This window comes from Gymnodraco acuticeps, unplaced genomic scaffold, assembly GCF_902827175.1.
Source record: "Gymnodraco acuticeps unplaced genomic scaffold, fGymAcu1.1, whole genome shotgun sequence".
NCBI classification, from domain to species: Eukaryota; Metazoa; Chordata; class Actinopteri; order Perciformes; family Bathydraconidae; genus Gymnodraco; species Gymnodraco acuticeps.
In genome coordinates this window covers 2,061-140,867 of record NW_022990905.1, presented here as the reverse complement: position 1 = coordinate 140,867, position 138,807 = coordinate 2,061, and the positions used below count along the sequence as shown (strand labels likewise).

General features: G+C 41.3%; 2 protein-coding genes across 2 annotated transcripts; one reads left to right on the top strand and one right to left on the bottom strand.

The window, feature by feature from the left end:
• Positions 1-24,871: 24,871 nt before the first annotated feature.
• Positions 24,872-138,322, bottom strand: LOC117557816 (centrosomal protein of 89 kDa-like; the record flags this gene model as incomplete). Its single annotated transcript, XM_034233761.1, has 6 exons — positions 24,872-27,333; positions 79,102-79,250; positions 129,302-129,391; positions 135,750-135,891; positions 137,049-137,216; positions 138,142-138,322. Coding segments are annotated over 6 exons (1,031 nt in total), but the record flags the coding sequence as incomplete, so codon positions are not given.
• Positions 79,101-125,649, top strand: zgc:165481 (uncharacterized protein LOC100073327 homolog). The gene is made up of 2 exons (XM_034233759.1): positions 79,101-79,385; positions 122,620-125,649. Exons 1-2 carry the CDS (start codon positions 79,322-79,324, stop codon positions 123,360-123,362), a joined length of 807 nt encoding a protein of 268 aa, XP_034089650.1. The 5' UTR covers positions 79,101-79,321; the 3' UTR covers positions 123,363-125,649.
• Positions 138,323-138,807: the final 485 nt, after the last annotated feature.

The following is a 138,807-nucleotide window of genomic DNA, read 5'->3' as shown; positions in this document are numbered from 1 at the left end:
CGGCAACTTTGGCATGGCAATAAAATGGAACATCTTAGAGAACCTGTCCACTACAGTGAGGACAGTGGTGTTACCCTTGGATGGAGGAAGACCCGTGACAAAATCCAACGAAATGTCAGACCAGGGCCTGCTGGGAACGGGGAGAGGCTGCAGCAGTCCCATCTGTGATTTTGATGACGTCTTGTTCCTGGCACAAACTACACAGGCAGCCACATATTCGGAGACATCCTTAACCAAGGAAGGCCACCAAAACCTCTGTCGAACGACGAATATGGTCCGCTTGACCCCTGGATGACAAGTGAGCAGTAATGTGTGAGACCAATGAATAACCTGTGACCGCATGGATTCAGGCACGAATAGCCTGTCCAATGGACAGCCACTAGGTTTCGGCCCCTCACCATTGACACGTTTCACCTGATCTACTATAGGCCATGTCACCACCCCAACCACACGGGAGAGTGGAAGGATTGGCTCTGGATCCTTGGCCATGGGCTCTGGGTCATGGAGGCGTGAGAGGACGTCAGGTTTGCCATTCTTGGACCCAGGTCTGAAAGACAATGTAAAGTCAAAACGGTTAAAAAAAGTTGCCACCGGGCCTGGCGTGAGTTCAACCTCTTAGCTTTGCGGATGTATTGAAGGTTCTTGTGGTCGGTCCAAACCAAGAACGGCTGTGGCGCCCCCTCAAGCCAGTGCCTCCACTCCTCCAGAGCCATCTTGACTGCCAACAGCTCTCGGTTTCCGACGTCGTAGTTTCTCTCTGCGGGAGATAGTTTGTGAGACAAAAAGGCACAAGGATGCATCTTATGATCCCCAGCCGCTCTCTGTGAGAGAATGGCCCCCACCCCATCATTGGAGGCATCCACCTCCACAACACACTGTTGTTGAGGATCAGGAACAGTCAGTATGGGAGCTGTGGTAAACCTTCTTTTTAACTCATTAAAAGCCTCCTCGGCCCCACACAAAGTTAACCCCTGGTGAGGTCAGTGCATGAAGGGGAGCAGCAACAGAGCTAAAGTTCCTAATAAATCATCTGTAGAAGTTAGCAAACCCCAAAAACTGCTGTACCTTCTTCCTATTGGTGGGGGTGGCCCAGTCTGCCACTGCACTGACCTTTGCAGGATCCATCAGGATTTGTCCAGGAGAAATGATGAACCCCAGGAATGAGACAGTTGATGCATGGAACTCACACTTCTCTGCTTTTACGAACAGGTGATTATCCAGTAGGCGCTGTAGTACTTGGTGGACATGTTGCACATGAGTCTCCTTATCAGGAGAGAAGATTAAAATGTCATCCAAATACACAAAGACAAACACGTTCAAAAACTCCCTGAGTACATAATTGACCAGCGCCTGGAAAACTGCTGGGGCGTTAGTTAACCCAAAAGGCATTACGAGGTACTCGTAATGTCCTGTTGGGGTATTAAATCCAGTTTTCCACTCATCCCCCTCCCTTATTCTTACCAGATGATAAGCGTTGCGTAAATCCAGTTTTGTGAACACTTTAGCATCTTGCAATAGGTCAAAAGCAGAGTCAATGAGAGGGAGGGGGTATCTGTTTTTTACCGTGATGTCATTCAGTGGACTGTAATCGATGCAGGGACGGAGAGAACCATCTTTTTTTTTCACAAAGAAGAAGCCCGCTCCGGCAGGAGAGGAAGACGGTCGGACGAGTCCTGCCTTGAGTGAGGTGTCGATGTAATCCTTCATGGACCCCTTTTCTGGAGCTGACAGGGAGTACAGACGGCCCTTGGGAATCGTGGATCCTGGCAACAAGTCTATAGCACAATCATAAGGCCGATGGGGTGGTAGTGCACCCGCCCTAGCTTTACTAAAGACTTCCTTTAGATCATGATAACATGTGGGGACCTTTGATAAATCAGGGTAATCAGAAAAATAGTCAGAAAGAGGTTCGTTGTGACAGTTTGCTTTAGAAGTGGAGATTTTCCTCAGTACCAACTTACTCTGATCGTGTACACACTTCTGTTTACACAACATTCCCCACTCTTGTACTTTCCCTGACCGCCAATCAATAGGATTGTGCAAAAGTAACCAAGGGTAACCTAAAATGATCGGGTGTTGAGCTGATTTAAACACATGAAAAACTATGTTCTCAACATGAGTGTCATTGATTGTCATTTGTACAGGTGTGGTGCAATGAGTCACTGTGAATAGTAGGCGCCCATCTAACGCGTTCGCTTTTAACGGCGAAGGTAATGGCGTCAACGTCAGGTTAAGCCTAAGAGCTAGCTCTTTATCCAAAAAACTCTCATCGGCTCCAGAATCTACAAGTGCCCCGTGTTCAATAACCTGATTACCTTCACATAGCATAACTTGAGTTAATGTGCGTGGAGGGAAATCAAAAAAGTCAGATTGGCTCACCAGTGTCTTCCCTTTCACCGGTGAGCCTGTTATTTTACTGGACACATGGCTTGTTGATGCCCCTGTTGACCGCAGTAGAAACATCTTGCCTCCACTAGGCGGCGACGTCGTTCCTCCGGTGAGATTCTGGCCCTGCCGAGCTGCATCGGCTCCTCCGAGTCAATGGGGGGCGCTGTGGCCTCTGAAGCAGGTGACGAGCCGAATGATGTCCTCCGGACAGGATGAACAGCTGTTGAGAACCCTCTGGTTCCGCTGGACGAAACGGCAGTCTTCTTTCTTTCTCTATCTCTCTCACAGATGCGATTGTCAATCTTAATAGCAGCCGCTACCATACTTTCTAAGTCTGTGGGAGGATCCATAAACAATAAATGATCCTTAATTTTCTCTGATAGTCCGTTCCGAAATATGTCCCTTAACACTGAATCATTCCAATCGCAATCAATAGCCATAGTGCGGAACTCCATTGCATAATCCGCCACTCGGCGTTGATTTTGCTGAATGTATGTCAAATTCTGTGCGCTCTCTATAGCTGGTGTGTGATGTGCAAACACTCTTTTAAACGAGTGGATGAACTGAGAGACAGAGTTGCAAGTTGCAGAATTGTTCTCCCACTCCGCCGTAGCCCATGCAGCCGCACGGCCGGACAGATGAGAAATGATAAATGCAATCTGAGCATAATCAGAGCTATATATGTAGGGCATTAACTTAAAGTGTAGATTGTGGTGACACGTTATTGGACATAATTCACCTTGCTTATTGTGTTGCCACACGGACCCTTTAGTGGGGAACACCTGTAGCTTTAGCTGCCATTCCTGCTAGCTCATCAGGCAGAGCAGTGCATGTGTTAACCTCTCTGAAAGTAATGGATAATAAAGATTGGAACTCCATTCTTAATACACCGCCTCCGACTCTCTTTTCACGGCACTACACTGGTGACCCTGACTTTTCCGAGAAAGTTTCCGGAAAATTAACGAACATGGCTGAGCGCGATGTTTTCATAAAGCTGCCGGAATTCTGGGAGCACGCCGCGGAGGCATGGTTCGCACACGTGGAGGCACATTTCGCCTGCCGACAGGTCCGTGACGGGGACCTAAAATACAACCATGTGGTAGCAGCGCTGGGGAGCTCCACGTCGTCCAGGTTGGTGGGATTCATCACAGCCCCCCCACATCATGGCAAATATGAGGCGATTAAGGCCCTTCTCCTTAAGACATTTAGCTTATCTGCTAAGGAGAGGGCCCGCCAGATACTTGACATTCAAGGCCTAGGAGACAGCAAGCCATCCCAGCTAATGGAGAAAATGCTAAATCTGCTAGGGGGGGAAGATCCCCGGATTTTATTCACGGAGATGTTCTTGCGTCACTTGCCTCCCCGGTACAGACGGCGCTGGCCAACACGCCTGTCACGGAGCCCCGTGCTTTGGCTGAGGAAGCGGATCGTTTTTTCCTGGCTACGCAACAGCCCGGGGCAGAGACGTTAGCCGCGACGCTCAGCGGCCCACCGGCAGTCAAGAAAGCGTGGCGGAGGCCGGACACGGCTGTGGCTAGCCGGCGTGGAGACGCCGGAGAGTGCGTTTACCACGCACGTTTCGGGACAAGGGCGAAGAGATGCATCGCTCCGTGCAGCTACAAACACCCGGGAAACGGAGGGGCCGGCGCTCAGTAGTGGCTCTGAGCGTCGGCGGCACGTGCAGGCTCCTCTTCGTCAGCGACAGCGTTTCGGGGAGCTTGTTTCTGTGTGACACGGGCGCTCAACGGAGCGTAGTTCCAGCGTCGAGTGAAGACGTCGCCCGTGGGGGGCACGGACCGCGATTGACGACGGCTAACGGCAGTCCCATTCGCACGTACGGCGTGAGGCCTATGTGTTTGTGCATCGGAGGACAGCGTTTCAGCTGGGATTTTGTGACAGCGGACATTTATTTTCCCCTCTTCGGAGCGGATTTTTTGTGTGCTCATGGACTCTTAGTGGACGTTAAGAATAGGCGTTTGGTTGATGCCTTAACGTTTTCTTCTCTCGTGTGCACACTTGGCAGTGCAGCGTACCGTCGTACGCTGCACTGCCAAGTGTGCACACGAGGGAAGAAAACGTCAGTCAACGGGCTGTCAGGCTCGCTGTCAGGTGCAGACACATTTCTCAGACTGTTGGCCGAGTTTCCAGACCTGTCGCTACCCACCTTCTCTGCGCTTACCACTAAGCATGGCGTGGAACACCACGTCACTACCGGGGGGCCTCCTGTCTACGCCAGGGCCCGGCGGTTGAACCCTTCTAAGCTGGCTGTAGCGAGGGCGGAGTTCGCAACCATGGAGCGCCTGGGCAACACATCCTCACTCCCAGGTCGGCCTATATTGACGTTATGTCAAGTCCCCTGTCGGCTTTTTCCAACGCAAGGGGGGGGGCCTTAGCGTCCATTTTCAACGCAAGGGGGGGGCCCTTAGCGTCCATTTTCAGCTTTCCGGGATGTCCATATGCTTCTATGGACGCTCATGGAAGCACGGCGTTCGTTTGTGTCGACTGCCCTTAAAGGCAATGTGAGCGTCCATTCTCATTGGATAACGGAGAATTGTACACCCGGAAGTAAGTATTCCCCTTACTGTCGATTGATTTTACAGTGATATCTGCACTACTCATCGACTAAAAAACACCAGATTATCCTTGTTAATTACACAACATTGATTGGTTTAAATTGTGTGCAATGCTTTTGTATTTTTCCCCTTCGATTCGGAGAAACAAATGTTTTTTCGGAGTAAAGGATGGCAGAAGACACTACACTACCCAGAATCCCCAGCTATCGTTTGGACTACACCATGTGCTCTGTTTGACAAACCCCGTGATAGTCCTCAAGCTCTGTGATTGGAGAGTGTGCTCCGAGGGTTACGCCGAGCCTCGAACAGCACTTGAAATGGGATGGAACCACGCAGACTGTCCAAAACTGGATTTGAACGGGTCCACCGCGTCCCCCCTCCCCCACCCTGTCCCCAGAACTACAAATGCTGGCTATTCTGTTTCGCAACATGTTCTGTATCTATGGCACGTCTCTACTGGGAGTTGTAGTTTTAAAAGACGTTTTCGTATTTCCCATAATAAGAAGTTGCCAGTATTAAACTGTGTACATCCCTGGAGGTTTAGGGGATAGGAAACACTCACATTTAAAACATATAATTAATAAATGGGTGAAAATTGCTTGTGCCCATAATGGGCAGCATTAATATATATATATACACACATGCCAGCTAAGGTCAGACGAGCTTTATTTAACAGCTGGTCTTATGTTTGTGACCCCTGTTGTTAATTGATAACATTACATTACATTACATTAATTGATAAGCCTGAAACATGCACTTGTTAAGGTTCAGAGGCACATTTTGCAAATATGGCAGTATAGCCATCGATCAGCTTAAGATAAGATATACTTTATTGATCTCAAGTTGGAACATTTGCGTTACATCAGCATGTGTAACAGTTAAATATGCAGTGGTGTTTATTTGTAAATCATTTAGTATAATCACACAAATTCTGTGTTTTATATTCAACAATTCTGTGTTCGGAGATGAAATATCTACATACATCTTATAAGAGTATAATACATTATGTATAATATCAGTTAAAATAAGTGCTTCAACATAGTTAACATTGCTGGAGGTACGCACAAATATTGATAGATGTCTTGTAATGCACTATTGAGGAACCTGCGACCCAAGTTTTTCATTCAATGCATAACTACACCATAGTTGTGTAGGCCTATATGATATGTCAATAAACCTTAGAAAATCTTGAAATCTTGAAAGGGATGTGCAAAATAGTCATTATATACAGTCTTTAATGAACTATTAGTAGAGAATAACGAGTAATTAATATACTTTATAGGGATCCTATTAATATCTAATGATAAAAATAATGAAATTCAATAACATGCTTTAACCACTAGGTGTCCCTTTATATTAGGTGTGCACCTTTATGGTGTAAATACAGCCTATCTACCAATTGGATCAAATATAAAAGTCAGCCGAATTAGTGTTGATACTGCAAGGAGACGTATTGTGTGAAAAGAAATGTAAGATGTTGTTTAATGGCTGATATATTTATGATCCACGTCACGTTTTCAGTTCCTCATGTTTGTCTAGAAGTCTTCTCATCAGGGCTCTATAAATACAGAACTACGGCAGATATGTAATATTTAATGCAGCCGAACCGTGTATTACAATGCCGGTATGTGATGACTTCCAAAGAGAAAAGCAAGCACACTCGGAATAAAGTATTATTGTATATTTTTTCAATGTTTTCGGTCTGTTTCCGTTATTTGTTAATGACGATGTGCTGTGAGATGTGAGACTGGAATTGCACAGGGGAAAATAACGTAGGCTATCTTTAGATGCAGATTTTGTTAAACTAATATGTTTTCGCTGTGGACCAACACTATACCTTGACGGGGAAGGGGGTAGCAATAAAGATAACACCATTAAACAGTTACACAACATAACAGAAATAATATCGATAGCAGCGTCCCTAGCAACCACCTTGGTAACAATGAAAACGTTATGGACGCAATTTCCTGAAGTAATCTTCGTAATAACTAGCAAACTAAAGATCATGTACATCCACTGCACACATAATCTGAAATAACAACTCATATTTCTCGCATCAAATGACATCAAAACGCATTTTAATGGCCAAACTAATTTTAAAATAGGCATTTTCCATCGAGAATAAAACGAAGTTCGGCCATGTTTTTTTTTTCTTCAGGGAGAAATTTGAAGATCACGTGACGTCAAACAGAGCACATGGTGTAGTCCAAACGATAGCTGGGGATTCTGGGTAGTGTAGTGTCTTCTGCCATCCTTTACTCCGAAAACATATTTGTTTCTCCGAATCGAAGGGGAAAAATACAAAAGCATTGCACACAATTTAAACCAATCAATGTTGTGTAATTAACAAGGATAATCTGGTGTTTTTTAGTCGATGAGTAGTGCAGATATCACTGTAAAACCAATCGACAGTAAGGGGAATACTTACTTCCGGGTGTACAATTCTCCGTTATCCAATGAGAATGGACGCTCACATTGCCTTTAAGGGCAGCCGACACAAACGAATGCCGTGCTTCCATGAGCGTCTATAGAAGCATATGGACATCCCGGAAAGCTGAAAATGGACGCTAAGGGCCCCCCCCTTGCGTTGAAAATGGACGCTAAGGCCCCCCCCCTTGCGTTGGAAAAAGCCGACAGGAGACTTGACATAACGTCAATATAGGCCGACCTGGGAGTGAGGATGTGTTGGCCTGGGCATTGTCCGCCGCTCCGACAGTCCTTGGGCTTCCCCCCTGCACGTCGTTCCCAAATCGAACGGCGGGTTCCGCCCGTGCGGGGATTACCGCCGACTCAACGACGCCACTACGCCTGTCCGCTATCCGGTGCCGCACATTCAGGACTTTTCGGCGCATCTGGCCGGTACGGGGGTGTTTTCCAAGGTGGACCTGGTGCGTGGATACCACCAGGTGCCCATGCACCCCCTGGACATTCCCAAGACAGCAGTGATAACGCCTTTTGGACTTTTTGAGTTCCTGCGGATGCCTTTTGGACTCAAGAATGCCGCTCAGACGTTCCAGCGCCTGATGGATTCGGTGCTGCGGGACCTGCCGTTTGTGTTTGTTTACCTCGACGACATACTCGTCGCCAGCGCTTCAGTGCAGGAGCACCTGTCCCACCTCCGAGCCCTTTTCACACGGCTCAACGAACACGAATTAATCATCAATCCTGCAAAGTGCCAGTTCGGGTTGTCGGACATCGATTTCCTGGGGCACCGCGTCACCAAGGGCGGTGCGACACCTCTGCCAGTGAAGGTGGAGGCTGTTGCGGCGTTTCCTCGCCCGCTCACAGCCCGGTCGCTCCGTGAGTTTCTGGGGATGGTGACTTTCTACCACCGTTTCATCGCCCGGGCCGCACACATCATGCGGCCGCTGTATGAAGCGTTGAAAGGCAAGACCCCCGTCCAGGAGATCGACTGGACAGCAGAGGCGGACGGCGCTTTTGCTGAGGTCAAGACCGCATTGGCTCAGGCGGCTTTGCTGGCAGACCCATCATCTACGGCTCCCATCTCCATCACGACGGACGCGTCAGACTACGCGGTCGGCGCAGTGCACGAGCAGTGGGTGGAGGGCGCTTGGCAGCCGCTCGCCTTTTTCAGCCGCCAGCTGACGCCTAGAGAACGCAAATACAGCGCCTTTGACCGGGAGCTCCTCGGACTTTATTTGGCCGTGCGGCACTTCCGTTTCATGCTGGAAGGCCGTGAATTTACGGCGTTTGTCGACCACAAGCTGAGGCCTCCTTTGCTCCGATCCCTACTACTCAGCACGGTACTCAGGTGTCCCAGGTTCCCGCAGAGCTCCGCTCGGCGGAGCACGTGTTCATCCGGCATGATGCGCACAGAGGCCCCCTGCAGCCCCCTTATGATGGGCCTTTCCGGGTCTTGGAGCACGGGGACAAGCACCTGGTGGTCGACCTGGGTGGCAAGGCCGAGCACGTCTCGGTGGACCGGGTGAAGGCTGCTCACCTGGACTTGGACCAGCCTGTGGTGCTGGCTCGACCTCCGCGACAGGGACGCCCCCCGGGCCTCGTCCCCTGTCACGGATTTAAGACCTGTTGTTCCGGTCCCTCCCCTTCCGGGGGCCGCACAGACGGGAGTCACTTTTCCGACTCCCGTGCTCAGGAGTCGTGGGGGTCGGCGCGTCGTTCCTCCCCGCCATGCTGATTTTGTTTATGTGTGAATTCTGGGGGGGCTTGTGTGGTGACACGTTATTGGACATAATTCACCTTGCTTATTGTGTTGCCACACGGACCCTTTAGTGGGGAACACCTGTAGCTTTAGCTGCCATTCCTGCTAGCTCATCAGGCAGAGCAGTGCATGTGTTAACCTCTCTGAAAGTAATGGATAATAAAGATTGGAACTCTATTCTTAATACACCGCCTCCGACTTTCTTTTCACGGCACTACAAGATCACACTTAGTCAGAAAGGATCTACAGCAGCGACGTGCAGTCAGGGGAGGCAGAGCCTCACCTATCATACTCCAATGTAACGGAAAAACAACTAAAGAAAAACTAAATAGTAATAATAATAAAATGTCTCCACTGATCTGTGTTGTAAATGTGATTTCTCTATGATTCCAATCGCTTTTTATAGTCAAAATCAGCAAATTTGCCGAGCTCCGCGACAACTACGGGGCGCGATGAGAAGTGAGGCAGGGGTTGCGTTCCGATAATCCAAAAATTAGCTCCTAAATTCTAACCCTATCTCCTATTCCTTGACCTCTGAGTGAAACGTCACGCGGTTAAGGGATAGTGGATAGGAGAATTCAAAAGGATTTAGGAGAAGAGACTGCGGTGCTTATTGATTGATTGATTGAAAAGTTTATTAACAGCTTGTATATTGGGTACAGTACAGTACAGCTCAAAACATACAATTGTTAAGGGGATGCAGACCAGAGAAAGACTTTCGTCTTGTTTACATCAGGGTCCCCCATTTCCAATTCATCATGTCATTTAAGACATATTTGACATACAGATGGCTTATTTACAATTTACATACAGGTGGGTTTTTTTTACATTCAGATTGCTTGTTTACAATTTTCATTTGAGATTTCGTTCTAATACATCCTAACCGGACATTAGAGAATCCGAATGCACTTTCACTATCCGACGTATTTATGATGCGCCAGCGGACGTCATGAATGTGCGTCTGCTGCTGTGGGGAAACTATGACAACTACAGTTTTCTATACAGCGGACTACAACATGAATGTATAATAAGAACGAGGGACTACTGTAAACTCATCTAGAGACTCTGCACCGTGCTCTGATGCTGTTGTTTTATGCTTTATGAACAACAGAGAAACATATTCTTCATGACCAAAGTTGGAATTGAAATAAAAAAGGAAAGTGAAACTTACGCTCGTCACCCTCTCCCTCCGGTCCACATTAATACAAATGATCCCAATACGTATGATTGTATGAACTATGAAAATATCTTAAAATCAATACAAATGTATTTATTATAAACGTTAGTCCTTAACATCTATCACTGTGTATATCACCATTCAAACATCTTTTAAAAGTTGAACAACCCCACACAGCTCAGTAAACACTGTGAGATGTTGACTTTATTTGATCATTTCAGTAAAAACTAACGTTCATATTTCTCTTTTTGATGATAATACTGATGAACGTTCAAAACAAAGCACTTTGGCAACTTACCACATATGTTTTAAAATGCGTAATAAGCACGGTAACTTTCATGATATAATTTCTCCCATTATCGTTTGTGTCCGTGAACGGCCGACTGTTGAGTGACGGCAAATGCTGCGGCTGCAATGCATTGTGGGGCAGCATTTTCTCCTCTCCTTTCGGTTAGGGAGGTCCAGTGGTTCCTAAGCTAAAGGAGGTTATAAAGGAAGTTTGAAACCTCCTTTCCTTTCATTTGGAGAATTGGAACGGCACTTATCATGGCTGCCAGTGACGTACTTCCGGGTCATTTCACTTGGTTAGGAAGGTTCCTAAGCTAAATGGACTATTGGAATGGGCCCCTGGACGAGCTCTGCCTCTCGTAAACTCACAGTACTGGCTGGAGCGCGGGCACTAATTTAGCGCGGGCACTTATTTTGTGAGCGCGCTCAAGCCAGTTGGCACAGATGAGATCTGCCTCACCTCAGAATGCGTCACCCCACAGAAACTGGCTGGAAAGCGGGCCCTAAGCGCATGCCTGCACCATCTCACTGTATGTCACCAATGTAATGTTTGTAGATCCCTTTATTACATTTATCCTCGCCATCTATAGTCTCTAAATAACTTATTTCACGTATATATGATATTTAGGCTCGCTGGTCTCATCATACAACGGCAATGAAAAAAGCACCAGGGGAGGCAGCCATAACCTCTGCCGCACTGAAGGGGGCGCAAGTGAGCCCAAAGGTTCTTGTTGCTACTGTTATTCTACGCAGAGACGGAACGCAAACAACAAGCTAGACTTTTGAAACTAGAGGAAGATAAGGAGGACTTTTACAAAAATGTAATAGAGATTGTTGTCCAGAAGGATAGCATGGACTTCATCTTCAAGTCAAGGTAAGACCACAATTGTAATGAACATGGGATCTTACTAAGAAAGAACAATCCAATATTTAGATTTTGGGTATCCTTTTGTTGAACGGTCTGTTTAAAATGAATTGAAGCATCAGACTAAAAAAGCTTTTGAAAATAACCGAATATTTCGATTAAGGTCAAAATATAATATTTGTAAATCTGACTCTGAAAGAGTCAGTGCCTCACCATCCATGAACCTCACCGCACGTCACTGATCTACAGTCATTGGAATCTCCGGAAAATTTATCTGGAGGGGCCAAGCGAGGCAACGGGACAGCATGAGATCCAGGAAGCGGCGCCGCTGTAGTAGGAGGGGCTGCCAGCTGTTGAGGATGAGCCGCAGCATCAGGTAATGCCGGAGCAGTGGCACCGGCGTCCAGGCGTGCCAGCACACGATGCACCGCCTCCGCCATGTCGCTGATTTGGGTGTTGACCGAGGCTTGGAGTCCATGTTGCTGCTCCGCCAGGTCCCTCACTGCCTGGTGTATGACAGAGAACTTCTCCTCATGATGGTGTAGACGTTCGCCCTGAAGTCGTATCGCTGTTTTAACTGGTTCTGCATCTGCTAATTCCATGTTTTGGCCAGATTGTACTGTTAGGGCTGTACAAGGGTGTGGAATCAAATGCACGATGCAGAGACAAATAAAGTATCAAAATAAAGTGTTTTAATGTAGACAGGTCATAACACACTGAATACATAAAGCAACAAAACAAAAACTACTAATACACTAATCTAACTCTATGGACATTGACAAAAGGATCTTACGCTGGAAGGCTTGGAACACACAAGACAATCTGGCAACGAGACAGGGGAAGACGAGAACTATATATACTAGACAGACAACACCAGGTGAAGACAATTAGACAATCACAACCGTGGGAAAACAGACAAGGCAGGAAACGTACTTTAGACACATGAGGGTAGACAAGACTATCAAAATAAAACAGGAACCTATCTAAACACATAACATGAAACCTAAACTAGGGAACAATCTTAGCAGAGCCGTCTACGCACAACACATAAATGTATTATTAGTAATTATGAAAAACAGGAGGGAATGTTAGAGTTTATTGAAGGATAAAAGTGTTTTCATAAACTGTGTTTTCATAATGTATTCTCATTGCTGTGTTACAAGGAGTGTTAATGGAGGAACAAAGAAGAGTCTGTTTAAAATGGCACACATACACACACACACAGATTCACATGACTGACAGTCACAAGATCCACACTAACAAATAAGGCGTTGGTCAAGACCACATGATTGTCTCATGTTACTGTTTGTTGAAATAAAAAGACTGCACTGAGAGAGTTGGTGAGAGTTGGTTCTCCTAGCTGAGAGTTGGTTCTCCTAGCTGAGGGCCGATTCTCCTAGCTGGGAGTTGGTTAAGGAGTTGACATGACATGTCACTCGCCGATTCTCCGTGCAGCAAGTAAACTTGAAACTCGAGTACTGTTATCTTTGTTCACTGGGTTTTGGTATATTTGAACCGAGCTGGGGTTTACCCTTACAAAGTAATATGGAGATACACCAATTAATTGGTCCTTCGAGCCGGATTCCAACACATCGTGACGGGAAGGAGGAGGGAAAAGACACGCCGCAAGTCAGTCGACAGCCGGGATCATCAGCCGACCCCGAGAAAGACCCGGGACGCAGAATTCGTGGCCGGGCCGGTGCTTATATGTCCAACCTCCCTCATCCTCGGCACGATTGACGGAATCCAACCGGACCAGTGACCACAGATAACGGGTAAGATAAAAAGTTGATATACATGGTTTCTCCGCCATTTAAGGAGGTTGAGAAAGGTTTCTCCGCCGTTAAGGAGGTTGATAAAATGTTGATAGAGAAAGGCTACTCCGCCGTTAAGGAGGTTGATAAAACGTTGATAGAGAAAGGCTACTCCGCCTAGGAGGAGGATTGACGTGCCTATGGGTACACTTATGAGTGATTGAGTGAAAGCAGTGTGTAAAAGTGTCACCAAGTGGAATCAGCGCACAGAGTGGAAACCTAACGGTGATAACAAAAACTCTGTGGTCTGTTGAAGTACACTAGTGGTGAATTAGGAATTAGGTTCTGACCGGCACGTTGTCCAGTAGGAACACCAAGCAGTAAGAGAATTAAGCGACAAATTGAGAGCGATAGTGGAAGAACACAAAGCGCAGGAACAAAGAATAAAAAGAAAGCCCCTCTTTTTTCTTCACAGCTTTCCTCTAATTGCTGAAGCAGCAGCACGAAGTATGACTGCTTGTGCTTCTTCTCAAAATGCCTCAAAAATGGCTGCTGAGCGTTGAATTTAAAACAAGGAGTGAATAATCAACGACTGGTCTGAAGTTGGAGTGAATAACATTGAAAATTAATAGATCAATGTGTCGTAGATATTTAAATAAATAAGAAACTATAATTTGTCGTTTTTAGCATAGTTTTTGTGGGATGCAGTTACGTCACATTGTGGTTTTCATGAGAAGTTTTGAGAACTGATTGTTACTATTGCATTGCATTGTGAATTTTGTGGTATTTGTCATTAGGTAGTTTTTGTAATATCATTAGTAGACATTAATTGTGTTTATGAAGAAAGAGTAAGTAAACAGGAGGGATCTGTTCATGTTTAAACATGACAGAGGTGCTGCACGAGGCTAAAAGCACACTGTTGGCTAAACACAGAGAGGTGATTGATGAGAGAAGCTTGTGCAGGAGCAGCTGCAGGGCACAGAGAGAGAGAGACAGGAGAAGTAGATGTTTTGAAGAGTTCAGAGAGAGTACAACTTATATAAAGTTAACTACTAGTCTGAAGAATGTTATATTGTTTTGTGAGTAAAACATGAAGTAAAAATATATCTACTAGATATAAGAACAACATGCAGCAACCCAGATCAAAGAAAAAATACATAAGAAAGCGTCAGCATCAGCTTTCTTCATAGGAGAAGATGGGGAAGAAAATCAGATTTTCTTTGTGGGACCAGGACAGGGGAGAGGCGGGTTTAACAGAGGACGAGGGAATGATAGAGGAACAGGCAGAGGCAGAGGAGGAGGCAGAAACGCAGAAGGCAAATTTCTCTGCTACAGGTGCGGAAAGGAGGGGCACATGGCGAGAGACTGTGAGGAACAGAGACCACAGAACAAAGAAGGGGGACAAAAGGGACAGTACAAAGACGAAAGACATGGCCCCCCCCCCTTCACATAACCTACATAGTTATGACAACTGACTAGACGTAGAAAAGGAAGAAGAGGACGTCCACACACATCACATTGACCTTTCTGAAGTATTCAGAATAAACAACAAGATAGTACTCCCTGTTAGTCTCTATTAAACAGCAGCTCATTTGAGTCATGGGCCGTGCCATGTCTCAACAGGAGGGGATGGTGACAATAATAAATGAACACTTCCATACATACAACTATATTACATTTTCTAAAAACTTTTGTAGAGCCTGTGTAGTATGTTGCAGACAATGCTCAAGGCAATGAGCGACCACAGAGAGGAAAGTAGAAACATGCATGAGAATCACACCCACGGCAAAAGGGTTGTCTCCCTTTGAGATCATAACAGGAAGGCAATTCAGACTACCAATCACAGACGAGGTGAGGGAGGAGGATGATGCTGAGGCAGAGACTACATTAGCTGAATGGATGAGCAGACTCTTCAGAAGTAATGAGATAGCTCGAACAAATAACCTGCCAGACATTTCTACTCCCTTGCAGGATACTCGAGTGCAGACTGGTGACCAGGTCCTCGTGAAGGTGATTAAGAGGAAGCATTGGCACTGTCCACGGTGGGACGGTCCCTACACGGTACTGCTGACAACACCGACTGCACTAAAAATCGCCGAAAGAACTACGTGGATACATCAGAGCCACTGCAAAAAGATAATACCTCTCCAACTTAACGACGGATAAGTGGTGGAAGTCCGGCTACAAAGGGCGGTGTTTCATTAGGAAATACTGGTCTCAACCCCGGTGAAGAAAACAACAGAACCACTATCACAACTAGACTATGTTGGGAGAGGTGTTGTGTGTAGTGACCCTGCTGGGTCTGACGCTAATGACAATAAAGACACTGTAACCAGCTAGTAATTATGAAAAACAGGAGGGAATGTTAGAGTTTATTGAAGGATAAAAGTGTTTTCATAAACTGTGTTTTCATAATGTATTCTCATTGCTGTGTTACAAGGAGTGTTAATGGAGGAACAAAGAAGAGTCTGTTTAAAATGGCACACATACACACACACACAGATTCACATGACTGACAGTCACAAGATCCACACTAACAAATAAGGCGTTGGTCAAGACCACATGATTGTCTCATGTTACTGTTTGTTGAAATAAAAAGACTGCACTGAGAGAGTTGGTGAGAGTTGGTTCTCCTAGCTGAGAGTTGGTTCTCCTAGCTGAGGGCCGATTCTCCTAGCTGGGAGTTGGTTAAGGAGTTGACATGACATGTCACTCGCCGATTCTCCGTGCAGCAAGTAAACTTGAAACTCGAATACTGTTATCTTTGTTCACTGGGTTTTGGTATATTTGAACCGAGCTGGGGTTTACCCTTACAAAGTAATATAGAAATACCCCACATTAATGATACCTTCCTACGACCCAATTATGTTGTCCATGAAAGTGTTGATACAAATAAATACATTCCTTATTTGAATCCATATAGTTGGGTCAAAGAACGAGGAACATCATTCCAGATTCTCTAAATAAATGTTAAACTGAAACCATGACTCACTTGCATATTAAGTACCGCCCATTTCCACAGTTACCTTTCATTGAAGAAAAGGAGCCCTGAAGGGAGCACCAGTCTGTGGTTCCTGTTTGAAACTGGAATGTGATTTATCCACCATTGTTAATAACCTACACTAGACAAACCAGTTAACCAGCGTGAGTGTCTAAAGGACCAACATATTTCTGCTCATTATATAGGCTTAGCTGTTTCACTTCTCAACACTCATGTCAGAGCATCTTACTATCAAATTAGATTCTATACAATCAATACCTTCATAAACTAAGAAACAGAGATTAGGTCAAATGTCAATGGGTCCATGAGCCCTCAATGATCATGTTAACATTCCGAAAACAACAAATATTTGAAAAAGGCTTTAATTATTTTGGAAGCATTTACTATCTGTCAGCCTGCTGCAGTCAGTTCTAGCCAACCTATCAATATCGATTGGACAGGATCAGACCAGAGAAAAAGAACAAAACACATCTTAAAAAGGGACAGTCAGCACGTCCAAATAACAACTTTGGCTGGTCATGTGAGGGATTCGAAAAAAATCTAATTGAGCTCCTTGGTGAAAAATATACATTTTATTTATGAAATATAAGTCTAGGTTTTACATCTATATACTGCATTTACGTTGGTGGCTCTAGCAACGTTTATGTAATAGCCTGCAAACAGCTGTGTTTAAAAGGGAAACAATTTAAAAATATTGGTCGCATCTTCCTATCACTTCCTTTAAAAACAAATGCAAGAGCTAGCCAGATCCAGACCTTTATGACACAAACAGGTCTGCTCATGGAAACACTGCCCGGTCTTTCAACAAAGACCCACCACATTAATAAAGTCTCTAAATAGCCATATTAACCTCAACAGACAAAATGACTACAATAACCCTGTGTACAGTGCTACTACAGTTTCATTTAGCAACATTGGATCCTGGATTTGACTGTAAAATGACTAAAGATTAAACATTAACAGTCCACTCCTGTGAAACAGTGTAGTCTTCTAACTGATACATCAAGGGGGACACAGCTGAGTGGTCCATAACATTCATTTTAACTGCTGATCACTATTTACACATTTTTAAACGCATAATTTCATTTTAGTACACCAAGATGCTGCCTAGTCCTCAAGTAGTCATTTTCCATATACAAATGTGTGCCTATATCTGCAATCAAATGTTACAAGAAGGATATAACAGCCCTTTAAAAGCCTCTAGTGTTTCTCCTCCAGCATTGTCTACAGGTGCGATAAATAGTTTGGAGATAAATGTGTCATGAAGGAAAGATAACCATTGATTAATAGTCCGTGGGGATATTTCATGTGTGATATGGATCTTTTTGTCTGCAGTTAATCCAGTGAAAGGCACCCATTCAGAGCATTGAATTGATTAACTCAAGAATCATTGTTCAGCAATACAATGTAATCATGCGATGTTAGAGGGATGGTATTTCATATTTTCTTACAATCAATGGCCTCTTTATAGCGTTCCAAATCTGCTGCAATACAATTTCTGAATGTAGAGATCTACAATCCCATCAAATCTTGTTTGAAAATATGATCCTGTTTTACTTGGCAATTTAAGTCCATCTCAGAGAACGTCCTTACTGCCAGCCTTGGCCATGTGAAGGCTGCGAAGCATAGCCAGACAGTTCAAGGGGACTGAGCTGGAGCATCCTTCCTTTCTACACACAACCTCGTCCAGAAACCCCCCTCTCGCAAACCTCACACATTTGAGTGACCGATATGCCTCTCTTACGCAAGTAGAAATTCAGTGAGATGGCCAGAATAAAGAAAGGAACCAACAGTGCATGTATAACTTTGAACAACCAGGCTGCAAAACCAAAAAGTAAGAATTGCATGAAAAAAAAGCAAAGTGACACAAAATACCAGGTAAACTATGGTATTATTTACAACAAACAATATTTAACGGAATACATAAAGGTGAATATGGTAAAGGGTTCTGAAATGTTACAACTACAAATAACAATAATTACTGTCACAGTAAATGCAAGATGTTATTTACATTCATGTCAAGTTGAATTGATTTCCAAGTATGTGTTGGGTGTATTTCCCCTGTTTTTATCATTGCTCTGTTTTTTGTTGCACAACATTTTTTTAATGTTTTTCTTTAGCCTAGAATCTTTAATTGGACTGTTTGATTAAAAGGAGAAGATTTGTGTCTGCAATGTATGGTCTAAATCAGGGATGGGCAACTTCGATGGTGGTGGGGGCCACATCATTGATGTACTGGCCACCAGGGGGCCGCAGATTCACTTGGAACACACACACACACACAAATTCCATGTGTTGTATGTAATTATTAACAAATATACTAAGTCTGACATCTTCATTGACATTTTACAATCAAAGGGAACATCCCCAAAAAATGGGAACATCCTCTAATAAGCTCACTAAACAAATATCAGTTCACAGACATTTTATTTCATTTTTACAAGTGGCATGTTTGTATTGAACAGGTTATTAAACAGTGGAATACAACTATTTTAAACTATTGGAAAGCACGGAAAATGTGTGTGTATTGAGATTAACCATTAGATGACATGCACATGAAGTCATGAACACTAACCCAGACATTAGTTGTCTAACTTGAACCTAAAACACGTGTAGCCTGTCTCTGCTCACGCACAATAAGGGGAGTGTCTACACAGACACCTGTCAGCCCGCACTCTGCTGTTCCTCAGCGCCGCTCCCCCCCCCTCCCGCTGAAATTATGAATGAAAAGCGTAGTAATCATAGATAACACGGCAGGGTCCATGACAGTTTGTTTTCATCTGATTTCAAATAAACAAAGTCTTGGTTTTAAGAATATTAAACTTGTTTCGCCAAATTCAGATGATAAATACAACTTGTAAGCTTGTAAATGCATAATTACAAGAGGCAACTTAACCTCACAGCAGGCATAACAACAGCCGGTGTTTCTTGTGAGGGTTTCCCCGGGAAACAAACACAATACACACAAATGCGTCACAGATTATTTCGCGGTATTTGAAATCATCTACGCAGCTCGCGACGTAATTAGGAGTCTAGTGGACGGTATCAGTACTACAAGTAAAAACTTTTTTTTAATTAATTACGTTGTTTATAAATTAATCTGAGGGCCGCAAAAAGAGGAGGTGGGGGCCGCATGCGGCCCGCGGGCCACCATTTGCCCATCCCTGGTCTAAATAAAATAATACAGAACGACATTCATCACATCATAATTCACAAGTCACTTATAGGACTGATGACAAATGCGCATGTGATAAAAGTGCCTACAATGATACATATCTCACAGGAAAGACAAATGATATGTATTGTGCATGAACCTAAGGAGCAAAGTAGTGTTAGAGCTGTGTAATAATCAATCCTGCACGTGTACACTGAAACAAACTGGAAAAAAATACATTTGGGATGGTACTGCCACAAATAAGTAGGCTAGGGCTGGAAAAAGATGAGCTTATTACAGGTTGGCTGCAGGCTGACACATGTACAGTACTGCAGGTAAACTATGCCAGATACAGATGACTGTATTTCTTCTTTCATTCCCCAATGACCTCAGCCCATTTTGAATAAACAAAAAGACCTGATGGTAGCATTTTCAAATGATGACAACAGTTTTGCAGGCTGGATCCATTGGAAAGTAACAAAGTACATGACTCAGTTAGTGTACTTAAGTTGAATTTTGAGGTACCTGAACTTCTATTCCACTATATTTCGCATGAAATTATTGTCCTTTTGATAGTGGTTACTAGTAACTTTTTACATAAATAACATGATCTGTGAATATATATTTATGTTCCAGGTCTTCCAGGGACGAATCCCGATGGGCCGGTAGCCCGGTACCGAAGTGGGCCGGTCGGACCACTCGACGCGGCCCACTGCCCCACTCCGATCGGCCCACTTCGGTACAGGTGAAATTGTAATCAGCTTAATGCTTGGCCCATGTATACGAGTGAACGTGGATCGCTTTATTTAGTGATCGGATACGATCGGAAAAGCATTCCATGTAAACGGGGCTATTGATAGGTTGTCAAATTTGTCAATCTTATGTTTTCGAAAGTAGGCTAATAGATGAACTGAAGGGGTTGGGCCGGGAGAGATGAGTCGTCTCTTCCAATTGGAAAGAGGGCGAGGCCCGCGTCAGAGGCATACTTGCCAACCCTCCCGATTTTCGCGGGAGACTCCCGATTTCATTGCCCTCTCCCGGTTTCTTCCCGGAGTCATATTTCTCCCGCATTTCTCCCGATTTCTGACAAAATCAGATTTACTCAGGACTGTTTGCACTCAGACTTTAATACAGCTACACCATTGTTTGGTTTCCGTGGTAGCGCGTCTCTTTAGTAGCGCGTCTCTTTAGTAGCGCGCGCAACTGAAAGTCTGAGAGGGTGAGCCGATAGTCACAGAAAACAGAACAAGAATCGACAACTATACCCTCTGCTCACTCCTTTCCTGAAAAATACAGGTCCAGCCAGCTCCATCAAGGATGGTGCTACAGGCTGCAAGACAGTGTACTTACAACTACAATAAGCATGTGTAGATGTTAATCTAATACAGCTCCGGTGATCCACTAACACCCCCCCCCCGCGGTGGTTTTGAAATGCTCCCGATTTCTGAGGTCTCAAGGTTGGCAAGTATGGTCAGAGGTCCACTCATTAGACAAGCTCCCTAGCTTCGTTTGATGATTGATCAGTAAGTTAGCTAGTGAAATTGAGAAAGACAAGATGGAGAACAGTAAAAAAAGAAAGGGTGGGGCTGAAAAAGCCAGAATGAAAAAACGAAAATTGCCACACGAAGATGCTGGAACATTTTCGAAAATCACAGAGCTGTTTAGTAGAAGGGCTCCCGCTCCCAGTCGCAGTAATAAGGAGGAGAATGAAAAGGAAGATGATGAACCACAGACCCGGCATATAATGACAGCAGGTGCAGGGCTGTGTTAATTTATGTTACTGTTAGCAATAGCATTAGTTGACTGAGAAAACCGTCAAGAAAAAAGTTTAGCGATGTTACGACTAGTATAATATGCCCACGGCTGTGATTGACAACCTGGACAGCCAGTCAGAAGCAAGAATGCCAACCTAGAGAGCCAATCAGAACCTAGAACGGGCTGCAGGGCTGGCCAGACTATTATATTGTGCATACAGTTAGATGCATTAGGATAGAGTCATATGCTCATGATATTCCAAGTTAAATTATATAATATTAATATTATAATTTTAAATAATTATATTAAATAATATTAATATTCAATCATATTAATATTGAATAATAAGGACACAGAGATGTGTGGCCAATTCACTATTGCATTCATTTTAGTGATTGACATTACTGTGCATGATATTGTATTCCTTGAAGTTGGTTATTTAATACTGGACAAGTGCTCTCATAATGACTATTAGAATCATTTGTTGGTTAGACCACATGGCATTGATTGAATATCTGAGCTGCATGTGCATTGGCACTTCTTTTTGTTTACAGCCAGGCACAGGCAACCATTTTTGACTATACCCATTAGCTGTACTTTGTCCTTAATCCCAATTGTACATTCACGTTACTGACTCCTACAGTCAGCCACTTTGACACACTTCACACATGACACGGACATTTTTAAGAAACCTTAACTAAAGGAAGGTTTCATTTTGCACCTTACTCCTGTTGTCCATCTCTTTTATGTTATGGCTTGACTCTGGGGAATCTAGCCATAACAGTATACAGTATATGAGCATAGTAGATGTATCATTTATCTGTAGGCTACAAGGGTGGCCCGCATGTGTGGGCGGCGGCTCGGTGTGTGGGCCGGTGCGTCTGAACGTCCCGGGCTGAATTAGTGTCCCAGTCCGCCCCTGTCTTCCAGTACATATGTGCCCCACATTGACAAATTCAATTATTTAAAAAATAAAGAAACGGAAACATATAATATTGTATAATAAACAACAGTTTTGAAAAAGCAATTCTTACAATGCGTACTTTTATTTGTGTTACCTTAAGTAACATATTGGACTTTACCGTACAATAGAGTATTTTTAGACTGTGATCTATGTGGTCTAGCATCTGAATACTTATTTCATCTCTGACCGGATTCTTCGTATTTTTTTTAGTAATGATATTTTAGTAATTACTAAAATTCTTCGTATTTTAGTAATGATGAACAAGCAATGATTTGTCTGCAGAAAATAGATGGATAATAAATAGCACCTTTCCAAGACTAAAATGCTAAATAATCATGTGAAAATAAACAGATAAAAACGTGTTATGACTTTTGTTGTTTTTCTTCAGTCAGTGGGACAAGTTACCCCACAGCCCTGTCTTGTCAGAACAAGAAGCTATTTCCTGAAACTATTTCACAGTTGTGGTTTCTTCAGTTTGATGCAAGACTAAGGCTTAGAGGAGAACACAATCATATAAAAAGTAATGCATGCATCAATTACATATCTACAGTTGCAGTAGACTTCAAACTGTTGGATGCCAGTTTAGTGTTCACGCATGTGCACGCTGTAGCCACACAATACCTGTGGGTTTGCAACATGCTGCAATTTATGTAGGGGAAATACCGTTTTAAAGTAAGAAATATCCCCCAAAACGTTTCAACTGTATCCAGAGTAAGTGAACGTGTATTTCTCCAAAAATGTGTCCTTTGTAGACTAGGGTGACCAGATGTCCCCGTTTTCTGGGGACAGTCCCCGTTTGTATTGCCCTGTCCCCGGTTGAAACTGTCCCCGTTTTTTAATATACGTTAAAAACACATAGCAAGGTGAAATAAAACGTTTCATGTCAGGAAACACTGGGTAAACAGACTGCGGTCATGCCAGCCCCCACTTCGGAAAACACAGTCAAGCCAGTAGCGATGTGTCGGTCGCGAACGAGCCGGCTCCAAGAGCCGGCTCCAAGAGCCGGCTCTTTTAAGTGAACGACGGGAGCCGGCCCGCGAATGAGCCGTTTTTTGTTAAGTAATACAAGACAGAATGATGATGATGATGATGATCTCCGCGCTACAGCTGCGTGCATGCATGCAGTGACATGTAATATCCAAGGATTAGAGACTGTTGGATGCTGCTGTTTTGAGCATTGCAATATATTTCTTTTCACTGTTATTTATTTATGATTATCCTTAGGCTCAGCAAAGATTTGATGTCAGCTGTTGCTGTCTTTTTTTCTATAGTTAATACAGAAATAGAGCCCTGCTGTTTTGTCAGGGCCTTTTCTTTAAATATAATTTTAAAATGTCGATACAGTAGCCTCTTTTTTTAAATGTCTATGCTTAAGTTTTTATAGGTGTTGCTATCTGTTTTGTGTAGCGTGGTTCTACAAGCAAGTCAGTGCATTCATTGGGTGGTATCAGAGAGTTACAAGGGTCTGTAAATGCAATGAAAACATTTGGCCACAGAAAATCATTTATTAAACATGTCATTCTTACTTTTGAATACTTCAGTACAAAGGATGTATTGAATAATTTAAGTGATATATGTGTACACATATCATTAGTCAAAACAGGGCTACATTTGATTGAATTATAAAATGTATATGTGGTAAAATGAAGAGCCGTTAGGGAGATGAAAGAGCCGGCTTTTCTTGGTGAGCCGAGCTAAATGATCCGGCTCACTAAAAAGAGCAGGAATTCCCATCACTACTACAAACTATGTTTGTGCGTTCTCGTGAAGGGTCACCCACATCAAAGGCGCTGTTTACACCGGAACGAAACGGGTTGTATGTGCTACTTTTCTCTTTCGTATAGCCCGTTCGTTCACACGAGGCCGTAACGGAACCGCGGAAACGGACCCCTAAAACGATAACGGGTCCCAAGGTGGATAGATCTGCGGACGGAACGCTCTGGGGGGCCAAACGGCTCCGTGTGTACGTCCCACGATCATTTCCTGATAACGATGAAGCCATATCCCCGCCTCTCCCCACCTCTGCTGTAGCATGGTCAGTAGAGCTGTCAGTAGCTACTGACCATGCTACAGATGTTAGTGCAAAATCTACAGCTCCTCTACCACAACCATCAGCAACAAGTGGACATGGAGAACTACATGAACAACATGTTGCTAAATCCACCCCGGAGAATAAACAGAAGGGCAACCAGGCAAGCATGGCAACCATGCTCGGGGGGTTTCTTCGTTGCTTTTGGTGTATTTTGTGGTGGAAGTACAGCGCCACTTACAGGGCCGGCATATGTACTACAGCGGGACAAGCGGTCTCGCGTGAAGGGACACGTTTATTGAGCCGTATCCGTGTGAACTGAAGACTTTTTTATATCGAATTCGGTTCGTTTGCGTTCCCGTGGGGCTATTCCAAACCAACGAGTGTGGGGTGGGGGTGGCTGAACAGGCCCTCCAACAGCGAGTCTACATCGGTCCTGTTTTCACCTGCTGCCCTACCTGAACATGTGCCGGCTGTTTGTGCTATCAGGGAACATGCTGTGTACAAATATTTCCATGCAAACATTTACTTATAAACAGCACAAAGACATTTGATATTGTTATACTGATTTGAACTTGAAGGTTACATTGTATTCTTAATTGTATACCCGTGTCTAGTCTAGAAAACAGTAGAATTGTTAATTAGTTTGTGAAGTTGTGTTTATTTACAGGGACTGTTGCAGAAACCGAGCACCTCATAGACATCAGATTTAAACAAAAAGAGTTACACATTTTTCTGTAATTTTTATTGATTTTTTGTCCGAAATATGCTGACTTAAAACCGTTGTTATGAAAATGTAAGACATTTCCTGTTCCTGTCGAAGAGAGGGGACAGGGGAGTTTGTCCAAAAGCTTGTCTTGGGAGGGTGAAGGGGTCAGTTTGGAATTCAGCCATCAATTAGGAGCTCTTCAATTTGAAGGTGGTGAAATCAAGAGCATATGGCATTGCCTTCAGTTCTGATTTTAACCACTATGAAACAATCACAGCACCCAGAACCACCAGTTTGTAAACGGGGATTCTCCGTTTCTTTTGGCAAGAGTTTTTGGTCCTTAGCAGCTGCCAGTAAGACTTTTAAGTGTTCAAATATTTACCTTCATTCTATCATGGTATGAATCTGTGTTGTTTGGTGAATTAATGCCAAAACCTTCTCAATCTGGTGAATTTTAAGATGTGTAACAAGGATGATTCAAAGATCATGTTTTGTCGCAATGTGTGATTGTTTTTCTGGTGTTTTTTTGGAAACTTATATTATTCATTCACAACTTTGTAAATGTTTAGAGAGCAGATACAAAGCTGTCTCTTCAAATGTAACCATTATTTGCTGATGATTAAAGCATATGTACAAATGTTAATTGCTGATTATATTTAGCCTATACTGATGTGACGTTCACGAACGATCCGATTCTTTTGAACGGCTCTTTGGTACGAACGAAGGGAACCGAGCCCTATGTTCTTTTTATCGATGTTTCACTGCCTGCCATAAATCCACTCGTCTTTACGGGAACTTGCTTTCCTGAATGCAAATGTGCCATAGATCATGGCATAACGCATACTGCTTGAGTAGTAGTTTGGCTGCCTGAGAGATGTAGCAAGTTAAACATTTTCTGTGAGTAAAAGTAGATTTCTGGCAATAGTCAATCATTATCCTGGTGATTATTTCGCAGATAAACCTATTAACCCCCCCTTTAAAAAAAAAAACCAAGCTCTTTTGAACGGCTCTCGGAAAGGAACGGAGCCATAACATCCGGCTCCCTTCAAAGAGCCGTAATTCCCATCACTATTAGCCTAAGGCTCAATGCAATATTTAGGATGTTTTGATTGGTAGGGGGGTGCACAGTCTGCCATTACACCAGCTATTACAAATATTCCTCATCCTTTAACAGCTTTCATACGTGTGTGAGCCACTGTACCGCCGTCACGCTGCTCTGTGTCAGTCAGCAGGGATCTGTGGTAGATCTACGCAGACAGTACTCTGCCTCGTGGTCTCTGTGTCATCCTGCTGGAAAACGGTTATGCGTCATGACACGTTCTTAATTGATGGCTAGTGTTACGTATGTATTTGAAAAGGAGCACTCCCAACGATAAAAGCCCACTGGTTTCACAACTACTTAAAAGTGAGAAAAACAATTAATTGTATACAATCTGTCCCATTGAATGACACTTTGTTCCCTTTTCACTATGTTTGAAGCAGATTTAATTGCAAATCAGGTAGTTAATTCAGCAAAATTTGCCATAATATATCTGATTGTTGAAAAAAATCAGTTATAACATGAAAATAAACCCAATCATGTATTTAAAGATGTGCTTTTCTTTGTGCATAAACATTTATTCTAACACTTGTTCTCCCTTTTATTTTATAATAACAGTTTTTTAAACATGGAAATTCCCTAAAGCACAATCAACAGTATATCCTCCAAATGACTCATTTTGAACATACTAATGTACCTGTAGCTTTTCCATTGCTGCCTGTTCGGTACCATGTCACACTGTGACAATGAGAATCTATTACCAGATGTGCCTAGTAGGAGGCAACATTGCCTATGCCTTTATCAAGCAGAATTATGCAACTTGTTCCACTCCTGGGTAAACTTCATCTATTATATGTGGCATGGTCTATAACCCCTGAGGCAAATTTAAAAAGAGCAATAGATTAAAAACCTTTATAAAATGGCAGTCTTTCTGACTTAGACTGATGTCAGGTATATTTGGCCACATACTCAAAATTGAGCAGTTATATAAAGTAAGCTGTTTCATTATGCTTGTCTTACAATGGTTTGTTTAAAGCAAGTCTGAGATAATATCTACGAAATAAAAGCAGAAGTCTCTACATTGACACATTCAGGACTTTAACTAATAAAGTATATGCTGCCAATATGAGTGAACACCTATTGTTTATGACTTTTAGCAATAGAAATCCAGCCCATGTTTATGTTTTTCGTCCAAGGAGATGTTTTGGTGACCAGAGTCAGATTTAAATATGGACCTTCTCTGCAGCCCGGGGCTTTCATGTGAGGTGAAGAGGACAGGTGAGGAGCTTTGCTCCTGTCGTCGGACGGATGTGTTGGCTTCATCCTGAGCTGGAGAAGGCCAGGCAATACTGGAGAGGTCTACAGAGGGCCTCAAGTCCAAAAGAGTGTCCCTGATCTGCTGGTTCTCCCGGGTCGCTGCCTGCCACACCACCTCCAACTCTTCCTCTATTTCCCTGGAGGAGACAAGAGAGGAGAGAAGACAAGGAAGCCAGTCAGGCGAGCCGATACAATGACTTACATATATATCAAAACACAACAAACTTCTGGAAATGTAATTCAACCAGAAAGGCAGAGCATAATACAAAAAAATAAAGGCTGAAAAAATAAAATGGACCTAAATGATTTAAAAGAAAAAACAATCTGGTGATCCATTTTCTAAGTCTGTTCTTAATTGTTTCTACTTCTTGGGTTATGGTTATGAGCAGGATAAAAAAGATGTTGGCCAACAGGAGCAAATGCGCAACAACGGCCCCAAACATTTCCATTAAGAGAAACACGCTGTAGTTTCAAAAAAAATGCAAATTAAAAACACAAATGTGCCAAATCAGTTGCAAATGAAGAAACATCTTCACCAACTTCACAACACATGGGCAGCATTTATTACATTATTATTACATTGCATTTAGCTGACGCTTTTATCCAAAGTGACTTACAATAAGTGCGTTCGACCAACAAAATACAACTTGAAGAAAACAGAATCATATAAGTACATCAGGTTTCATAGAGCCAAACATTTCAAGTGCTACTCAACTGGCTTTAGATAAGCCAGCCCTTTATTAGTATAAAAGTGCTTCGTTAATAGTTCTATCGCTCGAAGTGGAGTCGAAAGAGATGAGTTTTCAGTTTGCGCCGGAAGATGTGCAAGCTATCTGCCGTCTTGATGTCAATGGGGAGCTCATTCCACCATTCTGGAGCCAGGACAGCAAACCCACGTGTTTTTGCCGATGGGAACTTGGGTCCCCTTCGCAGCGAGGGCGCAGCGAGTCGTTTGGCTGATGCAGAGCGTAGTGCACGCGCTGGGGTGTACGGTTTAACCATGTCCTGGATGTACGAAGGGCCAGATCCATTCGCAGCATGGTACGCAAGTACCAGTGTCTTGAAGTGGATTCTAGCAGTTACCGGAAGCCAGTGAAGGGAGCGGAGGAGCGGAGTAGTGTGGGAAAATGTAGGAAGGTTGAAGACCAGACGAGCCGCTGCATTCTGGATGAGCTGCAGAGGTCGGATGGCACATGCAGGTAGACCAGCCAGGAGGGAGTTGCAGTAGTCTAGGCGTGAGATGACGAGAGCCTGGACCAGAACCTGAGTCGCTTTCTGTGTCAGCTGGGGACGTATCTTCCTGATGTTGTAAAGCGTGTATCTGCAGCAACGGGTTGTAGCAGCTATGTTTGCAGTGAAGGACAGGTTGTTATCTAGGGTCACACCCAGATTCCTTGCAGTCTGAGTCGGGGAAACAACTGAGGTGCCGATGTTGATTGTTAGGTCAAGAGTGGGACAATCTTTTCCCGGAAGGAAGAGCAGCTCAGTCTTGTCAAGGTTGAGCTTGAGGTGATGAGCATTTAGAACACATTAACCAGCTGGATGAAACATGCACAGCGTTTACTGAAACAACGCATTATAAAGTCTGTGTTATTGGAAAGTTACCCAAAATGTAAGCTTTGTTGTCTTATTTTAACAATTTATTTACAGGATTCCTTCCAAGATTATTGCAGTTCTGCTGTAAGCTAGCTAGCTAGCCTAGCTAACATAGTCATATTAAATATACTGACAAAACACTTAAAAGGCTAACTGTTTCCAGGGACATTTTATTTTTCCTTCAGGATCCTTTTTCCTGATGTACTACTCACTTTTGCCTCATATGCTGGAAAGTTCACCTGCTAAAAACTATTCCAGGGGAAAGTCAGGGGAAAACACTTTATTACATACCAAACTTTTTGCTCATTTGCTTCTCTGGGGCTTTACGTACAGTAAATACATGAAATACAGAAGAATAAAAAAACGTAGACTGAGTTAACCCAACACATTAAAGGCAAGTGTGTGTTGGAGTTAGGAAAGGTGGAAAACAGGTGACATGTGGTGGTAATGAAGCTCATTCATACATCACTGTGACTGCAGTGTGATCAGGCTGACCACAGGAAGACCAACTGTTCATCCCTACTTTCTTAAAGGGACCATGTCATGCTTTTCCGGTTATTACCCATCCCCTTGTATGTTATGAAGGTTTTTCTGCATGTAAACGGTCTGCAGAGTCAAAAACCCTCAAAGTACACCCTGTAGCGAGTACAACTCTAACAAAAAAAAAAACTATGCTGCCCCAGAACGCCTCGTTGGAGATTTCTCATTTTCCATTGTTTTCTTCCTGGGTTCTGTGACATGTGAATACCCAGATCAACAACAAATGACCGGATTGGCCCAAATGGACCAATCCGCAGAGCACCTCACACACCTATTCCCTATTCAGGGTTCATACACTTTTTCACCAATGATTTTCAATGACTTTTCCATGACTTCTCAATGACCTTTACCTCATTTTCCATGACCAAAAAAAAATTACCACTGAAAATGGTTTATTTTAACATGGAACAGAAAAATAAGGTCTGCATATGAAACATGTTGTGCCTATCAAATCAAATAGTAGGCTTACTATCTTCTACACGCTAAAGCAACTGTAGTCAGGGAGGTAAAATCATCAGGTATGAAAAAGGTGACAAGGACCCGACCCCTGACCCCACGGGATATCGGCTTTAAAATGAGGAATAACAGGATGTTAGCAGTCAGAACAACTAAAGCAGCAGGTAATAATAACTACTTTGTAGTAGGGATGCTCCGATCGCCAATTTCGGGGCTGATCGCTGATCGTCGATCGCCGGAATCAGTATCGGCCGATACCGATCGCCGATCCGATCGAGTGGGCGGGGCCCAGTGGCGGTTCTAGAACATTTTACATGGGGGGGCAAAGGGGAGGCAAGAGGTCATGCCAGGGTGGCATGGGAGGGCGGGCAGTACGTGGTATTTTATACTGTATATAACCTATTTATTGTTAATTCATGCCCTAACACAAGTGTTCTTAATGCACAAGAGAAACAAGGTGTTCAGACAAACAATCGGGTGCCCTTTGAGTCCCCCAAGCTTACCTCAACCATTTTAAATGAAAGGAAACTACAAAATTTATTTTAAAGCAATGAATTAATGGAATAGGTTGTTTTGCATTACAATGTAAAATTAAATATATATTTTGTTTTAAAAAAAAGTGGTTGTCTTAGACAGACATATTTGCATGTCCTCACTAAGCATTATTACATATTCATTTAATATTAAACAAATCAAAATGGCCAATTATCCCAAAAATGTTGCTGCTAATATAATCACATACTTGTCAACTTTAACTGATCAAAAATCAATTCTGAAAAAATACTTGAATTATCTATGAAATTGCAATATTGTCCCTCAGTTTGTTTCAACCCCGTCACGCCATACCATTTACCCTCCTATTAAAATAATGGATCAGTCCATGTGTGGATCAGTCCATGTGTGATCTGCATTGAGGGAATTACATCACAAAAGTGTCAGTTTCTTCTCTTACCTATATTTCAGTTTTTGTATTTTCAGATTAAGATTGACAAGCTCAACATTTCAACTCTGTTGTATGAATTAATAATAGTGAATAATTGTTTATTACAAAAATAAACAATAGTTTTGCAAAATATTACAATTTTGTAATGTCCTTGACTTCCATGTGGTGCCATATCTTAGCTAAACAAGGTCTCATGCCTACTTTTTGTCAAAAACTTGACCGGCCAAATTACGTCAGAATTATCAACATTCAATACTTAACAGACCTACTAAATATCAGGTTTAACTGTCAGGAGTAGTGTTGTCACGATCCCAACATTTTGGTTTTGATACCAAGTCAAGAATTGCGATTCCGATTATTTTTCGATACTTTTCTTAAAAAAAGGGAAACAGTCTTAAATGTAATTATTGTGCTTTATTTCACACCAGAACCATAACCATAACACAATCTTTTAAACAATGAGAACAATAAATAAAATAAATGACAAGAATTCGTATTAAATCAAATTAAAACATCTCTTACAGACAGGCCTCGTGGTGTCCGTAGGCTTGCCCTCACTGTCAGAGATATAGCTAAAATACATCAAAATTTCGCTTCTGGCGTCTTTTTTGTCAACAAGCCGAGGCGCAGCGGCAGTTGCACTCCCTATTGCAGCCATGCTTCTCGTTTTCTCACATGCTCTGGCAGCTAGCGCGTGCATGAGAGAGGGGAGGGACTTAGAGCGTGCTTGAGAGGGGCGGGACTGCAGGCACGGCTGCAGTGCAGGGATTGGAAGCAGAGCGCTGAACACACGGCTCTTATTAAAACGGCGCTTTCTCACCGGAGTACTTTTCCCCGTCATTCTTAAAGAGCCTGTGACACGAGTTTCCCCCATCATCCAAACCCATCAATTTGAGTAAATATTGTCCCCTTGAAAACCGTTACTGAACTGATTTTGGATATTTGTACTTTGATAACCATTAATCTGCCCTTCAATGTTGACCATTTCCTGGATCTGCTCGGGGATTCTTCAAGTCCCGCCAAATTACGTGTGACGTCATTGCGGGCACAGCGCTCCAGCTGCACCGTTCAGGATCCCAGCATCTGCATGTAAACGCACGATGGTGCACACAGCAGCAAGCTCAGACAGCGATGACAGTTTAATGTTGAACGTGTCTGAGAGCTCATATGAGTCTGAAGGATCGCTTTATGTTGTATCTGTTAGAAGTTTAGGAATTAGGTGCGTCAATATGGGCGATCATACGGTCATGTAGCCAGTGGTGGAATGGGACTAAAAATCATCCCGGGACTCTCGACCGGCCCACTTCGGTACCGCTAGTAAATTGTCAACGGGGGGAGTGGGGGATGTCAGGGGCGGCGGGTGCTGTAGATAGTAAATGTAAATATGTAAATATTTGTGTCACTGCATCCTGGTAAAATACAAATATAATGCAATGTCTGTGTCTTTGACATTAGCGCTGCTAGCCACCTGTGCCCTGTACTACGAAGCCAGTTCAACAGACCCTGAATATGTTTGAGTAACAAACAAACTAACAACAAACTAAAAAACGAGATCTCGCTAAGCGGTCCTACGACGCTGGTTATCAACTCGGTAAATCAAGCCAGGGTTTCTCTCACCAGCTGAGAGCGCGTTCACGTCTAAGACACGAGTGGATCTGACTTTAATTACATTTGACTCGAGTGTTTCGTCAACATAATGTGTTGCTAAAAAGAATACTTCTGCATACAGTATGTGACACTGTAAGTGTTGCACGGCCAGACACGGCAGATAAGGAAATATATGATATATTATGATATTATATGATCGATGATCTGATTGATGATGTAATATGAATGATAAGTGCGACACGTCGGCGTCTTCTCTGCATACGGCAGTTTAAACTGTATTTCCTTTATCCTGTAATATGACTTGAGAGATTTAAACTCCGCACACTGACGGCCCGTCCACACAGCGGCGTGCGTTGAAGCTTCCAACGCTTCTGCCCATTCACTTTGAATGGGGTGAAGTCACTTTTAGCCGAACTGCATTTTGGGAAGCGACGTGGAGCGTTGCTGGCGTAGTTGGCGTCAAAAGTTGAGCAATGTTCAACTTTTGACGCCTCGACGGAGGCGTCAGCCAATGAAATCCTGTGTATGCAAATCTGCCAGTACAAGCTAGCCAATCAAACCGCGTGTATGCTGGGAGAGACTACGCAGGTCATTTCCTCATATTCAAAAAAATGGAGGGAAAATTCATTATAGCGGTAGTGAATCACCCGGTGCTGTATGATCAGTCTGTTGATCTACCGGGATACAAACCGGAGGAGCGAGGCACGGAGGGAGGTGGCAGAGACAGTGGGTGAATCTGGTAGGTTTTCGCCTGTTTGGGGATTTTATATCCAGTTTACTTCGTTTTAACATTGCTATTGCTTTGTATGTCGGGGGCAGGAGATTCATGTGATTGGTTGTTGGTCGCGTTGCTCGCAAAAAATCCCCAAGCTTCAGATACGCCCACCTCCAAGCGTCAACGCACGCTGCTGTGTGGACGCTCCGTGAGTTGATCTATTTTCTATAGACGCCGGAGGCGGGCAGCGTCAGGTAAAAAAAGTTATTTAGCCTTCCCAAACCTGAGCCTCACGCGCCGCATATGGGGGATGTGCTAGTGATTTATCCGACCGGCCCACTTCGGTACCGGCCCATCGGGATTCGTCCCGATGGCCAGTCCGCGACTGCACCCAGTCCGCGACTGCACCCAGCCCACGTAAACTGTCAACGGGGGGAGCCTCGCTGCGGGGAAACGGTGGACCTCGTGTCCCGATCGGAGTGGGAATAATAATAATAATAATAATAATAATCTGTGCATTTTATCCATTAATTTCCCCAACATTGTGGTGAAAAAACCACACGTTTAATCCATGTTGGTGTACTACAACTACAAAAAGCATCGGTTTGTTTTCTCATCAGGAAATGCAGACCGGCACAAACAAACGATTTGTAATCCTCATTCTCACGATCATTTAATGTATCATATGTTCGCCGAATTGACATGAAAGCACTAATAAATGTAGTTTCATCCACTTGAGTTTACAACTACAAAAATAATCGATTTGTTTTTATATCACATCCTACGGGAGGAAATTCAGCAGCTCGCACTACCGATTTTTAATCCTAATGTAATCATCATCTTCACCACGATCATTTATGTTTATGTTCGCCGAATTGACATGAAAGCACTGACAAATATGAATATACTGTAGTCAACTTCATTAAAACGTTATTAACGTGCCTAAACTCAGTAATTCACCATTTCTACGCATGACAACACACTTTGTCCGTGTTTGGCTCTCTCGCTGCACAGTGAAGCGTTCCCGCATTGACGTCACTTCCGGCTTCCCCAAAAACTTCAAAATGAGTCGAAGGAATTTCCCCGCGATGTTCGAAATTATTGATATTTAACGGAACGGTATCGCTTTTTCTTTTTTAAACTGACGGTTCGAGATTACTAGTAGCCCAATATTTCATTGCACAACAGTTGTTGGGATGCTGTCACAGGCTCTTTAAAGTACCGATAGGCCAGTGGCGGTTCTAGAACATTTTACATGGGGGGGCAAAGGGGAGGCAAGAGGTCATGCCAGGGTGGCATGGGAGGGCGGGCAGTACGTGGTATTTTATACTGTATATAACCTATTTATTGTTAATTCATGCCCTAACACAAGTGTTCTTAATGCACAAGAGAAACAAGGTGTTCAGACAAACAATCGGATGCCCTTTGAGTCCCCCAAGCTTACCTCAACCATTTTTAATGAAAGGAAACTACAAAATGTATTTTAAATTAATGAATTAATGGAACAGGTTGTTTTGCATTACAATGTAAAATTAAATATATATTTTGTTTTAAAAAAAATTGGTTGTCTTAGACAGACATATTTGCATGTCCTCACTAAGCATTATTACATATTAATTTAATATTAAACAAATCAAAATGGCCAATTATCCCAAAATGTTGCTGCTAATATAATCACATACTTGTCAACTTTAACTGATCAAAAAGAAATTCTGAAAAAATACTTGAATTATCTATGAAATTGCAATATTGTCCCTCAGTTTGTTTCAACCCCGTCACGCCATACCATTTACCCTCCTATTAAAATAATGGATCAGTCCATGTGTGGATCAGTCCATGTGTGGATCAGTCCATGTGTGATCTGCATTGAGGGAATTACATCACAGAAGTGTCAGTTTCTTCTCTTACCTATATTTCAGTTTTTGTATTTTCTGATTAAGATTGATAAACTCAACATTTCAACTCTGTTGTATGAATTAATAATAGTAAATAATTAATAGTTTTGCAAAATATTACAATGTTGTAATGTCCTTGACTTCCATATGGTGCCATATCTTAGCTAAACAAGGTCTCATGCCTACTTTTTGTCAAAAACTTCAACCCTGTTAAATTTTTTCAAGGAAATTCCTAGTAATTATTTATATTTTGTGCCTGAGGTGGGAAAATGTAAGTAGTCCACTACCAGATGTTATGACCAAACTTTTTGGTTTCATTTTTCAAAGATATAAAGTCCCAAAAGGCACCCGATTCAGAGAATACTCAGAATTCTGCATACTGTAAGTACTTAATTATAATTAAGTACACAAATGACATCACCCATCTCTTCAGAGAGCTAAAGGTGACCTGTGCAGCAACACATTTCAATACATATTTGTCAATACTAAGAGCTGCTAGATTGTGCTGCTGTAATGGAATATGTAAGGAGAATAAGAACACACCATGTGGTCCAGCTGGAGTCTCCTCTGCCTCCTGATCCCTGCCTCTGGCCCTCTTTCTGATACTTCATCTTTATTCCTCACATATATTTCTTCTTCTTCACTAATGTCTTCATCTCCTCCTCTTCCTCCTGCTCTGACCCTCCTGGTCTCTTCATCTCTCTTTTCCTTTTCCTCTTTCTGTTCGTCCTGATCACTTCTCATATGTATTTTTGTTGTTGTTGAATCACTCCAATACTCTGGCCTGCAAGAGTCTACTTGTGAAAAGCACTGGTACAAATGCTTGTATAACTTTACACGTTAGGGCCATGTAGCCTAGCTAATATGTAGCATATCATAAATATAACATCAGAAAGTATTGATCAAACGCACACAGGCAGCTGTGTTTGGATCCAATTTTGACGGTAAAGGATGTATCCTGGTTTCATTGATCTGGCCTCATGGCTGTGATGTGTAGTTTACGTGGATTTAATAGTAGGCTACCGCGTAGTTTAGCAAAGTGATCGATCTCCCAGCTAACGCTGTCTGCGTAGTATTTTGTAACGTAACGCCCCAAACAGCGCCCGTCTGTTAAACGCTATCGATTCAAACGGCAGCGTTTTATTAATATTTAGTTTCAAGCTCTCGTCCTTAGTAAAAACAAAACTAGTGGAAAGGGAAATGCTCCCAGGGGAAGCTGATCCATAGGTGCTGGGACAGCTCGCTCCCTCTCTGCAGCGGTGTGAGCCGCGGTCTGTGTGAACGCCGCTCCGCAGTTTAATGCAGGGCCGTAGCTGCGTTTTTAACGGGCCTAAAATGATATTTAAAATGATTCAATTTTAACTAATGTAATGCTTGTTTTGTTGCTTGAGAAGCTTGTGGAAATAGTGTAGGTTTGTCTTAGTACAGTTTTAGGGAAACAAAAGTTAGGGGGGCAGCTGGGGGGGAAAAGCGCTACAGTGGGGGGGGCAGCTGCCCCCCCGTAGATCCGCCCCTGGCGGGGCCTAAATGGAAGATTTAAACATCACTTTAAATCTTCCATTTAAAGCAGGGATGGGCAAATGGCGGCCCATGGGCCGCATGCGGCCCCCACCTCCTCTTTTTGCGGCCCTCAGATTAATTTATAAACAATGTAATTAATTTAAAAAATGTTTAAAAAAAAATATTTTATTTTTTTACTTGTAGTACTGATACCGTCCACTAGACTCCTAGTTACGTCGCGAGCTGCGTAGATGATTTCAAATACCGCGAAATAATCTGTGACGCATTTGTGTGTATTGTGTTTGTTTCCCGGGGAAACCCTCACAAGAAACACCGGCTGTTGTTATGCCTGCTGTGACGTTAAGTTGCCTCTTGTAATTATGCCTTTACAAGCTTACAAGTTGTATTTATCATCTGAATTTGGCGAAACAAGTTTAATATTCTTAAAACCAAGACTTTGTTTATTTGAAATCAGATGAAAACAAACTGTCACGGACCCTGCCGTGTTATCTATGATTACTACGCTTTTCATTCATTTCAGAGGGAGGGAGGGGGAGTGGTGCTGAGGAAACAGCAGAGTGCGGGCTGACAGGTGTCTGTGTGGACACTCCCCTTATTGTGCGTGAGCAGAGACAGGCTACAAGTGTTTTAGGTTCAAGTTAGACAACTAATGTCTAGGTTAGTGTTCATGACTTCATGTGCATGTCATCTAATAGTTAATCTCAATACACACACATTTTCCGTGCTTTCCAATAGTTTAAAATAGTTGTATTCCACTGTTTAATAACCTGTTCAATACAAACATGCCACTTGTAAAAATGAAATACAATTTCTGTGAACTGATATTTGTTTAGTGAGCTTATTAGAGGATGTTCCCATTTTTTGGGGATGTTCCCTTTGATTGTAAAATGTCAATGAAGATGTCAGACTTAGTATGTTCGTTAATAATTACATACAACACATGGAATTTGTGTGTGTGTGTGTGTTCCAAGTCAATCTGCGGCCCCATGGTGGCCAGTACATCAATGATGTGGCGCCCACCACCATCAAAGTTGCCCATCCCTGATTTAAAGTGATGTTTAAAACTCAGTTAATGGGGCTCATTCACTGGAGCTTCCACAAACAACAATCAACTTAATTATTACATTCAAATGATGTACATTATTCAAGTTTACATTCACTTTGAATAATAACACGGGAGAAATGAGCGGAAGCGCTCTCTTATCCTCTCTCCCTCTCCTGACAGCCTGTCAGTATCTCATGCAGCTCACTGATCCAGTAATGAGTGACCCGACAGTGAAGAATACATATATTTATAATAACTAGTTTAGCTTGTTCCAGAGGTAGATCAATAGCTAAGTGTGTTAGGTCTAACTCTTGTGTGTTTCGTCCCGCTCACCGGTCCGGCGGGCGGAGCTGCAGGATCTCTGCTTCACACACGTTGCATACCGCTATTTTATTGTCTTTTTCGGACACCTTCAAATAATGCCAGACCGGTGAAGCCATTTTGGCGAGCTTGTTTTGCCGCACACAGAGAAAAGTGTCATATATTTTACGTCATGCGATCGGCTCTCGCGATCGGCATGTTTAGAGAGCACCGATCGATCGGTAGAGAGTGAGTATCGGCCGATCTCGATCGGTGACCGATCGATCGGAGAATCCCTAAAAGCAGCAGTGTCAATAATAACAGAAACGCCAAAGAGTCACATCTAATAGAAATATATAAAAGCATTTATTTTAATTGTGTAGCAGTCAGTTTATAATTTTGGCAGCACTGTTGAGCATTTTGAAAATGTATTGTCATGCCTCTGTGCAAGGCTTAGTCTTTCTATCTGTATAGCCAGTGGTGTAAAGTAACTAAGTTCATAAACTCAACAAGTACTATACATGGGTACACTTTTTAGATACTTGTACTTTATTTAAGTATTTCAATGTTTTGCTACTTTGTACTTCTACTCCTCTACAGTTCAGAGGTACATGGTGTACTTCTACTCCTCTACAGTTTAGAGGTACATGGTGTACTTCTACTCCACTACAGTTCAGAGGTACATGGTGTACTTCTACTCCACTACAGTTCAGAGGTACATGGTGTACTTTTCCTCCACCTCCATGTATTTAATACCTTTAGTTACTCTACAGATGTGGATGAATGATGTGAAATCTAATCAAGTGTTAAATCAGACTTTAGTTCCACCTGGAGTAAAGTCACAAGCTACCCTGCAGTATACAAAGTCATTCAGACTAGCTGCACCTTTACCAGCTCTGAGAACACTTTCATGATCAATCATTATGAAACATATCATATATATTATTCTGAAATGGACCAATCTGCACAATGACTACTTTTACTGTCGCTACTTTCACTATATTTTGATGATAATACTTTTCTACTTTTACTTGAGTAACATTTTGAATGCAGGACTTTTACTGTAACAGAGTATTCCTACACTCTGGTACTTCTACTTTTACTCAAGTACAAGATCTGAGTACTTCTACTTTTACTACAAGATCAGAGTACTTCTACTTTTACTCAAGTACAAGATCTGAGTACTTCTACTTTTACTCAAGTACAAGACTGAGTACTTCTACTTTTACTCAAGTACAAGACCTGAGTACTTCTACTTTTACTCAAGTACAAGACCTGACTACTTCTACTTTTACTCAAGTACAAGATCTGAGTACTTCTACTTTTACTCAAGTACAAGATCTGAGTACTTCTACTTTTATTCAAGTACAAGATCTGAGTACTATACTTTTATTAAGTACAAGATCTGAGTACTTCCACTTCTACTAAAGTACAAGATCTGAGTACTTCTACTAAAGTACAATATATGAGTACTTCTACTAAAGTACAAGATCTGAGTACTTCTACTCGAGTACAAGATCTGAGTACTTCTACTTTTACTTATCTGAGTACTTCTACTTTAACTCCAGTACAAGATCTGAGTACTTCTACTTTTACTCAAGTACAAGACCTGAGTACTTCTACTTTTACTCAAGTAAAAGACCTGAGTGCTTCTACTTTTACTCAAGTACAAGATCTGAGTACTTCTACTTTTAAGAACATCATCTGCGTACTTCTACTAAAGTACAAGATCTGAGTACTTCTACTTTTACTCTAGCATAATATCTATACTTATACCACCTCCGTTTATAGCCTATGAAAAAAAACTATTAGAAAACGAAGGCTAAAGCTAACGTTAGCAGATAGTGACAAAACTGACAATGTATGCTAGCTAGCTAGCTAGCTAGCTCAACGATTCCATAAATGATATTGTGACAGAAAAACGTTTCAGTTCACATCACGCTCTGCTCTAAACGGCCTATTCTAACAGCTGTTCACCAGCGGCTCAGTCTGTGCCACAGTGACTCCGCACAGTTAACGAACGCACCGTAGATAATGTAGCTGACCCTCATCCCTGAGCAGCACAGTTCAGCCGGCCCGACAGGCAGGAAGATTCGAGCACACAGCTTGCGCTTCATATATTAAAAAATAACACCATGCGCGTCATGATGGCACATAACAGCTCGCGACCGCAGATTATTTCGGCGATTAGATAACATGTAAATTATATTTGACGCAACTTTAGTTACATTTCCATGACTTTTCCAAAACTTTGGGAAAAACATTGTTTTCCATAACTTTTCCAGGGCCTGGAATTTGCATTTTGAATTTCCATGACTTTTCCAGGTTTTCAATGACCGTACGAACCCTGCCTAGTTGGGATCGCGGAGAAATGCTCTCCGCAGACCCATTCTCACAGCGTTATAAACCTTTTTCTTACTCAATATCAAGCCACACTTATTGTTTTTACTTCGGCTGTGAGTGTTTGTGTGTGCTCAGGATGAGTTTAGCTTGTTCTCGCTGTATCACCGACCCGGAAACATGTCCGCTCCTCGCAGCAGCGGCGAGCAGCAACGAGCCTCGCAACGTCCCGACCAATCGGGGGGGGGCAAGAGCTCCAACAAGCCGTGTAGGACAGAGAGTGAATACCGGTGAATGCATATTGGTAGGTCCCCACTAGGGATGAGGAAATGCAACACACACCAGTTGGAATTGGTATAATTATAATGGGTTTATTTTAAATAGCAGAGGTAAACAAAATGGCAGGCATGAAGCCTGGAACAAACAAAAAGGCCAAAAGAGCACAGGTTGATAACTAACCAAACAAAAGGAGGACTCTAAAAACTGAGCCTACTTACATACAAAGAAATAGGTACTAACGAACTAAATAACAACAAAACAACCCTCACTATTAAAGTGGTACAGACTAACAAAGGGAGGCTGTAAGAAAACACAGCTAAGGTAGAGGACAACAGTCAAATAATACTAAACTAATCTAAGCACATCTAATCACAACAATACTGACAAACACAGACCACACAAGTTAACCACTGTTAACAGATTTGTAGAGCAACTAGCGAGAGGCATCTGTTCACACAGCAGAGCCTCCAGAGTGATAATTGTCCCCAGGCTTTGTAGTCATCTCCAGCAGGTGTGCGCCGGCTGTGCGCTGCGATTGGAGTGCGTCGGGCCGGCGTGCTCCAATCACAATCTTCAGGAGGCGGACCAGGAGATGGCAGCCAATCACGTCAGGGCAACCGCACAGCTCATTTACATATCACACAGATTAACACAGTTAAGACGAACAGGAAGGCGACAGTCGTAACACACATACTTTACGGAGATGCTGTATGAGAAACCAATGTGAGTTTGGAAAATTGCACAGTATAAATGTATTTTAGTAGACCTCAACAATGGAATTATGATCAGTAGAAATGGCCATGACATGGGACCTTTAAAGAGTGCAATAATCTTCAGCGGATTCCTTCGAGTGCATCATGACCAGTGTCACAGTATCTGCTAAATCTGCTGTGCGACCGCCAGCACCATCATGTCTACAGCAGACAATGGTAACAATGGTGACACCCGGGGGACACACACTGCAGCAGCTCCCAAAACTTATTTTCAAACTTGTATCTACATTGTGCAGAACAAGATTAAGTCTTCAACACTTTTCTTATCCAAAAACACTGGGCTACTGCTGGGAATACAATTGCATGCATCATCTCCTTTCCAATTATTTCTAAAGTAGCGCTTGAAGCAAATGCTTTGGCATAACAAAGAAAGCAATGATCCACAGTGATATAGCCCTTCCACTCATACCATAATGATGTCCATGGGAGATGTGTATAACTTCAGCAGAGCATCTCCAAGGAGATCTTTTTTTCCTGTTATGTATTGTCACAAAGACTGTAATCTTGAAAAACTGGATTGGTTTTTCTCAGAAACTCTAAAAAGAATGGATCACTGAAGCTATAGAAATGATTAAGCTGGACAAGGTAGATTCCAGACTGCAAAATAATGAGACAGAATCTGCTGAATAATGGATGACTGTAGGAAAGTACTTAATGTCACTATTAAAATGAAAAAGGGGAAGACAAAAGAAAAGAAAATAATTAGAAGGAAGGGAAAGAAAACTAAAAACTGCCTTTTTAAGTCAGTGCTGCTCTACAGTATTAATAATGCATGCTACCTGTGCTTTGAGATGAAAGTATATTGAGAATTTAAGGAAAGTAACACAGATGATTTGTTTGGCAAACGGTTGGTTAACATCTGTATATTGGATTGGAAGGGGTTTTAAATGGCAGGAAACATTTTTATGTTGATTCATTGTTCAAGTTGTTTGTTTCACTGTTTGTAATTTGTGAGTCAATATTAAAGGGGGGAAAAGTAGTGCCTGAAGCATTGCGTTGTTATTGAAAAAGAATAAGGCCCAAAGCAGCAATGGACTTCAGAATGGTTGTAGTTTAGTTTAGTTTAGTTACATTTCACAGTGTTGTTGGCTGAAGAGTGCTGGAATGAGTTAAATGGAAAAGTTTATACTTAATCACTTAAAGGTCCCATGTCATGGCCATTTCTACTGATCATAATTCCATTGTTGAGGTATACTATACTAGATTTACATTGTGCAATTTTCCAAAGGCAAGGCAAGTTCATTTATATAGCACTTTTCAACACAAGGCAATTCAAAGTGCTTTACAAAAAATGAAAGACATTAAGAAAATGGCATTTAAAATCAGTCATTAAAAAGAAAAGCTAATAAAATAAACATTAAAAGAAAAAATACATGGATAAAAGTTACAGTGCAGTCTAAGATATGAATAGTTCAATTAAAAGCAGCGACAAAAAGAAAAGTCTTCAGCCTGGATTTAAAAGTAGTCAGAGTTGCAGCGGACCTGCAGGTTTCTGGGAGTTTGTTCCAGATATTTGGAGCATAATAACTGAACGCTGCTTTACCATGTTTAGTTCTGACTCTGGGGACAGAAAGCTGACCAGTCCCTGAAGACCTGAGAGATCTGGATGGTTCATAATTTAGCAGGAGGTCAGAAATGTATTTTGGGCCTAAACCATTCAGTGCTTTATAAACCAGCAGCAGTATTTTGAAATCTATTCTTTGACACACAGGAAGCCAGTGTCAAGACTTCAGAACAGGAGTGATGTGATCCACTTTCTTAGTGTTAGTGAGGACTCGAGCAGCGGCGTTCTGAATCAGCTGCAGCTTCCTAATAGATTTTTTAGTGAGACCTGTGAAGACACCATTACAGTAGTCGAGTCTACTGAAGATAAAAGCATGGACAAGTTTTTCCAAATCCTGCTGTGACATTAGTCTTTTAATCCAAGATATATTCTGTAGGTGATAGTAGGCTGATTTAGTAACTGTTTTAATGTGACTGTTGAAACTCAGGTCAGAGTCCATGACTACACCTAGATTTCTGGCTTTATCTGTTGTTTTGAACATTGCACACTGAAGCTCAGCGCTAACTTTTATACGTTCTGCCTTCGCTCCAAAAACCATTACCTCAGTTTTATCTTTGTTTAATTGGAGAAAGTTCTGACACATCCAGTCATTGATTTGTTCAATGCACTTACTCAGTGTTTGAATTGGAGCATAGTCTCCTGGTGAAATTGTTATGTAAATGTGTGTGTCATCTGCATAGCTATGGTAACTTATTTTGTTGTTTTTCATTATCTGAGCCAGTGGTAGCATGTAGATGTTAAAGAGAAGAGGCCCCAAGATGGAGCCTTGAGGAACCCCACATGTCATATTTGTCAACTCAGATGTGTATTTACCTATAGAAACAAAGGTGTTTCTGTCCTTTAAGTAGGATTCAAACCAATTTAGAACTGTTTCCGAAAGTCCCACCCAGTTTTCTCGTCGGTCTAGTAATATGCTGTGGTCAACAGTGTCAAACGCAGCACTGAGATCTAATAATACTAACACTGAAGTTCTGCCACTGTCTGTGTTTAAGTGAATGTCATTAAAGACCTTTACAAGAGCAGTCTCAGTGCTGTGGTTTGGACGAAAGCCTGACTGGAACACATCCAAACAGCTATTTAAATGCAAGAAATTACTCAACTGTTGAAAAACAACTTTTTCAATGATTTTACCTAGAAATGGGAGGTTTGATATGGGCCTGTAATTGTTCATTACTGAAGCATCTAGATTATTCTTTTTTAAGAGCGGTTTAATGACTGCAATTTTCAGGGCCTGTGGAAAAATACCTGAGTGAAGAGATTTGTTTACTATATGAAGTAGATCTGAGGCCATGCAAGGCAAAACATCTTTAAAAAATCCTGTTGGAATAATATCAAGGCAGCAGGAGGAGGATTTCAGAAGTTGTATAATGTCCTCTAGGTTTTTATCATTAATCTGATGGAATTGTGTCATGGTGTTTGAATTGATGTTAGGTGGACAAAGAGACAACACATTTGCTGTTCCTGATGCAGAGGCACTGACTGCTTGTCTGATTTTCTGAATTTTGTCAGTGAAAAAGGAGGCAAAATCATTGCACGCCCTGGTGGATAGAAATTCAGAGGCTACTGACACTGGGGGGTTAGTTAGTCTGTCGCCGGTAGCAAACAAGGCACGTGCGCTGTTTTTGTTTTTGGTAATGATGTCAGAGAAGAACGATTGTCGTGCGTTTTTCAATTCCAAATTATAAAGGCCAAGTCTCTCTTTATAGATTTCAAAGTGAACCTGGAGATTTGTTTTTCGCCACCTGCGTTCAGCTTTTCGACATTCTCTTTTTTCTGTTTTCACGCTCATGGCCTTTCTCCATGGAGATATTTTCTTGCCAGACACTTCCTTTACCTTAGTTGGAGCAATGGCATCTATAACATTTTTAATTTTTGAATTAAAATGATCTACTAGCTCATTTACTGAGATGTTAGCAGGGGCAAGTGTGGAAGAAAAATTCTGAGTAAACATTTCCCTAGTATTTCAGTTAAATATCGCTTTGTGGTTACCTCTTTTTGAACATTTTTGTGAACAGAAATAGAGCTCTCAAAGAAAACACAGGAATGGTCAGAGAGTGCAACATCAGTCACCACAACCTTAGAGATATTCAGACCCTTTGAGATAATTAAGTCCAGAGTGTGCCCGTGCCCCTTATTGTGCGTGGGCTCCGTCACATGCTGAGTCAGTCCATAGCTATCAAGAACACAAAACAGTTATTTTGCCCCTCTGTCCTGGGGGTTGTCAACATGGATGTTAAAATCACCAACAATGACTAGACGGTCAAAGTCAATACACACTATAGACAGCAGTTCAGTAAAGTCATCAAAAAAGCTTGCACAGTATTTGGGTGGTCTATAGATATTTAGGAACAGAGCTCGAGAGGAGCATTTCAGCTGAAAAACTCACATTGGTTTTCTCACACAGGATCTCTGTATAGTCAACACACTCTCACTCCATAATCGTCCAGGAGCGACGCTTGATCAGGGTCCCGTGGCGTGCAGTTGTGACGCTCCTAGGCTCCTTCAGCTTCATAAAGGGACGCAAATAGCTTTCAATTGATTGCAATGTATTCCCATCTGCGGCGGGATTTGACGCTCATGGAAGCAGGGCATTCGTTTTAAGTTTAAGAACTGTAGTGGACATTTTATTATATCCTGATATGTTTAAACCAAATGCTTCTCATTTGGTTAGATGTGCTGTTTGCCTCTATCTACTCTACTTCAAGGCCACAGCTGCTATTATGAATGGACTCACACATAGTCACACGCCTTTCCTGAGATCTACAGCTCAAGGACATGTGTCTAATAACAATGTGACCGTGTGAAGAGAGATTTCTTACCTTCTCACCCTTTCTGCTATATAAGCCTTGCTACCATATTGAACTGCGCACACTCGCGCAGAATATTCTATACTCTGTGGGACCTGTGTCTATATTTATTGTATTGTATTTATATATATTTGAAGCTTCAAATAAATACCAGAAAGACAACTCTGTCTGATTCACCATTTATTTGATTTGATCACTCTGACTTGTACTCTACAGTATTGGGGTTTTTAGATTTCCATAACAGAACCAGTTAACTATTTTGCACATCCCTTTCAAGATTTCAAGATTTCTAAGGTTTATTGACATATCATATACACAAACGGTGTAGTTATGCAATGAATGAAAAACTTGGGTCGCAGGTTCCTCAATAGTGCATTACAAGACATCTATCAATATTTGTGCATACCTCCAGCAATGTTAACTATGTTGAAGCACTTATTTTAACTGATATTATACATATGTATTATACTCTTATAAGATGTATATAGATATTTCATCTCCGGCCTTGTCAGGTATTGAACAATCAATAAATAAAGAACACCGAATTGTTAAATATAAAACACAGAATTTGTGTGATTATACTAAATTATTTACAAATAAACACCACTGCATATTTACAACTGTTACACATGCTGATGTAACACAAATGTTTCCAACTTGGGATCAATAAAGTATATCTTATCTTAAGATGATCGATGGCTACTGCCATATTTGCAAAATGTGCCTCTGAACCTTGACAAGTGCATGTTTCAGGCTCATCAATTAACAACAGGAGGGGTCACAGACATAAGACCAGCTGTTAAATAAAGCTCTTCTGACCTTAGCTGGCATGTGTGTATATATATTAATGCTGCCCATTATGGGCACAAGCAATTTTCACCCATTTATTAATTATATGTTTTAAATTTGAGTGTTTCCTATCCCCTAAACCTCCAGGGATGTACACAGTTTAATACTGGCAACTTCTTATTATGGGAAATACGAAAACGTCTTTTAAAACTACAATTCCCAGTAGAGACGTGCCATAGATAGAGAACATGTTGCGAAACACAATAGCCAGCATGTTCTGGGGACGGGGTGGGGTAGGGGGGGACGGGGTGGACCCGTTCAAATCCAGTTTTGGACAGTCTGCCGTGGTTCCATTCCATTTCAAGTGCTGTTCGACGCTCGGCGTAACCCTCGGAGCACACTCTCCAATCACAGAGCTTGAGGACTATCACAGGGTTTGTCAAGCGAAGCGGAGAGAATACTTACTTCCGGGTGTAATATTCTCTAAAGCAAATGAGCTGCTCCGACCCTCGGTCCTGACGGACTCCAACTTGTGTTTATTAATCAAACAAATAAATAAACACAAGGATAATTATGTGTTATTGTTGAGTAAATGGAGAATTGCACAGGGGAAAATAACGTATCTATGCCACAATTTTAGATGCGGATTTTGTTAAACTAATACGTTTGCGCTGTGGACCAACACTATACATTTACGGGGAAGGGGGTAGCAATAAAGATAACACCATTAAACAGTTACACAACATAACAGAAATAATATCGATAGCAGCGTCCCTAGCAACCACCTTGGTAACAATGAAAACGTTGTATGGACACAATTTCCTGAAGTAATCTTCGTAATATCCACTGCATACATAATCTGAAATAATAACTCATATTTCTCGCATCAAATGACATCAAAACGCATTTTAATGGCCAAACTAACTTTAAAATAGGCATTTTCCACCGAGAATAATACGAAGTTCGGCCATGTTTTTTTTTCTGCAGGGAGAAATTTGAAGATCACGTGACATAGACGCCAGCCATTGGAATGAATGGAATGCAGTTGGAGGTCAACCAATCACAGAGCTTGAGAACTAATCACGGAGCTTGTCAAACAGAGCACATGGTGTATTCCTAAACGATAGCTGGGGATTCTGGGTAGTGTTCTGCCATCCTTTACTCCGAACAAATATTTGTTTCTCCGAATCGAAGGGGAAAAATACAAAAGCATTGCACACAATTTAAACCAATCAATGTTGTGTAATTAACAAGGATAATCTGGTGTTTTTTAGTCGATGAGTAGTGCAGATATCACTGTAAAATCAATCGACAGTAAGGGGAATACTTACTTCCAGGTGTATAATTCTCCGTTATCCAATGGGAATGGACGCTCACATTGCCTTTAAGGGCAGCCGACACAAACGAATGCCGTGCTTCCATGAGCGTCAAATCCCGCCGCAGATGGGAATACATTGCAATCAGTTGAAAGCTATTTGCGTCCCTTTATGAAGCTGAAGGAGCCTAGGAGCGTCACAACTGCACGCCACGGGACCCTGACCAAGCGTCACTCCTGGACGATTATGGAGTGAGAGTGTGTTGGTATAGTATGTGTATTCACTGAATTTCACTCTGTCCTAAACGCCTTGTTGGAGCTCCTTCCCCCCCCCCCCCCCCTGTGAGCCCAGTGTGCTTTGATTGGTCAGCTCGCCCACTGGCTCGCTGCTGTGAGGAGCTGACAGTGTGAGCTGGCTTACTGGTGTGGTTTCCTGCTTGCTGCGAGACAGCGAGACATCGCGAATGGACGCGGGAAGGGGGGGGGCAGGAGCTCCAACAAGGCGTTGCGAGGCTCCACTAGCACCCGCATCCCCCCCCCACCGTGCGCCCACTTATTTGAAGGATGATTTCTTTTTTTAATAGTCTAATACATCTAAAATCATTGCCAGTGTTATCAGTTGCAAGTGTGTGTTTGTTGTAATAATGACGAAAACATAATAGGCAGATTTCACACTAATTATAATAAAAACGTAGCTCAAGCATTTATGCAACTTGATTTGAAGCGTGTGTGTGAGGGGCAGCACCGTGTGTGTGTGTGTGTAGGGTGACCAGGTGTCCCGCACTGTGCGGGACTGCACACACAGCATTTTTATTATTTGTCCCGCGTCCCACAAATTGAGACAATGTCCCGCATTTGAGTGATAGTCGCGCAGAAAGGCCGGATCGGTTCGCTGACAGCCGGCACCACCCTTTATTATTATATTGTCTAAACGGCATCATGTAAGTTGCGCTGACAGGCGACAGAGGTCGTTGTCCCCTGAATTTTGTAGTTATAAAATCTGGCCCAACTGAATTTGTAATTGAATAGCCCTGCGGCTTAGCCTATCACGTAAACTGTGTGAATCTCTAGCCAATAGAAGCGCTAGTGTCACATACTGATGTCCCTATGTTATGGAAGTGCAAAAGAAGTCCAATGGAGGTGTTTCAGGCAGTGAGGGAGAGACACCCCACTGGAGGGAACACAGGGATTTTAGCCTTTCCGGAGTATTAACATGTATGAAAACCTATAGAACACACTACAGGAAAGGGTAACCCCCAAAAAACATTATAGCGATGCTTTTAAATCAAAACCTTGTGATGCAACAAACCATCTTGCTATACATTTATCCAGTGATGCCAAAATGTGAAAACTCTACTTTCTATCCAAGCACACAGAAAACGATTCACTCAGTTGTATTACATGTTGGAATTAATTGAAGTAAATTGTTTGTTTTGAAGTGTGTGTGTCTGTACTGGCAAACAGCACTACTTTATGTATTATGTTATCAAATGTGTTCCTGTCATGTAAAATTTGTTTTAGCACTGAGAACTAGCAATCTTACTAATGGGCAGCCTGTGTGCCAAGTATCTGACACATTCTACGACTGGGTTCTAGTATGTTACTTATCCAAGTGTGATGACTATTGCTACAGGAGTGAAGAAAACTGAGAAGAGTAAAACAAAAATATACTACTTAACTATGGTCCTTACTTAAATCTGCAAACAGTGTACTTCTGTGGACGTGATCAGCAGGGAAATACATTTTAGCCACCATCAAAAAAATCTAATTAAATTTAGAATATTTTCCACGCTTTACCTTGGCATCAGACACCCCTTTTCAACAGGGGAATGAAGCTGTTATCTACACTCGATTTGAAGCCACCAGACTATTTTGATAGCCAACAGAATTGTTACCTGCAGAACACAGGGGGTTGTTGCTCTACTGCTGCCTCGATTGTTACATTTGTGCTGTTGTGTGACTTTAGTATTTAAAATAGTTTGGCATTCACCTAGCTGAATTTGTCACAATTTATGACACACATAAGTTGAATACTTGATGCTGATTGGTCAATTTGGACATTCAGCTTTCTGCTCTTTTCCGGTAGCAGACCGCTGCTAAGCATAGAAGACTGTTACTAAGGATGCTCTGATCAATGGTCCGTGTGCAGTAATATCAATCCGCCGCTAGGAGTGCGGTCATTTTAACACCTGCTGTGGCATGACAGAAATCCCTTTAGTTTATAACATGAGTTATATTTGTGGATAGCTTAAAACTTGGATTCACAATAGCTGAATTGTCCTCCAGTAAAGAAAAAGAAGAACAAGAAAGAGCTGAATGTCAGAGGAATCAGCAGAAGAAGACTGACAGGAAGTAAACACTACTGTATGTTACCAGACGGGTAAATGGAAAAGAAAATGTGAAAAGACTTGGCCAGTTACAGAAAACCTCGAACAGTGCTGCCTGCCATTGCTACTCAGTAGAATGGACTATATATTTTGTTTCCGGGATCCTGCTCGCCATGTCAAGGTTATTTTCTCATTAATATGTGGCTTGCTGCACATCACATAGTGTTTGCCTACACTTCTTTTTAAATGGCCTTTTATTTAGGTGGCTAGATTATGTTTTGCTGCAGCCTTCTCCACATCAGTACAATGCATTGTCGTTATGCAGGTTCTCCAAACTGGGGGCATGCCAACCTCAATCTACTGATGCTACACTTAACCATCCCTTAATGCTGCGGTGACAGTACATCACTGTCTAGCATTGTGACAGAGGCAATTTGCACACCAGCTCTGCTGTACCAAAAGCTGCAAGGACATTTTTCATCTCTACCTGTTTGCTGTTGTCAGGGGTATACATACAAACAACAAATTGCAAGCAGGTTTAACTGGAATGTGCTGAATAAACAGCCTTTGGCTCAACACATTAGTAAATTAGATCTAGCTGATAAAGTGGGGTTTTAGCATGCAGTATATTGGCATTTCCATCGTTGTCTATGACATGCACTAATGGCTGAGTTGGCATGCTATGTATTTTCGATTTACAGTGTTTAACCCTGGCATAATAACCTCCAATACATCTCTCTCACACACTAATGCCCCGGCCACACGAGGATGAAAACGGTCGTTTGCGTTACTGTTTAGTGTCATATAGACCGTTCGGCCACACGAGGACGACCGAATACGGCACTAAACGACTGCGTAAACGATAACGGGTCCCAAGGTGGATAGAACGGCATACGTAACGCTCTGGGGGGTCCAACGGCTCCGTGTGTACGCCCTATACCAGTGACCACCAACTGGCGGCCCGCGGGCCACATCCGGCCCGCCAGACATTCTCATCCGGCCCGCACGACGGGGGTGACTGTGGTGTTGGCTGAGTGGTTACTGCATTCGCCTCCCACCCATTTTTTTTTTTTACAACGTCGTGAGTAAGGTGCAGTACCGGAGTCCAACAGAGAGGCAGCAGCTGCGGGTCAGTAGACTGCGTACTGCGAAACCTTCCCTGCCTTCAAGAAGAAGTGACCCTTCGTTATGAAGAGTCTGCTTTGTGCGCTCCGCAGCAGTAGCCCCGCTGCGACGGAGTCCAACAGAGAGGCAGGAGCTGCGGGACAGTAGCCTAGAAGCAGGGTTGGGTTGTAACCATAGACTGGTTGTAACGGAATACATGTAACGGCGTTACGCAGAATATAAAAATCAAGTAGGCTAACTGTATTCAGCTGGCGTTACATTTGAAAAACGAGTAATCTGATTAAAGTTACTTTCGTAAACCTGAAGTGAATACATTTTGGAATACTTATTGGAATTATTGGTGGAAAAATTTCCTCACAAAATGTAATATTCATTACCGGCAGAACTGTGTGCACACTGCACAGCGCTGCAGCATGTCTGTGAGCGAGAGAGAGATGCAGCGTGTCTGTGAGGCCCCGCCCCCGCACGCAGATGAGAGAGATCTCTTTTAAAATATATTGAAAGTTAGAAACGGAGATGGTTGGATAAAATGTGCAAGATAACGTTTATGTAGCATTTCTTTATTGTCGAAATTATGACATTTCATAACGATCAAAGTGAATGGCCTGCTGCTGCTGAATGCATGGGGCAAGTGACTGGAACAAGTTTTAAAAGTTATTACATCGTTTCAGATAATAAATTAAAGGTCCGCAGTACCTGAGCGTGCTCCACTAGCATTGTGGACTATATAAAAATCACTGGCCCGCGATTGTGTCTATTGGATAAATGTTGGCCCTTGGACAAATGTAGTTGGTGATCCCTGCGGCCTATACGATACTTTTCTGATAATGATGAGGCAATAGCCCCGCCTCTCCCCACCTCCGCGTCAAAGTAAACTGCACACTGAATTCAGATTATTTATCTTTCTCTCGATATGGACCTAAACGCGAGTGAAGTCTAATCTGACAGGACGGAGACACGCAGCTCTGCTTACCTGCAGCTCCTCCCGCTGTGATGCGGCGGTGAACGGAGTAAAACACACACTTCAAGTCCGATCATCACCCTTAGCTATTTTAATTACCTCTCAAACTACCTAACCTAGATATAAATATGTTTATTTTTACTGTCGGCCGAGTCACTCATTACTGGATCAGCTGCTGCATGAGACAGACACTGGCGCTGTCCGAAGAGAGGGAGGAAAAGAGAGGCTCCGTGTATTTTATTATTATATTATATAGATTCGTTATTCATTTGTTTTAAAGCTCAATAAATAACAAAGAAGACCTTTGACCGGCACTTTTATAATTGTGTCGGAAGATTTAAACTTTAATACACGTTGACTGGCGAAAAACTCTGCCCGGTTCCCTCGGCCCCCACCGCGGAGAATAAACAGAAGGGCAACCATGCTTCTTCGCTGCTTTTGTGGAGGAAGTTACAGCGCCACGCATATGTACTGCAGCTTCTCCAGCGGTTGGAGCTAAACGGAGCGGTCTCGTGTGGGCAGACACTATCCAGATAACTATTGCTTGTGGACGGAAGCTTGTTTGCGATTGCGTTTGCGTTAATCCTATGCGTTTAGCCGTTTTCGTCCTCATGTGGCCGGGGTCTAAAACACATACAATTGTGGCCAGAACAACGCTTTCTGCAATTAAAGTTTATATATAAAACTGCTTTGAAATCAGTGTGCCTGATAGTTTTACATCCTACTGGCATTCATCTTGTTTGTAGGGATCTTTTTAGCTGAAGCACAACAGCACTTTTTCATCAAATTAACTCACCAGGCACAATGCAAGAATAAGTGGAGTGTTTCTAAATGAGGCAGCAATCACTGGGCTCAGCCGGGGTGTAGCACTACATTCAGATCGTGTGGGAATATCTGTCAGAGTGTATGATTGTTAAAGGCTGAGACTTGGAAGTGTTCACACATTCAAGCTCAACTGATGATAATCAATCTTGATGTTCTGGGTGTTTTTCTTCCAGGACAGCTTTTTATTGTGACAATGAAAGGAATGAGGCTATTTCAGAGAGATGGATGATATTTGAGTGGCACTATGATTATAAAATGATCATAGTTGTCTTAAAATGTGAACTGCCTGTAGTAAGTAGACATCTGTGTTCATTTCCCACTAAATTTAGTTTTAAGGCCCAATAAAACATTGAACAATCCGCCCTAACCTGAAGTTTTAATTAGCCACACCAACCATTTTATTAACCCAAGGAAGACCTGTTTGATACTCTGGTACTTTATCAACAGATGGCTATTTTCACTAATAATAATAATTTTTAATACATACAATGAATTGAATATTATATCTTCCAACAGTTGTAACGTGTAAAATGTCTTCAACTTCACAATACTGACCACAAAACACAACAACATTTTTGACACATTTTAGCAGACAGGAAAATCATTATAGCCATGTTGGGAAATGATAATAATGTAATTTGGTCCATTCTACAAATGATTGATAACGCTCTTTTAAAATAAAAAACGCTAGGCAAGGCAATTTTATTTATATATCACTTTTCAGCACGTGGCGATTCAAAGTGCTTTACGGATTAAAATAAAAAGACATTTAAGAACAAATACAGCATAAATACATTATTAAAAAGGCATTTAAAAACAGGCATAATAAGCAAAGGTAATGAAATAAATTAAATAAATAAACACAGCAGGTACAGAATACATGACTAAAAAGGCATACTGTAGTGTGAGTATGGGCAGCTCAATTAAAAGCAGCGGCAAATAGGTGCGTTTTTAGTCGGGATTTAAAAATAGGAATTGTTTCGGCGGACGTGCATGATTTAGGCAGTTTGTTCCAAATTGTTGGAATAATAACTAAACGCTGCTTTTCCATGGTTAGTGGTTATTCTCGGAACAGAGAGCAGACCCAACCCAGAAGACCTGAGACTCCTGGATGCTTCATAGTGATGGAGTAGGTCGTCTATATACCTCCTCGGTCCTAAGTCATTTAGTGATTTAAAAACTAGCAGTAGTATTTTAAAATCAATTATTTGGCAGACTGGAAGCCAGTGTAATGATCTCAAAACCGGAGTGATGTGATCCACTTTTCTAGTGTCAGTGAGTACTCGAGCAGCAGCGTTCTGAATCAGCTGCAGCTTTCTGTTAGATTTTTTAGTGAGCCCTGTGAATACACTATTGCAGTAGTCGAGTCTACTGAAAATAAAAGCATGGACAAGTTTTTCTAAATCCTGTTGCGACATTAGTTTTTTAATCCTTGATATATTCTTCAGGTGGTAGTATGCAGACCTAATAACTGTTGTAATGTGACTGTTAAAATTCAGGTCTGAGTCCATCACTACACCCAGATTTCTTGCTTTGTGAGTTACTTTGTAGTCTGCCGACTGAAGCACTGTGATTACTTTTAATCGGTCCTTCTTTGCTCCAAAAACAATGATCTCAGTTTTTTGTTTGTTCAGTTGGAGAAAGTTCTTAGTCATCCAGTCAGTGATGTGCTCAGTGCACTTGCTCAGTGTTCTAATCGGAGAGTAGTCTCCCGGTGTAATTTTAAAATAAATCTGGGTGTCGTCTGCATAGATGTGATAGCTTAGATCGCTCTTTTTAATAATTTCAGACAGAGGTAGCATATACATATTAAAAAGCAAAGGTCCTAAGATGGAGCCTTGAGGAACCCCGCATGACATATTTATCAGGGTTGATTTGTAATTGCCTATTGAGACAAAGTTTGTTCTGTCCTTCAAGTAGGAGCTAAACCAGTTTAGAGCTGTTGCTGAAACTCCCACCAAGTTTTCAAGACGGTCTAGCAATATGTTGTGGTCAACAGTATCAAAGGCAGCGCTGAGATCTAATAATACTAACACTGATATTCTGCCACTGTCTGTGTTCAAATGGATGTCATTTAAGACCTTAACAAGTGAAGTCTCAGTGCTGTGGTTAGGTCTAAAGCCCAACTGAAACACATCAAAACCGTCAGTTAAAAACATGAAATTACTCAACTGTTGGCCTGTAATTATTCATTATGGTTTTGTCTAGGTTATGCTTTTTTAGGAGCGGTTTAATTATTGCAGTTTTCAGGGCCTGTGGAAATACACCTGATTTAAGAGACTTGTTTACTATGTGTAGAATATCTGAGGCCAAGCAATGAAAAACAGTTTTGAAAAAATCCTGTCGGGATGATGGCGAGGCTACAGGAGGAGGATTTCAGATGTTGGATAATGTCTTCCAGGTCTTTAGCATTTATCAGACGGAATTATGACATGGTGTCTGAATTAGCTTTAGGTGAACACAGGGACAGTGCATTTGCTGTACCTGATGCAGAGGCACTGACTGCCTGTCTAATTTGCATGATTTTGTCAGTGAAGAAGGAGGCAAAATCATTGCAGGCCCTGGTGGATAGAAATTCTGAGGCTATCGACACTGGGGGGTTTGTTAGTCTGTTGACGGTAGCAAACAAGGCACGTGAGTTGTTTTTATTTTTGGTAATGATGTCAGAAAAGAAAGAGTGTCGTGCCTTTTTTATTTCCTGATTATAGAAACCGAGTTTCTCTTTATATATTTCCAAGTGAACCTGGAGATTTGTTTTTCTCCACCTGCGTTCAGCTTTTCTGCACTCAGGTTTTGCTGTTCTCACAGTCATGGCTTTTTTCCATGGAGATATTTTCTTGCCAGATACTTCCTTTATTTTAATGGGAGAGATGGTATCCATGACATTTGTTATTTTAGAATTAAAATGATCAACTAGCTCATTTACTGAGAAGTTAGCATGGGCAAGTGAGGGAGTAAAAATCTGTGCAAACATTTCCTCTGCATTTTCAGTTAAGTGACGTCTAGTGGTTACCTCTTTCTTAACAGTTGTATGGACGGTAATAGAGCTCTCAAAGAAAACACAGGAATGGTCGGAGAGCGCTACATCAGTCACCACAAGCTTAGAGATGTTCAGACCCTTTGATACAATTAAGTCCAGGATGTGCCCCTTATTGTGCGTCGGACCCTTGACATGCTGAGTCAGTCCAAAATTGTTGATAACACAACACAGTTCTATAGCTCCTCTGTCCTCAGGGTTGTCAACATGGATATTAAAATGGCCAACAATGATTAAACGGTCAAAGTCAATACACACTATAGACAGCAACTCGGTAAAATCATCAAAAAAGCTTGCACAGTATTTGGGTGGTCTGTAGATGTTTAGGAAAAGAGCTCGAAAGGAGCATTTCAACTCAAGGGCCACATATTCAAAAGAAGCAAAGTTTCCATAGATAGTCTGCTTGCATTGAAATAAGTCATTAAACAAAATAGCTACTCCACCCCTTTTCTTATGTAGTCTTGCCTGAGTCATATAATTAAAGTTGAGAGGAGTTGATTCTATAAGAACAGCTGTGCTGTTGTTTTGGTCTAACCAAGTTTCAGTTAAAAACATAAAATCCAGGTTGTGCTTGGTGATAAAATCATTAATTAAAAATGATTTACCTGCTAAAGACCTGACATTTAATAAAGCCAGTTTGAGTGTGTTTGACATACCACCACTCTGACTGTTAACGACAGAACGTGGAGCACGTGGAATCACTACACAATTTGATACATTACATACATTCAGACGGATGCCCTTGGATCCTCTGTTCTCAGTCCGAGTCGCCAGCCTGTGTAAGCAGGCCACAACACAAATGGGACGCTGCACTGGCATAGAAGCCTCTGGTCGTTGGGTGGCGCCAGAGAGCGAGACGGCAGGCGTGGAAACAGTGGCCTTGGATGACACCGCCGGAGAGGGGGGTGTGTCAACGTGGCGCTGGAAAAGTCAGGGAGACGTCTGAACAGCGTGATGCATGTTAGCCGCTAGCATGCGGCTACCAACCCTGCTGGGGTGGATTCCATCAGTGCCAAAGAGGGCGGGTCGGTTCCAAAATAGATTGAAATTGTCAATAAAACCAAAATTGGCAGCTCTGCAGGGGGATTGGAGCCAGGTGTGGAGGCTGAGGATCCTAGTGAAACGCCCTGCTCCACGGCCTAGCGTTGGGATCGGACCTGAGATAAAAACCGACTTTTCACAGCTCCGTAAAAGAATACAAAGTTTCTTTAAATCCTTTTTTGTCAGCTCCGACTGCTGGCGGGCTGTATCGTTAGACCCCACATGGACGATTAGACAATTGACAGAGGACGGGAGTAAGTGCAGCAGCCCCGGGAGTTTCTCCAGGATAACCAGGACGGTGGCTCCAGGGAGGCAGCGCGTGGCGGGAGCACCAGCTGGACGGGCCGGATCATCTGGACGGGTCAGTGCCGCGGGGGCATCAACTGGATGGACCGGATTGTCGGACAGGGCCGCGAAGCGGTTCCGAAGGCCCAGACGAGGCGGTGAAATCACCCCCTTCAAAAAGCTCTTGCGCACCACTTCAGATATCCTCCTTAAAGAGCCTGTGACACGGGTTTCACCCATCATCCAAACCCATCAATTTTAGTAAATATTGTCCCCTTGAAACCGTTACTGAACTGATTTGGGATATTTGTACTTTGATAACCATTAATCTCCCCTTCAATGTAGACCATATTCTGGATCTTCTTGGGGATTCTTCAAATCCCGCCAAATTATGTGTGACGTAATTGCGGGCCAAGAGCTCCAGCTGCACCGTCCGGGTCCCAGCATCTGCATGCAAATGCACGATGGCGCACACAGCAGCAAGCTCAGACAGCGATGATGACAGTTTAATTTTGAACATGTCTGAGAACTCATATGAGGCTGAAGAATCGGTTTATGTTTTATCTGTTAGAAGTTTAGGAATTAGGTGCGTCAATATGGCGATAATACGGTCATGTAGCCAGTGGTGGACTGGGACTAAAAATCAGCCCACTTCGGTACCGCTAGTAAATTGTCAACGGGGGAGTGGGGGATGTGCTAGTGCAGGGGTGGCCAACCAGTCAGAGGTTAAGAGCCACATTTTTTTCTATGTTACTGCAAAGAGCCACATCAAACACACAGTCACTGATACCGCTTGTTTCAGTTTTTTGTTTTCTGGAGACAAGATTTCAACCACGTCACTGATGCATTTTTGTGGCATTGGGATATATATTTTTTAAATCCTCTGGAGCAGAGAGAGGAGCTGTGGATTATTGTTATTGATTAATGCATCAGTGTTTCTTAGGGTCAAAAACACTAAACTCACAACTTAAAATGAAAGCGTTTAGTTTATTTAATAAAAGAGCACATGTTCAATGTGAAAAGTGACAGTAGTTATAGATTATTTGCAATTTGGTGCTATATATTTAAAAAAAAAAAATGATATATATTTTTTGGGCGAGGGGCTCCGTTGGCGGTGCGCAACGCCCCTCCAAGACAATGGTAGGGGAAACACTGGATAGTGTTTAATCAACGATAGGTTGTCCCCCCCTCAAAGGTGATGGTTCACTGCATCGAAGGTATTATTGTGATTGGCTCTTGGGCCACATCAAAATTACCTGACACCACACATACGTGGGGAGATGGGGGAGAGCCGGGACAAAAGTAACACGGGACGAAAATAACGGAGCGATTTTATCCGAGCCCAAACAACTTTGACCGGCCAAATTACGTCAGAATTATCAACATTCAATACTTAACAGACCTACTAAATATCAGGTTTAACTGTCAGGAGTAGTGTTGTCACGATCCCAACATTTTGGTTTTGATACCAAGTCAAGAATTGCGATTCCGATTCTTTTTCGATACTTTTCTTAAAAAAAGGGAAACAGTCTTAAATGTAATTATTGTGCTTTATTTCACACCAGAACCATAACCATAACACAACCTTTTAAACAATGAGAACAATAAATAAAATAAATGACAATAATTCGTATTAAATCAAATTAAAACATCTCTTACAGACAGGCCTCATGGTGTCCGTAGGCTTGCCCTCACTGTCAGAGATATAGCTAAAATACATCAAAATTTCGCTTCTGGCGTCTTTTTTGTCAACAAGCCGAGGCGCAGCGGCAGTTGCACTCCCTATTGCAGCCATGCTTCTCGTTTTCTCACATGCTCTGGCAGCTAGCGCGTGCATGAGAGAGGGGAGGGACTTAGAGCGTGCTTGAGAGGGGCGGGACTGCAGGCACGGCTGCAGTGCAAGCATTGGAAGCAGAGCGCTGAACACACGGCTCTTATTAAAACGGCGCTTTCTCACCGAAGTACTTTTCCCCGTCATTCTTAAAGTACCGATAGGCCAGTGGCGGTTCTAGAACATTTTACATGGGGGGGCAAAGGGGAGGCAAGAGGTCATGCCAGGGTGGCATGGGAGGGCAGGCAGTACGTGGTATTTTATACTGTATATAACCTATTTATTGTTAATTCATGCCCTAACACAAGTGTTCTTAATGCACAAGAGAAACAAGGTGTTCAGACAAACAATCGGGTGCCCTTTGAGTCCCCCAAGCTTACCTCAACCATTTTAAATGAAAGGAAACTACAAAATGTATTTTAAAGCAATGAATTAATGGAACAGGTTGTTTTGCATTACAATGTAAAATTAAATATATATTTTGTTTTAAAAAAAATTGGTTGTCTTAGACAGACATATTTGCATGTCCTCACTAAGCATTATTACATATTAATTTAATATTAAACAAATCAAAATGGCCAATTATCCCAAAATGTTGCTGCTAATATAATCACATACTTGTCAACTTTAACTGATCAAAAAGAAATTCTGAAAAAATACTTGAATTATCTATGAAATTGCAATATTGTCCCTCAGTTTGTTTCAACCCCGTCACGCCATACCATTTACCCTCCTATTAAAATAATGGATCAGTCCATGTGTGGATCAGTCCATGTGTGGATCAGTCCATGTGTGGATCAGTCCATGTGTGATCTGCATTGAGGGAATTACATCACAGAAGTGTCAGTTTCTTCTCTTACCTATATTTTAGTTTTTGTATTTTCTGATTAAGATTGATAAACTCAACATTTCAACTCTGTTGTATGAATTAATAATAGTAAATAATTAATAGTTTTGCAAAATATTACAATGTTGTAATGTCCTTGACTTCCATATGGTGCCATATCTTAGCTAAACAAGGTCTCATGCCTACTTTTTGTCAAAAACTTCAACCCTGTTACATTTTTTCAAGGAAATTCCTAGTAATTATTTATATTTTGTGCCTGAGGTGGGAAAATGTAAGTAGTCCACTACCAGATGTTATGACCAAACTTTTTGGTTTCATTTTTCAAAGATATAAAGTCCCAAAAGGCACCCGATTCAGAGAATACTCAGAATTCTGCATACTGTAAGTACTTAATTATAATTAAGTACACAAATGACATCACCCATCTCTTCAGAGAGCTACAGGTGACCTGTGCAGCAACACATTTCAATCAATATTTGTCAATACTAAGAGCTGCTAGATTGAGCTGCTGTAATGGAATATGTAAGGAGAATAAGAACATACCATGTGGTCCAGCTGGAGTTTCATCTGCCTCCTGATCCCTGCCTCTGGCCCTCTTTCTGATACTTCATCTCATATATTTCTTCTTCTTCACTAATGTCTTCATCTCCTCCTCTTCCTCCTGGTCTCTTCATCTCCTCATCTTCCTCCTGCTCTGACCCTCCTGGTCTCTTAATCTCTCTTTTCCTTTTCCTCTTTCTGTTCGTCCTGATCACTTCTCATGTCTTTTTGTTGTTGTTGAATCACTCCTATACTATGGCCTGCAAGAGTCTACTTGTGAAAAGCACTGGTACAAATGCTTGTATAACTTTACACGTTAGGGCCATGTAGCCTAGCTAATATGTAGCATATCATAAATAGAACATCAGAAAGTATTGATCAAACGCACACAGGCAGCTGTGTTTGGATCCAGTTTTTACGGTAAAGGATGTATCCTAGTTTCATTGATCTGGCCTCATTGCTGTGATGTGTAGTTTACGTGGATTTAATAGTAGGCTACCGCGTAGTTTAGCAAAGTGATTGATCTCCCAGCTAACGCTGTCTGCGTAGTATTTTGTAACGTAACGCCCCAAACAGCGCCCGTCTGTTAAACGCTATCGATTCAAACGGCAGCGTTTTATTAATATTTAGTTTCAAGCTCTCGTCCTTAGTAAAAACAAAACTAGTGGAAAGGGAAATGCTCCCAGGGGAAGCTGATCCATAGGTGCTGGGACAGCTCGCTCCCTCTCTGCAGCGGTGTGAGCCGCGGTCTGTGTGAACGCCGCTCCGCAGTTTAATCGAAACTGCTCTCATTGCTGTCACGGAGGAACTGCACACTGCCAAAACGGCATCCCTCTCCTCTGTCATCATCCTTTTGGACCTGCTGCATTCGACACGGTGAATCATCAGATCCTCCTTCGCACTCTCCAAAAACTTGGAGTTTCAGGCTCTGCACTTTCCCTCCTCACCTCATACCTGAAAGACCGTACCTACAGGGTGACTTGGAGAGGGTCTGAGTCCGACCCTTGTCAATTAACTACGGGGGTCCCTCAGGGCTCTGTTCTTGGTCCCCTCCTCTTCTCCCTGTACACAAACTCGCTCGGATCAGTCATTAGCCCGCATGGTTTTTCTTACCACTGCTACGCTGACGACACCCAATTAATTCTGTCCTTTCCCCGCTCAGAGACCCAGGTCGTTGCACGCATCTCTGCTTGTCTAGCTGACATCTCTCAGTGGATGTCTGCTCACCACCTCAAGCTCAACCTTGACAAGACTGAGCTGCTCTTCCTCCCGGGAAAAGATTGTCCCACTCTCGACCTAACAATCAACATCGGCACCTCAGTTGTTTCCCCGACTCAGACTGCAAGGAATCTGGGTGTGACCCTAGATAACAACCTGTCCTTCACTGCAAACATCGCTGCTACAACCCGTTGCTGCAGATACACGCTTTACAACATCAGGAAGATACGTCCCCAGCTGACTCAGAAAGCGACTCAGGTTCTGGTCCAGGCTCTCGTCATCTCACGCCTAGACTACTGCAACTCCCTCCTGGCTGGTCTACCTGCATGTGCCATCCGACCTCTGCAGCTCATCCAGAATGCAGCGGCTCGTCTGGTCTTCAACCTTCCTAAATTCTCCCACACCACTCCGCTCCTCCGCTCCCTTCACTGGCTTCTGGTAACTGCTAGAATCCACTTCAAGACACTGGTACTTGCTTACCATGCTGCGAATGGATCTGGCCCTTCCTACATCCAGGACATGGTTAAACCGTACACCCCAGCGCATGCACTACGCTCTGCATCAGCCAAACGACTCGTTGCGCCCTCGCTGCGAGGGGGACCCAAGTTCCCATCGGCGAAAACACGTGGGTTTGCTGTCCTGGCTCCAAGATGGTGGAATGAGCTCCCCATTGACATCAGGACGGCAGATAGCTTGCACATCTTCCGGCGCAAACTGAAAACTCATCTCTTTCGACTCCACTTCGAGCGTTAGAACTATTAACGAAGCACTTTTATACTAATAAAGGACTGGCTTACCTAAAGCCAGTTGAGTAGCACTTGAAATGTTTGGCTCTATGAAACCTGATGTACTTATATGATTCTGTTTTCTTCAAGGTTGTGTCTTCCTGGTCGAATGTACTTATTGTAAGTCGCTTTGGATAAAAGCGTCAGCTAAATGCAATGTAATGTAATGTAATGTAATGCAGGGCCGTAGCTGCGTTTTTAACGGGCCTAAAATGATATTTAAAATGATTCAATTTTAACTAATGTAATGCTTGTTTTGTTGCTTGAGAAGCTTGTGGAAATAGTGTAGGTTTGTTTTAGTACAGTTTTAGGGAAACAAAAGTTAGGGGGGCAGCTGGGGGGGCAAGGCTCTACAGTGGGGGGACAGCTGCCCCCCCGTAGATCCGCCCCTGCGATAGGCCTACTAATGAAACGGAGGAATCGTAACGTTTTTAACGTTTCAAGTATCGGTACACCGTGCAACACTAGTCAGGAGTCAGTGTCTCTCCTCCAAACTCACACATATAAAATTCGATATGAAGTGAAGAGCCGCATGAAACTAGGCAAAGAGCCACATGCGGCTCGAGAGCCGCGGGTTGGCCACCCCTGTGCTAGTGACTTATCCGACCGCCCCACTTCGGTACCGGCCCATCGGGATTCGTTCCGATGGGCAGTCCGCCACTGCACCCAGCCCAGCCCACGTAAACTGTCAACGGGGGGAGCCTCGCTGCGGGGAAACTGTGGACCTCGTGTCCCGATCGGAGTGGGAATAATAATAATAATCATAATCCGTGCATTTTATCCATTAATTTCCCCAACATTGTGGTAAAAAAAACACACGTTTAATCCATGTTGGTGTACTACAACTATAAAAAGCGTCGGTTTGTTTTTTCATCAGGAAATGCAGACCGGCTCAAACAAACGATTTTTTAATCATCATCCTCACGATCATTTAATGTATCATATGTTCGCCGAATTGACATGAAAGCACTAATAAATGTAGTTTCATCCACTGAGTTTACAACTACAAAAATAATCGATTTGTTTTTATATCACATCCGACGGGAGGAAATTCAGCAGCTCTCACTAGCGATTTTTAATCCTAATTTAATCATCATCTTCACCACAATCATTTATGTTTATGTTCGCCGAATTGACATGAAAGCACTGACAAATATGAATATACTGTAGTCAACTTCATTAAAACGTTATTAACATGCCTAAACTCAGTAATTCACCATTTCTACGCATGACAACACACTTTGTCCGTGTTTGGCTCTCTCGCCGCACAGTGAAGCGTTCCCGCATTGACGTCACTTCCGGCTTCCCCCAAACTTCAAAATGAGTCGAAGGAATTTCCCCGCGATGTTCGAAATTATTGATATTTATCGGAACGGTATCGCACCTTCTTTTTTAAGCTGACGGTTCGAGATTACTAGTAGCACAATATTTCATTGCACAACAGTTGTTGGGAGGCTGTCACAGGCTCTTTAAGGTCTGTTATCTGTTTATTTGCTCTTTGAAGTAGCACATCATCCTCAGGGTGTTTTGATGGTATTCTTGAGTGTGAAAGGTTTAGGGCAATTACTGTCCCATGCAGGGCCGCCCCTCCCTACAGGCCAATCACGCAGGCTGCATGGGGCCTCGCCTTGCGCAGGGGGCCCCGCCCAGAGGGCCTCAGCTGCTGTGCGCAGTTCTCCGCTCAGTTCTCCGTGCACCGCCCGCGAGAGTGATAGGTGAGAAGGGGAGCACGTCTGTAACCCCACACCGTTGCAATGAATCGACATCTGACCAATCACGGCTTTGATACGGCCACTAGTGCAGGTGAAGAGATGTCGGTGAAAAGACAGTTTCAGTCCGGCGCAAGCAAGAGGGGAAAAAACAAAACATGAAGAAACTAGAGCATCACTCGAAGGTGGGCTATTGTATGAGTCAAATGTACAACTTGCAAATGTTGTATAAGTCAAATTGCCAATTGCCATATTAAAACATCAGCTGCAATTCACGACATGAAGAAGGCAGTCTCTGCATAGCATATAGGCTAATGGAGATGCAGTTATTTCCAGCATTCTATATTTAACATTCATTCAAGTATGTAATGCCTTTTATCTGCTAATGTACAGGAGGAAGAGTGATAAACTGTCTGTCTAGTTGGCTTACATAACAGTTAAAGCATTTTTTCCCCTTTTATTCATTTTTATGCCAATTTGCACATTTCATGGTGACACTCAGCCTCTCCCCTTAACTCCTAACAGTCATCATCATGTCAACCACAACACAGAGAAGTACTGATAGAAATGTGTGTAGTTGTTGATACATTGCTGACAGAGGGAACTAGAATACAGATTTAAGAAATATCAGTTTTTGAGCATGTCATAAGCATGTTTTGTCTTGACTACTGTATATTACAACTATAATAAAATCTCATCTCACAATGTCGCTTGGGGCCCCAAGTTGGCCAGGGGCGGCCCTGGTCCCATGCACCAATGCCAAACTGCGTCAAGATGTTGTATAAGCAGGGATGGCTAAATGTTTGTAAGCAGGAGAGCTAGATGCTAACAGATGCCAGATGCTAACAGGTAGTGGGAGCCTGTACAAATTGCGACTCCCTCTGTGCGCCTCTGTGCGTGTGTGGGCTCTCCTGTAGTGATGTGTCGGTCGCGAACGAGCCGATTATTTTCAACAGCTCTTTGGTACGAACGAGGGGAACTGAGTCGTACTTGGTGAGAGCCGTTCTTGTTATCGTTCAATCGTTGTTCCGCACTCACTGCCTGCCAAAATCCACTCGCCTTTTGAAAAGCTTGATTTTGTTCCCCAAACGTATTCTGTGAAGACCCGCCCCTACTCTGATTGGTAGGTTTCAGCACGAGGAGTGAGATGGGGTTGGTCTTAACGGAATACGAGAGAGAGAGAAGTCATAACAAGTGGTACAGGACAGGTAGACGACATGTTTTTCAGATAGAAAATGAGCCAAACGCGAAAACGCAGCAGCATTTGGATGCACTTCAACCAAAACCCAGGCAGTGATAAAGCGCACCATTTATAAAGGCAAAATATCCTTTAAAGCAGGGTCAACAAATAATCTCCATCGCCACTTAAAAGCACAGTATCTAATATTAAGAGTTGCGTGAATTTCATTCAAGGCAAGGCAACTTTATTTACTTAACACATACAGAGGGTCAATTCAAAGTAGTACATTCACTGACATGAATGACATGGATATGGTGCCACCTTGTATCATGTTTATAATGCAGATTATTGACATTAGGTCTGGCAATACAGTCAATCATTATCCTGGTGATTATTTCACAGATAAACCTAGTAACCCCGCCCCCTTTAAAAAAACGGCTCTTTTGAACGGCTCTTTGAAAGGAACGGAGCCATAAGATCCGGCTCCCTTCAAAGAGCCATAATTCCCATCACTACTCTCCTGTGCGTGTGTGGGTAGGAGAACGCTGTGAGAGACTGTGAGGTACGAGGTACAACATTTAAAAAAAGAAAAGCTTTATCCATAGTCCAGTGAAAGCTTTTCCTCTTGAAGATCAAGCAGGACATTTTTGTCAGGTCTAGTTTAGTTGTTATGATGAAAATCGCCCCAATTCCAGATGAATTCCAAAATGAATCTGTACAGTAGGCAATTGAAAAATACTTTTGTAGCTTGAATTTTTATTTCCGTTTGTAGAAGTATTGATGAATAACGTTTGAGCTGGCTTTGGTTGTTTTTAGGTAGGACAAGTCAAATCTCGCAACCCATTGGTTATTAACTGACAGACATCAACAGATATGTGTGAAATCATGCAGATATACATCAAAGAAGTTGTCTCTTAACTCCATTCCATTATGCTACTGCAACGCAAACATTTCCCAAATTGTGATCAATAAAGTACTTATCTATCTTGTCTATATATCTATCTATCTGAAGTTGCTAATCGGAAAACAAACAATGACCATTGCACATAAGGGGTTGTCTTGTCCCGAATATCTGTTAGCTTCACCAGAACTTCAAAAAATATTGCCTCTTGCCCCTAGAAGGTCTATTGGTCCGACTGAGTCCACCATTGACACTTTTTCGCCTTTAGTTTAGCTGTTGATGACTTGGATAATTTCGTGTTTGTTTTTTTAAGGTGCCTATGACCTATTTGTTTTATGGTTTGAAATGTGCTGCTTAAAAGGTCCCATGTCATGGCCATTTCCACTGATCATAATTCCATTGTTGAGGTCTACTAGAATAGATTTATATTGTGCAATTTTCCAAACTCACATTGGTTTCTCAAACAGCATCTCTGTAAACTACGTGTATTCACTGAATTTCACTCTCTGCCTTTAACGGCTCGTTGTAGCTCCAATAGCTCCAGCCCCCACCCTCCCTGTGAGCACAGTGTGCTCTGATTGGTCGGGAGGTTGTGAATCGCGCTAAGCTCCGTGGAGGTGTTGTTTCCTTGTTTAGCGATACACAGCGAAACACAGCCAAACTCATCCTGAGCACATACAAAGTCACAGCCGAAGTAAAAACAATAAGTGTGGCTTGATATTGAGTAAGAAAAAGGTTGATAAACGCTGTGAGAATGGGTCTGCAGAGAGAATTTGAGGGTTTTGACTCTGCACACCGTTTACATGCATAAAAACCTTCATAACACACAAGGGGACGGGTACTAACCAGAAAAGCATGACATAATTAACATTTGTGCCTGGCAAACTTCTTCCTTTATTACAACGGGTTTTCCCAATATATCCAATTTATTCAAAAAAAATGAAAAGAGCTGTTTGAAGAGGATGGTGCTCTGTATCTCCATCCCAGGCTTAAAGCTAGAAAAGGGCAATGTTGTGTTAGAAATGATTAATGGTGATTCAGTTTAGCTGGAATTAATAGGTACACACTAAACTATCACAAATGCATTGTTAAAGGTGAGGTAGGTAAGTTTGAGAAACCGGCTCGAGATACACTTTTTGTTATATTCCATGGAATGCTCTTAACATCCCGAAAGCAATTAATATATTAAGTGCTTTGACAAAAAATCCATAAGAACATTTCATCTGTGGAAGCCGTAGCTCTGTAAAAAGCACGACCAATCATCTGAGCCGGCCCGGCTAAAGTAACTGGACGGCCTACCTGCCTGTCAGCCTTCCATCTGTGCACAAACTTATCTGTGCTCTCATTGGTCATGTGCGCGTTCGTGTGTGTTGGAGGAGGGGCTCTGTAAGGAAGTGGCAGATTTTTTCCGGTTGTGTATTTTCAAATTCTAGCGGACTCGAGCTGGTTTCTCCAAAATTAAGGGTCGAGGATGCGCTTTTGTATCTGTTGCTTTTTTGTTTTTAATGCATTGTAAGAAACAACAAGATGGATACTAATGATCTGAATACTACTGACTCGACTGTTATGTACTCCATGCTGCCTAATAAATTATTGAATAACTATGCAATTACCAGCAGATTGTTAAAACTGAAATAGACTCCAGCAATACGTTTTCTCTGCATCACATGACTACCACTCACGATGTAAGTGTTCATAGCAACTGCTTAAGGAACCACATCAGTGTTACCCTCACAGTTGCTAAATGTTATATACAAAAAATATTTTGAGGCAAATTTGTTATCCCCTGACTTTTCTTCTTGTGCTATCACAAGGTTGACATTTGTGGTTTGGGGTTTAAATCAATTCATCATCTGTTCAGCATCAATTGTTGGAGGGATTGATAGAAAAAAAATGTCATGTGTACGTGTAACCGGGGTGAAAAGGGTGTTACATTTACTTAATTGTGAATATTGTTACATCAAGGCCGAAAATTAGGATGAGCCCCAACGGTCAAAAATGTTTTTTTCCCTCCCAGAGCAGCCAGCGCAGCGCCTCCCCAGATCTGGCGCCCTAGGCGAACATCTATTACGCCAGCGCTACGGGCCGGCCCTGAGTTTATATCATAGGTTCATATGCAACTCGCAAATATATTTCTCTCTCTCTCTTCTCTCTCCTCTCTCTTCTCCCTCTTCTCTCTCTCTCTCTCAATGTTGGTACGCAAATGCGCCTTTTTTCAAATGACACGGTGCTCTTTTTTTGGCGGAGGTGCGCATGCGCACCTGCGCACCAGTTATGTGCAGCCCTGACTATACCGATGGTATCCAATGAATCAGGATAAACACATTGGGACCATTGTATCATGTACACTCTAAAAACAAATGCCTTGGCTCAACAAAGAAAATCAACGCAACAGTTTGCATCGATGTTTATTGAGTTAAGACAACTTCTAATGAAATTGTCTTAAAGCAACAAAGTTATTTGAGTTAGGGGAGAAGGCTTTTCCTCTACAATCAGAGGTGTTTTTAATTACCACGTACTTAATAATTGGTAATATAAACACAAGTTTTGAAGTTGATTACTCAAAAGATTAAGTTGTTCCAACTTGTTTTACCACATGATTTAAAAGGAATTGTAAGTTGTATGTACTTAATTACCCTCATTGTGAACACACGTTTTTAAGTTGACAACCATTTATAAATTAAGTTGCTCCAAATATATTATATTCAATAGTTTTTTTTCTTAGCTTTTTCATGTTTTTGCCTTTAAAGAAAGAAATTAATTGATTCCACAACAAAAATATTAGGCAATTCACTTTTTATTTTGAACTGCAGTTGTTTATTTCAACACATGATGTTTCAATCAGGAGAGAATTCATTTAGTTTGAACATTTATTGACACATGCCATATGATAAGGTGCATGAACACCTGAAATCACAGCTGACTGCAGGAGAGAGGAGAACCATTTTATAGTTTGGCTGCAGCACGTTGATTGGCTGCTGGAGAATGAGGTGAAATGTAATAGGTTAAAGAGAACGCCTGTGATGAGCTGATTATATGCAGCTGCGGAGTGAATGTATATACACCTGGGGCCCTTCTCACTTCTCTTATTTTTAATTTCCTCGCTCCTCGGTCTCGGTCTCACCGGAAGTTGATTTGTCTACGCCATCTTGAGTAGCGTCCCAATGGCCTTATTTTTGCCGGAGGACCGAGGATCGAGGAGCGATAACGGAGGAGCTATAACCGAGGAACCACCAGACCATCCTTCGATGAAATCCTCAGGCACTCACCCCGCCCCCTTACTGTGTATCGCTCACTGATTGGACGATGTAACGCATGCACTGATCTGATGCTTCTTGACATGAGAGCAGTTTCCCAGCGGAGTGAAGAAAATACATGAACCTCACGGGAGTCACTCCGTAGTTTATACCGTGTTTTGTTTCAATTAATGTATCATTTAGTTACAAATATGTGATATATCTGAACAACAACGTGGTCAAAAATAATTTTCTTCATTTATTGGAAACATTTTCATGATCGCTTTTTTCGTTTATACATTTTAAGAATGGCATTTATCTTTTTTGAGAACGAGTTCTTATTTGATTTAATGTATTTGGGTCTACAACAGATGATACACATGTTTGTGTCAGTAAATGTGCACTAACAGAGGCGGGGGTGTGTGTGGAAATAACGGGGACAGAGCTGCTGTCAGACGATCAGCTGTGCAGCGTCATCACAAATGGACGTCGCTTCACGTGACGCTCCGGAGGAAAGGACGTCCCATTGCTCTTAAAACTCATTTCCCTGCTTCTCGTGGTTTCCTTGCGTCTCTCCATGCTTCCCTGGTGGGAGGGACTAGTCACAGGGAAACGACGCAAGTGAGGGACGCAAGGAATCCATTTAACCGAAGTGAGAAGGACCCCCAGTCTTCCTGAAAGAACTTGCGCTGAGCTTAATTTAAATCTTGAAAAAAAAGATAAATAACACAAATTTAAATTGCCACACAAATAATAAATAAACACATTAGCCATATTACCATGGGAAATGGGGACACAGCAAATACATGCTGCCAGCACATCGAAGTTAGAGGCCTTTGCATATTTAAAACCAGTGCCAAATATGTCAAATCTGTAAAGTTTTTGTAAAGCTACAGAAACAAACTCTCAATGGCCACCAGTCTGCAGATCACACACATCAATTTGACAAAAGATGTAACAAAGATGTTTACACTGCCGACAGTCATTATTTCAAACAGTACGAACACATTTAACGCAGAATGCTCTTTCATTTATTTCCCTCGACCACGATGGTTGCCATCGTATGGTCAGATCCTGAGATGGACCGGTCACTGATGAAGGCGATATTTATGTCCTTTTGAAGCACTTATTAAGCATTATTGATTGGGGTGTGGCCAAAAATGCAATATGTTTCTGACAGAGAGCAGTGCTTTTGTCCTGTGTTTTTACACTGTGCCTGTGGATTTTATTTTATTTCAAGATTTGTAATTACGTCGCTAAACTCCTTGAAAAGATCCTTTTCCTTTTCTCCAAGGCACACGACAAGGCAGCGGATGGCTATAGTTCTCTGCGTACTTCAATTGTATTGTACTATTTTTGAAAAAGGTAAAAAAGAGAAATCAGATGAGTGTGTGTGTGTGTGTGTGTGTGTGTGTGTGTGTGTGTGTGTGTGTGTGTGTGTGTGTGTGTGAATATATTCTGAATGGGTGACTGCCAACAACTTGCATTTCAATGACAACTCTAAATAAGGATCCTACCTCAAGAAGCATCCTTGATCTGCTTCACCGAGATTCATTTTGAATAAAAAGCGATATCACAATAGTAACCAAAGTATTTTTACTCTCACAGTAGCCTCTACTTTGTATCCTCTCACAGAACTATTCACAGTTCAAAGGCTGCTAATTTTGGTCAAACAGCAATTTGCCTATACAGTGCAACTACAAGGCTATCTACTGTATTTGAATGACAAAAGATGACACTCACCTTAAAATGTCCTTTGTATATTTCTATTTGTCTGAACTGTGGGAACTTGTCCAGGCATGTTAAGTGGGAGTGGACTTGAAATCCTTAACTCAAGGTGTAGAACAATTAAGTTATCAAGCCAATTGCATTACTTACTACAACTCGAATTTAGTTTGAAGTAAATTAACGCAGAAATCAGAGTTTAAATTACACACAATATTAAGTTGATATAATTACCAACATTATTACGTCAACACAACTCGTAAATTAATGTTTGCAACTTAAAATGTTTATCTAAATCAATTATCTCACATTTTTAACTTGCAACCATGCATTTAATTAAGTGGAGGTGAAAGGTCGCCTGAATTCGGTTTTAGAGTGTACTTTAGTGCAATGATTCCTCAACGTAAGAACTATTGCATTACTAGTTAGTCACAAGGGTATAAGACTACTGTAAAAAATCCTGGTTCAGCACACATTATAGATTCTGGACATAAATATGACCATGTTTTTTCAAAAGTACCTTGTTTAGTCTGTACTTTCTGTACTGTCAATTTGATCCAAAACGAAATTACAGGTTTTGAAACCTCACCACACCATTGTGTGGACCAAACAGCCGAACATCGGTTTGACGCAAACAGGTGGTCTCAGTCAGGATCAAATCAAACAAGATCTGTTTTTGGATGGCTTGGACATTAGGACTCATAACAGAAAGTTCTGGCAGGAACCAGAAATTGAAAAAAAATTAGCGGAAGTAGCAAAGAAGGATACCATTGGCTCGATTACTTAATAAAGAGTCATTTGGTCAAAACAACAAGCTAACATCGGACGCACTTCCCTCTATAAACCAATCAATTGGTAATATAGGATGACATAACTTATGTATGCAATGCAATGACGACAGGTTATTGGTATGCCATATAGATCAGATTTATACAACACAAACGTGAACCACCATCATGAAATGCCCATATTACTAGTCTATAATGGTCAAAGGATCATTTCAAGAGAAACTCCTTATTTTGTTGTTCAGATATTGCCTTTTTTCTTAGAAACACTTTGGCAGGACAAGATTAGTTGTTGATGGGGTTTGAAACTGTATTTTCAATTCCATTTAAATTCATCAAGGCCATGTGAGCTCACGTGCTTTATCTTGAAAGCATTTATTTTACATGGAGAAAAAAAAGAGAAACATTCTCTAATCAAGTTAAGAGGGTTAATGCTGTTTTCCTGAGTGATGGATTAAAAACAGTTTGTCCCTTGTATCCTTTCAGTTCAGACCCTCACAAACTCAACCACCTGCTAATTGCCTCCAACCCTAACAGCATGCACAAATGCGTTACCCATGGCAACTGCAGTCTTGATTGCTTCCTTTTGAAGCTACTCAGACAGAATACAAAGCTAAATCACACAGCTAAAATAGATGGAAAATTCAACAGGAGTGTGTCTGTTTGCGTAGGATTGTTTTGGTGTGATAGTGGTGGGGACCGTGAGGCTGCACAGCTGCAGTCTGACCTGTAGCTAAGAGCTCAGCAGCAGCTCCACCAACTCAGTACATCTACATTACAACTACAGCTTCAGTAAGCTGCAGCCATCTCAGGATTTGGTCTATCGCTCTGCAACACAACAACTCCCCGCCACAGACCTCGCCCTGTCAGCACACTGACATGATTCACTGTTTTTCTGAGCAGAAAGGGCTATAAAGGACAGTCTGGTTTGATTGATTGATTGAAAAGTTTATTAACAGCTTGTATATTGGGTACAGTACAGTACAGCTCAAAACATACAATTGTTAAGGGGATGCAGACCAGAGAAAGACTTTCGTCTTGTTTACATCAGGGTCCCCCATTTCCAATTCATCATGTCATTTAAGACATCTAAGACATATTTGACATACAGATGGCTTATTTACAATTTACATACAGGTGTTTTTTTTACTGGCTGGCTATACTGTACCAGCCCCAGCATTTGACAATCATTTTTTATTAGCACTCCAACAGAGTCTTTGTGCTTCTGTTTCATAACCAAAGGGAAGTGAGCCATTTCACAAATGCAAATGGTTCATTTAATAGTAGGCTACTAGATCCAGTAGTGCTGTAGCGACTTCAAAATATCGTCGACGACATATTTCCGCGTCGACGCGTCGCTACACACACGTGGGTCACCCAAAGCAACAAGCAGTTCGCAATCGCACTTCAAACACAATGGAGACTGAAACGGCTATCACCTCCTCCTCACAGGATTGCGCACGAAGCCCCCAAACGAAAACATCTCGCCCTAGGTCTTCAAAAGCATGGGAATATTTTAAAGTTAGTCCAAAACGCAAAGATATTTATATATTTATATCTCACTGAGACTGCTGCATAGCCTAGCAGAAGCAGCAGCTAGCTGTGGTGGCTACCATTAGCAGCTAGCATTTGCTCTCCGATTTTGACATAAAATGGAATTATGGATTATAAATTCAATCATTTTTGTATACATAGAAGTTAAAAACCTATGGATTAACCGATTCAGCCGCGTTTTTTCTCATTTTATTGCCATTGAACACGTCTTTTGATCAGATTACGGTGGTGAGACGATCTCCCGAGAAGCTCTGTGAAGGTACGTGTTGTGATGAGTGTATTTGCTTCCCCTGTCGCGAGTCCGGATCACTCAGTGATGATACTATATACCTACATAATCTGTGGAGTCTCAGCTTTAATCGGATATATTGTATGTGCAGCTACGATAAGTAATAAGGGTACTTTCATCTTGAGTTCTGTGCCAATGTCCGTTAGCATTTTTCGCTCAGGGGTCATTTAGATGCTTCTTATGAGACTTGTGTTTTGTTTTGGTAAACATGGTTTGTATCGTCAGTTAGCTGAGATTATTTCCGTTAATCTGGTATAACACATTAATAGGTTCTTAAATATTAAGATTCCCTGAGACACAGTATCGTGAAAAATTTTTTTTTTACATTACGTTTTTTATTAAATGAACAACAGAAAAATAATCGTTAGATTAGTCGACTAATCGATCAAATAATCGCCCGATTAATCGTTTTCAAAATAATCGTTTCCCCCCAGCACTAAGATCCAGACAGATACTGCTATGGCTGAGCAGTAGTGAATTGTGTGTAACATTCACACATGTCAATGGCTTTTCTAAATTGAATCTGGCTTTTTCTAGGATCAATATTTTAGGAGAGGGTCCCAGTGCAATGCTTTGGGCGATACTCAGCCACCATTTTTCAGCCGACATCAACTTTTTTTTCAAAATATAAACAGTTTGCCCTATTTAATAAAAGTGTTCACTCCTGGATTTACTCTGTATAATATGTCAACTCTGGCTTCTGTTTTATTGTGCAAAATGTGTTATGGAATTGCAAGGTAAATTGTAGTTTAACACTATAATAAATAAACATGATGACTGTGTTTTATTTCTGTAGAATTGAGAAATGGTGACTTGGTTGTAGCTCTACAAATGGGTTATGGATTATCCATGTGAGTAAAGTGCTGCTGTAAGCAAAGTACTCCTAATGTTTGGCAATGCCAGACTTCCACATATACTTGCTTTAAAATTAAATACAAACCCTCTAGAGAAAAGCTCAAGAGCAATGGATACAACAAACTAAATTACAAATAATGACCTACCACCCATCATGGTTGATTATTTGTATTTGTTTTGACATTTTGAGCCACTACGAGAAGTACAAATTATAAAAGATGTGGTCACAGCATGACTTAAAACCTCTAATGACCGATACCATAGGAAAAGTAACAAACGCTAAATGAAGACTAAGCCATGACCCTTTCAGAACCACTCCTGAACCTGATAGGAAACCAGGAGATAATTAAATACAACCACAATCAGTTTATCTGCATTCATGGGCTTTAGCATCAATTATGCATGAAATTCTAAGTGCGTAAGCCATTTCCATAAACTAACGTCAGCAATTTACACTGCTTGTTTCCCAGCGTGTGAAAACAGGAGAGATTAAGACTGCAACAACAAACGCTCCAACATGCCTTAAAGGAGGAAGCCAACATTACAACTGAACCACTGTTTCCCCGAGCTGAAACATTTATAGATATCCACACAAGTTTACACTGCACCTTGGATTATTGTCTTTGTTGAAAAAATATTCATTATTATGTTTATTATTATGTTACCGCGGTGAGGCCATCCACTGCCTGAATTTCATTGTTTTTGGAATATCGTTTTTCTGGTAAAGATGGCCTTGAGTGAGGCGATGGTCGTGAAAGATAGGGGAGCGTAACCACGGTTCTGCACCAGGCAGCTCATGATACTGAAGACTTGTAAAGGGGGGTATTTAGTTGGTTGCATTCTGCATCCTCCCCACTAGATGGCACTAAATACTAAACACTAGAGCTCTAAGTAGTTCCCTGATACTTTCCAAACACTATAAGTAAACACAATTTTTTATTGACATATAAATGAAACCTACAAAAATGTTCACAAAAAGACGATTATAGACATATTGACAATAGTATAAACCTTATATAGATCCTATTCTCAAACAATTCTCAGTACAGTCTTCATCAATCAATTTTAACCAATTATAATGCGTCCACCACAAAGTACTTCACTCAATTAACCCCAAAACAAATTATATATATCTCTGATCATGTGATAGAAAATGTAATAAAAGCATACAATATATATACTTTTAAAGGGGAGAAATTCATTTAAAAACTCATCCCCTTCTAAGCTCCTGGAAGTCTCAGGCAGTGCTGCCTCTCTGGAGGCTACCCAGAACTCAGCAGGCAGGCGGCAATCACAACCTATCAGCACGTCTGCTGCAAAACGATGGGCAGAATACAAAGCAGAGGATCAGAGATAAAATAAAATAAGGCAGAGATAGATTTATTTCCGCCCGTGTGGAGGTTAGAAGTTTGACTTTAGTCAAGTGGATTGCTTTTCTTGGCTGAGAACAACTACACTGCATGTCATGTTTTTTGCTGTGTCTGGTGAACTAGTCAAGTAGCCTTGTAGTTTTGCTGAAATTATGTAGTTACCTTGCACTGCATACCCGCGACATTACAAAATCACAGAAGAATCAAAAGGTCAAGCAATAATCAATCTGGTCAGGCTACAAGTACTGTTATACAGCAATGGCAGGTCATAAAGAGTTTAACATAGATAATACAACAGCATAAGTTACATCAGAAATTGAGAGTATCGTCTTTTGCCAACTGACTTCGCCAAGATATTTATTGGCTAGTAGGAGCACTTGCAAAGTATTTGTAAGTTTCCAATGATGACTTATCAGATGATCTTGTGTAAACAAACCATCTGGTGCTTCAGGCTAATTATTTAGAGGTCAATCAGGGTTTCACCCACATCCAACTCCTCCCATACTCCCAATGACTCACAGGGTGAATGCACTTTCACAATACCAGACTACAGTGGTTTGTGGTGTCTTAAAGCTGGTGCAAGTGTGTGTGTGTGTGTGTGTGTGTGTGTGTGTGTGTGTGTGTGTGTGCGCGTGCGTGCGTGTGTGTTTGTGATTTGTCATTACGATGCCCCCGGGGCAGAGCAGGACAGGATCTTCTAACAATCTGATTAGCCAGCTTTCATTTGATAGCAGCATGCAGCAGGCCCAGTGACCAAGCTAAAAACAGACATAACAGCGGGGGAATAAAGGGGAAGCGGTAGTGCGTTTCAGGAGCAGTAAAGTTCCAGTCAAGTTTTTATAGGTCATATGTAGCAGTAAGAATATCATAAATAAAGAGTTCCAACTCAAACGGTTGGCTATTAGGAATGTCCATTTCCCCCTATACTGTAACTGAGTGACAAGCTCCTTCATTTCAGGTATTAGTAGTTGTGTGTGATAAATAAGGATACGTTCAGCACTACCCTCACCAGTACAATTACATTCGCTTTAGCAGAGGTCTAGGATGTACAAGCAATGTTTATTTAAAAGATGACTCTTCTCTTCCTTCCTTTCTTCCTAAATACTTGCATTTAGTAATTTTGAAAAAGAACACTTACACAATACAATACATACCATATGAAAAACATGTTTTTTTCTAGCATTTACTGAAACCAATTACTGCCCACCAGCCTATGCTGTTTGTCACAGCAGTAGGCCGTTCTCTGTAGCTCTGAAAATAAAATGCCTCGGGTACTACTTAATGCAAATCCTGCAGTGAATCAGATATGGTGGTTCCACTGCAGCAATTTCTCATGTGTGAATAAGAATGGAGGCTTGGAGGATTGGTAGAAATCGATGGTCCTGATGGAGTTAACAGATTCATTTAGAGAGAGCAGTTAAGACTTTTGCTGTGTGAAATGCTTTATTTTAGAAAGGCGATGTGTTGTAATATGTTGTTTCTGTATTACTAGTTTGAATTGTTTATGTCTTGTGTGCTATACTTGTTATATTGTTTGTTGTGGGTTCAAACACATTTATTAAAGATCAATCCGTCAGTATGTTACTTAACTGAACACATTATAAAACTAGAACAGTACTCCTAGAGTTCAGGTCTCGACCAAGGCTGTTTCCTAAGTAAAGCTTTTTAAGTTTTTTTCACCACGTCTTTAAGCAATCTCAATAACTAATTTCAACCTTCTAGAAGTCGTGTTAACTGCCAAAACATCCAGGTGTTATCCTTTTACTTTGCCATTGTCATATATAATGGTTATAGGCCTGAAATAAACAATTCAAATGATGAGGATATAAATGATTGTATTTTATTTCAATATTTTATTTGATGAAATATATGTAAATTATATGCATTATAATCCGCTTAGAGCTAGTTTAAAAAAGGTTAAACAGTTCATATTTCCCTTTCTTCCGTCTGTTTTCTATTGCCCCTAAGTTTTACTAGATTTGATTTAAAAACATTGTCATGTACAGTACGTTAGCCCATTAAGAATTTTGACTGAAAAAAGCATCATAATGTCAAGTCATTAGCTGATAGCTCTGAAATTCAACTAACGCTAACCAGGTCTTCTACTGTGGTCTCAACTACCATTAGTTGTTCTAAATGTGGCATTAAGAGTGACCAAGGAATAGAAAGCATTAATCGCTCAATCACATATTTGTTCTGGATATCAGCCGATATCAATCTGCAACTCATCAGTCTGGTTATAGTTTAATTATTTTCTAACAGTTTTGGGTCAAAGAAGTTGCTAGATGGACTAGCCTTACTTGATAAATGGGCAAACGTTGATATGTGTGTTGTGCTGTTTCTCCATATTCCTTATGGCAAACCAACAACAAACTAACAGAACTCACCAAAAGCACATTTATCTTTATTTCATGTATTTGGCCACTTGGGGGCAGTGCAACAAGTTGCTAACTAAATATTGACATATTATCACCTTATGTATTTGATGTGACAAATGTGTTTGAGAACGGTCGCTTGAAGACTTGAGACCGAGGCATACAGTATGTACTGAGCAGTGCTTGTGATTTAGTGTTCTCTCGGGAAAAACTTTATAAAAACTGCTTCTGAATGAAAGAAATTATAGAATTTCTGTGTTTCAGAAATGTATCAAGAGCTTAAATAAGACAATCATTGGTTTAACTTGTTTTCTTTTGAAGGAAACAATGTAAGAAAAAGCCAGATATTCACAGAAGAGCTGCACCCGATCGGATTTTCTAGACATCTCTGTGTTTTGACTGTTTTGTTGATGTGAGCGGCTCCGTCTCCATGCACACTTTAGCGCTGCATCTCTCTCTCCGCCCTCCCTCCAGCGACACACACATCCTCTTTCTCCTCCTCCTCCTTTCATTCACACATTCTCTCCCTATCCTCCTCCTTTTTTCTGCCCGCCTGCTCCTTACCGTTTCTCCTCTACCCTCTCCTCCCTCTCTCTCTACTCCTCGCTCCCCTCCTACCGTTTGGACTGCAGCAGTCTCTCCTCAGCGTCCTGCCTTTCTCTCAGCAGCCTCTGCAGGTGAAGGATCTCCCTCTGGTAGGAAGCTGTCCTCCCCTCCGCTGCCTCCTCCAACCCTGCCAGCCTGGTTGACGCTTGGCTCCGGTACACCTGCACATACAAACACACATAAACACACAGGAATGAGATGTGGAGTGTTGCTATGAAGGAGGAGGATTTCCATGAAGGACAGCGCAGCAGAGACAACTGGAGTGGAGGAGGGGGAGTCACACACATTGGGACAAGGTGAGGAACGACACACACACACACACACACTAAACTGCAGATCTGTGGAAACGCTGGTGTGGCTGCATCTGTATGTCTAAGGGCTTATTTGTTTGGGTGTGTGTGTGCAGCCAATGACAGTTCTAGACCGGAGTTTAAGTCGTTGTGTCAGCAGATCAGCAGCTGTTGAGCTGCGGACAGTTCAGAACTACTGCAGTTAGTGCAACACACACACACACACACACACACACACACACACACACACACACACACACACACACACACACACACACACACACACACACACACACCCACTCATACAAGTGGCCTACATGTTTCCTGTTATACGGAGTAACCTCAATTCATGCAAAATAAAAGCCTTATAAATAAAGTCAATAAAGCAATAGAAGGGCAGTTCAATGAATGAAAGAATGAAAGAAAGAAAACACTGATTAAGATGCACAAAATAGAAACAGAGAGGGTGGATTTTGCTGCTCTGCAGTTAGAGATGTATTCATGGGGAAAACAAGGTCTGTCTGAGGACAAATGCTGTGTGTGCTTGAACTCTGTGTGTAGGAGTATATTACTGTCTGCTGGATAAAGGGTAACACAAACAAGTTGTTCTGTTACTCTGAATGATTATGGATTCTCAAGTAGCCGGGCTTGTCTGGATATGACTCCGAGATATTTTGTACTGGAGCAGTTAGTCTTGTGTTGTATTACTTGTTATATATTTAATATCTATTTCAGCCTATTCCTTCTTTCTATCTAGTAATGATGATACCAGATGAGGTGAGCTGTAATTATCTATAAAGATAATGTACACACAGCACATTTGACCCCCGACTGATCCTGTCTATTGTACCCAGAAAGCAACAGGGAGCAAGCACTGAAAACATGGCTTCTCTTTACAGAGCTTTTATCAGAAAACTGCCAACAGATATCAAATGCTTTTTTCTTAGCCAACGAATCACAACCAAGGAGACATTCAACATAAGTGCCACATTAGTGCATCAGGTAGATTAAATGAATAGTTGAGTGAATTACTTTTTCAATGACTTTAGTCCTATTAGTGTTGTCTGTGAATAACTTGTTAAAAATCCTCTGGAATGTCATGATTAACTCTATTACCTCTTCCATGAGTAAAAACAATGTTATTGCCAGGGGTGCACATCATTTTTTGCCCTGGTTCTCAAAGGAGCACCTGGAGATGTTGCTTGGTGCTCATTCTTAAAATGAAATAAACCGTAACTTTTGAGGGGGTCTTGACTTTATTTGCCAGACACACGGCACTGAACACACATGCAGAGGTGAACACAGAACACACATGCAGAGGTGAACACAGAACACACATGCAGAGGTGAACACAAGACAACATTAGCACGACCAGTAATCCTACAAGCTGTCATCACTACCCTCCTGACTGTTCTCCTCACTGTCTTCCTCTCTGTCAGACATGGTAGCTGATGATGTAGGCCTACTTCTTCCTCTCTGGTTGAGTCTGCGATTAGCTGCTTGAATCCACAAGTCAACAGCTGGGTTTGGGTCGAAAGTCTCTGTTGTGATCATCTTAGACAAGTGGATGTAATCAAATAAGTATGTGAACATAACCAATAACCTACCATAGCCAATAACAAATGAATGTAACTTATTTTATTTGCGTTGTTCATTCATATCTTATTTTATAAGAATAGAGGTGCTACAGCACAGGCAGTATGAGAAACATACAGAGCCTTTGGAACATTAAAGCATGGAGACATGTCACAGTAGAAAAGTTCAATTATGAAACCTGAAATCAAGCATATAAGGGTGACTTCATTCTTAATTGACCCCTGCCTTAGAAAGATGAATTGCTTTCAAAGAGGCCACCTAATGAAAAACATAAACAAAATAAATATATTATCTTGGATAGACTTGAGAGCTAAGAGCATGTGAACATTTACTTTTGCAGTGAGTTAAAAGCACGTTGGGTCCAACTAAGTTTAACAGTGGGTATTGTCTTTTTATTTCCATAATCAAAGGGTAGTATTACTTCAACATGGCTAGAAACAGTTGCAAAAATGGAAAAGCACCTGTTTTCCAAGAAAATCTATTTACTTGGAACACCAATAGTCCACCGAGGAAATGTACTCCTAATAGAAGAAAATTAGACCATTATCCGTCACAAATGAAATCATCATATATTCATTTTCCTAAGAAAATGGCACCTCCTACATCAGAGGGGACATGACTCAGATCTAGAATGTGTGCTTTCCATGCATTTGATGGGATTAACATCAAGTTCATAACGAAGCTTTCTGCCTTTTCCTATCGACACATTAATTGTTCACTTTGCTAAGAACAATCTACCTGCTGAGCATTTTAATCTATCAGACATAATTACAGAGCCGAGAACCGTGACAGAGTAATATGACGTTTATGAGCAAATCATCAACATGGATTAGGTAGTGAAATACACTTACAGGCCTATTTAACCTTACCCTGACAATGAAATGTAAAACATCAAATCAAATTGTATGTATCTAGCCAGATTTGAATTAGGGGCTTTACAATCTGTGATGCATATAACATCTTCAGTCCTTAAACCGTTGCAGTGGCCAGAGAAAAAATGAGAATGAATGGGGGTGGTAGCCTGATCGTTAAATTATAGATTATATATTTGAAAATGTTTGGTTGGACATACAATTAATAGGATATAAATCTCGACTGATACAAAGAAGGGCTAAAATAACTACTATAAAATATGACCAATTAAAGAATACAAATGATGACTGTATGACTTATTACATTATTGGTAACAGGCATAGATTTATGACCTCATCCAAATGTAAAGTCATAATTCCCCAAAAGCTCTTTAATTGTGAGTCGGCTTGTTTTATCACATATTTACCTTGCATATAGACCGAATATGTTAAATGACAAAACCTAGATTGTTTTCGTTTTCTTTCTTAAGATTATCTCTATGATACTGACTACCAACTGCATTCTGAATGCTAGACAGAATGCTGTGTTTCCCAAAAGGTTGTGTATAGATCAGACTACAGATTGTAAGCAGTCAATATGCAGACAGATAATATACATACTGGGAGTGAAGCAGTCAATCAAAGTGTCACAAGTAATGTTTGTGACTGATTAAGTATCTGACTTGGAGTTGATTTACTGACATTTACCAAACACTGAACTGGTGTGTGTGTGTGTGTGTGTGTGTGTGTGTGTGTGTGTGTGTGTGTGTGTGTGTGTGTGTGTGTGGTGTGTGTGTGTGTGTGTGTGTGTGTGTGTGTGTGTGTGTGTGTGTGTGTGTACTAATCCTGTTGTAGGGACATCAATCCGTGTACACACTCACATTGGGAGGACTGCCCTTCCTTTTTAGGACAAAATGCAATCATTACATTTTGTAACACGGTTTGTGTATGTGTGCGTGTGAGCGAGTGAATGTCTAAGAATGCAATTGAATACTATACAGTTGATGACCACACTGCTGTAATTACACAAATATAATTATAACTGAAAAGTAAAGCTAAAACGTAGTGCATCAGTATAACACAGAATTCACCTTCTAAATTACGGGCCCACTAATCCTGCAAAAGTGACACACTCGCCTCTCTTCTACCACCGACCGCTTTTCTACGAAGAGTATTCAGGTGGTTATTAGTTGGCAGCAACTGTCATCAGCCACCGTCCTGCTGTGGTCTGACGTGCTTCGCGGCCAGTTATGACAGGCTATTTCCTCCTTCCCTATGTCACAGACAGAGATTGGGAGCTTACAAGATCTGACTCAGATTTCTCAGCGTTTGAGATAGTCATAAAGTAAAACCACGGCTGCCAATAATTGAACCAGCCATCTCCCAAATGTCATGAGAAAACTACCAATATGTCTTAAAGGGGCCCTTTTAATGCTAATTTTCACGATATTTTTTAGCATTTTGTTCCTTTGCTGTGACCTGTTTACATGCTATAATGTTTAAAAAGGTCTTATTTGTGTCATACTGACACATTTTCACTTAGCCAACACATTTAATGTCTTGGAGCGCTAGCCAATAAAAGTGTGAGTGCTGCATAGTGTTGTCCCATGTTAAGTAAACAGGGGAGTCCAGTAGGGGCGTTTCAGAAGGTTGGGGGGGTGAGCTGGTGGGAACTATGGGATTTTAGCCTTTTGCAGACCACACAAACCTATATAACACACTACAGGAAAGGGAAAACCAAAAAAGTATAACTGGGCCCCTTTAAGAAGACCAAAATAACCAATATATTGACCAATATAGCTGTAACTTAAAAGGCTTTTTAATTTATTTAATTTTGCAATAATCTTGTCAAATTTTAAACATACTGTAGTGTCAACGGTTAATAAAAAAACATTAGAATGTTTTAAGGTATTCATGAATGTACACTGAACAAAAATATAAACGCAACACTTTTGTTTTTGCTCCCATTTTTCATGAGATGAACTCAAAGATCTAAAACATTTTCTATATACACAAAATAACCATTTCTCTCAAATATTGTTCACAAATCTGAAAAAATCTGTGATAGTGAGCACTTCTCCTTTGCCGAGATAATCCATCCCACCTCACAGGTGTGGCATATCAAGATGCTGATTAGACAGCATGATTATTGCACAGGTGTGCCTTAGGCTGGCCACAATAAAAGGCCACTCTGAAACGTGCAGTTTTGTTTTATTGGGGGGGTCTGGGGAGGTCCGAAAACCAGGCAGTATCTGGTGTGAGGGGTAGGGGTAGGGTTAGGGGTAGGGTTAGGGTAATGTTGTGAATTGAGTGGCCTGTGTTCGTCGTCCATAACATACGCCTGCCCATACCATAACCCCACCACCACCATGGGCCACTCGATTCACAACATTACCCTAACCCTAACCCTACCGCTACCACTACCCCTCACACCAGATACTGCCTGGTTTTCAGACCCCCCCAGACCCCCCCAATAAAGCAAAAATGCACGTTTCAGAGTGGCCTTTTATTGTGGCCAGCCTAAGGCACACCTGTGCAATAATCATGCTGTCTAATCAGCATCTTGATATGCCACACCTGTGAGGTGGGATGGATTATCTCGGCAAAGGAGAAGTGCTCACTATCACAGATTTTTTCAGATTTGTGAACAATATTTGAGAGAAATGGTTATTTTGTGTATATAGAAAATGTTTTAGATCTTTGAGTTCATCTCATGAAAAATGGGAGCAAAAACAAAAGTGTTGCGTTTATATTTTTGTTCAGTGTATTTATTTGTTGTAGTTTTATATATAAAGCCTATATAAAGAAGCGTAATATTACGTTCCTTAGAGAACAAACATCTTTGCCAGATGTGTTCAAGATGCAATCAACAGTCATGCCCTTCCACTTGCTGACAAGTAGATTCTAAAATCTCATCTGAAATGTGTCTGGACCTAGTCTAATCATGCATTGGGCACTTGGCCTCGCCAGTTAAGAGTCTCAGCATTGGGCTGAATTATCTTCTCAACCAGCATGTGAATTCCCAAATGTGCTTCTGTAATGAATGGAATTGGTATTTTCTGTTTGAGAATTATAAGGAAAATGTATCCAAAACTTTCCCTGAATATCCATCAAACCCCCAGGGAGGCAGCATGGCGACAGAATCAGCCCAGCTGAAGCGGTGACATTTAGTCCTCATAGCAATCTGCGCAAGCCAAACCAATATATATACCCCCCCCCCAACTGTATCCCCAAGAGGCTGGCTGACCTTCTCCACACAGTTACAACAACACTAAAAATTCAGAGCGGTGAGTATTTATGATTGTACACTTCATTGTTTGGTTTAAGTCAGAGACCTAAGGAGTCACAACTTGGCAGTGGCTCTCCATGTTTTATATTTTACTTTGCATATAAGCAGTAACTTTCAAAATAGGTTGAAGTACATTTTAGTCAGACAACTCACATTTAGAATCCTAATTCGATTCAGGTTTATTGCCATTGTGTGTATAGGTGCATACATAACCAAATTAATTTAAAAATAGTAATATATTTGTTTCTTTTTTTCAAATGCTATTTAAAAAAACTATTATACCATCAAAATATTTTAAAAGAAATGGCTACAAGAAAATTAATAAATACAGTACAGTAATCAAAAAGGTAGCAATTGAACAGAATTGTGCAAAAATATATAGAGGATTGTCCATTTACAGTTCGGAATCTAAAACATTTTGTGAGAATGAAGGATTTGGCCAGACAATTATTACTATCCCCTGGGGCAACCTCGAGAGTATGGACTGATTCTTTTGAGAGCGTTTGATATACTGTATGTCGCAGTGACTCGCAGTACACTAACATTTCCTGCTTGAAACTGCTCTCAAGCTTCAATCTGTTTATTTTCCCTAAAATGACCAGTCTCCTGGTTCTATTGGTCCCTATGAGAAGCCATTTAAAGATTTGTGGTTCGTACCACCTGTTAAAAAGCCAGTCATGTGTCAGCGCTGCCATATGTCCTGCCTTATGCTGAAATATGATTTGCGCTGCTGCCAACAACTGCTATTAACAGTCTCAATGCATCATAAATCTTGCGCTTGTGTTAAAGGCTACTACTGTATATACACCCTCCCCTACTTTTATCTTCTAACCTGTCATTATTATAATTAACACCCCACAACCTCACTAACAGCACCATACATAGCCTCTTGTCCAATTCATCAATTCACATATCTAAATGGTCAAATTCCCTGCAGCAGTAGTATTCTTTGAGCCATAAATCATAATTGCATGTGCAAACTGACTGACCTTTTCAGCGGAAACTGGCTGTCAAGTGTCATTAAGTAAAGAGGCAGTTCCATAGGGTAGACAGGCTTCATCCACATGAAACTGCTTTACACCAGTGAAGTGAGGTTCATGGCTGGTGAGGCACTGACTCTTTCAGAGTCAGATTTACAAATATTATATTTTGACCTTAATCGAAATATTCGGTTATTTTCAAAAGCTTTTTTAGTCTGATGCTTCGATTCATTTTAAACAGACCGTTCAACAAAAGGATACCCAAAATCTAAATATTGGATTGTTCTTTCTTAGTAAGATCCCATTTTCATTACAATTGGGGTCTTACCTTGACTTGAAGATGAAGTCCATGCTATCCTTCTGGACAACAATCTCCATTACATTTTTGTAAAAGTCCTCCTTATCTTCCTCTAGTTTCAAAAGTCTAGTTTGTTGTTTGCGTCCGTCTCTGCGTAGAATAACAGTAGCAACAAGAACCTGTGGGCTCACGTGCGCCCCCTTCAGTGCGGCAGAGGTTATGGCTGCCTCCCCTGGTGCTTTTTTCATTGCCGTTGTATGATGAGACCAGCGAGCCTAAATATCATATATACGTGAAATAAGTTATTTAGAGACTATGGATGGCGAGGATAAATGTAATAAAGGGATCTACAAACATTGGTGACATACAGTGAGATGGTGCAGGCATGCGCTTACGGTCCGCTTTCCAGCCAGTTTCTGTGGGGTGACGCATTCTGAGGTGAGGCAGAGCTCATGTGCCTCACATCACCCCACAGTAACTGGCTTGAGCGCACTCACAAAATAAGTGCCCGCGTTAAATTAGTGCCCGCGCTCCAGCCAGTTACTGTGGGCTTACGAGAGGCAGAGTTCGTCCCTGCCTCACTTCTCATCGCTATCCGTAGTTGTAGCGGAGCTCGGCAAATTTGCTGATTTTGACTATAAAAAGCGATTGGAATCATACATAAATCACATTTACAACACAGATCAGTGGAGACATTTTATTATTATTACTATTTAGTTTTTCTTTAGTTGTTTTCCCGTTACATTGGAGTATGACAGGTGAGGCTCTGCCTCCCCTGCCTCCCCTGACTGCACGTCGCTGCTTTACACCCAATCTTACTGAGAATGGTTAAATTAAAGGACACCTATCATGCTATATTTGAAAAATATATTGTAGGGCCATACCTATATAAAGTATATAAATATAGTTTTTTTTAGCCATGCCTCATTTCGCTCTTTCCAGCGCTGTTTTTGCAGGGGGCTGATTCTGTGAGCTGCAGCTGACCACGCCCCCCTGCAGGAAAAGGGAGCTTGCTCTGAGATCAGCTGCTAGGCTGCAGCAGGGAGAAGAGGGGGAGAAAAAGAGATCTCCGTCCACCGTGTTTTATTCTTATAGAAGTAAGAAGAGTATGGGCATAGATATGTCTCATAATTATTTGTGTGAACATAAAAATAATTTCTGTGTATGTGATTTGTAAATGTAAAACACCATCCACAAATGCATTTAAAAGATTTGCAAACTCACAAGTACATTTGCAAGTGTAAAACGGATCTGCAAATACGCTAAATATTTTCACAAATAAAAAAAATATCTGTGAATATCTCTTTAACATTTACAACTTTCAATCAGGCATTTGTGAATCCATTTTGTATTTGTCAACCAATAATGCGCTTGCGGATCTCAAATCTCTGCTCGTGGATCTCACAATTCTGCTTGTGGATCGTCTTTTTACACACACGGAATTTTGAGACATATTTCCCGCCGGTCTCCGCTAAAATCTACTCGTGTCACTCGGTTATTTTCGGAAACCACGTGATGGCCTGCTGATGACGACATTTCCGCATGATTTCAAAGTAAGAGCATGATGGTTTGTTAGACATATCTATGCCCATAGAAGAGAAGTAATGGGGCAGAAACCCTCCTTTTTACGCAGCGGTCCAGACATAGACATCAAACGGCGACACATATTCAGTTGCCAGTTACTTTTGGCATTAGGGCAGGGATATCTAGATACTTTCCAAGGTTTGACATAATGAATTGTGCTACTTTTAAAGCAAGCAACGATGTTTTCAAATCTGTAAGCAAAAAGCTCCTCAAAAACACTATCGAAGCAGTTCCTGCCGTTGCTACGTTAGTTCAAACAGTAACAACGGACTATTTTTCTTAGCGGATGCATGTCAATTTAAATCAATTCATTCTCTAAATCCATAAAAGCATTTCAATTAATATTGGGAGTCATGTCGTTACTTTGTCGAGAATGTGGCCATGTAATAAGCGGGATAATGTGCACATTGCATAATGTGCCTTCATGCCGATCTAGATCCCTCCGCTTCGCGTCGGGCTCCTGATCAGCCTGTCGGTGTTATTTTCCCCATAATGACCGCGTCGCTGCACATTATCCCTTACATATGATTATATAGAGTCATTATTCATTTGTTTTAAAGCAGGAGGCGCAAAAGCTTGCCTCGGGGAGGGAAAAAAAGAGCCACAGCGGAGAATAAACAGAAGGGCAACCATGGCAACCATGCAAGGGAAGTCTTCTTCACTGCTTTTGTGGCAGACTACAGCGCCATTTACAGGCCTGGCATATGTACTACAGCGTCTCCAGCGCTTTCGAGCAGCAATGGCCGGCCGTGGCCCAACCTCTCATTCCCCGATAGGTGGAGAATTGACCAATAGCCGTAGCACCACTTTACTGACGTCAGTAAAGTGTTCAAATCTGGATCAGTCTCTATCAGATCCGTTGCAGCCCCTTTTTTAGAGATTTGGGTATGGAGGAAAATAGAGAGGGTTGTGTTTCTGACACTTGGTGAGTTCCCTGGAACACCGGGGACCATGGGCGCGGGAAGGGGGGTGCTGAGGGCGCTGCAGCACCCCCTAGCGGTGGGCAGGGGGTGCGGAGCTCCCCTGTCTGAATTATTATTTGACGGTTATTGCTGCTCCCGCTGTGCATAATCTGTGTAATATGTAGCCAATAAATTCCACATTGTTGGCTACAATTCTGTAGCCCCGGACAATTCTACCTCAATAATATAATACATTAACCGTGCTTTACGTGAACCTCATCATGACACTAGAGAGGACGGCAGGAGAGAGAGAGAGAGAGAGAGAGAGAGAGGGGGACCGGTGCCAGCAGCAGGGGCCGTGTTGTTAGCATCTGGTTAGCTAGCTGCACTAACGGACACAAGGAGCTGTTTGTTCCACAACAAGCTGGAGGAGGGTCCTCTCCTCTCAGACTGATGCGGCTTTCACACCAGCGCTTTTCCCTTTCTAGCTCCGAGCTAGAGCTTTTCTGGTTCAGCTCCGGTTTCCCTTTTCTGCTCCCGCTCTGTTCACACCGCCCAGCACCCGACTGGTGCTGCAGCTGCTGCGTCATGACGTCACCGTTTACATCGCTGATTTGCTCCCCAACGGCATTACGGCGCTCACAACAACGGGGAACTGAGTCGGGTCGATGATCGTGTTGCTTTTAATCACACGAAGCCAGAATAAATTGAATAACGACTTATCCAACCTTATACTTTGCTCCAGAGTGCCGTGGTTCATTGTTTATTAATGTGTTTCTGCAGCAGTGTTGGCTGCTCTTCCACAGGAGTTTATTCTCCTCCGTTAGCTCCCGGTTAGCTCACACTGCAGCGGCCGCTCTAAAGTATTCACTGTCCGACTCACACAAGCAGCTGATACATATCCCCAGTTCCCCTTAGCCTAAGTGAATGTGTGTCAGTCTGAATTGACGCTGTTTGGCATCACAGCGCTGTTATTAAAGTTTCTCTGGTATAAAATGGGTGATGTTAGCATAGCAACCGAAGCTAAACTGACTACTTGCTATTGCTATCCTATTGTGGCATAAACCGTTTTCTACAGGCACATTTTACCGGCGTATTTTTATTATGATTCTACTTGTGATAGTCGGACACGAAAACCTGTGCAGCCCATGTATTGATTCCATCCGATAGCTGCTATAATACAAAACAACACGTCTGCCTCTCTCCACAATGATCAATAACAGTGAACGGATGGTCAAAGTAAGGTACAAATAAACAGAATCACACGAAGCCTGGTTAGTGTTGCCTGACTTTATAAAGTGTGTTTATAAGCACTACTGCTTGTAGGCAGGCATGACAGTCGACCCATGTTCAGGGGAGGTGGGTTTAGTTTCCTGCACGCCTCGACGTAAGCGACGCCACCTCTTAGCTCCGAAGCTCTTGCCTCTAGACCGACAATTTTGGAGCTGGAAGTGAACCGGATTCTGGAGCTAAGAGCCGGCGCCGCTGCGGTGTGAACAGGAAAAACGGGCGCTTTTCAGGCTCCAGCTCCGAGCCGGAGCTGAAAAAGCGCTGGTGTGAAAGGGGCATGTGAGACTCAGGTGAGCTAAAGGACTCTCTGAGTGTTAAGATAGTTCACTTTAGTCTAAGTCTTTAGTCTAAGTGAGTCTCAAACGGTTAGGTCACAAATTATTCAAAAGATTATTTCTGCGGCACACCTTCATATGATCACTATAGTTATAAAAAAAATAAGAGAATAAAGGAAAAACCATTATGAAATACTATATGGCAGAAAAACAAGAATACAGTTTGAAAGGGGAGTGATTTGTAAAATATCCATAAAGAAAAAGTCAATCTGTTTACAGTTCTGTTGCATATGGGTGTTGAGAGACGTATCCATAGATCTCCTAATGTTGCTCTCAAAGTGCACCAGATTGATGCTTTTAACTTCAATATTTAGCAAAAATCTTCCCGGGGGAGCACCCCCCTGGACCCCCCTAGAGGAGGTGAGGTCCGCTCCCCACTCGTAAAAAATAGCACTTTACCCCTGCCTATATGCCGTGAGCTGATTATCGAGCCTTCATTGTAACAGTCGCGGGTGTACTGTGTGTTTGCGTGTGGGGAGTGCTTTTGTGCGTGCTTTGCCCGTAATAGTGTTCACTGGAGTCCAGCACCTCAGCACCCCCACTCAAAATACCTTCCCGCGCCTCTGCCGGGGACACATATTCATGTATAAAAGACGTACAAAAGTGCATTTTGCATGATAGGTCCCCTTTAAATGGGAGCATAGTGACACAAAATAAGACATTAAAGGAATTGAATGGATACAATTAGTAAACCTGCTGCTGGCATGCAGGGAAAGCTGTAGCTGAAGAAATAGGCAAGATACTGAATGACTCCCACTGTAATGGTTGTTTACTGTATGGCTTCCATTGGTAGGAAATGCAAGACTGTGGTTACACATTTTAGCACTCAGAGGCCAACAGAAACAACCCTGTGGTTGTATGTGTTGACTCCCAGTGGTTAACCATTGAATATAGAATGGATAGAAAACTAAAAATATACTGGTCATCGCTCAGTGGCCAACAATGGCAACCTGTTGGTTCCTGGAAAGCTCCAAGAAGGGAATTTAGTGAAACGTCCTGAATGTGATGCATGTTTTAAAGGAGCACTTACTATTTGTCAGCTATTTTTTCTTGGACCTGTAAAGAATGCCATTTATCCAATAAGCTTGTGGGTTGTAGAATTCAACTCAATGTCAAGGACGATCAGATTTTCTACCTTCCACAAAACTCTGCTGTCATGCCCTTCTAGTTTGAATTCTGTGACCTTCGCTGAGGGGTGAAGCTAATTGGGAAGTTAACAAGTGTGGGAAGGTTTGTTGGAGATTGGCTGGCAATGCCAAATAACAACTCTAGATAGGCATGCTGCATGTCGACACTAACACTGATGTACTTAGTTTTAGCTGCATTAAGGCCCCGGCCACACGAGGACGAAAACGGTTGTTTGCGTTAGTGTTTAGTGTCATATAGACCGTTCGGCCACACGAGGATGACCGAATACGGCACTAAACGACTGCGGAAACGATAACGGGTCCCAAGGTGGATAGAACGGCATACGCAACGCTCTGGGGGGTCAAACGGCTCCGTGTGTACGCCCTATACCAGGGGTCGGCAACAGGCGGACCGCGGTCCGGATCCGGACACAGACGCCGACCTATACGGACCCGGAGCTATAATCAATACATTAATAGGGTTTTTTTCGGCTCCTCCCGCTTTTTTAACGCTGATTTGGTTGACTTGTGGAATACGTGGAGAACCGAAGACTTTTCGTTTTGGGGGTGGGGGGGGGGAGTCCGTCCCGACTGACGGACAACTTCTCACTTCAAAAAAGAAGAAGAAATCTAGACCGCAAAAATAATTAAACAAGCGAGTACCTGTTTTTCCTGGCCAAGGACAGGTTCCTTGAACACAACACGAGCGTAACGTGTCTTCACGTGGTATATGTCTCGTCTGAAAGGAGTGCTGAGAGAGCACCGGAACGCCGCTCCAGCTCTTCAAATATTGCAATACCCATAAGGAGCCATACACATGCCGCAGTGTTTTCTTGGCTGTGTCTCTAGTTGTAAGCACAGTGGCGATCTGTTGTTATTAGCATCTGGTTAGCTAGCTATGCTAACGAATTTAAAGAGCTTTTCTACAACCAGGTGGAAGAGAGCTCTCTCCTGAGAGGCTCAAATAACCTCAGCTCAGTGAGGTTAAGGCACACCTTGATATGATCATTATAGTTATTAATGAGACTAAATGAAAAACAGGTATAAAATACTATATGACAGTAACAAAAAAGTTGTTAAAAATAACAAGAATAGAGTTTAAAAGGGGAGTGATTTGTAAAAATATCCAAAAAGAAAAATATGCTTACAGTTCTGTTTCATATGGGTGTTGAGAGATGTATCCATAGATCTCTTAATGTTGCTCTCAAAGTGTACCAGATTGATGCTTTTAACTTCAATATTTAAAAAAAAATCTTCCCGGGGGAGCATGCCCCCGGACCCCTCTAGAGGAGGTTAGGTCCTCCCCCCTACTTAAATCATGTTCACATGGATAGGATACTAAATACATTTGCACACATCTTGTGTCCATATCTTTCTGTTTTGGTGGTCATGCCACAACCGTGCACATGCATGCATGCGCGAGTCATGGTGAGATATCTGGATTAAGAGGTTGCTTTTTCTTTGCACAGCATGAAAGAAAGGCCAAATGAATGGGCTGTGATTTTAGTTTTTTTAAGCAGAGGTTGAGTTCAATCATTTGTACGACCCTCTGAGGATGTTGTAAAAATTGAAAGGAAAAAGGTTCCCCACCCCTGCTGTAAATAATAATAAAAACCCTTGATTTATAACTTAACATCTCTGTCTCCTATTGATCTGAGTATATTATAAAGAATAGCAGTTAATTGAAGCATTATAGCACAGGCCTTTGTCAGATGGTATTACGCTGTTTTTTTCTTGCTTCGAATAGTTCTCTCTTTTTTCACCATACCTGTGTTTGCATCACTGAAACCAATGAGCACCTGCATGTGTATGAGAATGGCCCTGACACCATTTCAGCCCAGATTTACAAACTCCTGGCAGGACAAGCTCGAGCTCAATTCTCCCACTGAATTTAAAAAAGTGAGAGAGGGACTGCAATATAAGAGGGAAAGAAAGAGCAACTTTAAAACTGTTCAATTGTTATGATGTGTAAAGACTGATATTGTTCTATAATCGGCTGAAACTGTTAAGTCATGATGTGAAACACTTAACAAAGAAAAAGGGAAACTCAAGCTGCTGCTGCACTTTATTTTATTTATCTAAAATTAAGCACTTTTAAGATGCACACATTTTCAAAAGATATTTTATTTATTTTCTCTATTTTATTTGTAAATGCAGCCCGAGAGGAACATTACACATATCCACAGTATTTACTGTATATCTGTATAGTTTAATGTTAATTGACAATAAATATTGTTGTTTTTGAATTGTACTTTCTTTATTTGATCGGCAGTTGATTACATGCAGACGTTGATAAAGCTACAGGACACTTCAATATATCACACTAATTCATGAAGCAAGTTAGACATTTTGATGTTCCGGACCTTTGCATGGGGAGATTTTCTCTAATTGGACCTCGTTGAATTTTAGTTGAAGACCCCTGCCCTATACGATCATTTTCTGATAATGATGAGGCAATAATCCCCCCCTCCCCACCTCTGCTGCTCACCCCCGCGTCAAAGTAAACTGCACACTGAATTCAGATTATTTATCTTTCTCTCGATATGGACATAAACGCGAGTGAAGTCTAATCTGACAGGACGGAGACACCTCTCAAACTACCTAAACTAGTTATAAATATGTTTATTTTTACTGTCGGTCGGGTCACTCATTACTGGATCAGCTGCTGCATGAGACAGACACTGACGCTGTCCGAAGAGAGGGAGGAAAAAGAGAGGCTCCGTGTATTTTATTATTATATTATATAGATTCGTTATTCATTTGTTTTAAAGCTCAATAAATAACAAAGAAGACCTTTGACCGGCACTTTTATAATTTTTAGGGGTGCACCGAATGGGAAATTCTTGGCCGAAACCGAATGCCGAAAGGCCGAAAATGATTAATAGAAATATATATATATAATGTATACATTTTTTACCAATGTTGTTCAGCTACCTGATTATGGAAATAGACATGATTATCAGTGCTTGAATTGGAATGAAAAAGGTGCCAGTACTCTAAAATCAGCAACTTTTTCAAGTCAATTTTATATATACAGCCCACAAACAAGAATTTGGCTACTATAATGCTGGTGGGTTTGTCTCTTTACTACTGTATATTTTAGAAAGGTTCACTGTACTTAACATTTTTATGATAGGCAGCGGATATGGCTAAAGCTCAGTAAGGTCAATATTAACTGAAAATATAGCAATCAAAGTCTAGATCTTCTGCTGAAGACACATGAAGCAGAGACCTTTCAGGTGAGAGCCCCTCTGGTGGTGTTCAACATTAATGACAAGGAAACAAAGCTCTGGTCAGAAGCATTTTTTATAAAAAGCTTTAACAAAATTAAGTATTTCTGTACATTTTGAATGCAATCTAACTTTCCAACTCAGAAAACGAAAAAACGAAAAAGTGCCAAAAGTCTTCTCACATGGCTGAGCTGCTTTGCAATATACTTCACCACTGAAGAATACAAATATGTATAAAGTAAACTATGATGCAATCTAACTTTCCAACTCAGAAAAATGATAAAGAGCATGAACAAAGAACATGTAAAAACAAATGCAAAATTTGCACAATCTAAAATGAGAAACTGTAACTGCAAGTAACAAAGTCTGAGCCATGGTAAAGAGTTACATTGAACACCAAGCTGATCAGATAACTCCCTGGTTGGTCTGAAGTCCTTCTATCTCCAGGATCTGTACAAATCGGCACATTATGCCAAAAGTCTTCTCACTGGGTGAGCTGCTTTGCAATATACTTCACATTGTTAGAAAAGGCTCCAGAAGGCCTTGGGGACATCAGTATCAGGGGCTGGAGCTGGACAGGCTCTTTCATCAGCACTTCTCCTTCCCTTTGCCAGCCAGGACCTCACATACTGTTCTGGATTGAACTGTCCTAGTGATGGTCCATTACATTTAATGAAAACCAGGCTGGACAGTCGGCTGACAGAGAGAGCATTCCTTTTTGCAGTAAGGATATCGTTCATGCAGCTGAATGCCCGCTCACACTCACTAGTGGAGACAGCGATGGTTCGGACTGCTTTCAGTAGAGGCTCCATGGCAGCAGGTGTACGGGATGCCCTGGTTTCCTTGTATTCGCGAAAGCCCTGAACAGTCTCTCTTCTGTCCACTTTCAGCACTTCGCACAAACGTAGCACCTCTACGTCCCCATACTGTACGTCTAACTCCTCTTCAGGCCAACTTCCAGGATGGATAACTTTCATGTCCTGGATTAGCTGATTGTCCCGGGCCTCCCGGCCATGTAATGGGATTTCTCTTGTGCCGACATGAGAGGAGGTTGTGGAAGTCATTCTGTGTCTCAGATTCTCTACCATACTGCGGAAAAAACTGACCTGCATGAATCTGTACAAGCCTGCCATTCTCACGCAGGGCAACACCCTTGAAGGACTTCTCAGCTAGAGCTGTATGAACTGTAGTCATGTGAGGGCCAGGCATGGTGACCATGGATTCAAAAACTCGTATTTCTCGAGTTAAGAGCCTATCTGCTGTAGGCAGTGTCATCTCTCTTTTTTGGAGTTGCCGAGAGAGGTCGCTGAGCTCTGTGAGCGCATCGTACATCAGTCCCAGATTGCTGACAAACGTTGCAGATGTGAGCACATCATCCAGGCCCTTGTACTTTGCTCTGTCTCTGGAATCCCTGCTCGTGTCGTTTGCAGCATTTGTGAAGTGATCATGAAGCACTCGGTAGTTTTCCCAGACTGCTCTGACGCTCCTTTCACTTGAAGCCACCCAGCGGATGGACAAAACACGCCCTATCACCAGGAGACGCTGTCCGACTGCTTGCGCACACTGCGCTAACTGCCTCTGATTTTTGGGGGAGGCATGGAACAAGGAATAGAGTTTGTCAAAAAAGATCTGGAAATGATTGAGCCCTGAGACCCTCCTTGACCACATCCCCAACTGCCAGCTCTAGACGATGATTGGAGCAGTGCCATACAAACAGGCTTGGGAATTTACTACACAACTGGGTAGCAACGCCTGTTCTCTTCCCTAGCATGACTGAAGCCCCATCACATGCAAAAGAAACGAAACACTGACCTAAAAAGTCCTCGTTAAAATCTCTTCCAAGACACTCCATTAACGCCTTTGTGATGTCATCAGCCGTTGTTCCATCCAACTCGATCAGCTCCCAAAAAAACGTTTGGGCTCAGCATCAGCTAATGCTGAGCGTAGACACACAACAAGCACCGTTTTACCACTAATAGTGGTAGATTCATGTTTTCCAAAACACAGAGTTTTCTTTGGTTTTCTGTAATGTCTTTTGCCATTTTTTTCTTCAGCTCATGAGCTATGTGGTCGATGATTTCGCCACAGGTTTTATTGGAGTGCAAAACCCTGCCCACGTTCAGCCCATTCAGTTTCTGTACATTCAAATCAATTGGCATGTCTGTGAATGGCCGGCTATGTTTGCCAATTGTATATGCCGTTCGAAAAACTCTGATAGTGGTGTCTAATTCAGATTTATGCATAGACTGCACTTGATGTTGAATAGTTTCACGTGAAGCAGATGTAACGGCCCGTCTACACTACAGGCATCAAAAAATCTTGAAGCTGGGCGTGTCTGAAGCTTGGCGATTTTTTGCGAGCAACGCGACCAACAACCAATCACATGAATCTCCCGCCCCCGACATACAAAGCAATAGCAATGTTAAAACGAAGTAAACTGGATATAAAATCCCCAAACAGGCGAAAACCTACCAGTTTCACCCACTGTCTCTGCCACCTCCCTCCATGCCTGGTTCCTCCGGTTTGTATCCCGGTAAATAGTTCTGGTCGGAAAGAACCGGGTGATTTGCTACCGTAATTTCTCGTTTGGAATATGAGGAAATGAACTGCGGTCTGGCTCTCCCAGCTTGCACGCGGTTTGATTGGCTAGCGCTTGTACTGGCGGGAATTGCAAAAACGGGATTTGATTGGCTGACGCCAGCTTCGAGCAAGCATCGAGCCTCAAAAGTTGAACATTGTTCAACTTTTGACGCCGATAGACGCTCGCGATGCTTGCAACGCCTTGCCATGCTACCCACAATGCAGTTCGGCGAAGTTTGAAAATATCCTACGTCACCCCATTCAAATGAATGGGCGAAGCGTTGAAAGCATTTTTTGACGCCTGTAGTGTAGACGGGCCGTAAGGATGTCAGCAGCTTTAACATGGGCTTGTGATTCTTTATGTTCTTTGATTTTTTTTCTCAGGCTAGCTTGTTGTTTGCCCTTGTCAACACCGAAATGAGACACTGCACACTCACCCCATTCAGTTGACAGTTTCAGTCCTTGTCCAGTGTGTATTCCCAAAGATTTGACATCTCTGCATATCCGACATCCTAGCTTCTTATCTTTAAGAAGGAGCCATGCATTGGTCTTGCAAAAATATTGCACCTGGTCCGTTGTCCAGCAGTCAGGTGCATCGCTTTGCCCGGTGTTGGTGGTGGCAGTTGCGCCAGCAGCAGCTAACGTTAGAGGCTCTGGAGGAGGCGGCGGAGCTAGTGCTAATGCTAATGCACTAGAACTTGGAGCAGGAGGATCAACCAAAGAAAGCTCCCCATCAGACACAATTTCCAACACAGGCACAGCATTCTCTGTATTTGAAGTTTCTTCCGGCGACAACCGCTGTCTTTTTGCACTTTTATTAATCCACGCTAACATTTTAGAAATGCTAATTTGTGACGTGACTTGCTTTCCTTCTCTCGGGGGCGTGCCTGCTCTGTTCTATCACTCTACATAGCCACCCACTGGGTGGGAGTTGCACTGCATAAACACAACACACGTGCATCTAGGTATGTAAATTGTAAAGCATTAAAACATGGTTTTACTAACAGTTTTCAGTATGTTGTTACTTCGGCATTATTATTATTATTATTTTGAAACGTGTATTACTATTAAATCACGGTCAAATAGGTTAATTTTGACATAGTCGTTTCCACCACAGTATTTACATGGAGAAGATAAGCCCCGCCCCCTCTCCAGCACGTTCTGTTTGAATGACAGGAGTAAACAGCTGACAGCCGCTGTGAAACTCCAGCGGTTAGAGCGATGAGAATGTCCGTTCGGCACCTCATGACGCATCTACTGAGTACCGGGCGGCTGTATATATATATATGGATGTATAATAAGAACGAGAGTGTTGAGTACTGGCACGGTGCATGAGTACCGGAGTACCGCCAGCATGCCGGTACTGAGCAAGAAGTGCCGGTACTCCATGGGTCAGAACCAGAAGTGCCGGTACTGCGTACCGGTGAGTACCGGCCCAATTCCAGCACTGAGATTATGGCAAAACTTAACTTAAATAATAATCACTATTATGGGTCCATAAAACATTTATTCAGCACTTTTGAATGCATACAGTACATTTATATATGTCATGTATTATTGCTAAAAAAACATGATATCGCAGTCTTAGTGTCGCCAACTCGTTTCTAATATGCAAAGACAACAAATGCGTCTATGATGTATTTTCGATCAGACGAGATCTCTCTCCCCCGTCTGTGTGCGAGGGGGCGGGGCAGTTTACACACACGCAGCTGCTACATGCAGCGGAGCACACTGCGGAGATGGCGGAGAGAACGCGCTCCGAGGTGTGGTTAAACTTTACCCGTCTCGATGTGGAGAATACTTGTTACCATAAGTGCAATAAGAGTTTAGCATGTAAGCACGAGCAATTTGTCTAAACATTTAGCAAAAGTGCACCGCATGCAGACGGAGGAATGTACCGGGTTCGACCGTCTTTCTAGCAGCCCTGTAGCCCCATCCACGAGTAACGTTTCCACGTCAGGTGTTATGTATGCCTATGCTAGCAGCAACACACGGAGTTAACTACATGATACAAACATGGGTTAATGATTAGAGGTAACTGAGTTATTTAGTTTGTTAAAATTTCAGCTATTCTGTTTTATGTATGCTAGCAGCAACACACGGAGTTAACTAGGCCTACATTATACAAACATGGGTTAATGATTAGAGGTAGGCTAACTGAGTTATTTAGTTTGTTAACATTTCAGCTATTCTGTTTACAGTCTGTCATCAGATTATTTAATACGATTTGTTAAAGGCTCAGGGCAATCTCGATGACAAAGGTCAATTTCCCCCCCCCCCCCCCCTGTGAGCCAGCCGCGAGCATGGTCGCCGCGTCTTTATTACGTCATCACAACAACACGTTAGGTTACCAACGTAAGTCTGTTCTGACATTCGGTGATATTTTTTCGGTGCTAAAACCCTTTCGGCCGAAAGCCGAAAGGGCCTTTTTAACCATTTTCGGCCGATAATTTTCGGTGGCCGAATATTCGGTGCATCCCTAATAATTTTGTCGGAAGATTTAAACTTGAATACACGTTGACTGGCGAAAAACTCTGCCCGGTTCCCTCGGCCCCCACCGCGGAGAATAAACAGAAGGGCAACCATGACAACCATGCTTCTTTGCTGCTTTTGTGGAGGAAGTTACAGCGCCACGTACAGGCTCCTGCATATGTACTGCAGTTTCTCCAGCGGTTGGAGCTAAACGGAGCTGTCTCGTGTGGACAGACACTATCCGGTGAATATTGCGTGTGGACGGAAGCTTTTTTGCGATTGCGTTTGCGTTAATCCTATGCGTTTAGCCGTTTTCGTCCTCGTGTGGCCGGGGCCTAAGATTACTTTTCCATCAGTACTAATTTTATTCTTTGTGCTACTTGCTCTGAATTGTGTATCCAATTGCATTGTTAGTCATTTACTGTCTCTCTTTTACGCACGCACGCACGCATTTTTGGGATTTTGGGATGAAAACGTTTTTTGTTTTCAGTTTGTAGTCTGTGATTCAGGGTTCATACACTTTTTCACCAATGATTTTCAATGACTTTTCCATGACTTCTCAATGACCTTTACCTCATTTTCCATGACCAAAAAAAATTACCACTGAAAATGGTTTATTTGAACATGGAACAGGAAAATAAGGTCTGCATATGAAACATGTAGTGCCTATCTAAAACAAATCAAATAGTAGGCTTACTAGCTTCTACACGCTAAAGCAACTGTAGTCAGGGAGGCAAACTCATCAGGTATGAAAAAGGTGACAAGGACCAGACCCCTGACCCCACGGGATATCGGCTTTAAAATGAGGAATAACAGGATGTTAGCAGTCAGAACTAAAGCAGCAGGTAATAATAACAGAAACGCCAAAGAGTCACATCTAATAGAAATATATAAAGCATTTATTTTAATTGTGTAGCAGTCAGTTTATAATTTTGGCAGCACTGTTGAGCATTTTGAAAATGTATTGTCATGCCTCTGTGCAAGGCTTAGTCTTTCTATCTGTATAACCAGTGGTGTAAAGTAACTAAGTTCATAAACTCAACAAGTACTATACATGGGTACAATTTTGAGATACTTGTACTTTATTTAAGTATTTCAATGTTTTGCTACTTTGTACTTCTACTCCTCTACAGTTCAGTAAATGGTGTACTTCTACTCCACTACAGTTCAGAGGTACATGGTGTACTTCTACTCCACGACAGTTCAGAGGTACATGGTGTACTTCTACTCCACTACAGTTCAGAGGTACATGGTGTACTTTTCCTCCACTACATGTATTAATACCTTTAGTTACTCTACAGATGTGGATGAATGATGTGAAATCTAATCAAGTGTTAAATCAGACTTTAGTTCCACCTGGAGTAAATTCACAAGCTACCCTGCAGTATACCAAGTCATTCGAACTAGCTGCACCTTTACCAGCTTTGAGAACATTTTAATGATCAATCATTATAAAACATATCATATATATTATTCTGAAATGGACCAATCTGCACAACGACTACTTTTACTGTCGCTACTTTCACTAGATTTTGATGATAATACTTTTGTACTTTTACTTGAGTAACATTTTGAATGCAGGACTTTTACTGTAACAGAGTATTCCTACACTCTGGTACTTCTACTTTTACTCAAGTACAAGATCTGAGTACTTCTACTTCTACTTTTACTACAAGATCAGAGTACTTCTACTTTTACTCAAGTACAAGATCAGAGTACTTCTACTTTTACTCAAGTACAAGATCTGAGTACTTCTACTTTTACTCAAGTACAACATCTGAGTACTTCTACTTTTATTAAGTACAAGATCTGATTACTTCCACTTCTACTAAAGTACAAGATCTGAGTACTTCTACTAAAGTACAAGATCTGAGTACTTCTACTCGAGTACAATATCTGAGTACTTCTACTTTTACTTATCTGAGTACTTCTACTTTAACTCAAGTACAAGATCTGAGTACTTCTACTTTTACTCAAGTACAAGACCTGAGTACTTCTACTTTTACTCAAGTACAACATCTGAGTACTATACTTTTATTAAGTACAAGATCTGATTACTTCCACTTCTACTAAAGTACAAGATCTGAGTTCTTCTACTAAAGTACAAGATCTGAGTACTTCTAATAAAGTACAAGATCTGAGTACTTCTACTAAAGTACAAGATCTGAGTACTTCTACTCGAATACAATATCTGAGTACTTCTACTTTTACTTATCTGAGTACTTCTACTTTAACTCAAGTACAAGATCTGAGTACTTCTACTTTTACTCAAGTACAAGACCTGAGTACTTCTACTTTTACTCAAGTACAACATCTGAGTACTATACTTGTATTAAGTACAAGATCTGATTACTTCCACTTCTACTAAAGTACAAGATCTGAGTACTTCTACTAAAGTACAAGATCTGAGTACTTCTACTCGAGTACAAGATCTGAGTACTTCTACTTTTACTTATCTGAGTACTTCTACTTTAACTCAAGTACAAGATCTGAGTACTTCTACTTTTACTCAAGTACAAGACCTGAGTACTTCTACTTTTACTCAAGTACAAGACCTGAGTAATTCTACTTTTACTCAAGTACAAGATCTGAGTACTTCTACTTTTAAGAACAACATCTGAGTACTTCTACTAAAGTACAAGATCTGAGTACTTCTACTTTTAATCTCGCACAATATCTAAACGTATACCACCTCCGTTTATAGCCTATGAAAAAAACTATTAGAAAACGAAGGCTAAAGCTAACGTTAGCAGATAGTGACAATGTATGCTAGCTAGCTAGCTAGCTCAACGATTCCTTAAATGATATTGCGACAGAAAAACCTTTCAGTTCACATCACGCTCTCCCGCTCTGCTCTGAACACCCAAGCGGCAAACTGTGGGGTAGAGCGTTCTTATTATACATCCATGGGGGGTAGAGCCGGGAAGCCAATACGGAAGTGCCACACACTGCAGTTCATATATTGGCCGATAGGCGATGGCTGCAGAAAGGAGCAATTTCCAAAGACCCCCATGTTAAAATGCCCAACTTTACAGCAGAAAAAAACATGTTTCTACCCCTGGCTCCATACTTTTTATTATCGATATAGTTAGATTCCACCTTCATGATTATGGATCTGTGAGTGAATTGTTTTCTAACGCGACCCTTTTATTTATATTAGGTCTAAAAGTGTTTGCATAGATTAGGGCGTGGTCACATTGAGTGACGGCTCTGTCAAGTGCCTGCCGCTGTTAGCTTCTTGTCTCTCTGCTAGCTGCTCCGTGAAGCTAGCTACAGGGACTCTGCCTGCTCAGCTCATCCAGGAAACACAACTTGAAGCCGGCCGTGGTTGTTTGTTCTTCATGCTTATTTATCGGACTATTGTGACTCGCTCTGCGGTGAAAACAGACGGTGCATGAATGCGGTAAGTGAAATTCGAGTGCTTTATTTATGTGTTAATAATTGTAATCAGCTACGTACGAATGGTAAGGCTTGGGTTAGCATGTAAGCTAGTGATAGCTACATCGGTGCTAACGATTGTAATCGTAGCCTCCAAGTTAAAATCATAGACTGTATATATAAAGGTTAAAACGAAATAGACAAGCGTTAAGTGGGATAATACGGCTTCTGTTTGAGGTTGATAAAATAAGGTTACATCCTTGTAACTTAGAGATATTTTATTATGTAGGTAGAACTGTATGCATCTAAGGTTAATTTAAATTGGCTATGCTCAAGTATGTAGACAAGCTAATGTCGAAGTAGTGTATGTAAAATCAACCTCACAATAAGATGTGTGTATATTACAATTATTAATGTAATATTTCAAGATGATTACTTAGATATTACAATATGGTTGGTTGAGCTGGAGTTCATTATCGAGCTTACACGTTAACGTCACAGTCATCTGAAGAACGAACCCAAACCTTGTTGTTTTTATTAATTTCATTACCAAATGGGTATCAAATAAACAGTAAGCATTGGTAACACAACTTCCAAAGTTACTGTAAAATAAAAAGGATTCTGACTCGGACAATACACAATCCAACATGTTCAACAGAAGAGAATCAGTTATATTCTTTGTACACATGGTACTTTACATATATATCTGTTTGTTTAAGGTGTCCAGGTGATGCAGACAGGCTGGACCAGAGAGTGAGAGACAGAACTGGACTCCTCACAGCAGTGAACTTCAGCACAGGTACAAATACTCTTTTTTCATACTGTACAAAGAATCAAGAAAGATATTGGTTTAAATGAATGAAGTATTGACTTTAATACACTGATATACATTCCATTAAACAATACTAAATACTAGATCACCTACACATCAGTTAAGTTGAGGGTTTTTTCCATGCAAAAAGTTACATTTAGATATTTAGCAATATGACTTTGTCAGCTTTCTAATTTAATGTATTGAAGGCAAAGATATTTAACACAGTGAGAACTGCTACTATTTATCTCTCAATATTGTCTGTAAAAAACGTGGTAAAAGTTATTCTTTCAGTGAGACAACAGAGCAAGCTTCTACAGCTGCACTACGTTTTGATAACAGTTAAATATTATTTTGATAATAACATATATTTCAATGTTGATGAACTTTATACTGTTCATTCATAATCTGATTGTCTTTGTAGCTCATTGTTGAAATAAAAAAAAAACATTACAATTACAAAATAATTATATCTACAGCCCCTAAACACACAAACACCCCGCTTTCATAAATAACACACTTGTTCGGCAATAATATGTTTTATGTTTCCTGTCATTTTTGTTAGGAAAGGACATGCCTGAAAGACACGACATTTTCTCCTTATCTGAGGGCCAAGAAGAACATCCAAGAGCATGTTAGCTTAGCTTGGTAGCTTCAGCTAGCTCTGGAGCTTCCAGCTCGGTGGCAGCAGGTCCCGCCTCGGCTCCGCCTCTTTGCCCTTATTTGGAGCAGGCTGGAGAAGGCGGGAGTTGAACTCTGACGTCACTGTTGAGCCGTTAGTGGCCGACTCCGCCTACTAAGGGCTTCACGGCAACTGCAGAATCCTATGGGTGACGTCACGGACCCTGCGTCCATTTATATATACAGTGTGAACACCCCCTTCTAACAGCTGTTCACCAGCGGTGCAGTCTGTGCCACAGTGACTCCGCACAGTTAACTAGACCCTCCAGAAAAACGCGATTCTGCGATCGCAGAATTTACCGCATAATCAGCAAAATTGGCGCAGATTTTTAAAAAGCCGCATATTTATCAAAGGCCGCATAATCCCCCCCGCATTTTTCCACACAAAATTGAGGGGGAAAAAAAAGTTAAACTCGTCTTGACGTGAAGTGATAATGATGCGCGACGTCATCAGCTCGCGCATCACAGAAGGTAAACAACACCGTAGAGTGAACGTGTGGAGCTCACACGAGAGTTTCTCTTCACCAAGATGAAAAAATCTAATCCATCTCATTTACCGACGAACATTTCTGCTAAAGACCGGGCAAAGCAGTACCCCGATGTCTTGCATGAAAGTGGGGGGAAACTATTCTGCACCCCAAAGCAGTACCCCGATGTCTTGCATGAAAGTGGGGGGAAACTATTCTGCACCCCGTGCAACTGTGTGTTGGAGCATAAGAGAACATCGACGGTGACGACCACTTTGATTCATTCAAACATTCGAAAATGCGTTCTGCTGCTGCGGAGAAGAAAGCCAAACAACTCACGTTCACCGAGGCATCAACCTCCAAAACCCTTTCGAGGGCTACAAGAAACGAAGTGAGTAGCCTACAAGATTGAAGCTGGTCAGATAACGAACGAGTAAATGAAAACAGAATGAGGCGGAGAAGTGTGTGTGTGTGTGTGTGTAAGTGAGATTAAAATAGCCCAATTGCTTTTACAATAAATAAACATTGAATGTGTTTAATTGAATAGTAAAGGGGTTTAACGTTAGTGGCAGGTTGTGTGTGAGAGAGAATACATAAATAAGACAGCCCAATATTTATTTTTTCCGCATATTTCGCAACTTCCCGCAATTTCACCGCATAAAATCACATAAAACCCCGCATGTTTGATCGCATAATCAAGGATTTTAGCCCGCATAATCAAGGATTTTTGCCCGCGTTTTTCTGGAGGGTCTAGTTAACAAACGCACCGTAGCTAATGTAGCTGACCCTCATCCCGGAGCAGCAGAGTTCAGCCGACAGGCAGGAAGACTCGAGCACACAGCTCGCGCTTCATATATTAAAAAATAACACCATGCGCGTCATGATGGCACATAACAGCTTGCGACCGCAGATTATTTCGGCGATTAGATCAAATGTAAATTATATTTGACGCAACTTTAGTTGTGTGAGGCGCCGGGCGGGTGAGGGCACCCACCTGCCCTCAGCAGCCTCATCCTCACGGAGCACGAGGTGAGACGCACACTGAAGGCAGTGAACCCGAGGAAAGCAGCGGGGCCGGACGGAGTCTTGGGACGGGTGCTGAGAGACTGCGCTGACCAGCTGGCGGGATCTTCACCAAGATCTTCAACCAGTCCCTGTCCCAGGCCATCGTCCCATCCTGCCTGAAAACATCCACAATCATCCCGGTGCCGAAAAAGAACAACATTGGCTGCCTAAATGACTACCGTCCAGTGGCACTCACCTCCACCCCCGCTAAAGTTTTTGAGAAGGTGGTCCGTCCCCACATCATCTCATCTCTCCTTCCCGGTCTGGACTCCCACCAGTTCGCCTACAGGGCGTGGTCCACGGAGGACGCCATCGCCACAGCTCTCCACTCTACCCTGTCTCAACTGGAGAGTAGGGGGAGCTACGCACGGATGCTCTTCGTGGACTTCAGCTCGGCATTTAATACCATCCTCCCTGACAGACTGGTGACTAGGGGTGCAACAACTAATCGACTTAATCGATTAAAATCGATTACCAAATTAGTTGCCAACTAATTCAGTTGTCGATTCGTTGGTGACGTCATCACGTGTGTTTTACGCGCCGTTAAACTCCAACGTTATTGGTGTTTATCGGTACCGGAGACATTTAAAAAATACAGGTCATGTATTATTGCTACATAAGCATTATATCGCAGTCTTAGTGTCGCCAACTCGTTTTTAATATGCAAAAAGACAAAAAAAAGTGTCTATGATGTATTTTCGATTTTTCCAATCCAGAAGAGAGATCTTTCTCTCCCCCGTCTGTGTGCGAGGGGGCGGGGCAGTTTACACACACACGCAGCTGCTACATGCAGCAACACACTGCGGAGATGGCTGAGAGAACGCGCTCCGAGGTGTGGTTACATTTTACCCGTCTCGATGTGGACAGTGCTCGTTGCCAAAAGTGCAATAAGAGTTTAGCATGTAAGGGCGGTAACACGAGCAATTTGTCTAAACATTTAGCAAAAGTGCTCCACATTCAGACGGAGAAATGCACCGTTTTCTAGCAGCTCTGTAGCACCATCCGCGAGTAACGTTTCCACGTCAGGTGTTATGTATGCTAGCAGCAACACACGGAGTTAACTACATTATACAAACATGGGTTAATGATTAGAGGTAACAGAGTTATTTATTTAGTAAAAGTTTCAGCTATTCTGTTTACAGTTCTGTGATCACATTATTTAATACGATTTGTTTAATTTGTTTTAATACGACACTGTTGTTTCTTTTGATGTGAAATATTATTTATTTAATTTAAATAAAAAGCAATGTTAATTTTGTTCAAAATGTGTTTAGTTAATTTAATAATATATGTATTTTTGAATCAAGTATTCATCTTTATTGTCTTCATTGTTAGTTTCCACATGCCTAAAACAACCTCAAGCTAAATCTAAAAGTTGATGGCTAAATAAGAGCGTTTGAGAAATTGTGCAAGGCATACAGTAATAGTCTGAATAGTCGATTAATCGTTTCATTAATCGATAGATTAATCGATTATCAAATTAGTCGTTTGTTGCAGCCCTACTGGTGACCAAGCTATCAGTCCTGGGAGTATCCCATTCCTTGTGTTTATGGATTAAGGACTTCCTGTCTGATCACCCCCAGAGAGTGAGGATAGGCACCCACACCTCCACGTCCCTCAGTCTCAGCACCGGGTCACCACAGGGCTGCGTGCTGAGCCCCCTAGCACTATACGCCCTCTACACCTATGATCTTGTCCCCGCCCACACCAGCAACTCCATCATAAAGTTCACTGATGATACCACCGTGGTGGGCTGCATCTCAGGGGGTGACGTGACCGTGTACATGGACGAGGTGGAGCAACTGTTAGCGTTGTGTAAAGTAAACAACCTGCAGCTGAACAAGCTGAAAACCCAGGAAATGATCATTGACTTTAGGAGGAAGAAGACCGACATGCAGCCCCTGTACATTAATGGAGGCTGTGTGGAGAGAGTCTCAGTGATCAAATTCCTGGGTGTTCACCTGGCGGAGGACCTGTCCTGGAGGACCAACACCACGGCAACCGTCAAGAAGGCGCAGCAGAGACTCTACTTCCTGAGAATACTCAGGAATTACCACCTCAGACAGGACCTGCTTGTGTCCTTCTATCTCTGCGCCGTGGAGAGCATCCTCACCTACTGCATCTGCGTGTGGTTCCTCAGCTGCACAGCCGCAGAGAGGGGTGCGCTCCAAAGGGTCATCAACTCGGCCCAGAAGATCATCGGTTGCCCCCTCCCCTCCCTGGAGGTACTGTACAGCTCTCGTTGCCTTAAGAAGGCAGTCAAAATCCTCAAGGATCCACACCACCCGGGTAACAAGCACTTTGTACGGCTGCGCTCAGGCAGGCGCTTCTGTACCATTTCTTCCCGGACAAACGGACTCAAATTCAGTTTTTTTCCCCAGGGCCATATGTGCACTAAACGCTGCTAATATTTAAATTATATAAGCCTTCCGTGCAATACGAGGGGAATCGTGCAATTTAATTTATTATTTATTTATGTACATATTCCCTATCATGTCTATTTAAGTCCCATTTCTTGTTTTTATAGTTTCTTGCTGTTTTCATATTGTCTTGTTGCGTGTTGGCACCTTGAGTTCATTGTAATTTCGTTGTACCTGTACAATGACAAATTAAAGATCTATCTATCTATTATACACCTAAAATGCCCTATTGACACATGCAGTTTAACCTTACATCGATAAAGAATGTTTACTAATTCAACCCTTTTGTTCAATACATTTATATATTGTGATGTTTCCGCTGTTCTACCTGCCTTGCTCTCTTATGCATGCCTGCATAATTTATATGGCTGGGAGCTTCCAAAACTGAGCCACATCCCCAGACACACAGAAATTACTGCTTTATATGAAATACACTTTTACAACTGTATTACTGACAGAATAGCATCAATATCGGACGGATCATTTTAGTTGTACACAGGTCTTTTTAATAGTTAAACATTTTTTCAGATAAATGTACCAGTCAACTCAATGAAGTACATGTACTGACCCATTTTGCCATCATAGCTGAGTACTACTGAGCCCTCACCCTAATTACCCTAACCCAATTGAATGAAAAGCTCCGTTGATTTATCTTTTACTGTAGTATTCCAATAATATTTTAATGATTACCATAACATAATTATTATAGTTGAAAGTACTCCTCATGGTGTACTTTTTATGTGAATCCTTGTGTTACGGCTGCTGTCTTCCTGGTCGTCTTAATTGTGTTAACCTGTGATATATGTAAATGAGCTGTGCGGTTGCCCTGAGGTCATTGGTCCGCAAGATTTTAGCTGGCGCCCCCCCCCCCCCCACGGTTGTGGCATGACCACCAAAACAGAAAGATATGGACAAAAGATGTGTGCAACTGTATTTAGTATCCTATCCATGTGAACATGATTTAAGTGGGGGGGAACCTAACCTCTTCTAGGGGGGTCCGGGGGGGCATGCTCCCCCGGGAAGATTATTATTATTTAAAGTTAAGTTAAAAGCGTCAATCTGGTGCACTTTGAGAGCAACATTAGGAAATCTATGGATACATCTCTCAACACCCATATGAAACAGAACTGTATTCTTGTTTATTAATAACAACTTTATTTTACTGTCATATAGTATTTTATACCTGTTTTTCATCTATTGTCTTCTTTTTTTACAACTATAATGAACATATAAAGGTGTGCCTCACTGAGCTGAGGTTATCAGAGCTGCTCAGTCTTTCAGGAGAGAGCTCTCTAAAGCTCTCGCCCCCGCGGCTGCTTACACAGTAAATTCCAATGTTAATAAAAGCACAAAGAAGCTGTATACGTTTTTTGGGAGTTTGAGTTATTTTTAAATTAACACTAATACAAAATTAAAACCTATAATTGCACACTAAAACCATTATTTCAAAAAAAGAACTATTTCACATAAACCTCTGGTTTTTACTGGGGCTGGCGCAGTTCAACTTGATTTTGGGGGAGGAGGGTGTGCCATAGTTTATGGGCGCTGTAATATAGGTGTAGTTCTGTCAGTATAAGATAATAATATGTACTTTGTTGATCCAAAATCGGGAAATTGTGTTGTTATGAAATAAAAAGAAATATCTATTTTTAATTTCTAACTTTTTATTTATTTATTTTTGGCGCCCCCCATGGGTTGATGCGCCCTTAGCATTCGCCTATACTGCCTATGCCAAGGGCCGGCCCTGAGTGTTGATATGATTAGATGTGACTAGAGTATCTTAGCCTTTACGTTGACTGTAGTTATTTAGTTTAGCTGTGTTTTCTTACAGCCTCCTTTTCATTAGTTTGTACCACTGCGATAGTGAGGGTTATTTAGTTTAGTTATGTATATTCCTTTGTATTTAAGTAGGCTCACTTATTAGAGTCCTCTCTTTGTTTGGTTGCCCATTTAAACTTGCGCCCTTGTGGCCACTTTTGTTTGTTATTTAAACCGGTGCTTTTGTGGCCTTTTGTTTGTTCCAGGCTGCTTGCCTGCCATTTTGTTATCCTGCTGTGCTATACAATACAACTATTTATAACTATTACCAATTCCAACTGGTGTATGTTGCTTTCCTCTTCCCCTAGTCGGGATGTAACACCTTGTATAAGTATAATACAAACTTAAATGGCTATTCAATCAAATCGATAAATATTATTGGAAACATGCAAACAACTGCTGTTATTCAATGGATCCCGTATACCAGTGGTCTTCACTATTTTGTACATGTGAGCCACATTGATAGGACAAAGTCAATAGGAGAGCCACTCCTATTGACTTTGTTTAGCCTACTGCCATGCGACGAGTCACCAATAAAAGCTTGGCGAGCCGCGCAATGAGGAACCCTGCCGTATACAGTACGGTTCAAGCTTATTCTGTGTATTTCAACATGAATTGTATTTATTTTCCTTAAATTAAGGAATTTTACCAAAAGCAATTATGTGTCCCGACCACGGATAAGCGGGAGAAGATGGATGGAATTCTGTGTCAATGCCTTATTGTTGTGAATACGGTTAAAATATCTGCAAACATCAGCATGAACATAATCCTCAGGATCAATGGCATAATTCAGAGAGGCATCACCAAGCACAATTTCTGACAGAAAAGGTCAAAGCTATCATCAACCATCCACACTGAAAGAGCAGAGACGAGGGGACAGGGGAGAAGGGAATAATGATGGGAACGATAAGTGTCCCATCTTTCCTGCCATATATAAAAAGGAGATCAAACCAAATGCAAGACAAACACGCACACACTGAAAACTTAAAGGGTATTTTACCAGAGCAGTCCACTATTTTCATCTATTTCGACTTGACAAGATCTCTGCAGAATATTGACTGTTGGCAATTCTTGCTGTAAAGTTGCAGATCTAACAGAGTGTCTGGCGCGTTTAGACTACTGTAGCTGTAAAACATAGCTTTGACTTTGCTTTTATCTTGGCGATCAAAGTGATTTCCATTACACTACAAAATATGTTGATCAAAGCACTTTTTGCCAAAAATAAACGTATTGACTGGTTACTGATAGCAGTTTGTAGAATAATTCAAAGTAATATTGATTTTCCCCATTGGAAAATGTGACTGGATAGATTTCCTATAATAGATCAGGCTCAAAAGTACATACAGTAAAGTTCTAGAAAACAGATCTTACAATTTGAATGATAAACTAAGTTACTGCCTTTGAGAATGACATATCGCTCATCTGTCATCCCTATCACATTATTACCAGCCCTAACAGCTGGTATCATGTTTCAGCTTATTAGTCTGTACGTGTTTGTCATCATGTCATAAAACAATACTCTTGCAGTAACTATCACAGAAGGCGCATTGATTACTTCGCCTTCTATATGTCTGTGGACACATTTTGTCCAGATAACATCGTAAAAATTGTGCAATATGCAAGAACGATACTGTGTGGTTCAGATCTAAATGAATGACTTTGGCATCATGGCTAGTGGGATCCTATCACAAAATTGTATTAAAAGGTCTCCTATCATGCTATTTTTAGGAATATATTATAGGTCTCAGATATATAAAAATATATATAAAAAACATGTCTATGAAGTGTTTTGCTCAAAATAACCAACAGATCACCCATTCTAGCCATGCCTCATACCCCTCTATTTCAGCCCTGTTACTAAAGTGCTGATTCGGGGTATAAAGCTTTAAAAAAAAAGAAAAAAAGAGGGAGAATTCTACGCAGATACAGCTAAATGCTGCCGTGATTAAACGCCATATCATGTTCAAAACCACTTCAAGGATTATTTCTGAAACAGTATGGAGCTCAAATGCTTTTTCTCTTGTGGGTTTACCACAAGGTAGGGGAGTACCTTTTTATATCCTGATTTTTTACACATACTCTCTCCAGTACAGGTTAGTTCTGAGTGTTAGCAATGCTTGCTAATGTAAACACAGACCATTTAACTTCCAAAACACATCATGCATTGTTTCTGATAGCAACGTTTCTGATAGGGCCGTGGGCGTAAAGCCAGCCCACATTTCCGATATTACGTCATGACCGCAGCAAATCTGGATCAGCTCCATTGTACCTCCGTTTTTAGAGATTTGGGTACGGAGGAAAAGAGAGAGGGCTTTGTTTTCTGACACTTTGTGAGTTCCCTGACACACTGGGGACACATATTTATTTATAAAAAGACGTAAAAAAGTGCATTTTGCATGATAGGAGACCTTTAAGTTAATATGGCGACGGGAGGGATTTGTTGCCTGATCTGAACATACCGTATTTTCCGGACTATAAATCACACCTATATAATAAGTCGCTCTTATCAAAAAGTGTATTGTTGAGAGAAAAAAAACATATAAGTCGCTTCGGTGTATAGGTCGCATTTATCCACTGAAGTCTTCTGTGTCGCTGTTAAACAATTCCGCCAACTTTGTTGGAAGATGAAGCAGCATGTCCTGCTCCGGGCTGTCGTCAGACTCACCATCAAATCAGCTCCGATTAGACGGCCTTTCTGAATCCCGACAGGATGGTGTCGGTCGTCACTGAAGCCCATGCTGTGTTGATCCATCCCAAAACATCCTGAAAGTTTCATGACACATCCTCCCGGTTGCCGTGCCTTTTTTATTTTTCGGTGGTACAGCAGTTGTCAGTTGTTACGATTGTAAACAGTGCCATCTCTTGCCCGTAGTTTGAACGCAGTCAGACAAAATACAATATATAAATCGCTTCGGAGTATAAGTCGCAGGACCAGCCAGACAGCTAAAAAAAGCGCGACTTATAGTCCGGAAAATACGGTAGGTTGTTTTGGGGCACAAATGGGGCGAAGCCTGCGAGCTAGTTAGGCAGTCAACTGCTGCCGCGTCCGTGCCCTGCTGCTGCGTTTACATTGCAACACGTGAGTTGTCTGACTGAACTGATGTTGTTCCTCTTTGGAGGACCATCTTGTTCTAACTGCTTGTGGGAAATTAGCTTCTGATTAAATGAGGAAACAGACAATGCACATTTGAGCATATGCTGGATGTCTGCTAGTTGGCAGTTACACAACTGATGAATCCCAAGGTAGTTCCACTCCAGTTAGTGACATGGTAGGCATATCCTTCAATATCTAGTACAAGATTCCACAACTGTTTTCAGATGGTATTATTTGTTCAGTAAATTGTAATGGCTTGTTTATGTTTTAAGATTGTAGTGACATCTCATAATCAAGGAAAAGGCTCCATTTATTCAGAATTACTTTATTCTTGTTTTTCTTGTGCCATGTTATGAAATTGTGCTTGTGTTTCTTTGTCATGTAAGAATGAAGGACATTGCTAGTTAATTTCACAGCCCAGTGAGCCATAGTGAAAAAGATTGATTGCATAGAGGACTACAGTTCGCATTACTGATTACTGTAAGTGCAATTTGCAACCTAGACAACAGGCTAACTCAAGATGTTTCTATGTGCATCCAACATAATTATTTAAGATGGACATCTGTATCTTGCTCAAGTACACTGGTAGCCTCCTCAACCCTTGCAAAGCCAATCTCAACATGCCATATGAAAAGTCCAATTCCAGTCTCCCAAGTGTTTCCATAGATTAATGGAATAACTCAGACGTATGCTTCAGGAAGATGTAACTGGATTCATAATTACCTTGGAGAGCAAAAACACAATTTCATCCATTCCAGCATCAAGGCTCTACTCCAATCAGTTTCTTAAAGGTGGGGTATGTAATTTTGGAGAAACCAGCTCGAATGCGCTAGAATTTGAAAGTACACAACCGGAAAAAATCTGCCTCTTCCTTCAGACTTCCTTACAGAGCCCCTCCTCCAACACACACGAACGCGCACATGACCAATGAGGGCACGAGATAAGTTTGTGCACAGATGGAAGTCTGACAGGCAGGTAGGCCATCCAGTTACTTTAGCCGGGCCGGCTCAGATGATTGGTCGTGCTTTTTACAGCGCTACGGCTTCCAGAGATGACATTTTTTTATGTATTTATTGTCAAAGCATTTCATATATTCATTGCTATCGGGATGTTAAGAGCATTCCATGGAATATAACAAAAAGTGTTTCTGAAATAAATTACAAACCCCATCTTTAAGGTCAGCTTCAGTCCACCTACTCATGACTCATATTTTTCTTGGAGACAAACTAATTAGTCAGTCGATTTTTCAATAATTCAGTCAACCGGAGAGAAGATTGTTAAGTAGTACATAACAACACATATTCATACATGTGTAACGCAACACTGGGCAGATGTTGTACTACATTAAAATATAAATGCATACATTTGAAGGCTATAAATGTAGTATTTTTAAACACATTGCTTCAATTTGCTGTGGGTTTTATCATATTGCTGGGACTCAAGGTAAATTATTTGCTAATCAACCACTCAATCACTCCATTGGTTATCAGCTGCAGTCTATTTAACACCAATTAGATTCCATCTGCCTGTATTGAACAATATGGTCGCAAGCATATTGAAAAATTCAAGCTTGAAAATATACTTTCAGAGAACTATGAACAACCTAAAAAATGCCTTGTGTTCAATTGTTGTTCCCTATAGGCTACACTATTCTGATTTAAGATTTGTTTTCCGTGGCAGTACGAGAGTGATTCCTCATGGGTAGGATGCGGATTGTGTTCATAAACCTTTCAACACGAAGCCTCAAAGCAATTTCAAGGTTCAGAAATTAAGAATATGGCAGCAGATAAAGAATGTACAACTATGTTTAGTTGTTGAACCAGAGCAGCCCGGTGGAAATGTGTGTTTTCCCAGGAGACAACATCCATCTCCGCAAATGGTTGCGTAGTGATGGAATAGCCTGTGGTGATTAATAGATTTCCACAAAGAGAGGTTCCCCCTTGCTGATCGTGAACGTAAAAACTGCACACTTGGCTTATTATAACTCAACTCAAACACCAGGGTTTAGCTCTACGATCAGAAGCTAATAACAATTATTTGAAGTGTCAAAAATACATTATTACATAGCTTAGTTGAATACTCGATTCTGATTGGTCAATTCAGAACACGTGACACGTTGTTAATCCAGAACAGACAGACCGCTGTCAAGCACTTATTGACCGTTGTTAAGGACGCTCACATCTGCACAAACAAGTCCGTTCGATTTAACTGTATACTGTTATGGAAATAATTATCATAGACGCCAATTTGTAGCATACAGGACAAACCTTGATGTCTGTTTACCTTCTTTAAGGACACAGGCTGCTTAGCCAATAATGTTATTGTTCCCATTCTGTGACCGGTCAATACTGGGTCACAGATGGTCTGTGTTGTGGGTACACTGGGACACTTCCTTCTCTGTATTTGTGGACTCCAAGGTGAAATCTTCGAGGTCATAAGTGTCCGACGCAAGTAGCTCAGTGTTCCCACATTGTTTAGGCTATCTCCTCAAATATGTTGTTTACTCTCTGCAAAACCAGTTAGATGGGCTGGCAAGAGAGAGGCTCTCCAGAATTGACGTGGCAACTCTACCGTGAAGTCAGAACCTCTGACTCTTGGACTTGTGATGTGAATCCTCCGGCCGTTAACTCCAAATAAACCATCATGTGTTTGACATCAAAGCTACTGCTCCTACCGTGTCTCCTTCCTGAGTCGGTGACTCCCACTGTATAGCTACACAGAAGTTTCCTCTACATATACAGTTTGACCGAACTGACAAGACAAGAGCGACAAGAAAACAGCGGAGAAGTAACGGGGCAGAAACCCTCCTTTTTACGCAGCGGTCCAGACATAGACATCAAACGGCGACACATATTCAGTGTGCAGTTCCTCTGGCATTAGGGCAGGGATATCTAGATACTTTCCAAGGTTTGACATAATGAATTGTGCTACTTTTAAAGCAAGCAACGATGTTTTCAAATCTGTAATCAAAAAGCTCCTCAAAAACGCTATCGAAGCAGTTCCTGCCGTTGCTACGTTAGTTCAAACAGTAACAACGGACTATTTTTCTTAGCGGATGCATGTCAATTTAAATAAATACAACTATTTTTTAAATCAATAAAATCATTTTCTAAATCCATAAAAGCATTTCAATTAATATTGGGAGTCATATCGTTACTTTGTTGAGAATGTGGCCATGTAATAAGCGGGATAATGTGCATCCTTACTTAAACGTCTCTATAGCAAAGTGGTTACAGAATTGCAAGATCTATTGTGTTATGTTCTTATGTTTGTTCCTTTCGGGACTCTATGTGGTCTGTGTTTTGTTTTTATGTTAACCTTAATTTCTGCCTCATGTTGTTATTGTATTCATGTTTCTGTGGTCTTCATTTTTACTTTTGTTCTTTCTTGTGAAGCACATTGTGAATTTTATTTCTGTGAAAGCTGCTACACTAAATAAACGTATTATTATTATTATTATTATTATTATTATTATTATTATTATTATTATCCCCACTCAATTCCAGGTGATGACTTTAGTTGCATATATTACCTCTCCCTTTATCCTAATTTCCTATTTCCTCTTTGTTGTTGACAGTCATCATTTATTTGGTATTTGCTTTTTAAAATATTAATGATAAATTGCTGACATATGGTGAAGAACATTTGATTGAGAGGTTGACATACAAAAGTTTGATTTGGTTTGTATACAGTTTGTTGTGAACTTGATAATCATAGGATTTACTGGAAAAATGTAATTCACATTTCTGGCAACTGCATAGATTATTGACAGTTTTTCAATTGTGAACTTCAGGTCCAAGCTCATGTTGCATAACAGGGAGCTGTAATTTGTCCTGCACAATCCCAGTGCAGTGCCCTTTCTTTGCAACATTTTTATTTGTACAGGACGTGCAGATTCTGGTATTGATGCTGGTTATTTCTGACATATTTTACATTTTTCTGAAGGATTTTTAACGCAACTGCTGCCTGAAATATTTAAAAGTCAGCAAGTCACAGTGAACCTGCTGGGCGATTTCCAGTGCAACATGCACCTATTCAATCTATATTTCATGTTCATGAATGAATGAAGGACTGGCTTTTCTTTATATAGCATCTTCCTTATGGGAGGGGGACTTTGTAATGACTAAATGAAGATGTAAAGTAAGAAGTAACAACACAAATGAGGTAACTGCTAAAAAAAAAAAAAAGCTAATGGAAGCACTCAGTGATTTCTAATTTCTGTAAACTTTTTAACCTTTATTGAACCATACAAACATTGACAAAAAAACATGGACCGTCCTAGGGGAACAATCCGAGCAGATATCCAAAGTAATAAAAACTGCTAGCATGTTCGAGGGGCTGATTAAAATATATACACCAGTGTTTCCCACAGATATGAAATATACTTGGGCAGGTGGTGGCAAGGGGGGGGGGGGGTGCGCGAAAAAAAAAAAAGTTTTTAACAACATTATTTATTGACTTTTCATTCCGGTATAATCATTTTGCGCAAAGATGGCACTGTTTGTCAGAGCACTTCATCCTTCTGGGATTTCATGAAGAACAGCTCCAACGCCTGTGTGTATGGGAATGCCTCTGGTGCTGGTCCATTAACTGCCAGTGTTTCCCACAGATCTGAAATATACTTTGGGGGGTGGTGGTAGCGGGGGGGGGGGGTTGAGGTGACGTGCAACAACATTAACCTTTCTGTTGGTCGCTTGTTAGCAGACCCTTCACGCGATGGCAGAGCGAACAGGTACAGGCAGGGTCCATAATGATAGCCCTATAGTTTAAATCTACTACCCACACATGAACATATGGAAATGGGTTACTATTTAAAAAAATAAATGTATTTATTAATGTATTTAGGAACCTATCCATGTGATTTTTAGTGGGGGTGGACCTCAAATCCTCTAGGGGGGTCCAGGGGCATGCCCCCCCCGGTAAGATTTTATTTTTTATTTTGGAGTTAAATGCATCAATCTGGTGCATTTTGAGGGGAAAATAAAGAGACTAGATCTATGGAAACACCTATATTTAACAGAACTGTATACATTTCAATAATCATAAAATCATGGCCATAACCAATAACATACCATTTCCAATATGAAAAAAACACTGAAACTTGTTAATTTATTTTTGGTTCATTTATAGTTGTGTGTGTCTGTGCTCCTGAATCAGCCTCTCCTGTCTCCCTCCTCTCCCCCCTGCTCCTCTTTGAGGCAGCAGCAAAGACTAGTTTTCTCTCAACAAGTTTTAAAAGTGTATCTTACCTTTTTCACCTAGTTAACTTTTTATTTATTTATTCATGCATATTTTACTAATCACATTACATTTCATTTAGCTGACGCTTTTATCCAAAGCGACTTATAATGACCGATTACAGGGACATTCTCCCTGGAGTAACTAAGGGCTAAGTGCCTTACTCAAGGGCACACTAGTGGTGGTGTTCCTGGCGGGATTTGAACTCACAGCCTTCCGATCTTCAGCCCACCTCACTCTCCATTAGACCAATCACTACCCTCTCAAATGGAAATATGTGTTTACATAAATGGTGACCACACCGTTTGAGACCCACTGAGAACTTAGACTAAGTTAACTATCTAAACACTCAGAGAGTCCTTTACCTCACCTGAGCTGAGGTTATCCCGAGCTTGAATGACACACAGAGACCAATCAAGGGCTTTGATTTATGATCTGTATGACAGTGGCCATGTCGGCAGGCCACATCATGTGGACAGCCAGTCACCCTGTGTGAGGCAGGCCACTTAACAGGCCAGAAGGAGGCGAGATCAGAGCAAGGGAGCGAGGGATCATTGTCTACAAGTTAATCGATCGCAGATGGCGTCGTGGTCACGGACGAATAAAAAAAAAAAAACATTAAAAAAATGTTATAAAAAAAAAAAAAAAAAAAACTAAATGGGTCGCGAAATATACTTGGGCGGCCGTTAATATACCTGGGCGGCCCGCCCAAGTATAGTCTATGTGTGGGAAACCCTGTACACTGTATATATATATATACGTTGAGAGAACCAGAACTCAGCCCCAAACTACATTTCAAGCCAGGACTGGGATCCACCGGGGGCACATAGTTCTGACCCAATGAAGACCTCCCACCACACTGAGACAAAACATGTCCACATCCAGTAATAAACACAATAGGACAATAGAGGCAATGTAGCTTACGTCTTTGAATGCCCTATCTTTACCACCATGAGACTTGTACCTGTTCTCACATGCCCCTCAATGGAGACGGATTTGGACAAAGTATAGGCAAAATACTTAAAAAACATATAGTAGGTTTTTAATCCGTTTCTGATTTTAAAATTCAGAGCTATTCGTAAAAGTTTGGCAGGGTTGTCGGACGTTAATGAGTCAAGTACTGTAAGTTGCACATTTAAGGCACAAAATAGTGAACCTGGATACTTCAGAGTAAAAGAAAGGTTGAATTTCCGTGAAAATGTTTTGCAAGGGAGCCAAAGAACTGGGAAGCTGTAAGTAAATCATTTGAATAGAGCCACCAATTGCTCCCTAACCCTAATAACGATATTGAGGTATTTGGTCAAAAGTATTGTGATGTTTAATTTGTTCAATATCGTCCAGCTCTGGTGTGAGGGCGCACACTCTCAAACATGATCGTCCACATAGCCTTTGATGGAAGAGACTATTCATGATCTGCATCTAGAGACTTTATATAAGTCACATTGTAACAAAGTTCATTCAATGATTAATTAGTTAAAAATATATAATACATAATATGAATATGTAATTCAATACAGCATGTAGAAAAATACATTGATGTCAGGAATCAGGATACATCTTTTACTGGTCTGGTGATAGGAAAATAACAGCCCTTTTTCTATATGATCCCACCTATTTCCCAGGCCAAATTAACTCTTCAAGAAAACCACAGCGTGTTTGTTTTGCTTTACTTACTAAAAGGGTTTCACGCCTTGCCTCTTGTAGTGGGTTATCAGAGAACACATCATGGCTCAGATATCTTTTGAAAGAAAATGTGAAAGTGGTGGAAATTGATCTAGTCACTGTGTGCAGAATTAAATTGGTTATTGTTTTCTTATTTGGTCTTGCCCTTCTTTAGCTTTTGTATGATTGGACCAGCAAACTCACTGAGCTCAGAGAATAAACTCAGTGTTTCTGTCCTTTATGACCATTATTATAACACTTCAAAACAAAAGATTGTCATGGGGTGAAGTTTTAAAACAATGGTTCTCATTTTATTAATAGTAATTGGGTAATCGACCTTAGTTCGAATTGTTCTTTTTGTTATTTTCTTCTATATTTTTGCTATTTGTGTTTATGTAGAGTTGCTCATGTGGTCAGTTATATTCCCTGTTAAACCCTAATTAGATAACCTTTTCACCAGGATATAAAGGGCTTTACCTATTCTACTTGTCTTTGCAGTCTGCAAGCTTTATTTGGGTGTTTGTGCATGGCATCACATTTTGGAACTACATAATGTAGCAGATAGCTTACACACCTTCCGGCGCAGACTGAAAACTCATCTCTTTCGACTCCACTTCGAGCGATAGAACTATTAACAAAGCACTTATATACTAATAAAGGACTGGCTTATTCTAAAGCCAGCTGAGTAGCACTTGAAATGTTTTTGGCTCTATGAAGCCCTGATGTACTTATATGATTCTGTTTTCTTCAAGTTTGTATTTTGTTGGTCGAACGTACTTATTGTAAGTCGCTTTGGATAAAAGCGTCAGCTAAATGTAATGTAATGTAATGAGTGGGGGGTTTTAGAGTTGATACTACAATAGAAACTACCCAAGCTCCATGTTCAACCATCTCTCAAAACCACCACTGAACCAACAATCTACTTTTTACTACTGCATCAAACACATTTTTAACCAGGAGATTCCCACATTATCAACATAGTATCCCATACAAGCATGTACAAATGCATCAGTCTAATGTTACTGTACACTGCCCTGCATATTAGTCACTCACAAATATGTGGTTGAACTATTGAATCTTCATATTACCCAAAGGATTTGTTTCCACTCTACAATGCACATTTGCACACATGGCCATAATGAATCAGGAAGACGGTAGCATTTCCTCTCGGTGGAATTCAGTTTCACTCTCAAAGGCTTAAAACCAGTTCACCATAAATTAAGCTAGAGAAAGCAAGATCAAAAAGAGGAAATTGTAATAAAACTCTAAACTCAAAATATGAGTGGGCAATGAAAATAACGGTTACATACTACATTATAGAATACATGCTTGCTTACTATGGATAAATGCTTCATGGACCACTGATCATTAGATCTTATGAATGATGATTGAGGATTTCTGCCAGAAAACAGATGTTGGAGTTTTCTCATATCAGGCCTTAATTATGTACAGTAGCACAAAAGATGATGGCATATGCTACTGTAGTAGTGATACACGCCAAGGATGATTCATTTGAAATACACTCATAACCTTTACCCTAGATATTCGTTAAAACACTAATATTTGTACAACTTTTTTTTACTTGACATTTCATTTCTGAATAGTTTTGTATTCAGACCATATAACAACCTAAAAGGGCTTCATGTAGGGGTCAGGGTTGAGGTCATTTAAATTAAGATCTGTAACAATATTGTATAATATTGTATTCTATTCAGGATTCCCGAATTAACCGGAAAGGTTCAATGAGCCACTGTTCCCACCAACTCTCTGCAAAGATCAATAGCATTCCTGGCTATGCTATGTCACAAAGGCACACCCAGATCCAACTCCTAAATCATAAATCATTCATCACCGTCAGGTTCAGGGAATAGAAGCAGTCAGAGAGGAAGGCAGATTGCTGACCTTTCTCTGCTGGGTAGAGATAAAGTAGTCGCAAAAATCAGTGTGTTTTAGTGCAATTTCCAACGTTCTAGTCAAAGTATTTTGTATTGCTGGACTATATCAATGTCATTACCTCTTACCCTCATTCTGATTGTGTCTCTAACTCTTTATTTTGTTCTCAACTTCCTCAGAATATGACTTGAAGATGAGCTGTCCTCAGGCTGAGTTAGAGGAGAAGGACTGCCCTCAACCAGAGGAATTAGAGTGTAAAATCTGTTACCAACGCTACAATGCCCACAACCGCAAGCCTAAGATCCTGGACTGCCTTCACCGGGTCTGTGCCCGCTGCCTCGGTAAAATCCTGGACATTGCTGATGGGGCGGCCTTCATCTCATGCCCCTTTTGCCGACACCAAACTGAGATCACAGAATACGAGGTGTCAGCCCTCCCTGACGATGTTATCATCATGTCCCACTTGGCGATGCGGGACAAATCCTGGAGCTCCGACCATAAGGAGGTGGTCTTGACTCCTACGAGTTTCTCCTCATCAAGCCCGTCCCATGACTCATCAAACTGCCTGGTCATCACTATAATGGAAGTGCAGAGGGACTTGCAGCACTCCCCAAGTCGAAATGGCAGCTCCGACGTCTATGCCGAGCAGAGCCTGGACTCCGTATCAATGGGCTCCAATGGACTGGCTGAACAGGACGCCCTGTCCAAGTTGTGTAATCATGTCCCACGTATCCTGGTCTGGCTGCTGGGTTTCTTATACTTTGGCTCACTGCCTCTAGGAATCTATTTATTGGTGATCCAGAGAGTGACCCTGGGCATTGTATGTGTTAGCCTGGTGCCATCAAGCCTGACAGTTTGTCTGGTCTATGGGTTCTGCCAGTGTCTGTGCCAGGGCATGTGTGACTGCTCCACCAGGGGCTGATAGGATGCTACTCAAGAACTGGTGTTTGTAGGATGGAATAATGTCAGCTCCAGGTATTTTGTGTGTTTTGTGAACAGATAGGGGGCCTTTATGTAAATATGATGCCCTTTCCTAAACATACTTGTCATGCCTAACAGTACATTTTGTTCATGCAAATAATGGGCCAGTAAAGAGACCCAATGCTGCCTTTAGCATTCGTGCTTTTGTTTGTTAGTTGAGCACTGCAACTTAAAAACAGTTTGGCAAACAGGAACATAGCTCCTTGCAAGCTGTGTTCGTACATAGGAGTAGTGCCTGTAGGTAGATTTCTGTGATGTATTTCTGTAATCTTTATTTGTTTTGTGCTGTGTGTATTAGTCAAACATTACGTTTGAGAGCAGACCTTTAACCTTTGACTCGCAGAAGTCCTGGGCCTTCATTTATCAACATTGAATCAAAGGAATTCTTAAAAGTTTTCCTTTTAAAATAATACGTGGGATAAGATTTGACGGACAGAATACTTCATTGTGATCAGTTAATTTAAACTATATTTAAGCAAGGTAGGGAGGAAAAAACAAAGTCCACTTAAAATATTGCACATATAATATTTTGTATTGTTCACTTTTATTTCTAATTTAGCATTAAAGGTAGAACTACAGGTTACCAAATGTCTTCTCTCTGTTAAAGCTAAATGTAACTAAAAGTTGAAAGTATGTCATATTGTGATACCTTGCCATCAGCTTCTAGAAATGTAGAAAAAGCATTGGTACACTGATATCTTGAGGGTTTAAAGGTATCAGTCTGTTGAACCTGTTGATATAACTCTGCATCCTCTCTATTTTCTGGTTTGGGGATATGTAATAAACAAGTCATGAATTAGCATTCGCAAGAATAGCGACTTTCTAAATTCTGTGTGATATTACAAGTAATACTACAGGAAGAGACTAAGCATTGTACCGGATTAGCAAGGAAAACAATTCGACCTATATGCAATAAGGCCTTGATACAAATGAACAAATCAAATGAATTGGCTGTAATGTTTTGTTGGTACATGTTTTGCTGCCACAGCATTGCCTTTGGGCTAACATATCACATAGTTGTTAGCATTGGTAATTGAATGTGGCCCATTTATTTTCTCTCTCTGCCACAAATACAGATTCACACCATTCAGGGTTGTTATGTTGATATGTGGTTCTTGTGAGGCATAAACCAGACTCATATCTCAGGTGTTTTGATACTCATTCAATGTTAAGCAACACACTTTCCATTCATTTCCTTGATAGGTTGAATGTTAAAAAAGTATTTTTCTGTTATATTTTGCGGTACAGGTTGTACAAATCTTTGGTTGGGCTTATGGCTAAGGAGTCCTCTGTTACCGTTATGCAGTAAGTCAAATGCACATAGTGCCATACTAAAGCCATGTGGATTTGTTGTTGTTTGACACCTCAAGGTTGTGTGCATTATTTATGTGGCATCTTGGTTTTCTTTAGCTTGTAAGACAAACACTGTCAAACAATCATTCTGGCATCTGGACGTCTGGTAGAAAGGTCACATCAAACCATGATGTTAGCTTGACAATTACTAAAAATACATTTTAAACGTAACCTAAAATGTTTAGCTACATTTTTCACATGTATAAAGTCAAATAAACTGCAATTTCTTTCAATTAATCGGGTTAATCTTCAAGCTTCTCATGTGTGTAACAAAACGTTTTTCTTATAGCTCTGAAACCAAAACAAACATTTGAGTGTTTCAGGAATTTGTGTTGTAAGACGTCATGAACTGCTGCAGTTGTACCACTCTTTGTGACATCTGCAGCACTACTTCAAAGAAAGGATTCAACTATAAATTGAGTGTTTCAAAATGAACAGTTAGTAAAACATTATGTCCATGAACATGGTGGTTTGGAATCTTTGGTTTTATTCATTTGGGGTTGTTTGGACCAGTTACGCACATTAAACAATTACCGACTATCTTCACTCACAATTAAGAACCTTTTCTGTGCGGTGTAGATAATCGAGGGCCCTTGGATAATAGTCTTAGATATGCTAAATTATAAACTTCAGGTAACGATATTCACATCAAAATGGATATGTAGCAATTGCTGATGTTAGGGTTCTGTATATTATTATCTTACCCTTTCTCTGTCAACTTCTTTCTGCCGCTATATTCTCTACCCATCTCTGTACCCACCCCTCTATGTTTTTCTGTGTTTGTGTCAATGATCTACTGTCAGCTTTCAGCTTAGTGCCACACTACTGATCACAGAAGCTACCAGACAGTGAAATAAATGGAGCATTATTTTCTATATGTGGCCTGTGTACTTCTTTTTGTGTCTGCTGCCTGCTCATTCAGTACGTAACAGTCAATATTTCTGTCATCGCAGCATTCATCACCAAGCTCAACGAGACAGGACGCTGTTGTTATACTTCATGCCAATAAAATCACAAAGGTGCAGGCTAATTTGTCATTTCTAAAGTATTTTTCCCAATATTTAACAACATTCTTGTAACAGTGACAAGATTAATGACATGGAGGTCTGGCTGGCTTCACAACATTACTCCCAAAACAGAGACAATAAAATGATCGTTTCTTTCTCAATGAATGATGGTAACTCAGCATGATTGTATGTAAGTGGACGAAGATAAATCAGCCTTTCATTTTTTTAAGCGCTATTATGGTCGACAATGGTTAGGCACAAAAAGTATGGGGACAAGTGAATATAGTATAGTTCAACCAGTTTGAGACAGACCTACTAAGTAGTGACAGAAAACAAAGAAATGATAGATGACAGAACACAGCAGCAGATCATGCAGAAAGAGAATTTCTTTTTCTGCATGAGTTGGCAGAGCTGTACTGTAGGACAGAGTGCTTCTGAGGGTAGCGTTTGCCCTGTTGGTTATACAGTCAGACATCTACAAGACCCTGCTTTCATCCTCCCGTGCTGACTGGCAGGTTACATTAACAAATACAAACTCTCCTCCCCATCATCTATAAAAAGATTGGTTCAAATAAAAGACGACCCTGACTCGTGAGTATGTGAGACCCTGGGCATTGTATTTGTTATTTGGACATGCAAAACGGTCAGCACCGGTTTGGGTGTTATTAGAAAATATCACAGGTCAAAAAGGGACAAAGTAGAGTACCAAGTAAGTCATTAATAACTTACTGATACATTGCGTGCATTTGTCCACCTTCCTTCTCTTTCCCTGTGTCTCAAATACAGCACACATACTGTAGCGCATGAGTTTGCTTGTGATTGTCCTTGTCTTAGATCTGTGATATTATACTGTATAAAGTTGGCTGTTTGCAGGTCGGGTCAAAGCCCAAAGTAAGCAGGGCATTAATGCAAATCTTTGCAATGGCCAAACATTTTCATTTCATTGGGTCCAAAAATAAAAATAAATTCAATTGACTTGCAGATAGAAAGATAGAAAGATAGAAAAGATACGTCTGTAAATCAGCATGTATCTTGTACCGGATCAACTTCATAAGGGTTTAAGGAAAATACAAATCTAACGGCCCCAGGAGATCTGGGCTTTTTTGTCTCAAGAGTCTGGTCATTTTGGCTTCATACGCCACGGAGCAACTTACATTGGAATAACAGGCGCCCCACCCCTAAAGCTGTATATAGTTTTCTTTCTACATCCATGGTAGGTTGGTCTGATCAGTTGATTAGCATGTTTTTGTGGTTTGGGCATTGCGGATATGCTGTCATAACTGGTCGGGTGAGTAAGGGAATAAAACACGCTGGCCCATCTTTCACTACTGTCCTGATTACTCGGCAGTAACTCCGGACCTCAATGTCATCAGTGTACATAGCAATTATTTTTCTCTTTATAAAATGGTACTTATAACACAACGTGTATTGTTGTGAAATGTAGTAAGTGAAAGGCAATAGATGATAATGAATACATAACAGTGTACTCACTTCCTTGTTTACAGATTTCGATCAGTAGCTGAGAAAATTTGCCAAACTGATCTGATGAGTTAAGTGGAAGAAACATTCACTTCTTTCTATTCAAGATGAGGTATGAGAATACACCTTGACAGAGGGATCAAATATCCATGTGATCATATGATTTGGGGTAATCACTGTTATATAAAGGGTCTTGGAAATGTTCTTTTTGAATAGTAAGTCTCTCTACACTGACGTCAAGCAGTATGGGTCACACAAACCTGTTGCTATATTTATACATGCATTCACTAAAAATGTAGCATTTTTAGGTGATTCAAGCAGACGGAGGAGCATGAATTTTAATTACACATGAATAATGTAGTCTCAATCTGCTTTCTCTTTATAGCGCATTCATTCATAGATCAAGGCAGACTGGTTTACTCTCCTGTTTTGCCAATCCGGTGCTTAAACAAATAGCTCTACACCCCTGGCCGACATATCCTTAAAATGAAGTCCGAGTTTGAAATATATCTCAAATAATGTATGCACTGCCATTTCCCCACATAAACATAACAGTCTGCAATGAAATGGTTGTCTCCTGTGCGCTCCTCTTCCTACTTGGCGCACCGGTAACTTTCTCGTGCGCACGAGAGGCTGAGACCCTGAGCCGCCGAATCCCTCGGAACATCATAAAAGCCATTTTCAACGTTTTCTGGTGAAAGTTTAACTAGTAAAGGTGCGAAAAATTGAAAAAAACATTATGATAACATATTTTTATATATTTATAATTCTGCAAATATTACGATAAACTCACTGCTATTTCGCGGCCCGGCAGTAACACCTCCCGGGGGTTGGGAACCCCTGGACTAGTGGACTCTTGGACCTGGGGTACATTTATTTATGTTCACAATGTCAGAAAAACTGTATTTTTCTACCTTTCCTTCTGACATAATTCACTTTCAAAATTTGATGTGGCGTATTTGAATATTTTGCTAGAAGATAGAAGTGTGGGCTTGAGTTGTTGAAATTAAATAAATGATTCTCTCTCTACTAGCTTGTTTAAAGTGAAGCTTTAGAAAGTTGCAAGTAAGATCAAATAAGGGAAGCTAGAAATACAGAAAAATATATAAAAAATGTAGTAGGAGCAACAGCAACAGGCAAAATGCACATTCGGCGCATGCACTCTATATGCTTTTTTAACTAATCTTGATTATGGTGATGAGCAATAGAAATACAACATTCCGGGTTTTCGCATCTTGGATTGTGCATTTTTCAAATGTTCTTGTAATGTAAATCATAAACTTCAGAATTGTGAATGGTTTTGATATTTAATGAAGGTACCATAAAGCAGCATACAACAGGCATTGTAACTGTGCATTGTGTGACTGCCGGTGAGGCCCAGTCCATTAGCAAAGACATGAGGACACACTGCAACCTTGTTATAAGAGCTGATACCATGATGTCTTCTGATCTCAAGCAGAAACAGTGAAACAACCAATATTATCTGATTTCACATTACCAAAATGAGATGACTTCCTGCTATTCTTTCTCATGTTTGATTGTAAACTAAATATTATGGAAGTATTTGGAATGTTGGTTAAAAGAAATTGAGGTTTTATAAACTGAACAACAATAATCGATTTGAAACATTACTGGCAGATTGATCTATAATGAAAATAATTGGCAGTAGCTACAGCCCTAACTGTTTTCATTGCTGGTGTTTTCTAACATTGAACAGGCTGAATGTGTTTCTGGGTTAAAGATGTGAAAAGGAAGTCCTTAAAAGTCAATGAGCTCATCTTGAGAGAATTTGAGAGACCCAAGTGTTCATTAATCGGTGCTTTCTGAGAGGTGCAGAGCGACAGTGGAAGTGAAATGGGCTGATCAATAAGGAATAGATTGGAGAGTTATCGTGGGCAAAATAAGCTTCAGGTAAAATGCTGTGTTCAATGCGGTCGCTTCACATTTAGGGCATCATTTAGTGGCACAGAAACAAACAGAACTTCTCAAATTACAGTGGCGCTAATTGTGGTGTGAAAGTGACATTTAAAAAGGAACTTACTTTGACTTCTTCCTGTAGTTTCCCGAATCGAACGGTGCCTTTTAGAATCCTGCTGACGAATCCCTGTTTTTCCTGCTGAAGAAGCGAAGCCTGTGGAGGTAGAGAGGGAAGACGGGGGGTTACTGATCTAAGAGAGATACACGGGGGACGATGAAGGATGTGAGGGATTAGGGGGAAAGGTGGATAAAGGAAAAGAAGACCATTCAAACTATTGCCATATTACAGTATTACATTTGGTACCATTGCTAGCTAAAACATTTTTTTGTTGCTAAAGCCGTTATCCAGAGCAACTTACATACACTTCAATAGAGTGGTGATGGAATGACGTACTTTTGTAGGCCGACCTGGAAGTTAGCATGGCAAGAGTTCTCTTGACTAAAAGCAATGGGAATCTTATAGTGGATTTTGGAATATTGCAGAAAATATGATCTGTGGCAAACTAACCATTTATTGAAGCGTCAATGCAATCGCTAGATGTAGAAAACTATGTCGGTAACAGAACTTATCCAACGCATCTAACTCAAAACGGGAAATACAAGTACTAAAATGCTGACTCATTTCCAGGCTTATTCCTAAACTGTAGACATGCCTATGGGAGCAATTTATAGTTAAATATCTTGCCCAAGGATACATTGACATGCCGACTGTAGGATAGGGGATTCAACCACTGACCCTCTGATTGTCAGATCAAAGCATTTACCCCCAGAGCCAAAGCCCCTCCAGTCTGGAACATTAGGTGTGCAGACAAGACAAAAGAAAGATACCTCAATGGTGAATGGTGCACAGATTGTGCCCTTATAAAATAAATTGGTTCAGTAGAGAGCTAGCTTTATCCAATACATTTTATTTTTGACATTTATTGATAGTTAGCCTTAGTATTGATGGATTATTAGCAGGATTGTTTAAGGCAAAGCCTAAATCAAAAAGAAACAGGTTTTTTGTATTGCGCCTACAAGATGATGAGCTAAGTGTCTTTAATATTACCATAAATACAATTATCCTTGAGGTCACTGCAATTGCGATTAAATTGATCGGCCGATCATCTTTTGATCTGCCCATAAAAACCTCTCTACTGCTCTACTGACAACACAGCAGATAGCCGATCATAAGAGTACCTTCACTGACAGCAGGCATGCACACACACACACACACACACACACCGTTCTCTCTCTTCCTGATGAATCGGCTCTTGTAAGCTTTAGACGTGCTACCTCTCAAATGGAGTCAGTCTGACCTTCCACACAAGATGGGCTCTTGTTTATTCCCTGAAAAGCCAGCTTTGGCAAACTCCCTGAATCTATTAACATTGACCGGAAACACTCTCTCTGGTCCCCCTGACACCCACTGAGCAAAGACATACTTTACAGTTCTATTTGGTTTCACATTACCTTTATTGCTGTTCAACCAACATTGCAGATCACCTCTTCTACCATGTTTACATTTTAAATACAATTAACTAATGTAGTCAGGTATCAATGCTCTAAAATATTAAAGGTGCCATATTGCAACATAGGTCTTCTATTAGTCTATACAATATTCCACAATCATAAAAAACATCTTTAAATTAGGGCTGCACAATTTGGAAAAAATTACCTACTTGCAATTTTAAATGATGTTGCAATCGTGATATGGTTTTGCAACTTAAAGCGAATTACAAAATTACTTTTCGTTGAACATAAGCTTCAAAATTAAAGTTTTTGGCAAATCCATCCATTTCCCCTGTGCATTGCATTGTGGGACAGTTGTCAGACAGACAACAGCCTATACAAAATCAAGATTATTTATTTAACTGACATCTTTGAGACATATTGATTCTTATTTTTCTAGTGTAAGTCTACTGCCTTCTCGAAAGCTGGTTACAATGACAGTATGTGTCAAAGAGTTGGAACTCTATAATGAAGACACCGAGCCTTCCACACTTTGACAAATGAGATCCGATTTACAAACCCACTCTGCAGGGGAAGGTGGAGGCACAGGGAATCAGTGCTGGTATCGACTAACAGTAAATCTCAGTCCGACTGATTCCAGAACACTGATTTCTACGAAGCCCCCTAGGGGACATGGAGAAGAAAAAAAAATGTATTTGAAAAAAATAATAATAATAATGTTTTGCGAGATCTCGCAATACTTTTCATTTAGCTCAATGTACTTCCTGGTCAGTTCGGCTGCTACGGCAACACAGAAACCACAACAATGGAGCGGTTCATCGATTTTACTTTGAGCTTGGCCTTAAATATAAAGATATAACATCAGTGCTTGACAATAGGCACGGGTTTCACACATAGACTGTATATATAAAGGGTTTCACATAAGTGAAGACACCTCAAGAGAACACTCAGAGCGAGGGGACATGCACGTTCCTCTGAGCTGAGTTATTGACAGATTCGAATTTCGCGGAGCAATAACTCATGAACATAATGTTGTAAAAATACAAACAACATGACTTTACAATCGTAGCAAGGTAGACAACGAGCTACAGAGTCGTTTTTATCAGAACAGTTCGATACGCGCCGTCATCCGAGCTAAACATCAAGAATTGGTCACAATCTGTAGCTGGAGGAAGGAGAGGAGTGCTTAGGGACCGTCTACAAACTGCAACGGGGTTTTGCGAGATCTCGCAAAAGTATTGCGATATCTCACAAAGGTTTTGCGATATCTCGCAAAACATTTTTATTTTTATTCAAATAATTTTTTTTTCTTCTCCATGTCCCCTAGGGGGCTCCGTAGATTCCGCATGTAGTTCAAGTTCATTGCATTTAATAATTCAATGGGAGTTATTATTAAAGGGGCCCTAGTTTGCTCATTTACAGGTCCATTTGTGTTTTTTCCCCTCAACTTGCCTGTGCTGCAGCACCTCTTTTCACCCTCTGTCTGAAACCAGAGCCCAGTCTAACCTGGTTAGCTGGCCAGCTCTGTTTTGATTGGTCAACAACACCATAGCCTATCACGTACAATGTGTGGGATTTTAGCCTTTGCAGATCATTTACATGCACAAAAACCTATATAACACACTACAGGAAAGGACAAGCCCGAAAACCACAATAGGGCCCCTTTAAACAAATGTTAACCAGACATACTTTTTTCTTTCTACCAATCTATCCTGGATGGATGGGTGGAATAAATAAAGTCTCCCAAATGAAGAAATGGAAACACAATCCACTGCAACAGGTGGATTGACAGAGAGCCATAGAGAGAGGGGCAGCAGGAGAGTGGTGTTGACGCTAACACGGCTGATGTCTCTTTTATCTGAAGACAGTGGAGATGGTTGTGGACTTTAGGAAGAACGCAGCCCCACCCGCCCCCATCACTCATCAAAAAAGTTAGGATGTTCTTCCTGAGGCAGCTGAAGAAATCCAACCTGCCAAAGACAATGATGGTGAACTTCTACACCTCCATCATCGAGTCCATCCTCTCCTCCTCCATCACCATCTGGTCATCATCCGCTCTGAAGAGAGGGTGATTGGCTGCAATCTGCCATCGCGCTAATACCTGAACGCCTCCAGGACCCTGAGGCTCCCACCCTGAACACAAACTGTTCACCCCCCTCCCCTCTGGCAAGAGGCTACGCTCCATCAGGACCAAAACCTCTCTCCACCTGATCAGTTTCTTCCCCTCCTCTACCGGCCTCATCAACAAGGCCCGGCCCCCCCACTAACACTGACCCTCAGTCACATCATAGACTCTATGCATTACATTAATGCACACAATGTTAACAATAACTTGTTCAACCCAATTCTGTCATTCCTGCACAACCCTCCGAAGTCTGCACATTGCACATTGTAACTGCACATATTTTATTTTTATGGGTATACCTATATTTAATTCATATTCAATGTAAATATTTCTAGATTTTAATGTTATTCTAGTTTTCTTCAAATTGTTTTATCGCCGTTTTATATTTCTGTATGTATGTTTATGTATACACCAAAAACACCAAGACAAATTCTTCGAATGTGTTAACCACTTGGCAATAAACCCGTTTCTGATTCTGATGCTGAAGTAAATGTCCCATCAATGTTTCTACTACTACACTGAAGTGACTTAGAATGTTTGCAGTTCATTTTAAATGTGTTGAAAATTGACAAAAAGCCTCAACTCTTCATCCTGTGATTGTTTATGGTAATAAGCTATTAATTATCACTAGTAATCTTTAGTTAACATTGCTCCCAGTTTGTCGTTGTATATCATTCATCTTTCAGTTGACTGAGTAAATCATTTAACTGGCTCTATGTCTGTTAAGAGGACATAGCAAGAGCAGCACAGGTGATAGAAACGATGGCTCAGTTCCAACAAAATGTCCTGAGAGCCAGGGCAGTGAGTCAGCATGCAGTTCACCATCATTATGGATCTGGCTCACAAAGATTGTGCCATTACAAGTCAAAATGTCTGCAGTGTATGAAAAAGGTATATTGCAGGCACCTCAGTAAATTCAGAGGAGTGTTTAATCAGTCACACTTATCCCATCGCCTGGGGTTACTTGCAGTATCTTCCCTGTATTTCATAGCTGACATGGAGAGTGGTCCTCAGGTGGCAGGGAAACTGCACCGCTGTGAAAAATGACACAAACAACTCCTGGCAAAAAAAACTCCCGAAAATCTGCCCTCTGTCATCAGCCACATGCTGCACGGCTGCTCTGTGTTGCTCAGCTGCTCCTCAGTATTTGTTCAGGGGAGCTTTATCGGGGGTTAGTCAGTTTGACAGATTCCTGCCTGCCGGTTTATGTTCTGGGAGACTGCCAGCTCTCCTGTGGTTGTTTTTCTAATCCTACCTGCTTTCACATTGGAACAAATTACCAAGTAAATTGCCTTTTAACCATACCTGAGATTTGGTGCCTTCATTTAAGTTGAATCATCTGTTGCAAACTACCTAAGCTAACAGCCTGAAGGGTTAGTAAACACTGCAAATCATGTCTAATTTGCAAAAAAATTGTATTCACATAAATAGAAGCAGAAGACTAGAGTATTATACTTACAAAATACATTAAAAAATACTTAGTTGCAACTCATATTCAACATACCATACTATGTTTATTTCGATATTTCTGTATTACTGAAAAATGTTTATAGGATTTCTTGAAACTAGGTGGAAAGGTGTATAGTGGTCAAAGAAAGAACCTATTATGAAAGTGTATCAGAATCACAGGGCAGATAAACATTTATATTTTACTTTAATAACATTTCAAGATGGGGCTTTTGTGCTGCTTATCCTGACTGGGAGAATGAACTTGAACGCACCATCAAGTCAAGACACCTCTGAAGAAGGTATCAAAGTGTTGTTTAAACGATCTGAACAATAAAATACAGCACATCTTCTTTAGAGTGTTCATGTTGTTTCCACAGTACGACTTAAAGCTCATGAAATAACACATTTGGAAGAATGGTTTGCATACTGTTATAGAGAGATAGTAGTGCAAGGGCTTCCTCGACAAAAAAGAAATGGGATTTTTCTGTGGATTATTGCACAAAATAAGATCTCTGGCAAAAGCAAATGTAATATACTTGTGCATTCTGTTCAGCAGGAGAACCACCACATTTGAACACGACCTCTATAACAGTTGAGTAAATGCAATAGCTAGAAACAAATAGCAGACGTTAGGCTATGATGGAACTGCTTCACGGCTGCATGACTTCATGTTCCCACCGCTAAGCTAAAGGCCACCTGTGATCAGCCTGATGACGTCTATTAGTCTCATTTAGTCACTTGTTAGCAACAACCGTTTTATGATACAGCTTCGTACATTCACCAGTGGGGTAGTTACCGATGTCGTAGAACAAAACGAGAAAATCCTGTAAGCTTTTGTTAACCACAGACTATATTTTAGGCACCTAACAAAAAATAGTTGACTTGGAGACGAAGGAACTGTGTAAATGCTAACTCATTTCCAGGTTTCAGGACTCATTCCTGCACCACTCTACACCCTCCGAGGACTACGTGAAAGCACCATCGGCTTTGGCTTTTGACTCAAAGATGCTAACAAGTGACTATATAAGACTACTAAGCATCCATTTACAAGTTTCACGAATGGAACTTGTAATAACTTTTTTATTTGATATATTTTGTGCATGTCTTTTATCTACTGTTTACTTTGCTGTAACAATGTACACTTCCCCCTCTGATTCTGATCACACCAAACATTAGCCGCCTTGAGCTTAGCGGTGGTGAGATGAAATCATGTGACAATGATGTAGTTTGTTTATAGCCTAACATTAGCTACTTATTCTGTTTATTACGCTTACAAAATAATAATGTGTCTTTTAGAATCATAAATGCTTCTGTCTTGCAATTTTCCAAAATCCAATGGAAAAATGATATTGCTACCAAAAAACGTCATCACTGCTCCACTCAATAGGGTGTCAGTTGTAGTTGACATGTTATGCTATATGCTACCATATATGTACCATGTGATATAGAAGGAATATGAATAGAGTATCAAGAATATCAGCAGTACCATCTTTATGAGTTGGTCTCTCTCCTGGGAAATGTGCTCGGCCACAGAAATGACAGCTCCCATGTAATGCCGAGTCCTTTCCTCTTTCACCACACACTCTTCCTTCTGTCTGTTCAATACACTCATCTTCCTCTCAGCCTTCCTGGATGATGGAGAGATCGGAGAGAGAAGAAGATAAATGATCAAGCAGATTTCAAGGAAAATTATACGGAGAGAAAATATCAACGAGGAGGAAATGAAGATGGTAAAAGAAAAAAGGAGGACAAGGGAAGAGATTGAGAGAAAATGCATCAGGGGTTTTGGGAAAGAAACAGGACAGAATACAGAGTTGGGTGGATTATCTCTTGAGACGCTGCCATCTTGATGCGAGCGGGCTGCAGACATGTTGGTTAATCAAACACCTTCAAGTTTCACACTTCAGAATGAGAAAGTCCACATGATGATCAGCTCAGCTTTACAGGGAGGTGCCTGAGAACAGAACTCATTTTAGGACAAATGTAATCCTGGACCAAAATAAATCGTGTACTCCAGAAACATTTGAACTATGGTAGGACGTGCAATGATGTTGAAGAGCCACTCTTCATTTTCAGGGATTGGTCAACTACTTGGAGATGTCCCCCCCCCTTTGCCTATCACGTGCAGTGTGTTGGACCGCTAGGCTAGCCAATAGAAGCACAAGTGTTGTGCCATAGTGATGTCACAATGTCACTGAAGAAATAAAGCCACAAATATGTTACCTGTTAGCTTTTTTTTGCCCCAACGATTCACCTGTTTAAATATACTGGGAAAATAAGATAACCAACCGGACGGCAAGTTCATTTATTGTTAATTGTTTATAAGAAGATGGGAAAGAAGAAGTGGAAAAAATAATTGAAGCATCAACCATTCCAAAATGGAAAACAATAATGACATATTAGTTAAACATTAAACGGAACAGTGTCAGAAGGTTGGGAAACAAAGAGAAACAATTTCATGTAATATGGAGTACTCAGCATTCATTTAATGTGTGTGTGTGTGTGTGTGTGTGTGTGTGTGTGTGTGTGTGTGTGTGTGTGTGTGTGTGTGTGTGTGTGTGTGTGTGTGTGTGTGTGTGTGTGTGTGTGTGTGTGTGTGTGTCTTTAGGGGTGGGATTATCCACCATGACAACCGTTTTTCATCAGCATTTTGTTTTTGTTTCCATCTTTTTGTTTCTTGTTTTAATTTTATTTTTGGGAAAAAATAAAAATAATGTAACATGTTAAAAATATTGAATGTACGTTACTCATACCCAGACTCATTCAGTAAAAACATATCAATGACCTGTTAGCTTGCTTGGTGAGCTCCTGCTCTGCCTCCATTCTCTTTACATCAGCAGTCAGATTGGCTTTGTCCACAGCCAGACTCCTATTCTCCTCTTGCAGACTGGACAATCTGATAAGAAAGTCGTCCATCTCACTCTTATTCTTACTCTCCTGCTGCTCCAGTTGTCTGAGAGGTAAGGGCAAATTGTACAGCATATTTTAACAAAACATCACAGTGTACACTATCGAAATCAGTGCGTCCCATCACTATCAAATGCACAAGCCTACAGGGATTTTACAAGGCAAGTTTATTCAAGCAGCATGTTTCAACGCAAGACAATTCAAAGTGCTTTACAAAATATATTCAAACAAAGTGCATCAGAACTACATTGTACACTATGTGCCTCTACTGTGACATGTTTACATGCTTTAATGTCATACTGCCTGTGCTGCATAATTCAATGTATTATCCGTGGACTATTTTCTTCAATATCCCATAAAGTTCAAAGGTGTTCAATTCAAATCAATATTGAGAGGCTTTAGATAATGTTGGATCCACAAGCTTGCCACATATGGACAATAGAAAACATATGCAACTCAATTCAGTGTTTCAAGAAGTTATATTAGTATTGATAATAATCATCAACATCATTATTCATTTTGAATGTTTTTATCAAATGTTTCATTTTTATTTATAAAAACAAAACAGTTGTGAAGGAATAAGATGTAAATAATAATAATAATGTATTTTACAATTATTGTTATAATTATTATAAAATGAATGACAATAATGATTTAAATTATTTTAATGATTAATGTTGTTGTAATTATTGTTATTCGTTATTATTACTATTATTATTATAATCATTTACTCTTAATTTAGAAAAAAAAATGTTTGCCTATACTAAAAAAAAGTAAAGCGCAGGCATTTGGCATGTTTGGCGACAGCATAGAAGCAACATACAGCTCGAACATACAGCAAGAGAGAATGTGTGTCACCTACTTAAAATATGAAGTTCTTTCTTGTCCTTACTTCACGAAAAAACAGTGTCCCAGTTTATGAATCATTTAAAGAAAGACATTTTTGATCAAATAAGACATTGTAGTGGTACCGTCTGAGTTTCCCAGCAATGCCACAGTGTTCGTCCCAGGTGATGGCATCCTTCAGGCGGGCTTGCAGAACTTGTACCTCTCTCCCGTTTTTTAACGCCTCTCTCCTGCTCTCTTCCAGCTCTTCCTGCAAACTCTGCTTTTCTGCCTCTATCAACATCAGCTGCCTAGACACCTTGGAAACTACAGGGAGAGGATAAAGAGATGGAGGAGTAAAGTAAGTGCAAGTAACAGAAAAAAGCATAATGAAAATATGACGCATTGCTGTAGATGGAACTACCAAACTGTATATAAAAGACTTTCAATCAGCACAACCTTCCTTTCCTGTTGTGTGTTAAATTGCTTTTATTGCATAACATTCCAATGTTCCCTCCAGAGGCAGTTTATCTCCCACACACTCCCCCCCCCCCCCCTGCCTGAAACGCCTCCATTGGACTCCTTTGTTTACTTCTGTAACATAGTGACATCACTATTTAACACTCAAAAACCACTTAAAACATGGTACTTGATAGGCTAAGGGGTGGGACATCTCTACAAGGTTGACCAATCACAACAGAGCCGGCCAGCTAACCAATCAGAGCAGACTGGGCTCTGGTTTCAGACATTGAACATTAGAGCACGTAAACATGTCACAGTAGAGGCACAAAATACAAATATGAACCTGAAAA

Excerpts from the sequence above, each read along its gene's own strand:
- zgc:165481 (XM_034233759.1), top strand. The coding sequence starts at position 79,322 with ATGAAGGACAGCGCAGCAGAGACAACTGGAGTGGAGGAGGGGGAGTCA. Across the intron at positions 79,386-122,619 it reads GTCACACACATTGGGACAAG|AATATGACTTGAAGATGAGC; the intron begins GTGAGGAACGAC and ends CAACTTCCTCAG.